The sequence below is a fragment of the Mesoplodon bidens genome, assembly GCF_964165515.1.
Source record: "Mesoplodon bidens genome assembly, chromosome: 18".
Taxonomy (NCBI): Eukaryota; Metazoa; Chordata; class Mammalia; order Artiodactyla; family Ziphiidae; genus Mesoplodon; species Mesoplodon bidens.
The window spans coordinates 59,154,064-59,297,491 of NC_138175.1; the positions used below are offsets into that span (position 1 = coordinate 59,154,064).

General features: G+C 44.8%; 7 protein-coding genes across 21 annotated transcripts in view; 2 read left to right on the forward strand and 5 right to left on the reverse strand.

Annotated features, from left to right (window-relative positions):
- Positions 1 to 4,691: 4,691 nt before the first annotated feature.
- LOC308606452 (zinc finger protein 792-like) lies at positions 4,692 to 21,337 on the reverse strand. 3 transcript variants are annotated; one of them, XM_081217361.1, is made up of 6 exons: positions 21,106 to 21,337; positions 18,699 to 18,870; positions 12,047 to 12,085; positions 10,130 to 10,256; positions 9,471 to 9,590; positions 4,692 to 8,806 (listed from the first exon to the last, which is right to left on the reverse strand). In XM_081217361.1, the coding sequence occupies exons 2-6, from the start codon at positions 18,810 to 18,812 to the stop codon at positions 7,635 to 7,637; spliced, it is 1,572 nt and encodes a 523-aa protein (XP_081073487.1). In that variant the 5' UTR covers positions 18,813 to 18,870; positions 21,106 to 21,337; the 3' UTR covers positions 4,692 to 7,634. The 3 variants fall into 3 exon arrangements, with proteins under 3 accessions (XP_081073487.1, XP_081073488.1, XP_081073489.1); XM_081217362.1 differs by lacking the exon at positions 4,692 to 8,806 and having other exon boundaries at positions 8,831 to 9,590; XM_081217363.1 differs by lacking the exon at positions 4,692 to 8,806 and having other exon boundaries at positions 9,466 to 9,574.
- Positions 21,338 to 33,797: 12,460 nt separating this feature from the next.
- On the reverse strand, positions 33,798 to 52,779 carry LOC308605575 (zinc finger protein 416-like). Of its 6 annotated transcripts, none has more exons than XM_081215761.1 (4): positions 52,545 to 52,779; positions 49,385 to 49,423; positions 47,454 to 47,580; positions 33,798 to 36,547 (listed from the first exon to the last, which is right to left on the reverse strand). In XM_081215761.1, the coding sequence occupies exons 1-4, from the start codon at positions 52,557 to 52,559 to the stop codon at positions 35,382 to 35,384; spliced, it is 1,347 nt and encodes a 448-aa protein (XP_081071887.1). In that variant the 5' UTR covers positions 52,560 to 52,779; the 3' UTR covers positions 33,798 to 35,381. The 6 variants fall into 6 exon arrangements, 4 of the variants coding, with proteins under 4 accessions (XP_081071887.1, XP_081071886.1, XP_081071884.1 ...); XM_081215758.1 differs by lacking the exon at positions 33,798 to 36,547 and adding an exon at positions 42,032 to 46,125; XM_081215759.1 differs by lacking the exons at positions 33,798 to 36,547; positions 49,385 to 49,423 and adding an exon at positions 42,032 to 46,125.
- A 4,025-nt stretch (positions 52,780 to 56,804) lies between these two features.
- LOC308605836 (zinc finger and SCAN domain-containing protein 5C-like) lies at positions 56,805 to 58,793 on the forward strand (the record flags this gene model as incomplete). Its single annotated transcript, XM_081216101.1, has 2 exons — positions 56,805 to 57,092; positions 58,491 to 58,793. 2 exons carry the CDS (start codon positions 56,805 to 56,807, stop codon positions 58,791 to 58,793), a joined length of 591 nt encoding a protein of 196 aa, XP_081072227.1.
- Positions 58,794 to 68,720: 9,927 nt separating this feature from the next.
- On the reverse strand, positions 68,721 to 77,757 carry LOC308605485 (uncharacterized protein). 5 transcript variants are annotated; one of them, XM_081215549.1, is made up of 5 exons: positions 77,538 to 77,757; positions 75,053 to 75,094; positions 74,021 to 74,102; positions 72,311 to 72,437; positions 68,721 to 70,802 (listed from the first exon to the last, which is right to left on the reverse strand). In XM_081215549.1, the coding sequence occupies exons 3-5, from the start codon at positions 74,030 to 74,032 to the stop codon at positions 69,217 to 69,219; spliced, it is 1,725 nt and encodes a 574-aa protein (XP_081071675.1). In that variant the 5' UTR covers positions 74,033 to 74,102; positions 75,053 to 75,094; positions 77,538 to 77,757; the 3' UTR covers positions 68,721 to 69,216. The 5 variants fall into 5 exon arrangements, with proteins under 5 accessions (XP_081071675.1, XP_081071674.1, XP_081071672.1 ...); XM_081215548.1 differs by lacking the exon at positions 77,538 to 77,757 and adding an exon at positions 76,817 to 77,223; XM_081215546.1 differs by lacking the exon at positions 74,021 to 74,102.
- A 13,411-nt stretch (positions 77,758 to 91,168) lies between these two features.
- On the forward strand, positions 91,169 to 100,803 carry LOC308605487 (zinc finger protein 772-like). Of its 3 annotated transcripts, XM_081215553.1 has the most exons (5): positions 91,169 to 91,519; positions 93,793 to 93,831; positions 95,885 to 96,011; positions 96,546 to 97,128; positions 97,331 to 97,469. In XM_081215553.1, exons 1-4 carry the CDS (start codon positions 91,505 to 91,507, stop codon positions 96,638 to 96,640), a joined length of 276 nt encoding a protein of 91 aa, XP_081071679.1. In that variant the 5' UTR covers positions 91,169 to 91,504; the 3' UTR covers positions 96,641 to 97,128; positions 97,331 to 97,469. The 3 variants fall into 3 exon arrangements, with proteins under 3 accessions (XP_081071679.1, XP_081071677.1, XP_081071678.1); XM_081215551.1 differs by lacking the exon at positions 96,546 to 97,128 and having other exon boundaries at positions 91,177 to 91,519; positions 97,331 to 100,803; XM_081215552.1 differs by lacking the exons at positions 93,793 to 93,831; positions 96,546 to 97,128 and having other exon boundaries at positions 91,178 to 91,519; positions 97,331 to 100,803.
- Positions 100,804 to 111,372: 10,569 nt separating this feature from the next.
- On the reverse strand, positions 111,373 to 117,594 carry LOC308605484 (uncharacterized protein). The gene is made up of 3 exons (XM_081215544.1): positions 117,178 to 117,594; positions 115,707 to 115,833; positions 111,373 to 113,744 (listed from the first exon to the last, which is right to left on the reverse strand). Exons 1-3 carry the CDS (start codon positions 117,208 to 117,210, stop codon positions 111,922 to 111,924), a joined length of 1,983 nt encoding a protein of 660 aa, XP_081071670.1. The 5' UTR covers positions 117,211 to 117,594; the 3' UTR covers positions 111,373 to 111,921.
- A 19,110-nt stretch (positions 117,595 to 136,704) lies between these two features.
- Positions 136,705 to 143,428, reverse strand: part of ZNF772 (zinc finger protein 772) — a 7,837-nt gene continuing 1,113 nt past the window's right edge. Inside the window, exons 2-4 of one of the 2 annotated variants that reach the window (XM_081215762.1) lie at positions 141,829 to 141,955; positions 141,195 to 141,317; positions 136,705 to 140,572 (exon numbers count right to left, since the gene is read on the reverse strand). In XM_081215762.1, the coding sequence (XP_081071888.1) occupies positions 139,425 to 140,572; positions 141,195 to 141,317; positions 141,829 to 141,955 (1,398 nt within the window). In that variant the 3' untranslated portion in view covers positions 136,705 to 139,424. The remainder of the gene's footprint in view (positions 140,573 to 141,194; positions 141,318 to 141,828; positions 141,956 to 143,428) is intronic. The other variant, XM_081215763.1, reaches the window with a different exon arrangement.

Consider the following 143,428-nt stretch of genomic DNA (forward strand, 5'->3'; position numbering starts at 1 on the left):
GCAGGATACAAAATTAATGCACAGAAATCTCTGGCATTCCTGTACACTAATGATGAAAAATGATGAAAAATCTGAAAGTGAAATCAAGAAAACACTCCCATTTACCATTGCAACAAGAAGAATAAAATATCTAGGAATAAACCTACCTAAGGAGACAAAAGACCTGTATGCAGAAAATTATAAGACACTGATGAAAGAACTTAAAGATGATACAGATGGAGAGATATACCATGTTCTTGGATTGGAAGAATCAACATTGTGAAAATGACTCTACTACCCAAAGTAATCTACAGATTCAATGCAATCCCTATCAAACTAGCACTGGCATTTTTCACAGAACTAGAACAAAAAATTTCACAATCAGTATGGAAACACAAAAGACCCCGAATAGCCAAAGCAATCTTGAGAACGAAAAACGGAGCTGGAGGAATCAGGCTCCCTGACTTCAGACTATACTACAAAGCTACAGTAATCAAGACACTATGGTACTGGCACAAAAACAGAAAGATAGATCAATGGAACAGGACAGAAAGCCCAGAGATAAACCCATGCACATATGGTCACCTTATCTTTGATAAAGTGGCAGGAATGTACAGTGGAGAAAGGACAACCTCTTCAATAAGTGGTGCTGGGAAAACTGGACAGGTACATGTAAAAGTATGAGATTAGATCACTCCCTAACACCATAGACAAAAATAAGCTCAAAATGGATTAAAGACCTAAATGTAAGGCCAGAAACTATCAAACTCTTAGAGGAAAACATAGGCAGAACATTCTATGACATAAATCACAGCAAGATCCTTTTTGACCCACCGCCTAGAGAAATGGAAATAAAAACAAAAATAAACAAATGGGACCTCATGAAACTTAAAAGCTTTTGCACAGCAAAGGAAACCATAAACAAGACAAAAAGACAACCCACAGAATAGGAGAAAATACTTGCAAATGAAGCAACTGACAAAGGATTAATCTCCAAAATGTACAAGCAGCTCATGCAGCTCTATATCAAAAAAAACAAACAACCCAATCCAAAAATGGGCAGAAGACCTAAATAGACACTTCTCCAAAGATATACAGACTGCCAACAAACACATGAAAGAATGCTCAACATCATTAATCATTAGAGAAATGCAAATCAAAACTACAATGAGATATCATCTCACACCAGTCAGAATGGCCATCATCAAAAAATCTACGAACAATAAATGCTGGAGAGGGTGTGGAGAAAAGGGAACACTCTTGCACTACTGGTGGAATGGGAATTGGTACAGCCACTATGGAGAACAGTATGGAGGTTCCTTAAAAAACTACAAATAGAACTACCATATGACCCAGCAATCCCACTACTGGGCATATACCCTGAGAAAACCATAATTCAAAAAGAGTCATGTACCAAAATGTTCATTGCAGCTCTATTTACAATAGCCCGGAGATGGAAACAACCTAAGTGTCCATCATCGGATGAATGGATAAAGAAGATGTGGCACATATATACAATGGAATATTACTCAGCCATAAAAAGAAACGAAACTGAGCTATTTGTAATGAGGTGGATAGACCTAGAGTCTGTCATACTGAGTGAAGTCAGAAAGAGAAAGACAAATACCGTACGCTAACACATATATATGGAATTTAAGAAAAAAAGATGTCATGAAGAACCTAGGGGTAAAACAGGAATAAAGACAGACCTACTTGAGAATGGACTTGAGGATATGGGGAGGGGGAAGGGTAAGCTATGACAAAGCGAGAGGCATGGACATATATACACTACCAAACATAAGGTAGATAGCTAGTGGAAAGCAGCCACATAGCACAGGGAGATCAGCTCGGTGCTTTGTGACCGCCTGGAGGGGTGGGATAGGGAGGGTGGGAGGGAGGGAGACGCAAGAGGGAAGGGATATGGGAACAGATGTATATGTGTAACTGATTCACTTTGTTATAAAGCAGAAACTAATACACCATTTTGAAGCAATTATACTCCAATAAAGTTGTAAAAAAAAAAAAAAACCCTCTAAGTGTGTGTACGCTGTAAAACTGAGTTTATGTAATGTATAATAAGTCTGTATCAAAATCTAACAATGGGATAGTTGAAAAATATGTATAATTTCATTCAAAGAACTAAGTTAAAATTAGTAAGAACAAAACAAAATTAAAAAGTGGACATGTTCATTTAAATAGGATAATTTTAACATATATGCTAGACAAATGCATGCTGTATATACACAAGAACAGATGGCAGGTATGGCTATAAATACAGAAAGTAGACCAAAAAAAGAAAAAAAGAAGAAAAAAAGAAACACATAAACAAAGAAGAGCCTTCAACAGGAGACCTTATAAAGACATTTTACTCATATACTCATATCTACAGAATACAGCACAAGAAAGGAAAATGCATGTGTTAGGGAACTGAAACCACCCACCTTGGCCAGGCACAACGATAACCACTTGCCTGAGTTGTCTCACAACAGGAAGTTCCCATAAAGAAAGAGGCGCTGCCTCTGAAAGCTAACTGGGAGAACCTGGGAGGGTCCGAAAGGAGGGAGGAAGGAAATACGTCCTGCCTACCTCCCAGAACCCCCCTCACGCTGGAATCCGTCTTGGCTGAGAGGTGAGTGCACCACCAGGAAGGACCCTGAGTCAGAACAACTGGCCAGAGCCAACCCGGAAACTAACCCCATTACCATAAAAGCTGAGGTTGCGAGCATCACGGCAGAGCCGTTCTCCTGGGTTCCCTACTGGGTTGCTCTTCGCCTAGGCACCCCTTTCCAATTGTCTCTTGCTTTGTCAGCATGTGTGTCTCCTTGGACAATTAATTTATGAGTGTTACACAAGTGCCCACTCTCAGGCCCTGCAAGGGGTCCCCCTGAAACCATGCAACTCAGATTGGGACTTGATATCACACACCTGGTCTCAGGACTTAATGAACCTCAGGTTCTTGCAGTCTCCTCACAGAAAGAGTTCAATGAGACAACGTGATAGGTAAGAAGTGGACTTATTTAGCGAGGAACACACTCCACAGACAGAGTGTGGGCCATCTCAGAAGGCGAGGAGCCTCAGAATATGACGTGGTTACTTTTTATGTCCTACGTAATTTCACAGGCTGAGTGGGAGGATTATTCCAACTACTTCCCGGGAAAGGGCAGGTATTTCCAGGAATTGGAAATTCCACCACCCACTTTTTGGCCTTTTAGAGTTAGCCTTAGATCTGGCAGGGCGCTAGTGGGTGTGTTATTTACATGCTCATGTATTACAATGGGAGTATAATGAGCCTCAAGATCCACTGGAAATCAAATCTTCCCCCATCTTGGACCTAATTGGTTCAAACCTGTTTGTTTTAGTCAAGTCCTATGGATACGTCATTCCGTTAAAGGCTGTGCCCTGGCCCCTTCCCTCCTGTTTCACCTCTTTCTCCCACAAAGGGATAGGCATGAAAAACATGGGTAAAGTCACACCACGTTGCGCAAAAGAAAAACACATCATAAAACATATTACATTCATAAAAAAACTTTTAAAACAAGCGAAACTAAACAAGACACGTCAAATAGTTTCCACATAGTTGGCAAAACTATCAAGAAAAGAAAGGAAATGCTTATTTCAAACAGCAGCCAATACATTAACTTGGTGGGGATGGGGATAATTGTTTTGGAAGAACCCCACAGGCTGCTTCTGAGGTCCTATTTATATAGCAATTTTGGCCTGAGCGGTAAACGGATATTAATCTCAGAGCTTCTTCAACCGCACATTGAAGTTCTCTGCAATTTTTTTTTCCCACGCAGGTCATATTTCAAACTTCGGAAAGCCAAGTTTTGGGGGTACAAATAATAACTATAGGACACTAGTAAAAGAACACAGATAAGACACTGCTGAATAAGACTTGGGGGAGGGCCCGAATGACGCAGCATTTACCTGAATCCGACACATCTGCGACGGCGCTAGCGGAGTTTGTGGGCGAAGCTGCGGCACCAACCGCCCAAGACGGAGTCAGGCCGGATGGCGCCCACGCCGAGCCTCAGACGAAGCTCAGAGAAGCGGGCACGGCGCCCTCCTGGCTCCCTGACCTCTGGCCTTCACAGCGTTGCGAAGTTCCCCGCCTGTGAACACAGCCGACTTTACAACACAACGACCTAGGCCGACGCCGGAAAAGCCGCCCAGATCCGTCCTCTAGAACGGAAGTGACTCCTTCCTGAGCCTTCATTGGCCCAGGGGCGCCCACGAACTGGCGGGTTTTTTCCGGGTAATGCAGTTCACAGGCCTCTCGAACCTAGCAAGGGGCGGTGCTCCCCGCCTCCAGGAAAAGCCCCGCCTCACTGGGGGCTCCTGGGAAAGGCCGCCCTGGAGGCTCTGAGGACGGGGGCGGGGTTTCACGCTTCTTAAAGGAGACGAACCCAGATTTCCATGGAATGTAGTCTTCGCTGATCACAGAGACAGTCATATTTCAGATGTTTCCGAAACCTGCAAAACCAAACGGGCACATGATACCACGTTGTCACTATGACACAAAGTTCATGCATCCATAGCTGGGGTCTATTAAACATTGTCTTATTGCTCTTCCAAAGGATGCAGGCTAAAGGTTTAGACCTCACTGTGTTAGGTCAGAGTCAAGAGAAGACTCCAGACAGGGGGCCATAGTGAACAAGACAGAGGAGGAATGTGGGGTGGCCATAAGCAGGTGGACCATGTGTTGCTTCTCTGGTTCCCTCATTAAAAGAGCCAGTGATGTCCCATTCAGGGACACCATTTTTGAACATGCATCTGTGAAGAAGCATGTAATGAAATACACCTGCACACACCGATTACCTCGCCTTTTCTCTAACTGATGGCCTTTCCCCACACCTAAGACCACACTGCGTCTTTATACCTTAAATATCTCAAGCACATCGCCTCCGAGAAGGTGGATCTGAGACTTCTTCTAGCTCCTGGCTTGGCTGCCTTCTCCCCTGCAAACCTTGGCATCTCAGCGTTTGGCTTCTTGCGCCTCTGGTGCAGTAAAAACTTCATATTCACTGTTTGGAACTGCCCACAGTTGGGAGTATTCATACCAGGGAAATTGGCAAACACAACAATCAAGGTTCGGTTAGTTGTTTTATACGTGTCTAGACTTAAAGTAACAGAGACTATGTTAATAATGAGGACCATATGTGGTGAATAACGATGTGAGCACATTTATTCCACCCAGTGAAGTCACTGAAGAAAAGTCAAGTTCCAACAAATTTTTGCCTTCTCAGTTACTAATAAAAGACAGACATTTTATCAAAGAAGACAAACACCTGGCAAATGAACACAAAAATGTTCATCATGAATCATTAGGGAAATGCAATCAGACCACAGTGAGACACCTCTACACATTTAAACAGGTAATATTGAAACACTAGCCATATCAACCAAGTACTGGAGAGGAATACAGGAAAACTGGAATGCTCCCATACTGTGAATGGCACACAAAAGGGTACAGTCATTGAATTTTGAATATGAAACCATATGTACATATAAAGAATTTATTAAGCTTATCTGTCATAGCCGAAATGGATACAAACCACAAAACCCCATCCTTTAACAGATGTATGGATAGAAAGTCAGTGGGTGGTATATCCAAACAGTATATTTTTCAGGAAAAAAAATGAATCATAATTATCAGCAACTTAAATGATTCTCAAAATAATTATGCATCATGAAAAAGAGACAAATATAAAAGTAAACATTAAGAGCCCAATGATATTAAGTGTAGAAAACACTAATTGAATGGGAAAAAAGCAAATCAATACTAGTTGCCTGGGAGTCCTGGGAGAGATGTCAGAAGGTGGATATGAGAGTGATGGATGTTTGTAATTATGATGGTTCTGTGGGTTAACACATATTAAAACTTAACCAAGCTGTACATTTTAGGTATGTTCAGTTCAATGCGTACCAACTATACAGCTCAATTAAATTTAATAGAAATTGGCTTCACATAAAAAAATCTGAATTTCTTTTCTGAATCTCCTCTTCAGTAGAACTCTGGCAACCACATGTTAAGCCCATCACATCTCCTTGTCTCATGGAAGGGATTCTGTTGTGGTAGCAATGAAGACTGGTGAGCAATGAAAGGTGTTTCCACTTGAGTTATCCAGGAACTGCTTGCGTCCTAAAAACCACATGCCAGGACTACACGATTTCCACTTTTATTACCCATTATCTTTGCTATACAACAATGACCTTGAGATAAACAATGCTACGGGATCCCAAAACCTTTACATTATTCAGCCTGACACTGACTGGGACCTCAGGAGAGAAACTGCTCTGCAGCTCCTGAGAATTTTTTCAAAAACATTATCCTCAACAGCCCCAGTCACGGGAACATTCATGGATGCAATTTTAGAATAGGTTCATCTCTTTTTGTTTGCTAGTCACTCACTCCCTATTAATTCCGTTTCTATACCAAATATGGTTCCCACCTAATGTCTGTAATCTAACGCTCAGCAACACCAGCCTACCATGTTATGGACATTATGGCACATGGCTCTTTTCCAGCTGGACCTAGAGAACTTCTTCTCTTGAACAGTACTGGGGTCATCATGTGACATCCCATGTGAAAAAAGAGAACTTATGCAGCTCCAAAAAACACTGGTGGTTCATACAACTGTCCTCATCTCAGGGTGACCTCGGGACCCACCAAAAATTCTAACATCCAGGTCACATTAGTCCCACAAAGCCCTGTAGTCTACCCCAGGAGGCTTTGGACAACAACTCAAATTAGACCAAAACTGGAGTGAAAACCATTCTCCGCCATGGTACTATCCTTACTGAAGAATACAAAGATTGGAACACCCACAAAAGACGTGGCTTAAACTATAGTCTTTATTTTTTCATAGAGCAGAGCAAAGGGTGGCAGATAGTTCCCCAACAGGGTGACCTGGAGCTAGAAACATCCATCGTGAGCATGACATGAGACTATTAATACCACCAAGGAAAGCAAACTTCTGTCAGCTGCCAAGGGAACCCACATTGGGTCACCGTGGTCAAAGCTGCTTAGGTCCTGTCCTTGACAGAAGAGAAGGACAACACCCAAGTGCTCAGGCTATCCATGCTTCCCTCCAGGGGACAGGACAGCACAGAGGTCTACCTACCCTGATGTGCGATGACTGATGGCCAGTACTGGGATCTGCTACTTGGGAGAGGTAAAAAACCTACAGTGATGTTGAGTCCAGCAAGGGGCTTGCATAGGTTAGAAGGTAGAGCGTAGCTCCTGAAATCAAGCTTCCTACGAACCTGGTACTCATAGGCAATCTGCACACCAGGGCTGTTCAGATGTATGGCATTCAACTTCCAGTTGATGACTTCCTCAGAGTCTATTCAGTATGATGTATTAACTAAGGAGACAGCTCATTCGCTGCTCTCCTCATCTCACTTGAAGGCCCTTCTCCAGATGAACTTTCTGATATCGAATAAGGTAAGACCTTTGGCTGAAAGCTTTCCTACATTTGCTGTACTCATAAGGTCTATCTGAGCTGTGAAGTTTCTAGTGCTCAGTCAGAGCAGACCTTTGACAGAAAACTTTTCCACATTTGCTGTGCTGATGAGGCCTTTCTGGGGTGTGAGCTTTTCGGTGTTGAGTAAGCTGGATGCTTTGGCTAAAGAATTCTCCTCATTCAGAGTTCTCATATGGTTTTTCTCCAATGTGAACTCTGGTGCTTAATAAGAGTAGAGCTTTGGCTAAAACACTTTCCACATTCACTGCACTTATAAGGCCTTTCGCCAGTGTGAACTCTCTGGTGCGTAGTGAGAATAGAGTTTTGGCTAAAACATTTCCCACATTCACTGCACTTGTAAGTCTTTGCTCCAGTGTGAATTCTCTGGTGGACCTGAAGGTGGGCCCTTTGCCTAAAGGACTTCCCACATTCACTACACTCATAAGGCCTTTCCCCAGTGTGAATTCTTCTATGTTTAATGAGGCTGGCAATGTACCTAAAGACTTTCCCACATTCACTGCACTCATAAGGCCTCTCTCCAGTGTGGACTCTCTGATGCTGAACAAGCATGCGTTTATAGGTGAAGGCTTTTCTGCATTCTCCACATTCATAAGGTCTCTCCCCAGTGTGGACTCTCTGGTGCTGAACAAGTTTGCTTTTAGTAATGAAGGTTTTCCCACATTCACTGCATTCGTAAGGCTTGGCTCCAGTGTGAATTCTCTGGTGCACAATAAGTTGGGCGTTTTGCCTAAAGAACTTCCCACATTCTCTACACTCATAAGGCCTTTCCCCAGTGTGAATTCTTCTATGTATAACAAGGTTGGAGTTGCATCTAAAGACTTTCCCACATTCACTGCATTCATAAGGCCTTTCTCCAGTGTGGACTCTCTGGTGCTGAGCAAGCCTGTATTTACGGCAGAAGGCTTTCCCACATTCACTGCACTTGTAACGCTTTTCTCCATTGGGAAAGGCCTCTACAAACTCGGTGTCCTTTTGTGGAGTGACTTGCTGCTGGAAAAGGCCAGAGCTACAAGGGAAATCCTTCCCAGGCTCCTGGAATGTGAAAGACTTCTTGGATGCATGGACAGTGTGGCTCTTCATAAAGGTCTTACCCATGTCTCTTCTAAAGAGTTCCTCTCCACTGTTCTGGTGAAATGGCACACCTGCCCCACAGAGTCTCTGGCCAGGGTTTGTGCCAAGGTCTTCAGCTAGATGCAAACCACCTTCTAAGTACAGGCAGCACCTCTCCCAGGGACAGGACTTCAGGATGGACAGGTCTGCCTCTGAAGTATTTATTTGTGGCACTTCTACAGAAACATTCTGCTCAGAAGGTAGCTTGTTCTCTGCTATATACCAACACCCTGAAAGCAGAGAAATACGGGTAAACTTGACATAGGATTTTGGTAGGAGGCGGCCCAATCACAAATGTGTGTCTGACATAGAAAAGAATAAATCTATGGGACTGTTTTCAAGACAAGAAGTTGCAGGGAGGTTAGGAAAGCCCTGTTGTACAGTACTGACCCTCTACACATCACAGAACAGGGAACACTCACCAGGCAAATGACAGAAGGATGGGGTGGAATGCATAAAGGAGCTAGGGGTCCACAACTCATTCCTCCAGGAACAGTTTTCACTAGGACCTTGGCTGCTGGTGACATGTGTGTGCTATGTGGAAAGCTGTGTCCAGGTCCAGGAAAATCTGATTTTCACTGAGTAGCTGGCGTTCAATGACTATTTTGAGGAAAGGTGTAGGCCTCATCAAACATTAAGTGTAGGTGAATAGTGGAAAGCACAGCAGAGGGAGGATGGAGAGGAACAATGAGTGGAAGACAGAGAGGTGAGGGATAATTCTGGGTTGGAAGCCAGAGTAAAAATCACAGGAGGCAAGGGTCAAGGATGGAGGAGAAACAGAAACGAGGTACACAGTCACTGGCCTTGACACCAAAACAGTGTTGGGTACGGGACATGTTCCTGAAATAACGTGAACCGAACCATGATGTCACTTCCTCCCTCAATGCCAATTACCAGGGCCAGGCCATATTTGAGCCCCTCTTGCTCTGTCTGGAGCCATGTCCACTCTGTCATGTACCCAGGGTTCTCCTCTCAGCTCCAGCTGGACAACATGGGACCTAGAAGATGAAAGACCTAAGAGAAACACACGACAGGTGAACAGTCAGTACTGGCCCAAGGGACAACCAATCCCAAAACAACCTCAGGAAAAAAAATATGTAACAAAAAGAATCTTTGAGATGAGGGTCTCACAGAAACAGCCAAGAAGACTCCACAAATACTGACCACATTAAGTCCCAACAATTCCTGGAATGGTGAGGCCCCAAGAAATGTCAGCTGGAAGATGGCAGAGCCTGAAGCACAGAGGTGCATGGGTCTACGGAGTCAACTTAGCAGGGAGTGGCTGAGACTAATGGAACCCACTGAACTAATTCCAAGTCATTTGACACAGAAAACCTTCACTGAAAAAACTTCAGAGCCGCTGGTACTGGGGATACTTCTGAAAGGAGGTCATATATGCAGTCACTCAGCCTTGGCACCAACAACACAGATGAGAGGGAAGCAGTAACAGAGATGTGCCCACTGTCTAGCTGTGAGAAAACAGACTTGTCTTTGGAAAAAAGGGGAAAGGCAGAGACCTGTCCAGGATGCTGGGATAGGTGTGAGGGCCTTACCCAATGATGCAACAAGTGCAAAGGTCTCCAGCATGACATCGTGGTACAGGAATCTCTGGGCCTCATCAAGAAGCCTCCATTCCTCCTGGGAAAAGTACACAGCCACGTCCTCAAAGGTCACAGAGCCCTGTGATGACAGGGACAGATGTCTCCATAAGCAGCCTCTCTCCCCAGGACCCCATAAGTACCCCTAACCCATACTCACTCTGGGTTCATCATCCTCCCCAGCTCCCTAACTCAGAGGGCACTGGTACCGAATAACTCTTCATATTTCCTTGAGCACGAGGTACAACTCTCAGCAGCAGCAGGCAAGTGGACAGATAGATGCCATCTAAGCTGTGGACCTGGTATGCAGGGCCCCCTCCCTCTCCTGCGAGACAACACAGCCTGAGTCCCCAGGATCACGTTACCTAGACACAAACAAACTTGGGCTCATCGTCCTCTCTTAAACTCCTGGTATGAGGGCCCTGGGGCGATTTGGTCGCACACCTTCCCCACATGCATATTACTCACTGGCTAACTAACTCCTCATACAGCTGATCCCCATCACCACCACCCGGCCCACAAAATTGGCATGTCTCCTACCTCCTCACATACGCTCTGCACACGGCATCAGAAAGTTCCTGCCAATGCAACAGGATCCCACCGTACCCCAACTCTCCACTGGCGGTTCCCCAGCCCTGTTCTGAAGGCTCCCCCACCAGGCCTTGTTCCTGACTTTAACCTCAGTCAAAACATGCAGATCTAAATACCCCTGGTCTGGTTCCACTTCTGTATTCCTCACTATGTCTCCTCACCAATTAGAACCTTGTCCATATAACACCCATTCAAAATCCACACCCACTTGACACACCTTAGGTAAACTCATCTGACACTGTGAGAGAAACTCCCCAAGTTCCACCACAGAAGCCTGGTGAGTGCACAGGAGGAGAAATAACAGCAGCCTGACTTCTCTATCACTTCACCTCCATTCTGCTTTCCCTCTGCATCAATTTCACGGCCACTCCCCCATAAAAACCTGGGCCACCTGCTGGACTTTCCCTCCACCCCCCACCTTCCCACTGATGACCACTCTTCTTATCTGTCTTTGTGACAGCCCCCCTCTCTTCCCTTGTCCCCTAATGGCATCCTGAAGCCTCCCCCAGCACTCTAGATCTGCACGTTCAGCCGTCCCCTTGTCTCCTATACTTGGAGTCACTGGAACATCTGACAATCAAAACAGCCAAAACCCAAACCCTAATGTCCTCACAGAAAAGGATTGCTATCACTAACTTCCCCGTCTCAGTTGATGGCACTGCCACCCTCTCATGTGCAAAGGGAAAAAAAACTTGGGAGTCATCCGTGAGCCCTCCACATTAGAAAATCTGGTCAGCCCCTACTTTAAAAGCAAATCCAGAAGCCAAGTGTTTCTCCTACCTCCTCATGCACCACTTTGGTCCAGCAAGAACTAATGGGCATCCGGATGACTGCAAGAGCCTCCTTCATTATCTCCTTGTCTTCCTCTCCCTGAGTCTGCTGTGCACTCCGCAGGCAGGAGTAGCCTCTTAAAACCTAAGTCACATCACTTTTCCCCTCTGTTCCAAAAATTCTATGTCTGCCATCATTCTCAGAACAGAAACCTCTTCTCAGGCTACCATTCTAGGTCTAACTCTGGCCCCCTTGCTCTCTGTTCTTACCAGCTGTTAACAAAGACCTACAAGTCCTAAAACACTCCCATCTCAATCTCATCCTCAAACATTTGTACATATTACCCGCTATACCTAAGACAACCTTTCACATCTCAGTCCACTGGCTGCCAAAAATGGGAATCTGTCCATATAACCTCTGGCCTGGACTTGGAAATCTGGGCTTAGGGTCCCCAGACACCAAGTCCAGGAAGAGTGGCAGCAAAAGACTTCTAGGACACCTGACACTCACCAGTGCAGGGTCCATAAGTGGTTCTGCTGAATGTGGAACCTGTGGGAAGAGCAGGGCCATGTAATATTAATTCCCATCAGCAACACAGACAAAAAAGGTTAATAAATGACCAATTTAATATTTCAGGCGAAGACAAACGCTCAAGGAAACTAAAGCATAAAAGAGGGCAGAAAATGTTACAGTTGTACCATAAGGTCATGTGGATATCTTGAGAAAAGGCTGTCCAAAAGTGGGACAAACAAGTACAAAGCCTCTCTATCAGAGTCATGCCTGGTGTGTTTGAGCAGCATCTACAAAGCTGGTATGACTGGAGCCCAGTGAGCCCAGAAGAATAAGGGATTGTGTTAGCAAGGAAATGATGTTGGCAGGTCATAAAGCACTATTATAGTCCTAAGTCACAAATATCAAAATTAAGTCTCATTTTACGTACAGCTCTGTTTCTGACACTTCCATTTGATTCCCTTCGTCTATTTCTCCCTTGCCAATAATACATTTTTCTCTTCTTGTAGCTTGTAGTTGGCCCTAACATCTGATCAGAAGTTCGTATATTATACTTCCTTTCCAATTTTACTTGGTTATCTTATAAATTATTGCTTTATATAAAATTTCAGCTTACATAATCCATATACTAAGTTCTGATTAGAAATTATTATAACATTATGGAGACTGGTTCAAGATGGCAGAGTAGAAGGATGTGTGTTCACTGCCTTTTGTGAGCGCACTGGAATTACAACTTACTACTGAACAATCATTGACAGGAAGACGCTGGAACTCAGGAAAAAAGATACCCCACCTCCAAAGACAAAGCAGAAGCCGCAATGAGACAGTGGGAGGGGTGCAATCACAATAAAATCAAATCCCGTAACTGCTGGGTGGGTGACTCACAGACTGGAGAACACTTATAGCACAGAAGTCCACCCACTGGAGTGAAGGTTCTGAGCCCCACGTCAGGGTTCCAACCTTGTGGTCTGGCAACAGGAGGAGGAATTCCCAGAGAAACACTTTGAAGGCTAGCAGGATTTCACTACAGGACTTCGACAGGACTGGGGGAAACATATACTCCAAGCTTGGAGGGCATACACAAACTAGTGTGTGCATCAGGACCCAAGGGGAAGGAGTAGTGACTCCATAGGAGACTGAACCAGACCTACCAGCTAGTGTTGGAAGGTAACCTGCAGATGCAGAGTATGGCTGTGGCTCACCACAGGGACAAGAACAGCAGCAGCAGAATCTCTGGGAAGTACTCCTTGGCATGAGCCCTCCCAGAGTGCACCATTAGCCCCATCAAAGAGCCTGTAGCCTCCAGTGCTGCATCGCCTCAGGTGAAACAACCAACAGGGAGGGAACTCAGCCCCACCCATGAGCAGACAAACCAATTAAAGTTTTACTGAGCTCTGCCCACCAGAGCAAAACCCAGCTCTACCCACCACCAGTCCCTCCCATCAGGAAGCTTGCACAAACCTCTTAGATAGCCTCATCCACCAGAGGGCAGACAGCAGAAGCAAGAAAAACTACAATGTTGCAGCCTGTGGAATGAAAACCACATTCACAGAAAAACAAACAAAATGAAAAGGCAGAGGGCTATGTACCAGATGAAGAAACAAGATAAAATCCCAGAAAAACAACTAAATGAAGTGGAGATAGGCAAACCTCAGAAAAAGAATGGAGGCAAAGATCAAGAAGAGGCAAGAAATGTTTTAAAAGACCTAGAAGAATTAAAGAACAAACAAACAGAGATGAACAATACAATAACCAAAATGAAAAATACACTAGAAGGAATCAATAGCAGAATAACTGAGGCAGAAGAACACATAAGTGACCTGGAAGACAGGATGGTGGAATTCACTGCCACGGAATAAAGAAAAAAGAATGAAAAGAAAACAAGACAGCCTAAGAGACCTCTGGGACAACATTAAATGCAACAGCATTCATATTATACAGGTCCCAGAAGCAGAAGAGAGAGACAACAGACCCAAGGAACTATTTGAAGAGATTTTAGTCGAAAACTTCCCTAACATGGGAAAGGAAATAGCCACCCAAGTCTGGGAATCACAGAGTCCCAGGCAGGACAAACCCAAGGAGTAACATGCTGAGACCCATAGTAATCAAACTGACAAAAATGAAAGACAAAGAAAAATTATTGAAAGCAACAAGGGAAAAACGACAAATAACATACAAGGGAACCCCCATAAGGTTAACAGCTGATTTCTCAGCAGAAACTCTACAAGCCAGAAGGGAGCGGCATGATATATTTAAAGTGATGAAAAGAACCTACAACCAAGATTACTCTACCCGGCAAGGATTTCATTCAGATTGGATGGAGAAATCAAAACCTTTACAGACAAGCAAAAGCTAAGAGAATTCAGCACCACCAAACCAGCTCTATAACAAATGCTAAAGGAACTTCTCTAAGTGGGAAACACAACAGAAGAAAAGAACCTACAAAAACAAACCCAAAACAATTAAGAAAATGGTAGCAGGAACATCCATATCGGTAATTACCTTAAACATGAATGGATTAAATGCTCCAACCAAAAGACACAGGCTTGCTGAATGGATACAAAAACAAGACCCATATACATGTTGTCTACAAGAGACTCACTTAAGACCTAGGGACACATAAGACTGAAAGTGAGGGGATGGAGAAAGATATTCCATGCAGATGGAAATCAAAAGACAGCTGGAGTAGCAACACTCGTATCAGATAAAATAGACTTTAAAGAATGTTAAGAGACAAGGAAGGACACTACATAATGACAAAGAGATCAATCCAAGAAGAAGCGATAACAATTATAAATACATGTGCACCCAACACAGGAGCACCTCAATACGTAAGGCAAGTGCTAACAGCTATAAAAGAGGAAATCGACAGTAACACCATAATGATGGGGGACTTTAACACCTCACGTACATCAATGGACAGATCATTCAGACAGAAAATTAATAAAGAAACACAAGCTTTAAATGACACAGTACGGCTTCCCTGATTGAGAGTCCGCCTGCCGATGCAGGGGACACGGGTTCGTGCCCCGGTCTGGGAAGATCCCACATGCCGCGAAGCGGCTGGGCCCGTGAGCCATGGCCACTGAGCCTGCACGTCTGGAGCCTGTGCCCCGCAACGGGAGAGCCCACAAGAGTGAGAGGCCCGCATACTGCAAAAAAAAAAAAAAAGACACAGTAGACCAGATAGATTTAATTGATATTTATAGAACATTCCATCCAAAAACAGCAGATTACACTTTCTTCTCAAGTGCACACGGAACATTCTCCAGGATAGATCACATCTTGGGTCACAAATCAAGCCTCAGTAAATTTAAGAAAATTGAAATCATATCAAGGATCTTTTCCGACCACAATGCTATGAGATTAGAAATCAAATGCAGGGGAAAAAACGTAAGAAACACACACAGAGGCTAAACAGTACATTACTAAATAACCAAGAGATCACTGAAGAAATCAAAAAATATCTAGAGACAAATGACAATGAAAACATGACGATCCAAAACCTATGGGATACAGCAAAAGCAGTTCTAAGAGGGAAGTTTATAGCAATACAAGCCTACCTCAAGAAACAAGAAAAATCTCAAATAAACAATCTAAACTTAGACCTAAAGGAACTAGAGAAAGAAGAACAAACAAAACCCAAAGTTGGTAGAAGGAAAGAAATCATAAAGATCAGAGCAGAAATAAATGAAATAGAAACAAAGAAAACAATATCAAAGATCAATAAAACTAAAAGCTGGTTCTTTGAGAAGATAAACCACGGAGCAACTAAGCCCATGCACCACAACTACTGAGCCCATGTGCCACAACTACTGAAGCCTGCGTGCCTAGAGCCCGTGCTCCACAACAAGAGAAGCCGCCACAATGAGAAGCCCGCACACCACAACGAAGACCCAATGCAGCCAAAAATAAATAAATAAATTTATTTTTTTTAAATTGAAGAAAAGCCATATGAGCATCTCAATAGATGCAGAAAAAGCTTTTGATAAAATTCAACACCCATTTACATGATAAAAACTCTCCAGAAAGTGGGCATCAAGGGAACCTACCTCAACATAATAAAGGCCATATACAACAAACCCACAGCAAACATCATTCTCAACGGTGGAAAACTGAAAGCATTTCCGCTAAGATCAAGAACAAGACAAGGATGTCTACTCTTACCACTATTATTCAACATAGTTCTCGAAGTCGTAGCCACAGCAGTCAGAGAAGAAAAATAAAAGGAATACAAATTGGAAAAGAAGAAGTAAAAGTGCCACTGTGTGCAGATGACATGATACCATACACAGAGAATCCTAAAGATGCCACCAGAAAACTACTAGAGCTAATCAATGAATTTGGCAAAGTTGCAGGATATAAAATTAATACATAGAAGTCTCTTGCATTCCTATACACTAACAACGAAAGATCAGAAAGAGAAATTAAGGAAACAATCCCATTCACCATTGCAACAAAAAAGAATAAAGTACCTAGGAATAAACGTACCAAGGAGGTAAAAGACCTGTACTCAGAGAACTGTAAGACACTGATGAAAGAAATCTAAGATGGAGAGATATACCATGTTCCTGGATTGCAAGAATCAATATTGTGAAAATGACTATACTACCCAAAGCAATCTACAGATTCAATGCAATTCCTATCAAATTACCAGTGGCATTTTTTACAGAACTAGAACAAAAAAATCTTAAAATCTGTATGGAGACACAAAAGACCCCGAATAGCCAAAGCAGTCTTGAGGGAATAAAATGGAGCTGGAGGAATCAGACTCCCTGACTTTAGACTATACTATATAGCTACAGTAATCTAAACAATATGGTACTGATGAACAAAAATATAGATCAGTGGAACAGGACAGAAAGCCCAGAGAAAAACTCACGCACCTATGGTCAACTAATCTATGACAAAAGAGGCAAGGATATACAATGGAGAAAAGACAGTCTCTTCAATAAGTGGTGCTGGGAAAACTGGACAGCTACACGTAAAGAATGAAATTAGAACACTCCCTAACACCATACACAAAAATAAACTCAAAATGGATTAGAGACCTAAATGTAAGACCAGACACTATAAAACTCTTAGAGGAAAATATAGGAATAACACTCTTTGACATAAATCACAGCAAGATAGTTTTTGATCCACCTCCTAGAGTAATGGAAATAAAAACAAAAATAAACAAATGGGACCTAATGAAAGTTAAAAGCTTTTGCACAGCAAAGGAAACCACAAACAAGACGAAAAGACAACCCTCAGAATGGGAGAAAATACTTGCAAATGAATCAACAGACAAAGGATTAATCTCCAAAATATATAAACAGCTCATGCAGCTCCATATTAAAAAAACATACAACCCAATCCAAAAATGGGCAGAAGACCTAAATAGACATTTCTCCAAAGACGACATACAGATGGCCAAGAAGCACATGAAAAGCCACTCAACATCACTAATTATTAGAGAAATGCAAATCAAAACTACAATGAGGTATCACCTCACACCAGTTAGAATGGGCATCATCAGAAAATCTACAAACAACGAATGCTAGAGAGGGTGTTGAGAAAAGGGAACTGTTCTTCACTGTTGGTGGGAATGTAAATTGATACAGCCATATGACAAACAGTATGGAGGTTCCTTAAAAAGCTAAAAATAGAATTACCATATAACCCAGTAATCCACTACTGGGCGTATACCCAGAGAAAATTGTAATTCAAAAATACACATGCAGGGACTTCCCTGGTGGCACAGTGGTTAAGAATCTGCCAGCCAATGCAGGGGACAAGGGTTCGAGCCCGGGTCCGGGAAGATTCCACATGCTGTGGAGCAACTAAGCCCATGCACCACAACTACTAAGCCTGCACTGTAGAGCCCACAAGCCACAACTACTGAGCCCAAGAGCCACAACTACTGAAGCCCACACGCCTAAAGCCCATGCTCCGCAGCAAGCAACTGCAATGAGAAGCCCATGCACTGCAATGAAGAGTAGCCCCTGCTTGCCGCAACCAGAGAAAGCCGCGCACAGCAATGAAGACCCAACATAGCCATACATACATACATACATACATACATACATACATAAATGACGCATGCACCCCAATGTTCACTGCAGCACTATTTACAAGAGCCAGGTCATGGAAACAACCTAAATGCCCATCGACAGACAACTGGATAAAGAAGATGTGGTACATATATACAATGGAATATTACTCAGCCATAAAAAGGAACGAAACTGGGTCATTTGTAGAGATGTGGATGGATCTAGAGACTGTCATACAGAGTGAAGTAAGTCAGAAAGAGAAAAACAAATATTGTATGTTAACACATATATGTGGAACCTAGAAAAATAGTATAGATAAACCGGTCTGCAGGGCAGAAATAGACACACAGATGTAGAGAACAAATGTACGGACACCAAGGGGGGATGTTGGCGGGGGAATGAATTGGGAGATTGGGATTGACATATACACACTAGTATGTATAAAACAGATAACTAATAAGAACCGGCTGTATATAAAAAAAATAATAAAACTCAAGAAAATTATTATAACATTCTATAACAGAATTCAAGAATACATATTTTTAATTTTTATCCATGTTATTTATATATCCTTTTTCTTTCATAAATACTCAGACAGGTTTTCTGTAATTTCCTACCTGCTGTTCTCTCCTGCAGTAGAGCAGGGACGACCATTTGTCGACTTCACACTGACAGTGAATCTCAGAATTCCCTGGCAGTTCCGTGGTTAAATTCAGCGCTGTCACTGCCATGGGCTCGATTTCAATCCCTGGTCTGGGAACTAAGATCCTGGTAGCTGCACAGTGTGGCCTAAAAAAAAAAAGAGAGAGAGAGAGTTACAAGAAGAAAATGGCACCAGAAAATTAATCTGTGACAAAGGGGTTGCTGCTGGCATCAGAGTAAAAGTGCTTGGCCTCCAGCAGTGTGAGGTAAGTGGCTGTCAAAGATGACGCCTTAAACTTAAGACAAAGAAAACAACCTATGAGACCTGACCTCTATTCCACCCTCATTATAAAAACATGGAAATTTCTTTGGTTCTAAACATCTTGATAAGGATTCCCAGCATTATAACTTTTTATCCTTACAAGGATTCATTCTGTCCCCCTTAAAACAAGTATTTTAACAAGATGTCTTAATCATTTTCTCTTCCAATACCACCAGAGGATGATGACATAACAGTAAAATAAATACTACAAGCAGAGTACAATCACTGCAAAAGCAGAAACCCTCTAAGTGGCTGTATACTGTAAAACTGTAAGTTTACCTAATGCATGATGAGTGTGTATAAAAATACAACTACGGCATCACTAATCATTAAAGAAATGCAAATCAAAACTAAAATGAGGTGTCACCTCACACCAGTCAGAATGGCCATCATCAAAAAATCTACGAACAATAAATGGTAGAGAGAGTGTGAAGAAAAGGGAACCCTCTTGCACTGTTGGTGGGAACGTAAATTGATACAGCCACTATAGAGAACAGTATGGAGGTTTTTTAAAAAACTAAAAATAGAACTACCATACGACCCAGCAATCCCACTACTGGGCATATACCCTGAGAAAACCATAATTCAAAAAGAGTCAAATACCACAATGTTCACTGCAGCGCTATTGAGAATAGCCAGGACATGGAAGCAACGTAAGCGTCCATCGACAGATGACTGGATAAAGAAGATGTGGCACATATATACAATGGAATATTACTCAGCCATAAAAAGAAACAAAATTGAGTTACCTGTAGTGAGGTGGATGGACCTAGAGTCTGTTATACAGAGTGAAGTAAGTCAGAAAGAGAAAAATAAATACCGTATGCTAACACATATATATAGAATCTAAAAAAAAAAAAGGTTATGAAGAACCTAGGGGCAGGACAGGAATAAAGACGCAGACGTAGAAATGTACTTGAGGACACGGCGAGGGGGAAGGGTAAGCTGGGACGAAGTGAGAGAGCGGCACTGACATATATACACTACCAAATGTAAAATAGATGGCTAGTGGGAAGCAGCCTCATAGCACAGGGAGATCAGCTCGGTGCTTTGTGACCGCCTGGAGGGGTGGGATAGGGAGGGTGGGAGACGCAAGAGGGAAGGGATATGGGGACATATGTATACATATAGCTGATTCACTCTGCTATACAGCAGAAACTAACACACCATTGTAAAGCAATTATACTCCAATAAAGATGTTAAAAAAAATACAACTACGGGATAGATTACGACTAAGTATAACAATCTCATTCAAAGCACTAAATTAAAATTAGTAACATGGAGCAAAACAAGATCAAAAAGTGGAAATGTCCATTTAAATACAATAATAATTTTAACATATACGTTAAACAAATGTGTGCTTTATATACCCCAGAAAGCAAGGAAGGTATGGCTAGCGTAACAATGTTTATAATTACAGAAAGGAGACCAAAAAACAAACAAGCAAAAAACAAAACAAAAAAAACAAAAACAAAGAAAGCCTTCAACAGCAGAAAGACATTTTACTCATATACTGTATTCACACTATTAGAACACTGCAGAAGAAGGAAAATTAACGGACAGCCATGAAAAAATGGGTAAAGTCACACCATATTGGGCAAATGAATAAAAACACATCATAATACTTATATGAGTCAAGTCATAAAAGAGTTTTAAGATAACTGAGCGAAGGTAAACTACAGTCGTCGAATATTTTCCAAACAGCTGAAACTATCAAGAAAAGCAAGGAAATGCTTACTCGAAACATCAGACAATACCTTAACTTTTGGGGTATGGGGATAACTGTTATGGAAGGAACCCACAGGCGGCTTCTGGGGTCCTACTTGTATCTAATTTCTTGACTTGAGCAAAGAATGGGTATTAGTAAGAGCTGCTTATTCAACTGAACATGGAAATTCCCTTCAATTTTTTTTCCCCACGCACGTCTTATTTCAATATTCGGAAAACCAAGATTTTGGGAAACAAATAAACATAGGACGCTCGTAAGAGAACACTGATAAGAACGAAAATACTGCAGAATCAGAAGAGCTGTCTGAGGGCCCGGAGGGAGCAGCATTTACCTGAATCGCACCCATCGGCGTGGCCGTACCAGCGGAGTCTGTGGGCAATGGTGGGGCCCGGGCACGGAGGCCCCTCCCGGCCCCGAGACAGAGTCAGGCCGGATGGCGCCCACGCGGAGCCTCAGCCTTTCCTCAGAGCAGCGGACACAGCACCCTCCTGGCTCCTTTACCCGGTGCCGACCCAAAGTACCGGAGGGCACACCAACAAACAAGTCCGAGTTTAAATATGTCGCCCGCGGTCAACCCCGGAAGGCCCGCCCAGACACCGCCCCCTAGAACGGAAGTGGCTCTCTCCTGAGCCGTCATTGGTTCAGGGACCCTTACGCACCGCGCTTTGCCTTCCGGGTAATGTGGTTCACAGCGCTCTACGACCTGTCAGGCGGCGGTGCTGTACGCCCTGTCAAGCGGCGGTGCTCCCCACCTCTGGGAAAGTTCGTCCTCACCCTGAGGGTAGCTGGGAAGGAGTGTCCCAAGGCTCTGAGTACTGGCGGGGTTCACGCTTCTTAAAGGGGACGCACACAGATATCCGCAGAACCACGCTTCTTAAAGGGGACGCACCCAGATTTCCGTGGAATGTAGTCTGTGCTGTTCAGAGAGGTACTCAGATATAATAAGAGTTATATTCATATATATATACGTATATATATATATATATACGTATATAAACTATAATATAGTTCAGATGTTCCCCAAACGTAAAAAAACACAAATGCGCACGATACCAGATTGTCACTCAGCCACAAAGTGCATCCATCCGTAGTTGGGGTCTAATAAACACTGTTCTTACTGCTCTTCCAAAGTATGTAGGCTGATGCTTTAGAGTCAATTTATGCGTCTCAGTGTGTTAGGTCAGGGTCAAGAGAGCAAAGACTCCAGACAGGGCCATGGTGGGGAAGACAGAGGGATGTGGGGTGGCCAGAAGCAGGTGGACCATGTGCTGTGTCTCTGGTTCCCTCAGTAAAGCCAGTGACAGTGTCCCATTCAGGGGTGGACACATATTTCTTACTCCACATTTAGATATGTATTCAGTTCTTTTCTAGAATCTAAGATCTACCCATCTCAAAAGAAGAGTGACTTACCGCATGCCATTTTCTCCCTGGACAGTGACTCTACGGTCCCAGTCATAGTTTATTTACAAAGGGGGCATTTGAACCCTGAGATAAAGGATTGGTTTACATGATCCTCTTTCCTTGCTGGGTACAATATAATTTTTTCACCAACAACTGCAGTAACAATGCATGCAGAGTCGATATCATCTCAGAAAAATATTTGTGAAATATGGAAATTGCTGAAATCCATCATTTAATTATTCAAAGTTAGTGGCCAAAATAGCCCTTGGCCATGTGAACAAGGTTAGGCTCTCAGTGCAGTTTCTAGAGACACTGAAGTCTGAGAAGTGAGGGGATTAAACAGAGCACGTAAACAGGACACTTGGCTAATCTGTGGTTATAGCTTTGTAACATGTGATCTACTATTTATTTATTTAAAACGTTTTTTATTCAAGTACAGCTGGAAGGGCTATGTAAAGAGAGCAGACAGCTTTGCCAAAATGCTGAAAACAAACAGGGCATCTGTAGCATCATATTTACTCCCTCCTTAAGAAACACTCATTAAGTGCTTACCCCATTCCAGGCACTACTTTGGCTGCATCAAGATCAAAAGAGACAAAGATGCCTGCCCTCATGAGTCTGACCTTCCGGTCAAAGGAGATGGACAGTAAGAATTAATGACAGGGCCTCCCTGGTGGTGCAGTGGTTGAGAGTCCGCCTGCCGATGCAGGGGATACGGGTTCGTGCCCCGGTCTGGGAGGATCCCATATGCCGCGGAGCGGCTGGGCCCGTGAGCCATGGCCGCTGGGCCTGTGCATCCGGAGCCTGTGCTCCGCAACGGGAGAGGCCACAAGAGTGAGAGGCCCGCATACCGCAAAAAGAAAAAAAAAAAAAAAAGAATTAATGACAACACAACAATTACAGAATACATTTATGTGTTTTGAGTGTTAGCCAAAATTTCAGAAATGAAGGCCTGATTGAACTAAACTAAATATTTAGGGCTTGTTAGGACGCCCAGGAGACGTAGGTACGAGAAGCACTTGAATTGTTACCTGAACTACAAAATGGAGGAAGCCTATAAAGGCAAAAAATGGAAGGCCACAGTTAATTCCATAAGTTGTTTGTCAAGAATTATAATTGGAGCTGTCAAGAAGTAAGGGTGCTTATAAAGCAAGGATTGGTTAGGGTCAGAAATGGCTATATAGTTACAAGGGGGGGAATGTTGAAACTGCAAGGTTGTAGTTAGCAGAAGTTTTAAAAATGCCTAGTGTCTATTGTCAAACTGAACCTGGGTCTGCTCACCTACTTTCTTCTGATTGGTTGCTGGTAAGGTCACAGGGTGATTTTCAGGAATCTTCATCATCAACTTTCTGGTTCCAACCAGTCTCAGGCCTATGTGCTTGTTGTCATCATGTAGTCACCATCCTCCACCTGGCTGGAGGTCTTGTTTCTGCAAAACAACTCAAGGATATACATCAGATTGTTATCTATAACCTTTCAGAAGGAACTAGAATTCCTGTGAGTGTTTTATCACTGAACTATTGTTCCAACTGTCATTACTGTTTTCGACTGCTTTTCCTTTCTTTCTGCACTCTCACCTCTCTAATTAGTAACTACTTGAATCTGCTCTTTGGAACTCAGGGAAGGCCTAGGAAACTAAAGTCTTTCTCTATGTACAGGAAACAAGGGGGACTTCCCTGGTGGCACAGTGGTTAAGACTCTGTGCTCCCAACGCAGGTGGGCCTGGGTTCGATCCCTGGCCAGGGAACTAGATTCCACATGCTGGCCTCAATTAAGAGTTCACATGCCACAACTAAGGAGTTCACCCACCACAACTAAGACCTGACACAACCAAATAAATAAATAAATATTTTTTAAAAAAAAAGGTGGGGACAGACTTTTGTACCCAGGAGGGCCCTGCAGGGTCCTGTTCAGTTTCAGAAACAAGGGTACCATGGCTTGCAGGGCCTGGTTCAGCTGGGCCTCAGAGGCGCCTCTGTAACGTCTCTTCTTGTGCTTTTCCTCTTGGTCACCTCTGCGTGGACCCAGAGCTCTAGAAGCCCATACAGGTGGGAAAAAGCCAGAGCCCGTAACAATGCCACCCCTAAAGGATGCAGGAAGTTCCACTCACCTGGTGTGCACTGCATCTTAAGAGCACTTTGCTAAGCCTTCACTGGCTCAGTCACTGCACCTGCAGACTGAAGTGACTTCTGGGTAATACAGTTCCCAAATGAAGCATGTAGATCTCCAAAATGTGATTCTTTTTCATACTTGAAAACACGGGTACTTAACTGCTTAGCAGGAGAGGTGAAGACAATGTTTAGACTTGCCAGAAAGGTAAAAATGAATAAAGAAGCTGTGCTGTGGTGTTTATTCACTGGCCTAACAAATGTACCACAAGCACCTAAGGAGTTTCAACCACAATAGTAGGTGCATGGGACATATTGGGAATAGGGTTGTCAGCTGTTTCATGTATACAGCACAAGTCCTGTATTTCACAATTTTGTCCAGAGTCCTTTGACTTCGTCAGCACGACATAAACATCCTACATCCCACTTTTTGCAATGATTTCCAAAACGCCGGCAGTTAATTTGGACAATGCTTTATGGTTTGGCTGAGGGAAGACTAAAAACAGATACTAATAAATAAAGGGCTTACTTTACATAGTCAGGAAAGGGAAAAGGGTGTTCCTTGGCCACAGTCCGAAGTCATGAACAAATAATCATCGTTTCTAAGAGATAACTTTCGATGAATACATGTGTCCTCAAAATCAGCGGGGTCAACGAAAGCCTCAACAGAGAAACTAAGCTTCTGGAAGTTAGCAAATCATTGATAGGGACAAGCTTTTGAAATTTAACCAATCGGTGATAGACTACCGCTCCCCAACCCGAGTCCTGAAACACAGCCAGTCAGTGACCGCTCCAGCCTCCTAAGCAACAGTCAAACAGCAACTACCTCAGTTCCATGCCCCAGCTCCAAAAAGTCAGCTGGTCAACAGGAGTGACCACACTAACACTGCTGAAAGTCCAGAAATCCTTCAACACACACTTCTGAAATTCCTCCATTCCTGGCTCCATAAAAGATAAATGCAGCTCAAGCTTTGTTCTAGGACACTGCCTGACAACTACAGCTCTCCCTCATATGCATGCATAAGGTCCACATTTCTTGTATAAATATTAAGTTCAATTGATTGTTAGCTCAGAAGTTTGCAACCTTTTCAATGGTTCAACATTTGTTTATGGCTTCTTATGAGTTTAGAGTTAATGGCTATATATAGATGGCAAGTTGGGTGGGGATGCAAGGAAAAGAAAAGAGAAGGGCACTGAAACCTTACTGAGGCAACGGGCATATTCATTATGACAATTCTGATGATGGGTTCAATGTCTATACATATGTGAAAATATGTCATGTTGGACACTTTATATAAATGCAGTTAATCTACATCAATAATCCCTTAATGAAGCTGTTTGGGGAAAACTTTTTCCCATAAAGTGTTACAATGCTATTCCTTCTAGAATATCAAACAACTGACAAAGCTGTACTGATCATCAGGACCCTCACCCCACATCTTACATGAGTCAACTGTGATTCCTTGTCTACAAAACGGGAGAATAGTGGAAATATGCCCACTCGTGTCACCGAGAATGGTGGCTAGGACACGACAGACCCGTCCCTGAAGGAGAGAATCTCCCTTTACTCCCTCATGACGTTCCTGCCTTGCCATTATGGTTTGAGGAAAACAGCCCAGAGAGGCTACAGGGATCCATAAAACCTCTGGCTCTGCTGCTCTGCCAATAAACTGGCTACAGGGACTGGGCTGTAGGTCATGAGTTCTGTACACTCTCTTTCCACCTGGCCAGTTACTCAGGTATTCACAGATGCCCCTTTGGAAGTGGCTTATCCACTCTACTTTGGGGCAGTCTCCACCAGTCCAGTCCCTATTAATCCAGTCACCATTTCTGTACACAATATGGTTCCCAGCCTGGGCCTTGTTAAGTTTTATGTCCATGGACATAAACCTACATGATTTTTCTTCCTCAGGACACACAGCTCCTAGGTGGGTATCAGGAGAAAGCTATCTCTCAATAATGCCATGGAACATCCACGAAGTTCATGGTACTGTCAAATACACTATTGTTTGCAAACCAACTGCCCCAAGTGACTGAGGAACCACAAATAATCTTCACATCCAGGGCAGGAGACCTTGGTGCAGGGGTCCTTCAGACTTTCCTAGGAGGCCTCAAGCAGCAATGCAATGAGGCCAAATCTACACTTAGAGTTGTGCTTTGTCCTCCTGCTATTTCCTTTGAAGCACACAAAGTCGAGAGCCCCAGAACTCCGTACTTTGTATTCTGGCAGAGCCCAATTCTGTTCTCAAACCATACAGTATACAGTGAACAGAAACCCAAGAGTAAAGGTGGCTTAAACAATAAGACCTAGGGGAGGGATGGAGTGGGAGGCTGGGGTTAGCAGATGTAAGCTTTTATATACAGAATGGATAAACAACAAGATCCTACTGTATAGCACAGGGAACTATATTCAATATCCTATGATAGGGCTTCCCTGGTAGTACAGTGGTTAAGAATCCGCCTACCAATGCAGGGGACACGGGTTCGAGCCCTGGTCCAGGAAGATCCCACAGGCCACGGAGCAACTAAGCCTGTGTGCCGCAACTACTGAGCCCATGTGCCACAACTACTGAAGCCCGCACGCCTAGAGCCTGTGCTCCGCAACAAGAGAAGCCACGGCAGTGAGAAGCCCGTGCACCGCAATGAAGAGTAGTCCCCACTTGCCGCAACTAGAGAAAGTCCGCACGCAGCAATGAAGACCCAACACAGACATAAATAAATAAATTTATTTTTTTTTAAAAAAATCCTATGATAAACCATATGGAAAAAAATATTTGAAAAAAATATACATATATCTGAATCACTTTGCTGTATACCAGTAATAAACACAACACTGCAAATCAACTGTACTTCAATAAAGAAAAAAACAAAGAAAAACACCCAATAATAACTTTATCACAAAAGCCAGCAAGATGAGCCAGCATTTCCTAGGGTGGGTAAAATGGAGGCTCGAAAAAATCTGTCAAGAATGTCGTAAGACAATCAATGATGACCCTGAAGCACGGGAAACCTCTGTAAGCTGCCAGCCAGCAGACGCAGTCCTCTGTCCAAAGTGGGTGATGTCCACACCTGAACAAATCAAAGGGGTGGGCCTGAGGTTTCACCAAAGGGCTCAAATGGCTGGCAAATACTCCAGAAAAAGCAACAGACTACAGCAATCTGTTCTCCCTGCTTTCTAAAAACAATTGAGATATAATTAACATATAACATTCATTAGTTTCAGATGTATAACATAATGATTCAGTATTGGTTTATATTGCAAAATGATCACAATAGGTCTACTTCACGTTTTCCTCATAGTAAGTTTTGTGTGTTGAGAACTTTGATGATTTACTCTTAGCAAGTTTTAAACACGCAATACAGTATTACTAACTATAGTGACCATACTCCCTGCCAGCTAATACCAGGAGAGTGGCTTCTATAATATACATGGGCAGTGACGGAACTCCAGTGACGGCCCCAGGCAGGTCTGAAACTGCAAGAGTTCTCCAGTTTCCCACAAACCTGGCCCTTACCGTGAACCTCCCTAGTGAGGATGTCTGGATGTACGAGATGCAGTTGCTGGGGGAATATCTCCCTCACAGGGGCTTATCTCCAGAGCTTTCATCTGTTATTATGTTGAAAAGCCAAGAGCACAGTGGCTGCACGTGTAAGGTCTTTCTCCAGTGTGAGCTTCCTGGTGCTGAATGGAGACAGACTAGTGGCTGAAGACTGTCCAACATCCGTCGTACTCCTAATACTCTGCTGGGTGTGGAGTTGTTCTGTAAGATCAAAAGGTTCTTGATGGTGGAACACACAGCACAATGACACTGGGATACATGAAAGACAGAACTGTTTGTTATTTACAGCTCAGAATGAGAGAAAGACGTTAGACAGGGCAACAAAGAGGGCTGAGCCCAGGGACAGGATTAACAGAAAGCTGGAGCTGTGGTGGGCAGTTTGTATGTGGCAAGAGTGGTGGGATCAGCTAGGTTTCATGAGCTTTCTGTGGATTGGCTATTTTGAATAATTGTATGGGTTCCAGAACATAGGGGCTATCACTAAATGTCTGACACCTTGGTGTCTGGTAGTCCAGAGAATGAGAGCCTGATAAGGAAAGTGGTTGGGGTTGTGGGCTTCTAGAAGGGGAACGGACAGTCCTTCTCCTGCCAGGGCTTCAAAACTGAGTCAAACCACTTTCAAAAACTTAAGTATATATCAAAATGCTGTGTTACTGACATACACACACATATAGGAGAATGGACTAAAAGAGCACAGAAACAAACCCTCACATACATGCTCAGGTGTTTTAAAAGGGTGCAGAGACCATTCAAAGAGAAATGAGTTTTTTCAGCAGGTGGTGTTGAAAAAACTAGATAACCATACATAAAAGAATGAAGTTGCACCTGCACCTTACATGATATAAGCTTCAAGCTGTACCGCTGTAAAATGGTACGGCTACTATGGAAAACAGCCCCTCAGTTCCTCAAGAAATTTACATATTGAAATAATGATCCAACAATTCTCGATCTGGACACATACCTAAAAAGGACAGAAACCAGGGCCTCAAAGAAATATTTGTGCGATCGTGCTTACAACAGCATTATACGCAATAGCCAAATAGTGAAAGCAACCCAAGAGCCCACTGATGAAGGGATACAGAAAAAGTAGCATATACATAAAATGGAGTACTACTCACTCAAAAAGGACGGAAATTCTGACACATGCTAGGACACAGATGAAACTTGAGGACACTGTCTTCAGTGAAATAAGCCAGCCACAAGAGGAGAAAAACTTTATGACTCTTATATAAGGTACCCAGAGTGGACAAATTCATAGAAAGTAGAATAGTTGTTGTCAGGGGATAAGAGAGGGGGGATGAGGAGTTGTTGTCTAATGGGTTTAGTTTCAGTTTTATAAGATGAAAAGACTTCTGAATATTTGTCTGCACAAAAGGTGAATGTATTATTACCGATGAACTTACAGTTAAACATGGTTAAGACTGTAAATGCTATGTTACAAGCATTTTATCACAATTTAAAAAAATTTTGAACACCTGCATAGCAGTACTTTCCAGTGCTAAATCAGACCAGACTTTTCCCACATCCACTGCATTTATATGGCTTTTCTCCCATGCGAACTCTCTGATGAACAACGAGCGTGAAGTGGTCTTTTAACGCACTTCCCACACTGGCTGCACTCATAAGGCATTGGACTAGTGTGAGCGCTCTGATGTTCAATGAGGCCAGATCTTTGTGTAAAGAACCCTCCACATCCAAGGTGCTCATATAGCCTCGTTTCAGTGTGGACTTTCTGGTACTGAACCACATGGAATGGTCTGATGAAAGTCTTCCCACTTTCGCTGCAATGGTTTTTCTGGTGCTCAACAAGTATGTGTTCACGGCTAAAGGTTTTCCCACATTCACTGCACTTGTCATCATTCTATCCACTTTCAAAGGTCTCCCTGCCCTCCATGTTGCTGTGTGGCTTCCCTCGTGTGAGGGGCCTGGCTCTGGAGAAGGCCTGAACTGGCCGGAAAGCCCTTCCCTCCCATGCAGCATGTCAAGGTCCTTTCTGCCACGGGAAAGCTGCAGTTCTTCACCAGTGAAGTCCTCCCTTCATCCCATCTGGGGAGTTTCCTCCTACTCGGTTCCTTTTGGTGCTGGGAAAGGCTCACCACACACATGTACACTTCTTGTTCAGGGTGTGTCCCATCATACTCAGCCAGGAGCAAAATGTCTTTCAAGAGTGGGCCACACATCACATTAAGAATGAGACTTCTGGGACTTCCCTGGAGGCGCAGTGGTTCAGAATCTGCCTACCAATGCAGGGGACACGGGTTCGAGCCCTGGTCCGGGAAGATCCCACATGCCGCAGAGCCACTAAGCCCATGCCACGACTGCTGAGCAGGTGCTCTAGAGCCCGAGAGCCACAGCTACTGAGCCCTGATGCCACAACTAATGAAGCCCATGTGCCTAGAGCCAGTGCTCCACAACAAGAGAAGCCACCACAATGAAGAGCAGCCCCTGAGTGCTGCAACTAGAGACAGCCGGTGCGCAGCAACTAATACCCAATGCAGCCAAAAATAAAAAGATAAATAAATAAATTAAAAAAAAAAAAGAATGAGACTTCTGGATGGATGGACCTGGCTTTGGAGTCTTGACCTGTGACTCTATAACTGCATCACCTTGCTCTGAAAGCGCCTCCTCATCCTGGGCTCCGTGTTGACAACCTGGAAGGAGAGACATGCCAATAAACGTGGCCCCAGCAGAAATGTGTCTCAGACACACCCAGCAGTAAGTCCTTAAGATTGCTGAGATGCGTGGGGCCACAGCCTGTGTGAGGAAGGCCTGCTGTGCAGAGCTGAGCCTGGGAAGCTCATGTGACGGCAGAGCACAGACGATGGGTAAGAACACGAGGAAGGGTCTTCAACTTACCTTTCAACAAAACCTGGCTACTGGTGACTGGTGAGCAATGAGTAGAAGGCTGTGTCCAGACCCAGAATGTCTCAATGCATCACAGCAGCTGGGCTACAAGGAGTATTTAAGGACACGTGCGCATATCCCAACACTTTAAGTGCAGGTCAACGTTGACAGCACTGCAAAGGGAGCAGTGGAAGGGAATGGGTGAGAACCAGGGCCAGAAGTGAAGAGTCAAAGCATCAACAGCCGGCTTCCCTGGTGGCGCAGTGGTTGAGAACCCGCCTGTCAATGCAGGGGACCTGGGTTCGATCCCTGGTCCAGAAAGATCCCACATGCCATGGAGCAACTAAGCCCGTGTGCCATAACTACTGAGCCTGTGCTCTAGAGCCCACATGCCACAACTACTGAAGCCCGCACGCCTAGAGCCCGTGCTCTGCAATGAGAAGCCACCACAATGAGAAGCCCGCGCACTGCAACGAAGAGTAGCCCCCACTCGCCGCAACTAGAGAAAGCCCGCACGCAGCGGCGAAGACCCAACACAGCCAAAAATAAATAAAATAAAATAAACTTATAAAACAAAACAAAAAACATCAACAGGAAAGTAAAGGTAGAAACTCTTGGACTCTGTCGCTGGTACCACACACGGGTGGATATAGGACACAGGCCTGGTGTGATGGGAACCCAGCTCTGATACCTCACCATTTCCTCACTCCCATGCACGAGGGCCACGTTCCTTTCAGCCTCCCTTGATGCTGCAGGAAAAACATCCACCCTGTCAGGCACCCAGGGCCCTCCTATTGCTCAAGGTGAGCAACCACCTGGGCCTGAGGAGGCCAGTCAAAGAGGAAAGACAGGGAAAGGGAGAGGGCCCCATCCCATGAGATCACACATTCTAAAATTATAAGGACATCAAAGCAAGGTCTTAAAAGAAACAAGCCAGTGGTCCCCTCAAGTAGTGACCAGGTCAGTATGTGAACAGCCTGGCATAAGCAGGCCTCAAAGTCTGTCAGCAAAAGACAGTGGAAGGCCTGGGACACCGAGGTTCCATGCCTCTGGACAGTCACCCAACCACGGACAGGGAAGGCTGGTGGGATCTTTCACACAAACATCAAGGTTTCTAACTCCTGAGCCCTGTCTTACAAGACCTCAGAGCAGCAGGGATGGGACTGCTGGGAGAGGACTACAGTGCACAGAGCCCAGCACTGGCACCAACGACACACATGCCAGGAAACCAGGAAAGGAAGTAGTGCCCATGGTCTCACTGTGGGAAGCTCAGAGGTTTCACTTGGCTTGCTCTGACTCTGGTTTGGTAACAACCTCATATTAACAGCTTGAAACTGCCCAGAGTTGGAGCATTTATACCAGGGAAATTGGCAAATGCAACAATCAAGGGTTGGCTGGGGTTTTTTTCTTTTTACTAACTGTCTAGACTTAAAGTAATGGAGACTATGCTAATAATGAGGACTATACATGGTAAGTAATGTTGTGAATAGCAGAAACATTTATTCCACCCAGCAAACTCACTGAAGAAAAGTCAAGTTCCAACACATTTACTGTCTTCTTACTTACTAAAAAGAATACACCTGGCAAATGAACACAAAAATGTTCAACATCATGAATCACTAGGGAAATGCAATTAGACCGCAGTGAGATACATCTCCACACTTTTAAAACAGATAATATTAAAAATACTGACCATACCAACCTAGTTCTGGTGAGGAATATAGGGGAACTGGAATGCTCCCATACTGCCAATGGGAAAGCAAATGGGTACAGTCATTCACTTTAGAATAAGAATCCCTATGTTCATATAAAGAATTTTATGTACACGTTCATAGTAAGCTTATTTGTGATAGCCAAACTGGAAACAAACCACAAACTCTCATCCTTTGAACAGAGAGATGGATAAACAGTCAAATGGTGGTATATCTAAACGGTACATTTTTCAGATATTAAAAAAATGGTCTCTTCATGTAGACAAATTAGATGATTCTCAATATAATTATGCATCGTGAAAGAAGAAAACAAAGACAAAAATAAACATTAAGATCACAGTGATATTAAAAGTCTAGAAAACACTACCTAATTGAATGGGAAAAAAGTAAATCAAAGGACTTCCCTGGCAGTCCAGGGATTGGAAATCTGTGCTTTCACTGCCAAGGTATAATCCCTGGTTGGGGAATTAAGATCACGCAAGCTGTGCAGCATAGCTGGGGGGAAAAAGAAAAAAAAAAGTAAATCGATACTAGCTACCTGAGAGTCCTGGGAGAGATGTCAGAAGTCGAGATGGGAATGATGGATGTTTGTTATGATGATGATGATTCCATGGCTTTAGAAGTATTAAACTTTACCCAGCTGTCCATTTTAGGTATGTTCATTTCAATGCATACAAATGACACAGCTCAATTAAACTGTAATAGGTATTGGTTCCACGTAAACCTCCGAACCTCTTTTCTGCGTCTCTTTTCAGTGAAACGGTGGCAACCGCAGCTCCATTCCATCACCTCTCCTGCTCCCACGAGGGGATGCTGACATGGCAGCAACGCAGGCTGGCGAGCAGCACAACGTGTTCCCACTTAAGGTATCCAGGAACTCTGCCTGGGTCCCACAATTCACGTGCCTGAACTACATGATTTCCACTCTCATTCCCCATTGTCTTCGCCGTGCAGCAGTGGGCTTCAGATAAACAATTTGCAGATGCTATGAGAATCCTAAAACCTTTACATTATTCAGCCTGACACAGACTGGGGGCTCAGGGGGAGAGAAATAGCTCTGTAGCTCCTGAGAATTTCTGCAAAAACCTTATCCTGAACAGCCATAGTCATGGGAACATTCGTGGATGCAGCTTTAGAAAAGGTTCATCCCTTCTTGTTGCTAGTCTCTCACATCCTATTAATTCCCAGAGTGTTTCTGTACCAAATATGGTTCCCTCCTGGTATCTGTGACCTAACACTCATGAACACCAGCCTACCACATTGCAGACATTATAGCACACGTGGACATTATGGCACATGGCTCTTTTCCAGCTGGACCTAGAGAATTTCTTCTCTTGCACAGTACTGGAGGCACGATGTGACATCCCATGTGAAAAAGAGAACCATTCATACTGCTCCAAAAATCACTGGTGGTTCTCACATCTGTCCTCATCACAGGGTGATCTTGGGACCCACCAAAAATTCTGACATCCAGGTCACAACATTAGTCCCACAGAGCCCTGCAGTCTACCCCAGGAAGCCTTCAACAACAATTCAAATTAGTGAAAACTATTCTCCAACATGATACTATCCCCAGTGAGGTATACAAACTTTGGAACACCCACAAAACCTGTTCCTCTTCATCCTGACAGTCGAATTTGGTTCTCAACATCAGTCTAACAGTGAACAAACCCCCAAATGAAAGGTGGCTTAAATAATAGACTTTATTATGGCATAGAGCAGAAAAAATGAGGCAGATAATTCCCAAACAGGGTAACTTGGACCTAAATAAAATCCACCATTAGCATGGTATTAGAGAATGCCATCAAAGGAGGCAAACCACTGTGAGCCACCAGGAGAAACTGGACTGAATCCCCATGATCAAAGCTGCTTTGGTCCTGTCATACACAGTTGACAGGAACTAAGAGAATGACAAAACCCAAGTGCTCAGGGTATCCATGCTTTTCTACAAGGGATAGGAGAGCACAAAAGCTGACCTACCCTGATCACACTGAGGTGACTGATTCCCAGTACTGGGATCTGCCACTTAGTAGAGATAAGAAACTCACAGTGACATTAAGTATGGCAAGGGCCCTGCACAGGTCAGAAGTACAGCACAGCTCCTTAAAAACTTCCTACGAACCTGGTACTCATAGGCAATCTGCACACTAGGGCTGTTCAGATGTATGGCATTCAACTTCCAGTTGATGACTCCCTCACAGAGCCTATTCAGTATGATGTATTAACTAAGGAGCTCTCCTCATCTCATTTGAAGGCCTTTCTGCATTAGGAACTTTCTGGTGACAAATGAGGTTGGACCTTCAGCTGAAAGCTTTCTTACGTTCACTGTGCTCACAGGATCCATCTGGGCTGTTAAGTTTCTGGTGCTCAGTCAGAGCAGACTCGATGACAGAAAAATTTTCCACATTTGCTGTACTGGTGATGCCTTTCTGTAGCATGAGTTTTTCGGTGTTGAGTAAGCTGGGAGTTTTGGCTGAAGAATCCTCCACATACAGTGCACTCATATGGGTTTTCTGCAGTGTGAACTCTGGTGCTTAATGACAGTGGAGTATTGACTAAAATGTTTCCCATATTCAATGCACTTACAAGGCCTTTCCCCAGTGTAAACTCTCTTGTGTAAAACGAGAGCAGTTTGACTAAATCGCTTCCCACACTCACTGCCCTCATAAGTCTTTGCTCCAGTGTGAATTCTCTACTGTACAATAAGGTTGGAGATTTGGCTAAAGAACTTCCCCTTTCACCGCGTTCATAAGGCCTTTCTCCAATATAAATTCACTGGTGCCAAACAAGTGTGAGTGGGTCGCTATTTAAAAGTTTTCCCAGGGGCTTCAACTAAAGATGCCGCAACTAAAGACCCTGCATGCCACAACAAAGATCAAAGATCCTGGGTGCTGCAACTAAGACCCAGCACAGCTAAATCAATCAACCAATCAATTAATATTTAAAAACAAAAGTTTTCCGACATTCACTACACTTATAAGGCTATTTTCCATTGTGGACTCTCCGGTGCTTAACAAGCGAGTCTTTGCGGCTAAAGGCTTTTCCACATTCACTGCACTCATAAGGCCTTTCTCCAGTGTGAACTCTCCAGTGCCGAACAAGACCATCTTTATAAATGAAGGTTTTTCCACATTCACTGCATTCATAAGGCCTTTCTCCAGTGTGGACTCTCTGGTGACGAAAAAGGTTTACTTTAGAAATAAAGGTTTTCCCACATTCACAGCACTTATAAAGCAGTTCTCCAACATGGATTCTCTGGTGCTGAACAAATGACTTTTTGTGTCTGAAGCCTTTCCCACATTCACTGCACTTATAAGGCCATTCTCCAGTGTTGACTCTCTGGTGAACAAGTGACTTCTTGTGTCTGAAGGCTTTCCCACATTCACTGCACTTATAAGGCCGTTCTCCAGTGTGGACTCTCTGGTGCTTAACAAGTGAATTTTTGTGTTTGTAGGCTTTCCCACATTCGCTGCACTTATAAGGCCATTCTCTGGTGTGGACTCTCTGGTGCTCAACGAGTGAGCTTTTCCAGCTGAAGCCTTTCCCACACACACAGCACTCATAAGGCCTCTCTCCAGTGTGGATTCTCTGGTGCTTAACAAGTACCCCTTTAAAGCTGAAGGTTTTCCCACATTCACTGCATTCATAAGGCCTCCTTCCAGTGTGGACACTCAGATGATGAGCCAGGTTGTGTTTGCAGCTGAAGGCTTTCTCACATACATAGTATTTATAGAGGCTATGTCTGTTGTGAAAGGCCTCTGCACACTTGGCGTCCTTTTGTGGAGTGACCTGGTGCTGGAGAAGGCTAGAGCTACCAGGCAAATCCTTCCCAGTCTCCTGGCATGTGAAAGAGTTCTTGGATGCATGGACTATGTGGCTCCTCATAAAGGCCTTACCCATGTCTCTTCTAAAGAGTTTCCCTCCACTGTGCTGGTGAAATGTCACACCTGACACACACAGTTTCTGGCCAGGAATTGTTCCCAGGTCTTCAGCTACACACAAACTACCATCTACGGCCAGGCAGCACCTCTCCGAGGGATAGGCCTCCTGGGTGGACAGGTCTGTCTTTGAAGTATTTATTCGTGGCACTTCTACAAAAACATTCTGCTCAGAAGTTATCTCCTTGACCTCTGCTCCATGCCAACAACCTGAAAGCACAGACATATGGATGAACTTCACGTAGATTCTGGAAGAAGGAGGCGGCCCCATCACAAACATGTGTGTGACGTACCAAGAAATAAATCCGTGGGACTATTGTCTGGACAAGGGAGCTGGCAGCATGTTAAGGACAGGGCCTCTGTGCAGCACGGGGCCTCTCCACGTCACAGAACAGGGAGGACTAACCGGGCAACAGACACAAGGGTGGCGGGAGCTCACAGAGGGGCCAGGGGTCCACAACTCACTCTCCTGGAAACAGCCTTGACAGGCCTTGGTTGCTGGTGACACTTGTGTGCTGTGTGGAAAGCTGTATCCTGGACCAGGAAAATCTGACTGTCACTGAGTAGCTGGTGTAAAAGGAGTATTTTAAAAATAGGTGCAGACCTCATGACACATTAAGTGTAGGCCAAGAGTGGAGAGCACAGCAGAGTGAGGATGGAGAGGTCCAATAGGGAGTGGAAGACAGAGAGGTGAGGGGTAATCCTGGGTTGAGAGTCAGAGTAGAAATGAAAGAATGAGCAAAGTACCATGAATGGGTAGATAGAAATGAGAAAAACAGTCACTGTCCTTGGCACCAAAACAGTGTTCAGCACAGGACATGTGCCTGACATGATCTGAACCCAGCCATGGTTATCACTTCCTCCCCCTGATGCCAATCACCAGGGCCAGGCCCACTTTGAGCCCCCCTAGCTGTGGTTGGAGTCATGTCCACTCTGTCACGTACCCAGGGTTCTCCTCCCAGCTACAGTTGGAGAACAACATGGAACCTATTAGATGCAACTTCTAAGGGAAAGATAGCACAGGTGAGTGGTCAGTACTGGCCAGGGGAACAACCAATCCTCCCAAAAAAAACCTCAGGAAAGAAAAATAATTTCACAAAAATACTCGTTGAGGAGGGTATCATAGAAACAGCCTAGTGGACCCCACAAATAGTGACCATGTTGGTTCACAACAATGCCCGGTACACTCAGGGCCCAGAAATGTCACCTAAAAGAGGACAGAAGCTGGAGCCCAGAAGTGGTAGGGCCTATAGAGTCAACTTAGCTGAGAGTGGCTAAGAATTATGGAACTCACTGAACTAATTCCAAGTTTTTGAAGCAGAAAATCTTCACTGAACAAACCTCAGAGCAGGTGGTATTGGGGCTCCTTGTGAAAGGAGGCGGTCTACACACTCACCCAGCCTTGGCACTTACAGCACAGATGACAAGGAAGCATTAATAGAGATGTGCCCACTGTCTCGCTGTGAAAAGAGCAGACTTCCCCTTGGAAAAAGAAGGAAAGGCAGGGAGCAGCCCAGGATGCTGGGATAGGTGTGAGGGTCTTACCCAATGATGCAACAAGTGCAAAGGTCTCCAGCAATACATCACGGTACATGAGTCTCTGGGCCTCATCAAGAAGCTTCCATTCCTCCTGGGAAAAGTACACAGCCACGTCCTCAAAGGTCACAGGGCCCTGTGATGATGGGACAGATTTGTACATAAGCAGCCTCTCTCCCCAGGACCCCATAAGTACTTCTAACCCTAGCCTGTACTCACTCTGGGTTCATCATCCACCCCAGCTCCGTGACATAGAGGGCAGTGGGGTCCAATAATTCTTCATGCTTCCTTGATCAGTATGTACAACCCTGAGCAACAACAGGCAGGTGGACAGATAGATACCATCTAATCTGTGAGCCTGGTATGCAGGGCCCTTTCCCTTTCCTCCAAGACAACAGCCTGAGTGTGTCCACTATCATGTCTCCCAGACACAAGCAAACTTAGCCCCATCCTTCTCTCTTATACTCCTAGTATTAGGGTCTGGGGCAATTACTTCATACATCTTCCCCACATGCATATTATTCAGTGGACCTCCTCATACATCTGATCCCCATCACCACCACCCAGCCCACAAAATTGGCATGTCTCCTGCCTCCTCACATACCCTTCTGCACATGGCATCAGAAAGTGCCTGCCAATGCAACAGGATCCCACCATACCCCAACTCTCCAATGGTCTGTTCTGAAGGCTTCCCCACCAGGCCTTGTTCCTGACTTTAACCTCAGTCAAAACATGCAGATCTAAATACGCCTGTTCATGTTCCACCTCTGTATTACACATTATGTCTCTTCACCAGTTACAATCTTTGCCTATATAACACCCATTCAAAATCCACACCCACTTGACACACCTTAGGTAAACTCATCTGACGTTGTGACAAACTCCCCAAGTTCCAACACAAAAGCCTGGTGAGTGCATAGGAAAAGAAATAAGCACCAGCCTGACTTTGCTATTACTTCACCTCCATTTCTGCCTTACCTCTGCATCAATTTCATGGCCAATCTCCCATAAAAACCTGGGCCACCTGCTGGACTTTCCCTACCCCGTACCTTCCCGCTGATGACCACTCCTCTTGTCTGTCTTTGTGACAGCCCCCCTCTCTTCCCTTGTTGCCTAATGGCATCCTGAAGCCTTCCCCAGCACTCTAGCACTGCATGTTCAGCTGTCCACTTTTCTCCTATATTGGGGAGTCACTGGAACATCTGAGACTCAACATGGCTGACCCAGTTCACCTGGTGCTTTCACTGCCACGGGCAAGGGTATGATTACTGGTCAGGGAACTAAGATCCCTGCAAGCTGCATGGTACAGCCAAAAAAAGAGGGAGAGAGAAGGAGCAACAAGAAGGAAATAGCACCAGAAAATTAATTTGTGATAAAGAGGTTGTGATAGAATCAGAGTAGTTTGAGGTAACTGGACATCACTGATGACTCTTTAAACTTCAGACAAAGGAAACAATCTATAGGACCTGACCTGTACTGCACCCTCATCATATACACATGGAGACACCTTCTTGGGTTCTAAACATCTTGATAGGGATTCCCAGCATTATACCTTTTTAACCTTACAAGGATTCATTTTATCCCCCTTAAAAAGAGGATTTTAACAAGATGTCTTCATCATTTTCTCTTCCAATACCACCAGAGAATGATGATGTAACAGTAAAATAAATACTATTAGAAGAGTAAAATCACTGAAAAAGCAAAAACCCTCTAAGTGCCTGTATACTGTAAAACTGTTAAGTTTACCTAATGCACAATGAGTGTGTATGAAAATACAACTATGGGATAGATGAAGACTAAGTATAATCATCTCATTCAAAGAACTAAGTTAAAATTAGTAACTTGGAGCTCAACAAGAGCAAAAAGTGGGAATGTTCATTTACATATAATAGTAACTTTAATATACACGCTAGACAAGTGCATGCTTTATATACCCCAGAACACACAGCAGATGACTGCAGTATGAAGTTTATAAACACGAAAGTAGACCAAACAAAAAAGCAAACAAAAAAATATATAGAAAAGCCTTTAAGAGGTCTATAAAAACATTTTAATCATGTCTATAAAATACTTCACAGAAAGAAAAATGGATACTCACGAAAAACATGGGTAAAATAACACCATATTGTGCAAATGAAGAAAAACACAGAATTCTTACATGATTCAATTCATAAAAAATTTTAAAACAAGCGAGCAAAAGTAGAATCATCGGGCTTCCCTGGTGGCGCAGTAGTTGAGAGTCCCGCCTGACGATGCAGGGGACACGGGTTCGTGCCCCGGTCCGGGAAGATCCCACATGCCGCGGAGCGGCTGGGCCCATGGGTCCGTGAGCCATGGTCGCTGAGCCTGCGCGTCCGGAGCCTGTGCTCCGCAACGGGAGAGGCCACAGCAGTGAGAGGCCCGCGTACCGAAAAAAAATAATAAAAAGTATGTGCATTAAAAACAAACAAACAAAAACTAGAATCAGCAAATATTTACCACATGGTTGGCAAAACTATCAAGAAAAGAAAGAAAATGCTTACTTGAAACATCAGCCAGTACACTCATTTTGGGGGGACGCGGATAATTGTTTTGGAAGAACCCCACAGGCGGCTGGCTTCTGGGGGGGGTTCCTATTTATATCGCATTTTTCGACCTGAGCGGTGAACGGATATTAGTTTTAGAGCTTACTGAACTGCACATTGAAGTTCTCTGCCATTTTCTTTTTCCACGCAGGTCATATTTGAAAATCCGAAAAACCAAGGTTTGGGGGAATAAAAATAACTATAGAACACTGGTAAGAGAACACAGATAAAATAAAACACCGCTGAATGAGAAGAGTTGGGTGAGGGCCCGGATGACGCAGCATTTACCTGAATCCGACACATCTGGGCTGTCGCCGTCGCTCGAGTTTGTGGGCGAAGGTGGGGCTCGAGCACGGGCGCCCCTCCCGGCCCCGAGAGAGAGTCAGGCCAGAGAGCAACCACGCCGAGCTTCAGACCAAGCTCAGAGCAGCGGGCACGGCTCCTTCCTGACCCTCTGACCTCGGGCCGGCCATGCGTTGCGAAGTTCCCCACCTTTGAACACATCCGAGTTTACAAAATGACGATCACGGCAGACGCCGGAAAAGCCGCCCAGACGCAGTCCTCTAGCTCGGAAGTGCCTCTTTACTGAGTCTTTATTGGTCCAGGGGCGCCAAGGAACGGGCGCAGTGTCTTCAGGGTAATGTAGTTCACAGGCCTCCGGGACCCGGCAAGGGGCGGCGCTCCCCTCCTCCAGGAAAGGTGCCGCCTCTCCGCCAGGGTTGCTGGGAGTGAGGCTCTGAGGAAGGGGGCGAGGTTTCACGCTTCTTAAAAGGGACGCACCAGATTTTCATGTAGTCTTTGCTGATCACAGAGAGGTACACGGACATAATATATGAGACGTTCCCCAAACCTACAAAACCAAATGGGCAGATGATACCAGGTTGTCACTCAGACACAAAGTGCATCCATCCAGAGCTGGGGTCTAAATAACACTGTATTATTGCTCTTCCAATGGATGTAGGCTAAAGCTTTAGACTCAATTTATGAGTTTCACTGCGTTAGGTCAAGGTCCAGACAGGGCCATGGTGGCCAACACAAAGGAGGAACGTGCGGCGGCCAGAAGCAGGGGGACAATTTGTTGTTTCTCTGGTTCCCTCAGAAAAGACTAGAGCCAGTGACGTTGTCCACTTATGGACACCACTTTTGAACACACATCCGTGAGGAAGCATGTAATGAAACACACCTGTACACACCAATTACCTCGCCTTTTCTCTAACTGATTGGCCTTTCCCCACACTTAAGACCACCCTGCCTCTTTATCCCCTAAATATCACAGGCACCTTGCCACCGAGAGGGTGGATCTAAGAATTGTTCTTCTGTGTCCTCACTTGGCTGCCTTGTGAATGAAAATACTCCCCAGCAAACCTTGGCATCTCAGCATTTGGCTTGCTGTGCCTCCGGGTCAGTAATAACCTCATACACACAGCTTGAAATTGCCCACAGTTGGAGTATTCATACCAGGGAAATTGGCAAACACAACAATGAAGGGTCGGTTGGCTTTTTTATTAAGTGTCTAGGCTTAGAGTAATAGAAGTATCTTAATAATGTGTATGTACTAATAATGTTGAATACAAATACCTATTCCACCCAGCAAAGTCACCGAAGAAAAGTCAAATTCCAACACATTTATTAACGTCTCAGTTACTAATAAGAAAACAGACATTTTGTCAAAGAAGACATACACTTGGCAAATGAACACAATAATGTTCAACATCATGAATCATTAGGGAAATGCAATCACACCACAGTGAGATACGTCTCCACGCTTTTAAAACGGGAAATATTCAAACAACTGACCATACCAACAAAGTAGTGGTGAGGAACACAGGGGAACTGGAATGTTCCCATACTGTCGATGGGAATGCATTTGGGTACAGTCATTCATTTTAGAATGAAACCATGTGTTCATATAAAGGATTTTATGTACATTAATAGTAAGCTTATCTGTGAGAGACAAACTGGAAACCACAAAACGTCATCCTTTAACAGATGAATACCAGTGAAATAATGGTATATCCAAACAGTATATTATCACGAGAAAAATGAATTATTCACATTGGCAACTTAGATGATTCTCAAAGTAACTATGCATGGAGATTAAAAAAGACAAACACAAAAGTAAACATTAAGGCTCCAACGATATTAGAAGTCTAGAAAACACTAACTAATTGAATGGGAGAAAAGTCAGTCAATAGTAGTTGCCTGAAAGTTCTGGGAGAGATGTCAGAAAGTAGACATGGCAGTGACAGATGTTTGTTATGATGATGGTTCCGTGGCTTTACAAGTACTAAAACTTATCAAGTTGTGCATTTTAGGTATGTTCTGTTCCGTGCATACCAACTATACAGCTAATTAAATTTCAAAAGAAATTGGCTTCCCATAAAAATCTTAATCTCTTTGCTGAATCTCCTTTTCAGCAGAACTCTGGCACCCTCACATTAACCCCATCACTTCCCCTTGCCCATGGGAGGGAATCTGTAGCAGTAGCAAAGAAGACTGGTGAGCAATGAAAGTTGTTTCCACTTAAGTTATCCAGGAACTCTGCCTGGGTACTAAACTTCACATGCCTGGACTACACAATTTCCACTCTCATTCCTCACTGTTTTCACTGTGCAGCAATGGCCTTGAGATAAATTATTTGCAGATGCTGATTCCTAAAACCTTTACATTATTCAGTCTGACACTGACTGGGGGCTCAGGAGGAGAGGAACAGCTCTGGAACTCCTGAGAATTTCTTCAAACACTTTATCCTGAACAGACACAGTCACTGGAACATTTGTGGATGAAACTTTAGAAAAGGCTCATCCCTTCTTGTTTGCTTGTCTCTCACTCCCTATTAATTCCATGAGTGTTTGTGTACGAAATATGGTTCCCACCTGATGCCTGTAATCTAACACTCAGGAACACCAGCCTAACACTTTGGGCACATTATGGCACATGGCTCTTTTCCAGCTGGACCTAGAGAATTTCTTCTCTTGCACAGTACTGGGGGCACGATGTGACATCCCATGTGAAAAAGAGAACCATTCATGCTGCTCCAGAAATCACTGGTGGTTCTCACAACTGTCCTCATCTCAGGTGACGTAGGGACCCACCAAAAATTCTGACATCCAGAATTCAACATCAGTCCCACAGAGCCCTGCAGTCTATCCTAGGAGGCCTTGGACAACAGATTGGACCGAAACTGGAGTGAAAACTACTCTCTGCCATGATACTATCTTCATTGAGGTATACGAAGTTTGGAACACTCACAGAACCAGTTCCTCATCATCCTGACAGTCCAATTTGGTTCTCAACACCAGTCTGACAGTGAACAAACCCCAAGATGAAAGGTGGCTTAAATAATAGTCTTCATTATGGTATAGAGCAAAGCAAACTGAGGCAAATAGTTCCCAGAGTGAGATAAACCTTGAAAAACCTATCCTGAGCATGATATGAGACAATGCCACCAAAGAAGTTGTGAGCCACCAGCAGAACCGAGACGGATTCCATCGGTCAAAGCTGCTTTGGTCCTGACAGGACCAAAGAGAATGACAACACCCAAGTGCTCAGGCTACTCATGCATCTCTAAGGGGATGAGCGAGCACACAGATCTACCTACCCTGACCACACTGAGGTGACTGGTGCCAAGAATGGGGATCTACCACTTGGGTGAGTAAGAAACTCACAGAGACATTAAGTCAGAAAGTACAGCACAGCTCCTTAAAAGCGCCCTACGAACCTGGTACTCAGGCAATCTGCACACTAGGGCTGTTCAGATGTACGGCATTCAACTTCCACTTGATGACTCCCTCACAGAGCCTATTCGGTATGATGTATTAACTAAGGAGCTCTCCTCATCTCATTTGAAGGCCTTTCTCCAGTAGGAACTTTCTGGTGATGAATGAGGTTAGACCTTCAGCTGAAAGCTTTCTTACATTCACTACGTTCATAGGGTCCATCTGGGCTGTTAAGTTTCTGGTGCTCAGTCAGAGCAGACTTTGACAGAAAAATTTTCCACATTTCCTGTACTGGCGATGCCTTTCTATAGCATGAACGTTTCGGTGTTGAGTAAGCTGGGAGTTTTGGCTGAAGAAATCGCCACATTTAGTGCACTCGTGGTTTTTCTCCAATGTGAACGCTGGTGCTTAATAAGAGTAGAGCTTTGGCTAAAACGTTTCCCACATTCACTGCACTCATAAGTGTTTGCTAGAGTGTGAATTCTCTGGTGGGCTTTAAGGTGGGAGCTTTGCCTAAAGAACTTTCCACATTCACTACACTCATAAGGCCTTTCCCCAGTGTGAATTCTTCTATGAGTAATGAGGCTGGAGTTGCATCTAAAGACTTTCCCACATTCACTGCACTCATAAGGCTTGGCTCCAGTGTGAATTCTCTGGTGCACAGTAAGTTGAGAGCTTCGGCTAAAGAACTTCCCACATTCCCTACACTCATAAGGCCTTTCCCCAGTGTGAATTCTTCTATGAGTAATGAGGCTGGAGTTGCATCTAAAGACTTTCCCACATTCACTGCACTCATAAGGCCTCTCTCCAGTGTGGATTCTCTGGTGCTGAACAAGCATGCGTTTACAGCTGAAGGCTCTCCTGCATTCTCCACATTCATAAGGCCTTTCTCCTGTGTGGACTCTCTGGTGCTGAACAAGTTTGCTTTTAGTGGTGAAGGTTTTCCCACATTCACTGCACTCATAAGGCTTGGCTCCAGTGTGAATTCTCTGGTGCACAGTAAGTTGAGAGCTTCGGCTAAAGAACTTCCCACATTCCCTACACTCATAAGGCCTTTCCCCCGTGTGAATTCTTCTATGAGTAATGAGGGTGGAGTTGCATCTAAAGACTTTACCACATTCACTGCACTTATAAGGCCTTTCTCCAGTGTGGATTCTCTGGTGCTTAAATAGTATGGGTTTACGGGTGAAAGTTTTCCCACATTCGCAGCACTCATAAGGCCTCTCTCCAGTGTGGACTCTCTGGTGCTGAGCAAGTCTGTATTTGCGGCAGAAGGCTTTCCCACATTCACTGCATTTGTAAGGCCTTTCTCCAGTGTGAATTCGCTGGTGCCGAACAAGTGTGTGTTTCTCACCAAAAGCTTTCCCACATTCGCTGCACCCATAAGGCTTTTCTCTAGTGTGGACACTCTGGTGCTGAACAAGTATGTATTTACAGCCAAAGGCTTTCCCACATTCATCACGCTCATAAGGTCTCTCTCCAGTGTGGACTCTCTGGTGCTGAGCAAGCCTGGACTTCCGGCAGAAGGCTTTTCCACATTCGTGGCATTTATACTGCCTTTGTCCATTGTGAGAGGCCTCTACACACTTGGTGTCCTTTTGTGGAGTGACCTGGTGCTGGAGAAGGCCAGAGGTACAAGGGAAATCCTTCGCAGGCTCCTGGCATGTGAAAGACTTCTTGTATGCACAGACTGTGTGGCTCTTCATAAAGGTCTTACCCACATCTCTTCTAAAGAGTTCCTCTCCACTGTGCTGGTGAAAGTTCACACCTGCCCCACACAGTTTCTGACCAGGGTTTGTGCCACGGTCCTCAGCTAGATGCAAACCACCTTCTAAGTACAGGCAGAACCTCTGCCAGGGATAGGACTTCAGGGTGGACAGGTCTGTCTTTGAAGTATTTATTTGTGGCACTTCTACAGAAACTTTCTGCTCAGAAGGTGTCTCCTCATCCTCTGCTCTATGCCAACACCCTGAAAGCAGAGAAATGTGGGTGAACTTCATGTAGATTTTGGTAGAAGGATGCAGCCCCATTACACATATGCGTCTGACATAGAAACGAATAAATCCATGGGACTATTTTCAGGACGAGAGAGCTGGGGCAGGTTACAAAAGGACTGCTGTGCAGTATTGGGTCTCTACATGTCACAGAACATGGACGACTCACCAGGTGAAAGACACAGGATGGGGTGGAACACACAGAGGAGCTGGGGTCCACAACTCACTCCTCTGGGAACGGTTTTCACCAGGACCTTGGCTGCTGGTGCCACATGTGCTGTGTGGAAAGGTGTGTCCAGGCTCAGGAAAATCTGACTGTCACTGAGTAGGTAGTGTTCATGGACTATTTTAAGGATATGTGGGGAACTCATGACACGTTAATGTAGGCCAATATTGGAGAGCACATCAGAGTGAGGATGGAGAAGACCAATAAAGAGTGGAAGACAGAGAGGTGAGGGATAATCCTGGGTTCGAATTCAGAGTTGAAATGACAGAAGGAGCAAAGTATCAAGAATGGGTAGGAAAGATAGAAATGAGGTACATAGTCACTGGTCTTGGCCCTAAAACATTGTGGGGCACAGGACGTGTTCCTGATATGATCTGAACCCAGCCATGATATCCCTTCCTCCTCCTGATGCCAATCACCAAGGTGGTTCCCACTTTGGGTCTCTCTAGCTATGCCTAGAGTCATGTCCACTGTGTCATGTACCCATGGTTCACCTCCCAGCTCCAACTGGAAAACAACATGGGACCTAGAAAATGCAAGTCCTAAGGGAAAGACACGATAGGTGAGCAGTCAGTACTGGCCCAGGGGGACAACCAATCCCAAAACAACCTCAGGAAAGAAAAATATTGCAAAAAAAATCTTTGAGAAGGGTCTCACAGCAACAGCCAAGTGGACCCCAAAAACAGTGAACACATTGAGTCCCAACAATTCCTGAAATAGCGAGGCCCCAGGAAACGTTAGCTAGAGGGCAGAGCCTGGAGCACAGTGGTGTATGGGTCAACAGAGTCAACTTAGCAGGGAGTGGCTGAGACTAATGGAACCCACTGAACTAATTCCAAGTCATTTGACCCAGAAAACCTTCACTGAAAAAACTTCAGAGCATCTGATATTGGGGATACTTCTGAAAGGAGATTGTACACACACTCACTCAGCCTTGGCACCTACAGCACAGCCGACAAGGAAGCAGTAATAGAGATGAGGTCACTGTCTAGCCGTGAAAAGAACAGAGTTGTCCTTGGAAAAAAGGGGAAAGGCAGAGACCTGCCCAGGATGCTGGGATAGGTGTGAGGGCCTTACCCAATGATGCAACAAGTGCAAAGGTCTCCAGGATCACATCACGGTACAGGAGTCTCTGGGCCTCATCAAGAAGCCTCCATTCCTCCTGGGAAAAGTACACAGCCACGTCCTCAAAGGTCACAGAACCCTGTGATGACGGGGACAGGTGTGTACATAAGCAGCCTCTCTCCCCAGGACCCCATAAGTACCCCTAACCCATACTCACTCTGGGTTCATCCTCCACAGGTCCCTAACTTAAAGGGCAGTGGTACCCAAAAACTCTTCGTACTTCCCTGAGCACTAGATACAACTCTCAGCAACAACAGGCAGGTGGACAGATAGATGCCATCTAAGCTGTGCGCCTGGTATGCATGGCCCCCTCCCTCTCCTGCGAGACAACACAGCCTGAGTCCCCAGGATCACGTTACCTAGACACAAACAAACTTGGGCTCATCGTCCTCTCTTAAACTCCTGGTATGAGGGCCCTGGGGCAATTTGGTCGTACACCTTCCCCACATGCATATTACTCACTGGCTAACTAACTCCTCATACAGCTGATCCCCATCACCACCACCCGGCCCACAAAATTGGCATGTCTCCTGCCTCCTCACATACGCTCTGCACACGGCATCAGAAAGTTCCTGCCAATGCAACAGGATCCCACCGTACCCCAACTCTCCACTGGCGGTTCCCCAGCCCTGTTCTGAAGGCTCCCCCACCAGGCCTTGTTCCTGACTTTAACCTCAGTCAAAACATGCAGATCTAAATACCCCTGGTCTGGTTCCACTTCTGTATTCCTCACTATGTCTCTTCACCAATTAGAACCTTGTCCATATAACACCCGTTCAAAATCCACACCCACTTGACACACCTTAGGTAAACTCATCTGACACTGTGACAGAAACTCCCCGAGTTCCACCACAGAAGCCTGGTGAGTGCACAGGAGGAGAAATAACAGCAGCCTGACTTCTCTATCACTTCACCTCCATTTCTGCTTTCCCTCTGCATCAATTTCACAGCCACTCTCCCATGAAAACCTGGGCCACCTGCTGGACTTTCACCACCCCCTTCTGTGTCACTGATGATCAGTCCTGTTCCGTGAATGTCTTTGTGACACCCACAGCCCACCTCTCCTCCCTTGTCCCCTAATGCATCCTGAAGCCTCCCCAGCACTCTAGATCTGCACGTTCAGCCGTCCCCTTGTCTCCTATACTTGGAGTCACTGGAACATCTGACAATCAAAACAGCCAAAACCCAAACCCTAATGTCCTCACAGAAAAGGATTGCTATCACTAACTTCCCCGTCTCAGTTGATGGCACTGCCACCCTCTCATGTGCAAAGGGAAAAAAAACTTGGAGTCCTCCGTGAGCCCTCCACATTAGAAAATCTGGTCAGCCCCTACTTTAAAAGCAAATCCAGAAGCCAAGTGTTTCTCCTACCTCCTCATGCACCACTTTGGTCCAGCAAGAACTAATGGGCATCCGGATGACTGCAAGAGCCTCCTTCATTATCTCCTTGTCTTCCTCTCCCTGAGTCTGCTGTGCACTCCGCAGCCAGGAGTAGCCTCTTAAAACCTAAGTCACATCACTTTCCCTCTCTGTTCCAAAAATTCCATATCTGCCATCATTCTCAGAACAAAAACCCAACTTCTCAGGCTACCATTCTAGGCCTGACTCTGGCCCCCTTGTTCTCTGTTCTCACCAGACATTAACAGAGACCTACAAGTCCTAAAACACTCCCATCTCAATCTCATCCTCAAACATGTGTACATACTACCCCCATACCTAAGACAACCTTTCACATCTCAGTCCACTGGCTGCCAAAAATGGGAATCTGTCCATATAACCTCTGGCCTGGACATGGAAACCTGGGCTGAGGGTTTCTCTAGGGTCTACAGCCACCAAGTCCAGGAAGAGTGACAGCAAAATACTTCCAGGACACCTACACTCACCGGTGCAGGGTTCATAAGTGGTTCTGTTGAACGTGGAACCTGTAGGAAGACCAGGGCCATGTAATATTAATTCCCATCAGCAACATAGACAAAAAAGAAGATTAATGAGTGAACATTTAATATTTCAGGCAAAGGCAAATACTTAAGGGAAAAACAAAGCATGTAAAAGAGGGCAGAAAGTATTCTGGAGTTGTGCCATAAAGTCATGAGGATATCTTGAGAAAAGGCTTTCCAGAAGTGGAAAACACAAGTGCAAAGACTCTTTGTCAGAGTCACGTCTGGCGTGTTTGACTACTATCTATGAGGACAGTGTGACTAGAGCCCAATGAGAAAAAAGAATACAGGATCATGTTGGCAAAAAAATGGTTGTGTCAGGATATATAACACTATTATAGCCCTAAGCCACAAATATCAAAATTAAGTCTCATTTCATGTACAGCTCTGTTTCTGACACTTGCATTTGATACCCTTATTCTGTCTCTCCCTTGCCAATAACACATTTTTCTCTTCTTGTGGCTTGTAGTTGGCCATAAAAGCCGACCAGGAGTTTTTATACTTCCTTTTCAAATTTACTTTGGTTATGTTAAAAATTGTTTTATATAAAATTCCAACTTACATAATCCATAGATTAAGTTCTGATTTGAAATTATTATAACATTATATAATAGGATTCAAGAACATATACTTTTTTCATTTATTCCTATTCTTTGATATATCCATGTTTTTTTTCCCCACAAATGTTCAGAGATTATTTGTAATTTCCTAAACGCTTTTTTCGCATGTGATAGAGAATGGAACTACCGCTTACTGGCTTCACATCCAAAGTGAATCTGTGATAAAGGGGTTATTGCTAGAATCAGAGTAAAAGTGCTTGCCCTTCAGCAGTTTGGGATAACTGGTTGTCATTTCTGATACTTTAAACTTAAGAGAGGGGAATTCCCTGGCAAACCAGTGATTAGGCCTCCATGCTTTCACTGCCAAGGACGCGGGTTTGATCCCTGGTCTGGGAAGTAAGATCCCGCAAGCACCATGGTGGGGAAAAGAGTAAAGTAAAAGTAAAGTAAAATAAAATAATCTTAAGAGAAAGGAAACAAGCTATAGGACCTGACCTCTATTCCATCCTCTATGGAAATATCTTCTTACTTTCTAAACGTCTTGAAAGGGATTTGAAGCCTTATGACTTATTACCCTTACAATGATTCACTTCGTCCCCCTTCAAACAAATATTTTAACAAGATATTTCTTAATCATTTTCTCTTCCAATACCACCAGAGTAAGAAAACTTAACAGTAAAATAAATATTATTATAAGAGTACAATCACTGAAAAAGCACAAACTCTCTAAGTGGACGTACACTGTAAAACTGTAAGTTTACCTAATACCTAATAAATGTTTATCAAAATGTAACTATGGGGGACTTCCCTGGTGGTCCAGTGGGTAAAGCACTCCCAATGCAGGGGGCCCAGGTTTGATCCCTGGTCGAGGAACTAGATCCCACATGCATGCCACAACTAACAGTTCACATGCCACAACTCAGAATTCTGCATGTCGCAACTAAGGAGTCCACATGCCACAACAGTCCACGTGCCACAAGGAAGAGTCCACATGCCGCAATGAAGATCCCACGTGCTGCAACTAAGACCCAGTGCAGCCAAAATAAATAAACTATTCCTTTTTTAAATGTAACTATGGAATAGATTAAGTAGAATCATCTCATTCAAAGACCTAAGTTAAAATTAGTAACATGGAGCAAAACAAGATCAAAAAGTGGAAATGTTCATTTAAATACAATAATTTTAACATATACCCTAGACAAATGTATGCTTGATATACCCCAGAAGACATGGCAGGTATGACTATAGTAGCAATGTTTATCAATACAGAAAGCACACACTATTGTAAAGCAATTATACTCTAATAAAGATGTTAAAAAAAAATACAGAAAGCAGACCAAAATACAAAACAAAACAAAAAACAAAAAAGCCTTCAACAGCAGAATTTAAAATGACATTTTACTCATATATTCATACTAAAGAATACTGCACACACACACACACACAAATTAACGGACAGCTATGAAAAACATGAGTAAAGTCACGCCATGTTTTGCAAATGAAGGAAAATACATCATAATATTTACTTGATTCCATTCATAAAAAGTTTTAAAACAACTGAGCGAAGGTAAATTACAGTCGTGGAATAATTTCCACGTAGTTGGCGAAAGTATCAAGAATAGCAAGGGTTTCCCTGGTGGCGGAGTGGTTAAGAATCCGCCTGCCAATGCAGGGGACACGGATTCGAGCCCTGGTCCAGAAAGATCCGACATGCTGCGGAGCAACTAGGCCCGTACGCCACAACTACTGAAGCCCGCGCACCGAGAGCCCGTGCTCCGCAACAAGAGAAGCCACCCAATGAGAAGTCCGCGCACCGCAACAAAAAGTAGGCCCCGCTCGCCGCAACTAGAGAAAGTCCGCGTGTAACAACGAAGACCCAATATAGCCAAAAATAAATAAATAAATTTATTTTTTAAAAAAAAGCAAGAAGGCGGCTTCCCTGGCATTGCAGTGGTTAAGAATCCACCTGCCAGCGCAGGGGACACGGGTTCAAGCCTTGGTCCGAGATCCCACGTGCCACGGAGCAACTAAGCCTGTGCGCCGCAACTACTGAAGCCCACGTGCCTAGAGCCCGTGCTCCACAAAAGAAGCCACCGCAATGAGAAGCCCGCGCACCGCAACGAAGAGCAGCCCCCATCTCTGCAACTAGAGAAAGCCCGCGCGCAGCAACAAAGACCCAATGCAGCCAAAAACTAATAAATAAATTTTTAAAAAAGAAATGCTTACTTAAAACATCAGACAATACCTTAACTTTGGGGGGATGGGGATAATCGTTTTGAAGGACCCCACTGGCGGCTTCTGAGGTCCTATTTATATCGCATTTCTTGACTTGAGCCGTGGCCGAATATCAATTCTAGAGCTGCTTATTCAACTGGAAGTTCTCTGCAATTTTTTTCTACACGGGTAATATTTCAATATTCAGAAAGCCAAGGTTTGGCGGGACAAATAAATATAAATACAGGACACATGTAAGAGAATATTGCTAAGAACAAAAATACTGCAGAATAAGAAGAGTTGGCTGAGGGCCCGGGGGGCGCAGCATTTACCTGAATCGGATCCATCAGCGCGGCCCCTCCAGCACAGTTTGTGGGCGAAGCAGGGGCCCAGGCCCGGCGGCCCCTATCCCGCCCCCGAGACAGAGTCAAGGCGGATGGCGCCCACACCGAGCCTCAGACCCGCCTCAGAGAAGCCAGCACAGCGCCCTCCAGGCTCCCTGACCTCGCTCCGGCCCAGTGCTGCGAAGCTCACCACCGGGGAACTGACCCGAGTTTACAAAATGTCGCCCGCCGTCCACGCCGGAAAACCCGCCCAGACGCGGTCCTCTAAGTCGACGCTCAGGAGCAGTGCCTTTCGGGTAATATAGTTCACAGCGCTCCAGGCCCGAGCAAGGGGCGGTGCTCCCCGCCTCCGGAAAAGTCCCGCCTCACCCAGAGGGTTGCTGGGAAGGAGTGTCCAGAATCTCTGAGAACCAGGGCGGGGTTTCACGCTTCTTAAAGGGGACGCACCCATATTTGCGTGGAATGTGGTCTGTGCTCATCACAGAGAGGTACAGAGACAATATTTCAGATGTTCCCCGAACCTACAAAACAAAGTGGTCACATGATACCAAGGTGTTGATCAGACACAAAGTGCATCCAGCCATAGTTGAGGTCTAATAAACAGTGTCTTATTGCTCTTCCAACACATACAGGCTGAAGCTTTAGACTCAACTTAAGAGTTTCACTGTGTTCGGTCAGGGTCAAGCGAGCAAAGACTCCAGACACGGCCATGACGAGCAAGACAGAGAAGGGATGTGGGGCGGCCAAAAGCAGGTGGACCATGTGCTGTGTCTCTGGTTCCCTCACAAAAAACGTAGAGCCAGTGACGGTGTCCCATCCAGTGACCGACACATATTACTTACTCCACATTTTGATATGTATTCAGTTCTTATTTATTTATTTATTATTTATTTATTTATTTATTTATTTATTTATTTATTTATGGGTGTGTTTGTTCTTCGTTGCGGTGTGCGGGCTTCTCATTGTCGTGGCTTCTGTTGTTGCGGAGCACAGGCTGTAGATGCGCAGGCTTCAGTAGCTGTGGCACGTGGGCTCAGGAGTTGTGGCTCATGGGCTCTAGAGCGCAGGCTCACTAGTTGTGGCACACAGGCTTGGTTGCTCTGCAGCATGTGGGATCTTCCCGGACCAGGGCTTGAACGCGTGTCCCTTGCATTGGCAGGCGGATTCTTAACCACTGCACCACCAGGGAAGCCCCAGTTCTTTTTTAGAAGCCAAGCTCTACCTGACTGAAAAGAAGAGTGACTTACCACTTGCTGCTTTCTGCCTGGAGTGTGACTCTATGGTCACAGTCATACTTTATTTGGAAAGGGGGCCTCTGAAACCAGAGATAAAGGACTGGATTACATGATCTACTTTCCTTGCTGGGGAGTCAATATAATTTAATCACCAGCAATTGCAGTGACAATGCATGGAGACTTGAGATTATCTCAGAAAAATATTTGTGAAATGTTGAAAGTGCTGATATCCACCATCATTTTAGTTATTCAAAAGTGGTTGCTGAGTACTTCCCTGGTGGCGCAGTGGTTGGGAGTCCGCCTGCCGATGCAGGGGTCGCGGGTTCGTGCCCCGGTCCGGGAGGATCCCACGTGCCGCAGAACGGCTGGGCCCGTGAGCCATGGCCGCTGAGCCTGCGCATCCGGAGCCTGTGCTCAGCGACGGGAGAGGCCACGACAGTGAGAGGCCCGCATACCGCAAAAAAATTAATTAATTAATTAAAAATTTTAAAAAGTGGTTGCTGAAATAGCTCTTGGCCATGTGAACAAGGTTAGGGTCTCAGTGAAGACTGAAGGAACACTGAAGTCTGAGAAGTGAGGGAATGAAGCAGGGCGTGTAATGACACAGGACACTTGGCTAATCTGTGGAAATGGCTTTCTAAATTGCGATTCATTATATATTTAAATCTTTTTTTTTTTTTAGTACAGCCTGAGGGGACATGCAAAGACAGCAGTTAGCTTTGCCTAAAAACAAACAGGTATCTGTCCCATCATATTTATTCCCTCCTTAACCAACACTCATTAAGTGCCTATCTCATTCCAGGTACTATTTTGGCTACATGGGACACATCAATATCCAAAATGTCAAAGATGCCTGCCCTCGTGACTCTGACCTTCCAGTCAAAGGAGACGGACAGTAAAAACTAATGACAACGTAGTCAATTACATACTTTTATGTGTTATGAGTGTTAACCAAAATTTCAGAAACAAAGACCTGAATGAAAGAAAGAAGCATGTATTTGTGGCTTGTTATGACTGCAGCCGGGAGACACAGATTCGAGAAGCACTTGAATTGAGTTCCCCTGGACTATAAAATGGAGGAAGGTTATAAAGGCAAAAAACGGAAGGCCACAGTTAGTTCCATAAGTTGTTTGTCAAGAATTACAATTGGAGCAGTCAAGATGTAAGGGTGTTTGTAAAGCAAGCATTGGTTGGAATTGGAAATGGCTTTAGAATTGCAAGGGGGAATATTGAAACCACAAGGTTGTAGCTAGAAGATGTTTAAAAAATGTCTAGTATCTGTTATCAAACTGAACTTGGGTCTAATCACCTACTTTCTTCTTCTTTTTAATTTTTATTTTATATTGAAGTATAGTTATTTACAAAGTTATATTAGTTTCGGGTGTACAGCAAAGTGATTCAGTTATACATATACATATATCAATTCTTTTTCAGACTTTTTTCAAATACGGGTTATTGCAAAATATTGAGTACAGTTCCCTGTTATATACAGTAGACCCTTGTTGGTTGTCTGTTTTATATATAGTAGTGTGTATGTGTTAATCCCAAACTCCTAATTTATCCCTCCCCACCGTATTTCTCCTTTGGTAACCATAAATTTGTTTTCTATGTCTGTGAGTCTGTTTCTGTTTTATAAATAAGTTGATTTGAATCATTTTTTAGATTCCACAAATATCATATTTGTCTTTCTCTGACTTACTTCATTTAGGATGATAATCTCTAGGTCCATCCATGTTGCTGCAAATAGCATTACTTCATTCTTTTTTTTCTATCTGAATAATATTTCATTGTGTATATATACCACATCTCCTTTACCCATTAATCTGTTGATAGACATTTAGGTTGCTTCCATGCCTTGACTATTGTAAATAGTGCTGCAATGAACATTGTGGTGCATGTATCATTTCCAATGATTATTTTCTCTGGATTTATGCCCAGGAATGGGATTGCTGGATCATATGGTAGCTCTAGTTTTAGTTTTTTGTGGAACCTCCACACTCTTCTCCACAGTGGCTGTGAGCCATGTTATATTCCTACCAACAGTGTAGGAGGGTTCCTTTTCCTCCAGCACCCTCCAAACCATATGGAGGCCTCTTGAATAAATCAAGGTTTCTCCTGTTGGAGTTTTTATGGGAAATTGAATCTACTCGGATTATCTAAAATGGTTCCTTCCATGACCTTTATCAAGTCACTGGGATGATGACGTTATGGGAATGCACCCCTGGAATTTCCCCCAGCTCTATATAGAGACATTTCAGCTCCAGACACACTTTGAGAGCCAGTCCCTGACTTGAGGAGACTGAAAGCAAGAGGGCTCGAAGGGGTAAGTGACAAGAGGGAATGTCTAAAGAAAGTGCTTAGAAATCAGGACAGATGGAGGTGGGCTTCAGAAAGCTTTGGCTTCCTATTCACCTTGCATTAGCTCAGAGACCTTGTGAAAGCAATGGATCTCCCTCAAACCCCACATTAACTATGGTTGATTGTTGAACTCTGCTGTGAGATGAGAAGAATGTTTCCACACACGTTGGTGTGGTGTGCTGTGGTTCATTTTTTCATCAAGGGTTCTGAACCGCGGCCCTACAGACATTTTTGACCAGATAGTTTTTTGTTTTACTACAAAGGTGGATGTCAGAAGAATAACAGAATGGATTACAGTTTCCGGTATCAAATATTGAAACAGTGGGGGAATGGTGTCCAGTACTGGGATGAGGGACGTAGGAGAGATGGAAGGGTGGAATAAAGTGAAAGACATCAGGTTCATTCTTTTTGTTTGTTTGTTTGTTTTTGTCCCCAGCCTTCTGAACAGTGACTCTATTGCAGAGGAAAAGCAGAGGAAATCCCTTCCCATAGGGGTCAACTGGCCATCAGCTTCTAGAAGCGTTTGCTCAGAGTCCTATTGGAAAATTCCTCCATCAATATGGCTGAGGACCAGACATTTTTCCAGGGTCGTGGAAAACTCCCCAAAGGCCCTAGTTCAGAGTCACCAGTGTCTGTGCCATGCCAACACACAGCTATGGAAAAGCCAGACTGTGACTGGGAAATGTGGCACGTTTGCTTCAGAACATTTAGCAGCTCAGAGGAATTCGACCCCGTCCAGGATCTGAGGAGACTCTGTGAGCTCTGCCATCAGTGGTTGAGGCCAGATCTTCACACCAAGGAGCAGATGATGGACAAGCTAGTGCTGGAGCAGTTTATGATCTGCATGCCGCTGGAGTGCCAGGTCTTAGTCAAGGAAAGTGGAGTGAAGAGTTGCAAAGACATGGAGGACATGCTAAGAAATAACCAGAAACCCAAGAAATGGGTGAGTGGGACCCTTATGATTGGTATGGGAAAGGGAGAGGTGGGATGGGATCTGCACGCTGGGGACTGAACAAGCTAGGACCTGAGTGATTGACTCTAAATCAGTGATTCCCAAATGGGTGAGACTTTGCATTGGGCATCGTTGAGAGATATTGATCTTTTAAACAAAAAAAAAGTACACTTGTGTGGTATGATGTCATCGAATGCCTTGAGAGCTACTTTCCAGGTCTTATAGGAGACCTATTTCAATTTAGTTTTTCCCTCACAGACTACAGTTTGCATACAAGATGAATATCTTGTGCAAAACTTGGATATTGAGACGTTTGAAGTTGAGCTCAGTGACACCAACGATGAGAAAGACCTACCCAGGGATCCCCAATCCCTTGTTAGCGAGATACCTCCAAAGAATGGCCTGCAGGTAAGCCAAGAGCTGCAGGATCCAGCAAGAGCCAAGGAACTGTCAAGAGGGCGGGTGAGTGTGTGATGCGCTGATCCCTAGAGAGAGTCTGGGAGAAGGTAAAAGAGGTTCAGATGGGCGTGGCTGCTAGAGTAACTGGTAGATTTGGCAAAGGACACAAATGGACCCATTGACTCCATGAATTCCCATGGAAGCATTCGGTTCCTAGACATTTTCAAGACAGTCTGAGAATGAAGACTCATCCATCTTTGTCCCTCTGCCATGAAAGCTTGTGGCCATAAGCATGAGGAGAAAGAAATCCTGTCTCAATGGGATGGTGCTGGGTCAATTTGCCACGGGTGAATGCTTTGACAGCTGTTTCCCCATGGTCGTTTTCCTCAGAGGCACTTCATATTTTAGAATATTGTCAATCCCTTGAGTTGAATGAGGAGTTCCCAATTGGAGTGGTTTTGCCTCTCAGAAGATATTGGAGAATGTCGGGAGACAGTTGATTTGTCCAAATGGGGATGGGGGTGGGGGATGCTATTGTTTTCTAGTGAGTAGAGACCAGGGATTTGCTGCTCATCATCACACCATTCACAGGACAACTGTCATCATAAAGACAAATCTAGGCAATGTATCAAAATGTGCTGAAGTCGGGAGACCTGGACCTAGAGTCCTTTGCTCCAGAGTCAGGGGCAGAGAGAATTTGTGATGACTTGGAGAGACATATGCGTAGCGAATTCACAGTGCCAACTGTGATGTCCGGACTGGATTGCGAGATGTGGTAAGTATAGATTAAGGACAGACTTGGGAATTAGGAGACAGTTATCAATCGGAGTGTTAGGGCGGCCCAGAAGAAGTCAGGGTATATCCGCCAAACTGATATTTAGAAAGTTGGAGTCTTAGACTAGGATATGAGGGGGATGAGGGAAGAGGAGACAGAGCTTTCTCTGGGTTAAGATGGATGGTTACTGACTCTGCTTGGTTGCCCATTGACAGGACCAGAAAAGTCTCCTGCCAGAGATCATTCCTGAAACAGGTGAACTAGAGGGTCTGAGACCCAAGGAAAACTTGGAGAAGGACCTGATGGAAGACACGGAAGAGACAAGAACCCGTCAGTCTCAAGAGCTTGAACTTCCAAAGCGTCGTGGTGAGTATAGAAACTTGGAATCCAGAGGAGTTAGTGACTTGCTTCCAGTGGTGGCACGGAGCATTAACATTCCTTGTGGGGGGCAGGGGGGAGCTGGTTCTCTAATGCCAAACTTCTCCATCATCACCTTTCCAGAGTGTTTAATAATCTAGACTCTTAGGTATTTTGGTTGATGGGAAGTCCTCAGCCAACATCAGTGCTGGGTTCCAGTGAGGTTGGCACCACGGAAAATGCTCCTTTTTAAATGTTGTGTGCTGAATCTCTTCTTTCAGCACATTCTGGGAGGGTAGAGGGCGGCAAGAATCCCCAAGAAGGAACTGATATTTCAAATGTGGATGCTGAATGTTTTCCTCTTGTGTTCCAGAAGGAGAAGTTTCGACTAAGAGAGGATACAGAAGAGGCTCTCCAAGGGGTCTCAGACGTTTCAAAAGGAAACTGGCCAACATTCCCAGGTCCCAAGAAGTGCATCAAAAAGGAGCCACAGGGACTTCCCTGGTGGCGCAGTGGTTAAGAATCTGCCTGCCTGTGCAGCGGACACGGGTTCGAGCCCTGGTCCAGGAAGATCCCACATGCTGTGGAGCGACTAAGCCTGTGCACCACAACTACTGAGCCTGCGCTCTAGAGCCTGTGAGCCACAACTACAGAGCCCGTGTGCCGCAACTACTGAAGCCCGTGTGCCCAGAGCCCGTGCTCCTCAACAAGAGAAGCCACTGCAATGAGAAGCCCACACACCGCAATGAAGAGCAGCCCCCACTCGCCACAACTAGAGAGTACAACTAGAGAAAGCCCGCGCACAGCAACGAAGACCCAACGCAGCGAAAAATAAATAAATAAATAAATATATTAAAAAAAAAAAAAAGGAGCCACATCTTTGTACAAAGGACAGTTCTCAGGACAATTTGAGTCCCATTCTGTTGTTTCACCTAGCACAGTGGGACCAACCAGTCTTCCTGAGGGAAAAGAAGCCCAGGGACAGGCACCCTATTAATGTAGGGTATGCAAGAAGAGATTTCCTTATCAATCTCAGGTTACCCTTCACCAGAGGACACACACCTAGAGTGTGTGTGTGCGCCTAGAGCCTGTGCTCCACAACAAGAGAAGCCACTGCAATGAGAAGCCCACACACTGCAAGGAAGAGTAGCCCCCGCTCGCCACAACTAGAGAAAGCCCAAGCGCAGCAACGAAGACCCAACACAGCCAAAAATAAATAAATGAAATACATTAAAAAAAAAAAAGACTCATCCAGGACTCTGCCCTCAGGTCCAAGTCCCTTCTGCTCCAAGAAGGAAATTCAGGATGATTTGTAACCTGTGAGATACAAAGGATGGATGACATGTGAAGAACTTAGGAGGATACTGGAACCCAATTGGGTTCCATCCACATGAATTAGGAGGACCTTTGAGTGATGACTTATTTTCCCTTTGGCTTTTGTTTTCTTCTTTATATAGCCTATTTTCTTATAAGTTTTTGCTTTGTGTTGTTCTTTTTCTTCCAATGAATGCATGTCTCATTGGCTTTTAGTACTTCAGCATGAAACTGAGGCTACTGCTGATTGTCTTCATGTTAGGCATGATTTGTAAAATAGGATGTTCCAGGTAGGGCGGCCAGATTAAACATAGGATAACCAGTGAAATTTAAATTTCAAATAAACAAATACATTTCGGTCAAAGTGTTCTGCGTATTTCCTTCTCCAAGATTTTCTACATGGAGTAGATAATAGCTGTGTTTTTGTCTATGTGGCCTTTATTTCGTTGAGATTTGTACCCTCTATACTTGTTCGCGTATTGCTTCCTTAGGTATTTAGAAAAAGGAAGGTTTCCTAAATTGATAGGTGTCATTCTTTTTCCCTACTGGTGTACAACCTCTGGTTTTCTAAATGCCCACTCTGAAATAGGTTCTTCTCACACTTTAGCTCATCAGCTGATTTTAGACAAAAAGTCTTTTAAGACTTATTTCATGAAAAAAAGAAAAAAAGATTAGGTAACCCAGTTCGGTTACAACTATCAGATCTCAATACTCTGACTCCCTCAAACTCTCCAGGCAATGAGAAAAAATTCCCTAGATCAGGAAGACCAATGTTTCCCCCCAAAATGCAACCCATAAAGTCTAAAATAGATAAAATACAATCAAGAAAATCTACCACCAAACCAACGTGGAGGCCTCTTTAATAAATTATGCTTTCTCCTACTGGAGTTTCCATGGGAAACTGAATCTATTTGGATTCTCTAAAATAGTTCCTTCCATGACATTTATCCAATCACTGTGCTGATTGGGTAACAGGCAGTGACCCCTGGAATTTTCCCTAGCTCTGTGTAAGTAGAGACATTTCAGCTCCAGACACACTTTGAGAGCCAATCCCCAACGTTTTTTTTTTTAACTTATTTTATATTGGGGTACAGTTCATTAACAATATTGTGTTAGTTCCAGGTGTACAGCAAAGTGATTCATTATACATATACGTGTATCTACTCTTTTTCAAATTCGTTTCCCAATTAGGCTGTTACAGAATTTTGAGCAGAGTTCCCTGTGCTATACAGTAAGTCCTTGTTGGTTATCCATTTTAAATATACCAACGTGTACATGTCAGTCCCAAACTCCCTATCTGTCCCCCCTGCCTTCCCTTTCCTCTGGTAATCATAAGTTCATTCTCTAAGTCTGTGAGTCTGTTTCTGTTTGTGAATAAGTTCATTTTTATCATTTCTTATATTTCACATATAAGTAATATCATATGATATTTGTCTTTGTCTGACTTACTTCACTCAGTATGACAATTTCTAGATCCATCCATGTTGCTGCAAATGGCATTATTTCATTCTTTTTAATGGCTGAGTAATACTCCATTGTATATATGTACCACATCCACTTCTTCTTTATCCATTCTTCTGTCAATGGACATTTAGGTTGCTTCCATGTCTTGGCTATTGTAAAGAGCACTGCAAAGAACATTTGGGTGCATGTAACCTTTTGGACCATGTTTTTCTCCGGGTATATACCCAGGAGTGGGATTGAAGGATCATACGGTAGCTCTACTTTTAGTTTCTTAAGGAACCTCCATACTGTTCTTCATAGTGGCTGCACCAATTTACATTCCCACCAACAGTGTAGGAGGGTTTCCTCTCTCCACATCCTCTCCTGCATTTATTGTTTGTCGATTTTTTGATGATAGCCATTCTAACTGGTGTGAGGTGATATCTCATTGTAGTTTTGATTTGCACTTCTCTAAGAATTAGTGATGTTGAACATCTTTTCATGTGCCTCTTGGCCATCTGTATGTCTTCTTTGGAGAAATGTCTATTTAGGTCTTCTGCCCATTTTTTAATTGGGTTGTCTATTTTGATGATATTAAGCTGCATGAGCTGTTTGTAAATTTTGGAGACTAATCCCTTGTTGGTCACATCATTTGAAAATATTTTCTCCCATCTGTGGGTTGTCTTTTCGTTTTGTTTATGGTTTCCTTTGCTGTGCAAAAGTTTTTGAGTTTAATTAGGTCCTATTTGTTTATTTTTGGTTTTATTTCCATTACTCTGGGAGATGGATCAAAAAAGCTATTGCTGCGATTTATATCAGAGAATGTTCTGCCTATGTTTTCCTCTAAGAGTTTTATAGTGTCTGGCCTCACAATTAGGTCTTTAATCCATTTTGAGTTTATTTTTGTGTATGGTCTTAAAGAATGTTCTACTTTAATTTTTTTACATGTAGCTGTCCAGTTTTCCCTGCACTATTTTTTTTAATTTTATTTATTTTTGGCTGCATTGGGTCTTCATTGCTGTGTGGGCTTTCTCTATTTGCGGCGAGGGGGGGCTACTCTTCGTTGTGGTGCATGGGCTTCTCATTGCAGTGGCTTCTCTTGTTGTGAAGCATGGGTCCTAGAACAAGTGGGCTTTAGTAGTTGTGGCACACGGGCTCAGTAGTTGTAGCTCATGGTCTCTAGAGCACAGGCTCAGTAGTTGTGGTGCATGGGCTTAGCTGCTCCACAGCATGTGGGATCTTCCCGGACCAGGGATTGAACCTGTGTCCCCTGCATTGGTAAGCGGATTCTTAACCACTGCACCACCAGGGAAGTTCCCTAACACTATTTATTGAAGAGACTGTCTTTCCTCCATTGTATAGTCTTGCCTCGTTTGCCACAGATTAATTGACCATAGGTGCGTGGGTTTGTTTCTGGGCTTTCTGTCCTGTTCTATTGATCTATATTACTGTTTTTGGTGCCAGTACCATACTGTTTTGTTTTTTTTTTCTTTTTGCCGTACACAGGCCTCTCACTGTTGTGGCCTCTCCCGTTGCAGAGCACAGGCTCCGGACACGCAGGCTCAGTGGCCATGGCTCACAGGCCCAGCCGCTCCATGGCATGTGGGATCCTCCCGGACTGGGGTATGAACCCACGTCCCCTGCATCAGCAGGCGGACTCTCAACCACTACGCCACCAGGGAAGCCCTACCATACTGTTTTGATGACTATAGCTTTGTAGTATAGTCTGAAGTCAGGGAGCATGATTCCTCCAACTCTGTTTTTCTTTCTCAATGTTGTTTTGGCTATTCAGGGTCTTTGGTGTCTCCACAGAAATTTTAACATTTTTTTGTTCTAGTTCTGTAAAAAAATACCATTTTAAAATTTGATAGGTATTGCATGGAATCTGTAGATTGCCTTGGGTAGTATAGTCATTTTGACAATGTTGACTCTTCCAATCCAAGAACATGGTATATCTTTCCATCTGTTTGTGTCACCATCGATTTCTTTCATCAGCATCTTATAGTTTTCAGAGTACAGGTCTTTTATCTCCTTAGGTAGGTTTATTCCTAGTTATTTTATTCTTTTTGACGCAATGGTAAATGGAATTATTTCTTGAATTTCTCTTTCTGATCTTTCATTATTAGTGTATAAAAATGCAACAGATATCTGTGTATTAATTTTGTAACCTTCAACTTTACCAAATTCATTGATGAGCTCGAGTAGTTTTCTGGTAGTGTTTTTAGGATTTTCTGTGTATAGTATCATGTCATCTGGAAACATTGAGAATTTAACTTCTTTTCCCATTTGGATTCCTTTTATTTCTTTTTCTTCTCTTATTGCCATAGCTAGGACTTCCAAAACTATGTTGAATAAAAGTGGCAAGTCACTTGTCTTATTTTGTTCCCAATCTTAGAGGAAATGCTTTTAGCTTTTTACTATTGAGTAGGATGTTAGCTGTAGGTTTTTATGGCCTTTATTAAGTTGAGGTATGTTTCCTCTATGCTATCAGCTATCTTGTTGCTTGTCAAAGACATGTTGACTGAAGTTTTGGAAGATGTTTCATGACCTTCAATATGCAAGAAAAGACAGGGCATAAGGGAGAGTTGGAGAGGGATATCTTTCTGGCCTTGATAATCATTGATTGCTTTCCAACCTAGCAAGTAAAATTTATTGAGATATTTATTATTCTCTGAGATATTTTCCATTTCTTTTAAAATCTGAAACTTGTCTGTAAAGGAGAGCAAGTAACCACATGCCATTTTCTGCCAAGATAGCGGGTGACCTAACCGTCGAAGCCTGTGTGCAAAGGGGGCATCTTACCTGGGAAACAAAGGTTTGGCATTCCATGGTCTCATCTCCTTTATGGAAACTGATTTAGCAGTTCACCTGAAATTGCACCATCAGTGAATGCACAGGGAGTTGAAAGTATCTCTGAAAATTACTTACGAAATGAATATTACAAAAAGTTAATAATGATTATGTAGTTATGCAACGAAATTGACAAAAATTGTAGAGAAACCTATGTTACAGGCGGAAGAAAGTTAAGATCTCAGTGAAGTTGGAGTGAGAGACAGAGACGTGTGAAAAAGTCATAGAATGAAATTGAACCCTGTGGCTGTGCTAGAACCTTGACCACACTCAGGGTTTTATCTCCAAACAGTGCTTCCTTTTCACATTTGAAAACGTTCGACTCTAACAACTTGGAGAGATAGGGTTGAGATGACATTTTGAAGAACATACTGGAAATGTCAAAAATAAATAGGAGAACCATAATGTCATGTGTATTTACTGCTCTAACACGTGCTCAATAAACCCCTACTCAGTTTCAGGAACAGTGGTAGGTTCATGAGACACATCTGCAATAGGGTGGCCAGTTCTGTCTGTACAGGGTATTTCCTGTATTTAATGATTTTCGTCCCAGTTCCTATACTGATTTGTCGGGACGCCTTAAGTCTCTTGTAGTCCACTTTTTGAAATGCTTTGCAAAACGTTGACACAGTGCAATTGTTCAATCAATATTGGAAATGATGGGCAGTCAACTATAAAACAGCATGTAATAACAGTTAAGCATGAGAGATATAAATTTTCCACGACTAGCAAAGAAGATGATAAAATAAGATTGTTATTAAGAAGAATGTGGGTGAAAAAGGTTTTTAAAAATTAAAGGAGAAGTTGTAGTGGTCTTCCACACTGTACAGCATCATCTGTCCTCCAGCTCACAGTGCTACTTATAGCCTGTGTCTCCATGAGGAATGTTCAGTGGACAAAGGAATCAAATAAATTGGATGAGACTACCTTGGAAACTATGAAACAAACTAAATGGAATATAGAGGGTAATTACAAGGAATTTTATAAACAAATACTACAAAACAAGGAAAAGTTAAGGAGAAGCAAATTACCAGGTAAGTGTACTTAAAGAGGTATGAAACTTAGTTATAATTTCCTTCAGAAACACAACAAATGATTTTTATATAAGTATGTCCCATGCAACATTTTCCTCTTATTTCAGTGTATATGTGCATAGGGAGTTAGAAAAATTCAAAATTTACTGGGCCAGATATTGTTTACTAAATCTAGCAAGCCTACTTTTCCACATTATATTACCTAATAACCCTCTCAAGTAATTTCTGCTAGTCATCCCCTCAATGGTAAATTCTGCATGTTGGGAGGACTTTTTCTTTAAGGGAGAAAAATTTCACCAGAATAATAATATTATAAACCTGAATTGGGATATGAGACAGCCAATTGGTCATTTTGGGCTCCTCATGCCACTTAGGAAAAAAGGGAAATGCTCTACTGCCCAGGTGATGATGATTACTCTTTTTTACCAAGAGGAAACTGAGTTGCTGCTCTCAATGGAATCCTGGAGCACTATGTCCGGAATCTGGGGGATTATCCAGGGAATGTGACGGTAAATCCATGTCCAAAAATAAACCTGCGGGCTTCCCTGGTGGCACAGTGGTTGAGAGTCCGCCTGCCAATGCAGGGGACGCGGGTTTGTGCCCCAGACCGGGAAGATCCCACATGCCGCGGGGCGGCTAGGCCCGTGAGCCATGGCCTCTGAGCCTGCGCGTCCGGAGCCTGTGCTCCGCAACGGGAGAGGCCACGACAGTGAGAGGCCCGCGTACCACACACACAAAAAATAATAATAATAATAATAAGCCTGCAACAACACGATGAAGGCAGGATCCCTTGGAGAGTTAGACCATTCTGGTTTTGAATTTTTGGTTCATCCACCAAATTAAAAAGCAAACCAAAACAAAGAAACCTCTGCCTAGCTGAAGGTCTGGCAAAGACAAAGGTGTAGGATGGGTGATGGACAATGAATGAATATTAAAATAAAGTTCAACATGTGACCAGTTAAGAAAACAAGAAATCTCACTATGTTGGATATCTTCTTTTTTTAGGTAGGAGAGATTGACTATACAAATTGGCAACAGGCACAGCAAATATAAAATAGTACTGAAGACTGCTCTCAGGAACCTAGTAAGAGTTGTTGATTTTCAGTATTTTCAGCTTTTTACTTGCTGTTAGGATGGAGTGGTAACTTCCAGCTTCTTACACGCCAGGAGAGAAAAAGGAAGTCCCTCTATCTGCTCTTATTTTCTTCATTTCTAGGGTCTTTGACTTATTTCTTAATAAGAATGTAAAACTCGTATATCTAAAATTACACAAAAATAGGCACATTTAGATATTTTAAGTATTTCTCTTAATGCCTCAAATCTCTAAATTTTGACTGTCATGAACTTCATGAAACAGAAAGACTTAAATTCAGATACAATTATCTTAAATTTTTCATTAAGTACATTGTACACATTGGAACTTTAAAAATACAATCAGACAGTGGCCTCTCTGATTGTTTCCTAGCTCTCACTCCAAAACTATTCTCTTTTGATTTCCTGGTCTGTAATGCCTGCTGACCTTTGTAAATTTTCATTTTCTCAAGAGCCACCTGGTTTGAGGATTACATGATAAAAAGATGACAAGGAATTTTACCAACAGACTGCTTTTGGTCTTGACGGCGGCTCTTCACTGCGTCTCCAGCCTGCTGGCCTACCCTGCAGATTTTAGACTTGGCTGGCCATCACAATCACATCAGCTAATTCCTTTAAAAATCTCTCTCTCCTTTCTCTGTCTCTACACAAAATGCACACGCTCACACACATACAAAGATGGTTCTATTTCACTGGAGATCCCAATATATCACAGAACTGAACACTTAAAATAATGAGATGATAAAGTTTATGTTAAGTGAATTTTACCACAAAAAAATGATTTTAAAAATTCCTTAGGGCTTCCCCGGTGGCGCAGTGGTTGAGAGTCCATCTGCCGATGCAGGGGATATGGGTTCGTGCCCCGGTCCGGGAAGATCCCACATGCCGCGGAGCGGCTGGGCCCGTGAGCCATAGCCATTGAGCCTGTGCTCCGCAACGGGAGAGGCCACAACAGTGAGAGGCCCACGTACCACACACACACAAAAAATCCCTAAGAACCTTTATGACACAAAGTTATAGCTTAAAGACACTAGAAAAAAGAAGCCAAATAAGAGAAAAATCTAGAACGATGTGTCAGTGGAAGCTTGTGTATGATGCAGATGGTTCAAAATTCTTTCATTTATAATGAATTCATATCAAACTGAATTTCAGTTTAAATTACTTAGTTTCAACTTCACTTTCCACTTTAAACAACTTTTTCTCATTGTGAGAGAAAAAAAAAGTTTCTTGCAGACAATGCAGCTCTAATACATAACAAAGCCTTCCTTATTTTTATTTAGTGTCATTCCTTTGCACACATGAATAATCCTAAAAATATATTCATGTACTCAGTGAAAACAGTCGTAACAAGGAAACCTGTAGGATTCCCTTTACATGAAATTCTAGAAAATGGAAACTACAATGTCTACCTGGAGATGGCAACTTGGGTAGGCTTGGGAGAGAGAAAACAAAGTGGCTAATGGAAACTCCGTTAAGTAATGGACATGTTCATTATCATGACTTTTCTTTTTTTTTTTTTTTTTGTGGTACGCAGGCCTCTCACTGTTGTGGCCTCTCCCGTTGCAGAGCACAGGCTCCGGACTCGCAGGCTCAGAGGCCATGGCTCACGGGCCTAGCCGCTCCGTAGCATGTGGGATCTTCCCAAGCCGGGGCATGAACCCGTGTCCCCTGCATCGGCAGGCGGACTCTCAACCACTGTGCCACCAGGGAAGCCCTCGTGACTTTGGTGATAGTCCCATTGTGCACACAGATGTGAAAATACATTTTACAATTTCAATATGAAATTGAGTCAGTACCTCAATAAAGCTGTTAATAAATATTCCATATAATATCTGGATCTCCCCTTTCTCTAAATAGTACCTTATCAGGCAAACTTGTATTGACCATCAGAACCCTTCCCCATGTCTTAGGTCAATTCTGATTCCTTCTCAAAACAGAAGAAAATGCTGACAAATGCTTCAACATGGGGAAATTATACTAAGCTAAATAAGCCAGTTGCAAAGAGGTGAAAAATGTATGATTATACTTGTATAAAGCATCCAGAGTAATCAAATTCATCGACTGAGTGTAAAAAAGAGGTTGCCAGGTGAGGTAGGGGAGGAGTAGAAAGAGATGTTGTTTAAGGGGTATAGAGTTTCATTTCTGCAAGATGAAAAAAATTCTGGAGATTAGATGTGAATTTTTAAACACACTACACCCAACAATTTAAAAGGTAGACGGTAAACTTTGTTACATATATTTTACCACAATCAAAGAAAAAAAATAGTTCTCAGGGACAGATTAGAGCAGACATTTTGCTGAAGTCTTTCCACATTTGCAATACTCTCTCTGGTGCGAGCTTTTTGGTGCTGAATGAGGTGGGAGTTTTGGCTGAACATATGCCCATATTTGCTGCACTTAGACCTTTCTCCATTGTGAAATAGATGTTTAATGGGGTTGGAGTTTCACCTGAAGACTTCCATTCACTGTACTTAGAAGGCCTTCGTCTGGTGTGAACTCGATGTCTAACGAGTGGGGAGCTGTACCAAAACAACTTTCCATGCTCGCTGTACTCAGAAGGCCCACTCCAACATAACTCATGAGGTACTTCTCCAGTGGTAGGAGTTTGTAGTAGTACCCAATTTACCATAACCTCTGCACTCGTAAGGTCTTTAGTTTTTTAACTGAAGTATAGTTGATTTACAATGTTTCAGGTGTACAGCAAAATGATTTAGTTTACATATATATTATATATATATAATTCTTTTCCAGATTCTTTTCCATTATAAGTTATTACAAGATATTGAATATAGTTCCCTGTGCTATACAGTAGGCCCTTTCATAAGGCCTTTAACACTGTGAATTCTCTGCTTCATGAGGTTGGAGTTGTATCTAAAGAATTCCCCACATTCACAGCACTCATATTGTCTTCAGTGTGGATTTTCTGGTGATGAACAAGGTGGGACTTCCTAATGAAGGCTTTCTGACATCTACTGCACTCATAAGGCCTTTCTCCAGTATGGATTTTCTGATGCTCAACAAGTATATGCTTGTGGCTAAAGGCTTTCCCACACTCTCTGCACTCATAAGGCCTCTCTCCTGTGTGATTTCTCCAATGTTTAATGAGGTTGGAGTTGTACCGAAAGAATTTCCCACATTCGCTGCACTCGAAAGGCCTCTCTCCACTGTGAACTCTCTTATGTCTAATGAGCCTGCAGTGGTACCTAAACGCCTTCCCACATTCACTGCACTCATAAGGCCTTTCCCCAGTGTGATTTTGCCAATGTTTAATGAGTTTGGACTTGGACTTAAAGTATTCCCCACACAAGCTGCACTCATAAGGCCTTTCTACAGTATGAACTCTTTGATGTCTAATGAGGGTGGATGTGTACCTAAAGAATTTCCCACATTCAGTGCACTCGTAAGGCCTTTCTCCAGTGTGAACTCTCTGGTGTTTAATGAGTGTGGAATTATACCTAAAAAATTTCCCACATTCATTACATTTATAAGGCCTTTCTGAAGTATGAACTCTCTGATGTCTAATGAATGTGGAGCTGTACCTGAAAAATTTCCCACATTCGCTGCACTTATAAGGTCGTTCTCCACTGTGAACTCTCCCATGTCTTACCAGTCTATAGTTGTACCTAAAGAATTTTCCACATTCTCTGCACTCATAAGGCCTTTCTCCATTGTGTTTTCTCTGATGTTTCATGAAGTTGGCATTGTACTTGAAGAATTCCCCACATTTGCTGCACTCATAAGGGCTCAATCCAGTGTGAACTCTCTGATGACTAATGAGTGTGGAGTTGTACCTAAAGCATTTCCCACATTCACTGCACTGAAAAGGTCTTTCTCCAGTATGGATTCTCTGGTGCTGAACAAGGTGAAACTTTCTAATGAAGGCCATCCCACATTTGCTGCACTCATAAGGCCTTACACCAGTGTGGATTTTCTGGTGCTCAACAAGGATCTGTTTTTGACGGAAGGCTTTCCCACACAGAGTGCACCTGTAATCACTCAGCCCACGATCAAAAGCTTCCCCACACTCAGTGTCCCTGTGTGGCTTGCCTGCATTGTGAGGGGTCGGCTGCTGCAGAAGGCCTGTGCTGCCTGGGAACTCCTTTCCATCTCTGCTGCATGTCAAGGTCCTCTCTGCCGAGTGAACGCTGCTGTTGGTCAGAAATGAAGGCTGCCCCTCATCCCTTCTGGAAAGGTTGTCTCTAATCTGCTCCTTCTGGTGCTGGAAAAGGTTTGCCCCACAAATATACAGCCCTTCATCAGGGTACATTCCGTCATGCTCAGGTAGGTGCAAAAGGTCTTTGGACAGTGGGTCACACATATCATAGGGCTGGGCCTTCTTGGTGGATGGATCTGGCTTTGGAGTCCCAACCTCTGACATCCCTACAGAAACACTTTGCTCAGAAGGTGCCTCCTCGTCCTGGGCTCCATGCCAACAACCTGTAAGCAGAGAAATGCTGGTAAAATGCATGATGATTTTGGTAGGAGGGGCAACACCGAAGACCAGAGCCAGAGAGAGGAAGGTCTGCTGTGCAGAGACGGTCCTGCGTAGCTCCCATGATGAGAGAGCCCTGACAATAGGCAAGGACTGAAGGAAGAGTCACTGTCTCAGTCCATTTGGGATGCTATGACAAAATACCACAGACTGGCTGGCTTATAAAACCAGAAAGTTATTTCTCACACTTCTGGAGACTGGAACCCATAGATCAGCCTGCACTCTCCTGGGCTGCAGACTTCTCATAGTGTCTTCACATGGTGGAAGGAGCTAGGAAGCTCTGTGGGGTCCCTTTTATAAAGGCACAAATCTCATTCATGAGGGCTCTGCCCTCATGACCTAACCACCCCAAAAGCCCCATCGCCTAATACTGTCACCTTAGGCATGGGGTTTTCAACATATGGAACATGAGGGAACACAAACATTCACACCAGAGCAGGGAGCAGAGGCAGGCCTCCAAGTCAGCACGGCCATGGCTACTGGTGACAGGTGAGCACTGTGTCGAAGGCTGTGCCCAGACCTAGAAATACTTGATACAAAAGAAATGCTAAAGTTCAAGGACTATTTAAGGATACATGCAGACCTCACGACATCTTACATATAGGTCAAATGTTGAACACTGCAAAGGGAGCAATGAAACAGAACATGTGACAAGTGAGAGTCACAGAAGTGTGGTTGGAGTGTGACAGAAGAAATAAGAATGGGGAAGAAATGAGGTGTGGCACTGGTCCGAGCATCAATCAATGGTGAACACAGGACAGGTTCCCAGCTCTGACATCACACCCTTTCCCAGGACCTCACACCGAGCCCGGGTACTTCTGAGTGTCTCCTGCCATTGATGTAGTAATGGCCACACTAGACTAGCAGGTACCCAGAGCCCTCCCCATTGCTGCAGGTGAGCATTGATGTGGCACCTGAAAGAGGTTAGTCTTACGTGAAAGACAGAAAAAGAAGGGGCCAGCACATGTAGACAGAGATCCAACACAGGGCTTTTGGCATTCTAAAATTATAAGAACTTCACAGGGGAGACTGTAGTAACAATCAGCGGTTCCCCAAATTAGTAACTAGGTTGGTGCTAAAATTCCTGGCACAGGAGGCCCTAAGAAATGTCAGCAAGAGGAAGGGGTAAGGCCTGGCACAACAAGAGTCCAAGCATCTAGACTGAGGACCCAACCAAGAACAGGCCAGGTCTGAAGGGGTCTCAGACAAAATCTAGATTTCTGACTCCTGAGCCCTATCTTGGAAGGACTCGGAGTAGAAGGGATGGGGATCCCTAGGGAGAAAAATGACACTGTACACACAGTCCAGCCCCAGCACCAACAACACATATGCCAGGAAACCAGGAAAGGAAGCAGTACCCGTGGTCTCAGTGTGGGGAGTACAGAGCTGCCCCATGGGAAAAGGGAAAGAACAGACCACAGCTCAGGGCACTGGGTGAGCGTGTAGACCTTACCTAGGGAGGTCACAAGTGCAAAGTTCTCCGTCATCACAGCATGGTACAAGTGTCTCTGAACTTCATCAAGGAGGCCCCACTCCTCCTGGGAGAAATACACAGCCACATCCTCAAAGACCACACGGTCCTGCCAAAATTGGAAGAGTTTGGTTCATGGACAGCTTCTTGTTTTAACTACATTTTTGTGGATCCTGTATTTATCTATTTGCCATCCATTAATTACAGAGCTAAACTAATGGCCAAATTTGTTTATATCTCCCTTGCAATCCAGAGCCCATACTCTCAACCAACTCCTTAACTGACTCTCACACACCAGGTCAGTATTTCCCCTGCCCTAAAGCAGCCCAGGGCCAGGTAACAGACAGCTAGGGACAGTTCCCATACCCCAGGTACACAGAATTATACAAACTAGTCACCCATAAACTTTTCATCCAGTCCTCCCTGCATTTCCCTCAAAAGTCTAATAAAGGTTCTGACGTTTGGTGTCCCTTAGCTTGTGCTCACGCCTCCTGACTGAATCTGGTGCTTCTCCAGGTGGCCCTGTGACATAGTGTACCTCCTCCTCTTGGGAAATATAAGTAATAAAACTGTCTTTCAATGTCGTTGGCCTCTCTGTATCACGACTCACTCGCCTCCACAAGTTAAAATCCTGTGGGTGCAATCACTGACGCACTTCCCTTTCCAGGACCTTCAGCCCTCCCCCTACACATCCGTCCCTGCTCATCCTCCTCCCACACGTCCCACCATGGAAGATATACCGGGTCCCGGTGGCACCAGTGCCTGCTCTCTCCTCATTACCATTGATCACTGTGCCCGGCACACAGCATAAAACACATGGGGGAGGGAGCAGAAAACCACCGTCTAAGGTGTGGGCCTGCATGCAGGGCCCTACCCCTCTCCTGCCACACAGTTTCCCTGGGGTCCCCTGGGTGTTAACCCGCAGACACATTCAGACTAGTCCCTGTCCTCAAGCGCTCAGGGCCAGGGCCCAGGGCCAACCATTCACACTCCTCCTCACCTGCATCTCACTCATTGGACTGCACCGTCCTCACGACTCTGACCCTTCCACAGTGACAGTTCCACAGACAGCCCCAGCCCACACCATAGGCACTTCCTTCACCTCCTTACAGGGCACTCTGCACATGGAATCCAGGCAGGGAATGGAAATGCGTCCAGCATTCATCTCAGCCCAGTCCCACCCCTGCACACCAAAGTCCCCCGGGGCCAGGGCCTGCCCCAAGCCCTGCTGAGAAGGTCTCACCACCTGGCCCTGTTCTTTCCTTCCTCCCCAGCCACCCTTCCTAGGTGAGACCTCAGGTCCCCTTAGCCCTCTCCCTCTTCCGTGTTGCACAAACTGTCCCATAAGCAGTCAGCACCTTCTCTCCTCACGTGAAGCCGAGGTACACCGACCTCCCCACCCACACTGTCACTGCACCCTAGACAAAGAAGTCTAGCGACTCTCCTAGCTGATCCCAGTTCCTCCCTCAACATCCATCTCGCGTCCACTCTGGCCTCAGAAGACTCTCATGCCTACATCCCGCGGCCATGCACAGACAACGACACTCCGCTCCCTCATCTGTCTTCGTGATGCGCACTGCCACCGGCCAGGTACCCAACCCAGAGACCTAGTCCTGAGGCCCTTCATTCTCATGCCTTGTCCTCTAATGGCATCACCACCATAAACTAGAAACGATGCCGCCTAAATCTTACCTTCGGCTTCATCGCAGTCCACACGCTGGCCACTCTGTTGTGGCCGTCTGCATCCTGAATCCGTCCCCTGGACTCCAGCCCTCTGTGTAAAAGTGCCCACTCAACACCTCCCCTTGGGAGTCTCTGGGACATTTGTGACATGGACAAAAAAGGACTCTCCTTATTCCACCGGCAAATTCCTCCTAAAGCTGACTTCGCCCACTTTAGTGGATGAGGCACCCGTCCTTCCTAACGAGTCCACAAACCTGAACTCATCCCCGATTCTTCCTATCAGCCCACTTCCTTAGCCCTTCACTCTCCGTTACATAAAATATGGACAGTACAACACTGTAAACCATCTATACTTCAATTAAAAATATACTGATACATTTAAAAAAATATATAAAACACGGGCAGCTCTAGTTCAAAACACATCCAGAAAACAACCACTCCCTACTTCCATAGCCACCACTGGGGTGTAGCCACCACCAACATTCACCTAGATGACTGCAGAAATTCCCCTCCGGTCTCCCTGCCTTCACTCACACCCTTGTGTGTCTTTTATTCTGCAGCCAGAGGGAATCTGTTAAAACATGAGTCACAGCACCTTCCCCCTCTGCTTCAAACCTTCCCTACCTCCCATCAACCTGAGATGAGAGAACCAGGACCTCAGGCTATCATTCAAGGCCTGATACCTGTGAACCCCTATCCCAGCTCCCCATTCCCACCAGATATAACAGAGACCTGCAGTTCCCTGAACGTCCCACCTCAGTATCATCTGCAACTGTCTGAACATTCAGAATCCTGAATGTAGTCAGGACTCTCTGCCACATCTTACCCCATCAGTTGTCAGAAATGGAACTGTTCTATATAACCTGGGACTAAATATAGGATCCTGGGCCTGGTGAAAGCACACAGGGTGTTCAGAGGCAAGAGACAAAAGAGGGATAGAAGTCCTGGGACACTACCATTCCCTGAGAGCATACAGATCAGGATGATACAACTATCAGGGTGATAACGGGGATGGGTGAGAGGTGGGACCCCTCCACTCACCTGTACAGGGTCCATAAGCACTTCTGCCACTGCCATGGGACCCTGAGGGAAGGAGGAAGCCATGTGAAGTGGGTAACAGTGGCAGGATCCTACAGCAGAGCTGGACCACCACTTCTGCCCTACCCTGGTGTAATGCGATCTCAGCCTGAGAGTCTAAGCTCAGTTCCTCACAAAACAGTGTTCTCTCTTACTAGCTGAGTGACACTGGAGAAGGGTTAAACCTCCCTGAGTCTCAGGGAAAAGAAAAAGTTTATGAAGATTAAGAATGCTTCCAACCTCACAGGGGTCATATTGTTATCTAAGGTAAGGAGTACATACCATGTGTCAGCTATGACTGACCATAGGAACAACAGTTTTGTATATATTTTCAGTGCAACTGAAGTGATACAGTTTTGAAATCTGGGATCTTTATTGTTCCTGCTTGTTTAAGATCTCAGAGGATGTCAGATATAAAACTTCGCATTGTAAGCAAATACCTAGAGGTAACTCAATGCCAAGCCAATTACAAAGTGTTTGCATAAATTTAACAGAGTGAACAGGCTCATTTCTAATTGCCTGTGTGTATGTATTTAGAGGAATATTGATTAATTAGTGTTTAAATTAATTTTCATACATTCTTTTTGCGGTACGCGGGCCTCTCACTGTTGTGGCCTCTCCCGTTGAGAAGCACAGGCTCCGGACGTGCAGGCTCAGCGGCCATGGCTCACGGGCCCAGCCGCTCCGCGGCATGTGGGATCTTCCCAAACCGGGGAATGAGCCCGTGTCCCCTGCAACGGCAGGCAGCTTCTCAACCACTGCGCCACCAGGGAAGCCCTCATATATTCTTAAGTTAATGAGTTGTAGCGAGGGGCTGAGCAGGCAGGTCAGCTATTAGCTCATTCAGCAACCAGGCCTACCCACTAAATAATCCTCAAAAGGGAGCAGTGGATCATCCCTCTTGCCCTGAGGGGTGGAGGTGAGGTGGCAGTGCCCTCGTCTAGGACCACCCACTGGCTGCACCGCTCTGGCTCACCTTCCCCTTGCTCCATCAGGAGTGGCCCTGAGGGTCAGTAGAGCCTGCAGGTGGAGAATCCACACCAGCACACACTGCAGGCTCCACAGAAGGGACCCTCCTTACCCCATCCAGGCCTCCCTTCCTACAGACACAGGCCAGAAGCCCTCCTATGTCAGGTCTTCTCTTTTCTGAAGGGAGCATCAGGGATGCCAGCACCCAGCCCTCATGTCCTCCCCTCCAACTCTCAGCCCTGCTTCACCACAGGGCCCATCTCATGTAACAATCTTAAGCCTCCCTGGTGGCGCAGTGGTTGAGAATCCGCCTGCCAATGCAGGAGACACGGCTTTGAGCCCTGGTCCGGGAAGATCCCACATGCCGCAGAGCAACTAAGCCCGTACGCCACAACTACTGAGCCCGCACTCTAGAGCCCGCGAGCCACAACTACTGAGCCCGTGTGCTGCAACTACTGAAGCCCACGCACTTAGAGCCCATGCTCCGCAAGAAGAGAAGCCACTGCAATTAGAAGCCCACACACCGCAATGAAGAGTAGGCCCTGCTCGCCGCAACTAGAGAAAGCCCGCGTGAAGCAACAAAGACTCAATGCAAAATAAAATAAAAACAAAAACAAAAAAAACAATCTTAAGCCTTCCTCCTCAATCTGATCCCCAGGCCATGCCCTGGTCCAGTCCACGCCCTCCATGCCTTTGATATTTCCAACCCCGTCCCCTTCCTCTACTTCCAGACTTTATGTTCACCTCCACATACGGTACCTCTATTTGGTGACATCTCCATCTTGATACATGTCAGAATCAGCATGTCCAAATACAACTCGTGATCTTCCCCCACAACCTGCTCCTCGAGCTGACTTCCCCATCTCCCCACTTTCAGATGTTCAGGCAAAACCACTTGGACGGTACTTCATTCCCTACTTTTGCTTACAACCGTATTTTATGCAGCAGGAAATCCCATTTACTCCAAGTTTGAGATTTCTCCAGAATCTCATCCCATCTCCCAATGTCGCGCTACCTTCCTGGCCCGGCCCCTGACATAATTCTCCTGGGGTCTATCGCGGTGGTCTCCTCAGCAGTCTCCCTGCCTCCATTCGCATCCCATTCTCCCAATTTTTAATTTCTAACTCTGAACACGGTTCTCCCATCCCCAATCCCTTCACAACCTTCCAAGGATTCCACCTGCTCAGGTTGCCGTTTCAGGTGAGACACCTCGTCCCCCTCTGTCCCCGACAAAAGCGACCCCAGGTTTCCCCAATGCTGCCGACTCCGTAGCACCTGCAATCCGTGCACCGGCGGCCCTCAAGGGTACTCTCTCCCTCACCCCAGTCCACTGGTTGAAAAGGGACCCCTCCCAAGGCCGCCCTCTGTTCTGGACTCTGGGGCTGACCGGCAGGGAATTGAGCGGACCCACCTCCTTCCGGATTTGGGACTCGGAGGCGGGGGTCGGGCCGGGTGGGGGCCCGGGAGACGCAGCACCCACCTGAGTCGGCCTCATCAGGGCCGCCTCGGTCACCGGCCGGTGGGAAGAACCGAGCCGGGAGAGGCGGCGAGCGGGGCGGGAACTAGGGCACCGTCGTCAACTACGGGCGCAGGGAGCCTCACAGCCGCCTCTGGGCAGCGGGGCCAACTTCTCTCCTCCCGCTTTTCGCTCCGTCACCTCGCTGCCCACCAAGCGACGCCTACACCCTGAACCGGTGAACAGCCCGACAACCACCCAAACACTACCAGAGACAACACCGGAAGTCCCGCCCCCACGTGATGAGCACGCACGTATCCGTCCCTCCCCTAAGCTTTCATTGGGTCAATCACCGCCGCTTCGCACCGTAGCAACTTCTGGGTAATGTAGTTTCCACTGCCACCACTTCCGTCTATGATCCGAGCAGAACTCACTCCCTAAGTGGCTGGTAGTGGCTTCAGGGGCACTAAGAAGCGGAGTTCTCTGGCTCCAACGACGGGCGGGGCGTCCCCTGCTCTTAAAGGGGACGCACCCAGATTTCTGGAGAGCAGTCCAGGAAACCTTACAGAAAGTTTAGTGACCTGTTATTTCAGACTGTGAAACACAGCAAGTTCCCAAATCTACACATCCTAAGGGACACACCATATTATAATGACCCTCTATGTGCACTCATAGCTGACTGTACAGCCAGAAAAGCTGTTTTTCTGGGAACCAGAGTCACAGTTTCACCCTTTCAAGCAATTCAACAACTTGAAACCTAACAGGACCCTATGGGACTTTCCTGGAACAGATTCCTCCCCCCCCATCCCATGTCCTCTGACTGCCTGTTGTCTGTAGAAAAAGTGTAGCCTCCTAGGCCTCCCGGAGGCAGGAAAGACAGGGACAGGTCCAAGGATAGCCTCTTCATGCATAAAGATTAGGCAGAAGCAAAGCCACCTACTTGTTTTGCACTTAATGCGGCCACGGTGCATGGAGGAATGGCTGGTTTTTTTTTTGTTTTTTTTTTTGGCGGTGCTGCACTCTTTTGGGATCTTAGTTCCCCGACCAGAGACTGAACCCCAGCCCACGGCAGTGGAAGCGCCGTATCCTGACCACTGGACCGCCAGGGAATTCCCTGGAATGGCATCTAAAACAGAAACTTCGTAACATCTCAGCAAGAAACTCTTGACGGTGAAAACCATGGAGCAAGCGTGTGCTTTGAGGTAGGAGATAGCTAGGCTTCGGGGTAACCTGCTGCAACTGGTTTCATGCTGACCCTTTTGATAAACTACTATTGGGACTAGGAGCCCTAATTGGATGAAAGATGAGAGGGTCCACCCCAGCCTCCACATTCTTGTGGTCACGGAGATTTCCCAGCCCCACACATGCGCACAGGGGGTTCTCAAGTCGTCCTCTAGTAACTTTGGCTACATTGTAATATCATTATAATATCATTAGCGTTGCAATTTTGACACCCACCCCCAACAGGTTTTGCTTAGGTGTTCTTGGGAAAGATTCAAAACGGAGCCTGGTGGAAGCCCAAATAAGGAGTTGCAGATGACACTATCGTAGGGGAGGGAAAAGGGGAGTCACCCTGGCCCAAACCCTGGAAGATTAACCCCATACTAACAACCGAAGCTGCCCCTATTGCACGCAGCTCACTCCGTGAGCTAGCCATGTGCTTTCCCACATGTACTGTGCTTCTAATGAACTGTGTGCCTGCCTTGCAATCTTAGTCTCTTTGTTGAATTCTTTCTCCAAAGAAAACAAAGACCGAGATCCTCTCGTTAGCTAAAATCATTCCCTGAGTTCCAAAGAGTAAATTTAATCAGAGAAGTGAGAAAATCCAGAAGGAAAGTAAAACAGTCAAACAAGACAAAATAATAATTGTTTACTTGTTAAACAAAGTCAAGGACTTTTAGTTCCTCTTCAAGGGTTATAGATAATATTCTGAGCCATGACCTTTGACCTCTTTTACAGATACTGAAACCTGCACCAGGTGGGAGAAATTAACTACATGCTGCCTGCAAGCACATAAACCCCAGAATGGTTGGAACCAGGTTGATGAAGTTGACTCCAGATTACCTCACCACCAACCAATCAGAAGAATGTCCACGAGCTGATCACACACCCTACAACGCCCCTCCCTCATCCCATCTTTGAAAACCTTTCCCTGGAAGCCTTTGCGGAGTTCGGGTCTTTTAAGCACTAGCTGCCCTGACTTCCTTGCTTGGCACCCTGCAATGAACGCTGCACTTTCCTTTACCACAACCCGATGTCAGTAGATTGGCTTTACTGCCTGTGGGCAAGCGGACCCAATTTTGCTTCGTAACAGACTGAAGCTCTGTATTCGGTTTAATGACCTTCAGCATATTTGGTCCAGGATAAGAAAGAAAAGACTTCAGATAGAGCCATGGTAGAGATAATGGAGGAAGAATGACAGGAAATGCAGAATTGCTTGAAAGGGTGAAACTGTGACTCTGGTTCCCAGAAAAACAGCTTTTCTGGCTGTACAGTCAGTGATTCTGTTTGAACCTAGTGAACAACACGTTTCTTCAAACAATATTTATTACTCCATATCTGAGATATTTTCCAATTCTTTTAAGAATCTGAAACCTACCTGAAAAAGAATAGTGATTTATCACATTCCATCTTCTGCTGGGACACTGTGTGATCTTTTAATAGTCAGAGCACGTGTACAAGGGGAGCATCTTGCCCCCAAGACAGATGTGTAGGATTCTAGTCTCTCCTCTGCTTGCTAGGAAGTTATTTATCACTTCACCTCAAATTGCAGCAGCAGTGTCTTCAAAGGGAGTTTAAATTATCTGAGAAAAACACTTGTGAAATGGCAATTACTGAAAGGTATTATTGATTATGTAGTTATTAAAATAAAGCAGCAGAAATAGTTCTAGAAAAGCATATGTGTGACATGTAAAAAAAAAAAAAGTTAAGATCTTAGCCAAGTTTAAGCAAGAGATAGTGAAGTCTGAAAAGCCAGAAAATGAAGCTGAGCCTGTGGCTTTTCTCTCCAAAATGTGCTTCTTTTTCATACTTGAAAACATGGCTCATTAACTGCTTGGAGGGATAGATTGAGACAATCTTTTGAAAGTCTTGCTAGAAACGTAAGAATGAATATGGAAGTTATGTTGTAGTATGTATTTACTGTTGTAAGAAATGTTCAGTGAGCACCTACTGGGTTTTAGGCACAATTGTAGGTGAATGTGACACATGTGGAATAGGTTTGCCAGCTGCTCTGTGTACGCAGGAATGTTGCATGTTTCCTAAAATTCTGTATTTGTCTATTTAGCATTCATTTATGGCAAGGCCAAACTAATCATTTCTCTCTCTCGCAATTCAGCTTTCACAGGCTCTCAAACATATTGTATATTTAATATCAATATTACATATTATAAACACCCCTAGAACAAACCCTAACATGTGTTTTTTCTTCTTGCTAAATAAGGGATGTGTCCACCTAGGTATTCTATGCTGCTTTAGCCATAAAAGTATTGTAGAAATTAAGTAACCTCCACTAAGGAAAAGTAAAAATAAGATAAATTCCCTAAGAAAAGGACATAGAAAATGGACCCAGTGTGTCTAACAGGGACCCCAAATAAAATGGAGGCGGGAGGGAGGGGCCTTCCTCCCCACCCCCGCTGGGCAGCTCCATTGTCCGCTTCTTGATTCTAAAATATTTCAAGCTCAATGATGACCCCCTTCTCTCCTTGGCCTAGGGCAGCCCACCCGCTCCATAGCAGGGCTGTTGAGCCAAGCAGACAGGGCCAAGAGGCCAATCTGGAAAGGTCAGCAGGGGCCTTTCCCAATACTCATGGGGACAAAATATATTTAATGGTAAAGGGACTCGTCCCAAGTCTGACAGCTAGAGCAGTAGAAAGGGCCAGAGGCCCTCCCACACAATCTTGAACCTACTCCAGGACTGGGACCCGAGGGTAGTTGATCTGCACCATTGGCTCAGTATAGTTCAGAACTCTGCCATCGCATAGATATTTTTTTTATTTATTTATTGGCCGCACCATGCAGCACTCGGGATCTTAATTCCCCGACCAGGGATCGAACCCGTGACCCCTGCAGTGGAAGCATGGAGTCCTAACCACTGGACTGCCAAGGAATTCCCCGGAAATTTTTTGTTTTAATAAATTTATTTTATTTATTTATTTTTGGCTGCATTGGGTCTTCACTGCTGCACACAGGCTTTCTCTAGTTGTGGCGAGCAGGGGCGACTCTTTGTTGCAGTGCGCGGGCTTCTCATTGCAGTGGCTTCTCTTGTTTGGAGCACGGGCTCTAGGCACGTGGGCTTCAGTAGTTGTAGTACATGGGCTCAGTAGTTGTGGCTCACGGGCTCTAGAGTGCAGACTCAGCAGTTGTGGTGCATGGGCTTAGTTGCTCCGCAGCATGTGGGATCTTCCTGGACCAGGGCTCGAATCCGTGTCCCCTGAATTGGCAGGTGTATTCTTAACCACTGTGCCACCAGGGAAGCCCTCCCTGGATATTTTTAAAAGAAAAAAAAGTTTTCTTTTCTCCCTCTTCCTGAATATATGGTAAAATTCCAAGTCTTCATCATTGCCTTTCCTTTGGAACCACATCTAAAATAGAGTAGCTTGTCCTACACTGGTCTACACTTATGGCTAAATTTCCCTGTATTCCTAACTGTTCTGTATATGCTGCATTTAGACTTGCTTATGGCAAAGAAGGCATTCTTTTAAATGAAAAAATCTCTCAAGAAATCATGAAGATACATAAAAGCTACATATGCCTAAAAATCTCTGAATTCAGGTCCCATTTGCTGTTACATAGGAGTGAACAGAACTCCCACACCTACCCTTTTTTAATATAATAAAAGGGCCTTAGCATGGTTGCAGCTGTCACCACTACAGTAAGCTGGTTTACAGATGTTTTCCATTGCATATCACAATAAAGTGTACCTTGTGCTATGAAAAAATAAAATAAAATGGAGTCAGGCAGTCATGACAGACCTGGTGTTCAGTCATGTACTCTGTGTTCTTAGAAAAACCATAACCCAAAACTGTAAGGACTTAAGATTCTGCTAAGGGTCCTACCTAGAAAAGTCCCTGAGGAGAAGCTCTGATGACAGCCAGTCATCGAAAACTTGAAGTCAAGCTGCACATGTTACTGAACCAAACTTGGGTCCACTTGCCCCATGCACAGTAATGCCAATCTACTGACACTGGGTTGTGGTGAAGGAAAGTACCGGGTTTATTGCAGGGCGCCAAGCAAGGAGAATGGGCACCTTATGCTCAAAAGATCTGAACTCCCTGATGGGCTTTCAGGGAAGGGTTTTTAATGACAGAAGAGGGTCACAGGGTGTGTGATCAGCTCATGAACAATTGCTGATTGGTTGATGGTTAGGTACCAGGGTGGTATTTCAGAAATCTCAATTATCAATTACCTGGCTCCAACCTGTCTGGTGGTAGCATGCAGTGAACTTCCTCCACCTGGTGGGGGTTTTAGTATCTGCAAAACAACTCAAGGATATGGCTCAAGATATTATCTACAGCCTTTGAGAAGGAACTAAAGGTCCTTGACTTTGTTTCATGGCTAAACTATCATTATTTTGTCTCGCTTGAATGCTCTCCTTTGTTTCTGCATTTTCTTACTTCTCTGATTAAATTTGTTCTTTGGAACTGAAAGAAGGCCTAAAAGGATAAAGCTTTCCGACAAGTAAGAGGCAGGGGACACAGGGGTGGGGAGTTCTCTTCATGGGAAGGCCATGCAGGGTCCTGCTCCATTTCACAAGGGCTTGTGGTCAAGCTGCAAGGACCATCCATTCCCTTTACAAGTCTCCCAACTGTGGCTTTTGTAGGTTTTGCTTTTAAAAATTCCTCACCCTCTTCACCACCCCTCCCAAACGTAGTTTCATTTACAGCTGAAGGCTGTGCATCGCTGGTTTGCAAACCTTGTGAACGATAAGCTGTTCTTTTGCTTTAAGATAACCCTTGGGGCTTCCCTGGTGGTGCAGTGGTTGAGAATCCTCCTGCCAATGCAGAGGACATGGGTTCAAGCCCTGGTCTAGGAAGATCCCACATGCCGTGGAGCAACTAAGCCCATGCACCACAGCTGCTGAGCCTGTGCTCTAGAACCCATGAGCTACAACTACTGAGCCTGTGTGCCACAACTACTGAGCTCACGTGCCATAACTACTGAAGCCAGTGTGCCTAGAGCCCATGCTCCGCAACAGGAGAAGCCACCACAATGAGAAGCCCGCACACCGCAACGAAGAGTAGCCCCCACTCGCCGCAACTGGAGAAAGCCCACATTCAGCAATGAAGACGCAACGCAGCCATAAATAAACAAACAAATAAGTAAAAGAATGATCTCTGAGAGCTGAGAGAGCCTGTGTACCCCCAAGAGTTACAGTGTTACAAAAAAAAAAAAGATAAACCTTGATTCTTTTCTGGGATTTTTTCTAATTTAGGAGGGTAGTATGATCCCCACCCTTTACCTCCTGCATGTGACTAGGTTTCATGTGGACATCCGTGGATTGCTGAGACTCTCATTTTTAGGGTGTTGAGAGTTTAGCTAAGCTACTCCATCGTGTTGCTACCTCGGCATCCATTTTGTTTGGCCAAGCAGCCTGCAGGGGCCTTAACCTGACACTTCCCCCTCATGGAATCACATGCCCTGTTAGCTATCCCCCAACAATGCTGAGGAATATGGGACATCTTCTTTGGACAAGGGACCCAACTCAGGCTACTGCCAAATGCCCCTCCTGAAGCTGATTCTGGGAGACAAATAATCTTCATATCCAGGGCAAAGAAATTGGTGAGGTCCTTCAGACTGTCCCAGGAGGCCTCCTGCAGCAATGCAAACTGAACCAAATCTGGACTGACAGCTCTTCTTTATTCTCTTGCTATTCCATCCTGAATAGCAAATACAAACTAAACGTCCCCACAAAATCCGTTCACTGTTCCATTCTGACAGAGCAGGAATTATCTGCTGTCAATCCACAGCATACAGTAAATAGAACCCCACGGGTAAACGTCCCTTAATCAATAAGAACGTTACCATCACAAACACCAGCAGTGTGAGCTGGAGAGTCCTGGGTCGGGTGACTTTGAGGGTGGAAAAATCAACCCAACCATTACAAGTCTATCAAATATACTCCCTAAGAAGGGAAATCTCCACAGGCTGCCTGCAGAAGCCAGCTGGAGTCCTCTTTTTCAGAACTGGGTAATATCCCACCCAAAACCATCAGTGGGAAGGGTATGAGATACCCCAAAATTCAAGAGACGGGTGAGTCCTCCAGATGAAGGGAGAAAGTGTAGCTTCCTGCCTCCCGAGCACTGTAAGGATGATTCATACACACTGCAGCACCCTGCCGTGTGGCAGAGGAGGGAAGGCTAATGTAACAGATACTGGCAACAACTTATTTCTGGCAAGGACTCCAGGAAGGTCTGGAAGTGCAAGGTGTATCATGAAAGCTTCCAATATAAGTGGTACTTAAGAGAATCCCCCTAGGGGACTTAGGGGACTTCCCTGGTGGTGCATTGCTTAAGAGTCTGCCTGCCAATTCAGGGGACGCAGGTTCGAGCCCTGGTCCAGGAAGATCCCACATGCTGCGGAGCAACTGGGCCCGTGCTCCACAGCTGCTGAGCCCGCGTGCCACAGCTGCTGAGCCCCACGTGCCTAGAGCCTGGGCTCCACAACGAGAGGCCACCACAACTAGAAGCCTGCGAACCGCAGCGAGGAGTGGCCCCTGCTTGCCACAACTAGAGAAAGCCTGTGTACAGCCACGAAGACCCAACGCAGCCAAAAAAAAAAGGTGCTGGGCTTCTTAACCTTGAAAAAAAAATGTTCTTGGTGACACTTGGGTAGATAAAAGGCAGAGTTCTGTGTTACCTAGGGCTTAGAATGAGACAAGGGCATCAGGCAGGGCACACAACAGGCTGTACAGAGACACAGTAAGCAACCTGGAGCTGTACGGAGCACCCTATGTATAGCAAGAGGTCTGGGGCTAGCTAGGTTTCTGAGGCTCCCCATGGATGACGTGGCTGGAATAATTTCATGGTGTCAGGGGCATAGAGGCTGTCTCCAGTTGCCTGGTATCCTGGCTCTAGGACATAAGGGATGGTGTATAGCAGTCCAGAGTGTGAGTGCCTGATATAGACAGTGATTGGGTGTGGACTTAATCAGCTGCTCCAAAAGGGGAAATGACTAGCATCAAGCCAGGGACTCAAAACTGGACCAAGACAGTATTTTCATAAAACTATATATCAAAACACTGTGGTACTGTCATAAAGACAAACATTTAGACCAATGAAACAACAGAGTGCCCAGAACTGGAAGCCAATATATTTGATCAAATAATCGACAAGTGTGCTAAGACAATTCAATGGGAGGAGAAAAGTCTTTTTTTAATATTTATTATTTATATATTTATTTGGCTGCGCCAGGTCTCAGTTGCAGCACGTGGGATCTTCGTTGAGGCATGTGGGATCTTTTAGTAGTGGCATTTGAACTCTTGATTGCAGCATGTGGGATCTATTTCCCTGACAAGGGATTGAACCTGGGCCCCCTGCGTTGGGAGCATGGAACCTTAGCCACTGGACCACCAGGGAAGTCCTGGGAGGAGAAAAGTCTTATCAACAAATTGTAGGAAAGTGGATATCTGCATTCAAATGAATGAAATTGGACCCTTACCTTACACCACACCCAAAAATGAGCTCAAAATGGATCAAAGACCTAACAGTAAGATATAAACCCATAAACTCTTAGATGAAGACAAAGGGGAAAATCCTGGATTTGGAAATAACTTCTTGGCATTGACACGAAAAACATAGGAGACAAAAGCAAAACTCGATAAAATTACAAACTTCTGTGCAAAGGACACAATCGACAGAGTGAAACAACAACCTACTGAATGGAAGAAAAACATTTGCAAATCATATATTTGATAAGTATCGAGATATACATAAAGAACTGCTACAACTCAACAATCAGAAAATAATCTGATTTTAAAAGGGGCAAATACAGACATTTTTAAAAAGAATATACAGGACTTCCCTGGTGGCTCAGTGGTTAAGAACACACCTGCCAATGCAGGGATACGGGTTTGAGCCCTGGTCCGGGCAGATCCCACATGCTGTGGAGCAACTAAGTCCGTGTGCCACAACTACTGAGGCTGCGCTCTAGAGCCTGTGAGCCACAACTACTGAGCTTGTGTGCCACAACTACTGAAGCACGTGCCTACAGCCTGTGCTCCACAACAAGAGAAGCCACCGCAATAAGAAGCTCACGCACCACAACGAAGAGTAGCCCCCACTTGCTGCAACCAGAGAAAGCCCACGCAACAGTGAAGACCCAACACAGCCAAAATTAATTAATTAATTAATTAATTAATTAATTAATTAAAACAAAAAAAAGAATATACACAAATGGCCAAGAAGTATGTGATCATTAATCATTAGGGAAATGCGAAATAAAATCACAATGAGATACTACACATTCATTAGGATAGCTACTAGTAAACATGAAATGGAAAATAAAATTATGTTGCAGAGGATGTGGAGATACTGGAACTCTGTGGACCTTTGATGGGAACATAAAATGGTACAGACAATAAAGGAAAGAGTTCAAAATACTAAAAATAGAATGAACAGGACTTCCCTGGTGGCGCAGTGGTTAAAAATCTGCCTGCCACTGCAGGGGACATGGGTTCGAGCCCTGGTCCGGGAAGATCCCACATGCCACAGAGCAACTAAGCCCGTGTGCCACAACTACTGAGCCTGAGCTCTAGAGCCCGCGAGCCACAACTACTGAGCCCACGTGCTGCAACTACTGAAGCCCACGCGCCTAGAGCCCATGCTGTGAAACAAGAGAAGCCACCGCAATGAGAAATCCGCGCACCACAACAAAGAGTAGCCCCGCTCGCCACAACTAGAGAAAGCCCGTGCGCAGCAACGAAGACCCAATGCAACCAAAAATAAATAAAATTAATTAATTAATTAAAAAGAAATAGAATGACCATATGACCCAGCAATTCCACTTCTGGCTATACACCCAAAAGAACTGAAAGCAGAATCTCAAGGAGATATTTGTGCAGCCGTTCTCACAGCTGCACTCTTTACAACAGCTAAAATACGGAAACTAGGGAAGTATCCATCAATGGGTGTATGCATAAGGATGTGGTATATGCATACAATGGAGCATTATTCAGCCTTAAAAAGGAAGGGAATTCTGAAACACGACACATGATAGATGAATCTTGAGATTATTATAACTGAACTAAGGTATTCACAAAAAGACACAAACCGGGGACTTCCCTGGTGGCGCAGTGGTTAAGAATCCGCCTGCCAATGCAGGGGACACAGGTTCGAGCCCTGGTCCGGGAAGATCCCACATGCCGCGGAGCAACTAAGCCCGTGTGCCACAACTACTAAAGCCCGTGCGCCTAGAGCCCATGCTCTGCAACAGGAGAAGTCACCACAGTGAGAAGCCTATGCAGTGCAACGAAGAGTAGCCCCTGCTCACAGCAACTAGAGAAAGCCCACATGCAGCAACGAAGACCCAATGCAGCCAAAAATAAATAAATAAATAAATAATAAAATTTTAAAAATCACTTTAAAAATATAAATAAAATAAAATACATAAGATAGCAAGTTTTATGTATGTGTGTTTTAACAAAGAAGGAAAAAAAACCCCAAAAGTACATAATATGTACTTCACGGTGCCAATCAGAGCAGACTTTTGGCTGAAGTTCTTTCCCCATTTGCTTCCTTCATAAGTTCTCTCTCTGGTGTGAATTTTCTGGAGCCAAATGAATGAGAGTTTTGGCTATAGATTTTCCAACATTCACTGCACTCAGAAGGCATTTCTCCAGTGTAAATTCAACAATGTTTCATGAGGCCAGAATCATATGTAAAGAAGTTCCCATATTTGCTGTTCTTTTTTTTTTTTTTTTTGGCTGTGTTCAGTCTTTGTTGCTGTACGCGGGCTTTCTCTAGTTGCTTCGAGCAGGGGCTACTGTTCTTCGTAGTGCGCAGGCTTCTCACTGAGGTGGCTTCTCTTGTTGCGGAGCACCGGCTCGAGGGGCACAGGCTTCAGTACTTGTGGCACGCGGGCTCAGTTGCTCCGATGCATGTGGGATATTCCTGGACCAGGGATCGGACCCATGTCCCCTGCATTGGCAGGCGAATTCTTAACCACTGCACCACCAGGGAAGTCCCCCATATTCGCTGTTCTTATAAGGCCTTGTATCAACATGAACTTGCTGGTGTGTAACAAATCTGGCGTTTTACTACAAAAATTTCTCACATTAGCTGCACTAATAAGGCCTTTCTCTAGTGGGATTTGTCCAATGTCTAATGAGTGTGGAGCTGCAACAAAAGAATTTCCTACATCAAAACACTCATAAGGCCTTTCTCCAGTATGAATTCTCTGATGTCTAATGAGTGACATGGTACCTTCACACACACATAACCTGACACATATACTTGAGCTGTTTTGCAGAAACTCTGACCCCCACCCAGGTGGAGGATGCTGACCACAACCATTATATTCCAGACACATCACCCTCTTACCTCAACACCAACCAATCAGAAGGAAGTCCACGAGCTGCACCCCTCAACCCTCTAAATGCCCGTCCCTAAAATCTATCAGGGAGTTTGGGTCTTTTGAGCTAGAGCTGCTTGTTCTCCTTGCTTGATACCCTGCAATTAACACTGTACTTTCCTTCACCACAACCCAGTGTTAGTAGATTAGCTTTGCTGCACAGCGGGCGAGTAGACCCAAGTTCAGTTTGATAGCAGACATTAGACATTTTAAAAATATCTTCTAGGGCTTCCCTGGTGGCGCAGTGGTTGGGGGTCCGCCTGCCGATGCGGGGGACACGGGTTCGTGCCCCGGTCTGGGAGGATCCCACATGCCGCGGAGCAGCTGAGCCCGTGAGCCATGGCCGCTAAGCCTGCGCGTCCGGAGCCTGTGCTCCGCAACGGGAGAGGCCACGGCAGTGAGAGGCCCGTGTACTGCAAAAAAAAAAAAAAAAAAAAAAAAAATCTGCTACCTACAGTCTTGCGGTCTCAAGAGTCCCCCCTTGTAACTACGCAGACATTTCCAACTCCAATCAATCCTTGCTTTACAAGCACCCTTACTTCATGACAGCTCCAATTATAATTCTTCACAAACAATTTATGGAACTAACTGTAGCCTTCCGTTTTTTGTCTTTATAACCTTCCTCCATTTTGTAGTCCAGGGGACCACGATTTTAGTGCTTCTCAAAACTGTCTCCCAGGCTGCAGTCCTAACAAGCCCCAAATAAATCCGTCTTAACTTCAATCAGATATTCGTTTCCGAAATTTTGGTTAACACTCATAATGCATAAAAGTATTATGTAATAGACTATGTTGTCATTAATTTTTACTGTCCATCTTCTTTGACAAGAAAGTCAGACTCATGAGGGCAGGGGTCTTTGTCTCTTTGGATCTTCATGGGTCCCATGCAGCCAAAATAGTGCTTGGAATGGAGTAGGCACTTAACGCGTGCTTGTTAAGGAGGGTATAAATAGGATGGCACAGATGCCCTGTTTGTTTTTAGCATTCTGGCAAAGATATCTGCTCTCTCTATGTCACCCTTCAAGCTGGCATTGTTTGGTATACTAAAAAATGATTTAAATAAATAAATAATAAATCACAACTTGGAGAGCTATATCCACAGATTAGCCAAGTTCCCTGTGTAACTACGCGCTCAGCTTCATTCCCTCATTCTCAGACTTCAGTGTTCCTTCAGTCTTCACTGAGATCCTAACCTCGTTCACATGGCCAAGAGCTATTTTGGCCACCACTTTTGAATAACTAAATAATGATTGATTTCAGCAATTTCAACATCTCACAAATATTTTCCTGAGATAAGCTCAACTCTCCATGCATTTTCACTGCACTTGCAGGTGAAATTATATTGACTCCCCAGCAAGGAAAGAAGATCATGTAATCCAATCCTTTATCTCTGGGTTCAGATGCCCCCTTTCCAAATAAACTATGAGTCACTCTCCAGACAGAAGCTGCATATGGTAAGTCCCTCTTCTTTTCAGATAGGTAGATCTTAGCTTCTAGAGAAGAACTGAATACATATTAAAATGTGGAGTAAGAAATATGTGTCGGTCCCTGAATGGGACAGTGTCACAGGCTTTATGGTTTTTTTGTGAGGGAATCAGAGACACAGCGCCTGGTCCACCTACTTCTGGCTGCCCCACATCCCTCCTCTGTCTTGCCAGGCATGGCCCTGTCTTAAGTCTTTACCTTCTTGACCCTGACCTAACACAGTGAGGCTCATAAATTGAGTCTAAAGCTTCAGCGTCCATGTACTGGAAGATCAACAAGACAATGCTTATTGGACTCCAGCTCAGCATGGATGCACTATGTGTCTGAGCGACAACCCGGTATCATGTGCCCATTTGGTTTTGCCGGTTTGGGGAACATCTGAAATATTAATGTCACTGTACCTCTCTGTGATCAGCACAGACTACATACATTTCAAGGAAATCTGGGTGCGTCCTCTTTAAGAAACGTGAAACCCCGGCCTGTGCTCACAGCCTCTGTACTTCCCAGCAACCCTCCGGGTGAGGCGGACCATTTCTCTGAAAGTTGGGGGTCACCGCCTCTTGCCGGGGACGGGAGCGTTGTGAACTACATTACCCTGAAGGCACTGCGCCGCGCGTCAGGGGCACTGGACCAATGAAGACTCGGGCAGAGGTACTTCCGTTCTGGAGGACGGCGTTTGGGCGGGCCTTCCGGCGTGGATCGCCGGCGACATTTTGTAAACTCGGATCTGTTCACTGGTGGTGAGGTTGAGGACGCTGGTCCAGTCCGAGATCAGGGAACCAGGAAGCTGCTGTGCCCGCTGCTCTGAGGCAGCTCTGAGGCGGGTCTGAGGCTCGGCGTGGGCGCCATCCAGGCTGACTCTGTTGCGGGTCCGGGACGGGGGCCGCCGTGCCCGGGCCCCACCTTCGCACACAGACTCCCTTGGCGGCGGCCGCGCTGATGGGTCCGATTCAGGTAAATGCTGCACCCTCAGGGCCCTCCCCCAACTCTTCTCATTCTGCACTGTTTCTGATCTTACCAATTTTTTCTTACGCGTGTCCTATATTTATATTTATTCGTGCCCCCAAACCTTGGTTTTCCGAACTTTAAAATAATGACCTGCGTGGAGAAAAATTGCACAGAACTTACACATGCAGTTGAATAAGCAGCTCTAAAATTAGTATCTGTTAAGCGCTGAGGTCAAAAAATGCTACCCCAGAAACCGCCAGTGGGGTCCTTCAAAACAATTATACCCATCCCTCAGAAGTTAAGGTATTGTCTGTTGTTTAAAGTAAGCGTTTCCTTGCTTTTCTTGATAGTTTTGCCAACTATGTGGAAAATATTCGACGGCTGTAGTTTAGTTCCAGTCGCTTGTTTTAAAACTTAACTAATGGAATCATATAAGTATTATGATGTGTTTTTCTTCATTTGCACAATATGGTGTGACCTTACCCATGTTTTTCATGCAGGGTATCTTCCTTTTTGTGTAGTATTCTGTAGATATGAATACATGAGTAAAATGTACGTTTTCCTGTTGAAGGCCTTTTTTTGCCTATGGTTTTTTGTTTGGGTTTTGTTTGGTTTTTTTATTTTCCGGTTTGCTTTCTGTATCTATAAGCACTAGTACTGTAGTCATACTTGCAGTGTGTTCTGGAGTATATAAAGCACACATCTGTCTAGTTTATATGTTAAATTTTTTATTGTATTTAAATTAACGTTTCCACTTACTCATCTTGTTTTGCTCCGTGTTACTAATTTTAACTTAGTTCTTTGAATGAAAATTATACTTAAACTATTTCATAGTTATATTTTGACACACACTTATGCCTTACATAAACTTACTTTTTTTTTTTTTTTTTTTTTTTGCGGTATGTGGGCCTCTCACTGTTGTGGCCTCTCCCGTTGCGGAGCACAGGCTCCGGACGCGCAGGCTCAGCGGCCATGGCTCACGGGCCCAGCTGCTCCGCGGCATGTGGGATCTTCCCGGACCGGGGCACGAACCCATGTCCCCTGCATCGGCAGGCGGACTCTCAACCACTGCGCCACCAGGGAAGCCCCATAAACTTACTTTTTTACAGTCTGCACACACACAGAGGCTTTTCGTGTTTTAAGAGATTGTGCTCTTCCACTAATATTTATTTTACTGTTAAATCATCTTCCTCTGGTGATCTTGTAAGAGAAAATGATTAAAATATTTTGTTAAAATACTTGTTTTAAGGGGGCTGAAAAGAATCATTGTAAGGATAAAAAGTCATAATGCTTCGAAACCCTAGCAGGATAGTAAGAGCTCAAGAAGATATTTCCATGTCTCTATAATGAGGATGGAATAGAGGTCAGGTCCTATATCTTGTTTCCTTTCTCTTAAGTTTAAAGACTCCAAAATGAGGTCCAGTTATCCCCAACGGCTGGAGGCCAGGCACCTTTACTGATTCTAGGAACAACCCCTTTATCAGAGATTCATTTTGAATGCATAGTCAGAAAATGGTGGTTCTGTTCTCTTCCACAGGAGAGAAAAGCATGTAGGAAATTACAGATAATCTGTCTGAATATTTATGGAAAAGTTAACACCAAAGAATATGGATAAGTATTAAAAGTACATATTCCTAAATTATACTATACAATGTTACAGTAATTTCAAATCAGAATTTAATCTATGGATTATGTAAGCTGGAATTTTATATAAAACAATAATTTTTAATATAACCAGAGTAAAATTTGAAAAGGAAGTATAAGAACTCCTGGCCGCCTGTTAGGGCCAGCTACAAGCTATGGGAAGAGAAAAATCTGTTATTGGCAAGGGACAAACAGATAGAAAAAGGGAAACAAATGGAAGTGTCAGAAACAGACCTGTACATAAAATGAGACTAAGTTTTGATATTTGTGGCTCAGGGCTTTAACAGTGCTTTATGACCTGCCAACACCACTTCCTCACCAACACGATCCCTTCTTCTTCTGGCTCACTGGGCTCCAGTCACACCATCCTTGTAGATGCTGCTCAAACACACCAGGCATGGCTCTGATAGAGAGGCTTTTCACCTTTTTGTCCCACTTCTGGAAAGCCTTTTCTCAAGTTATCCATGTGACTTTATGGCACAACTCTATAACATTTTCTGCCCTCTTTTACATGCTTTAATTTTCCCTTGAACATTTATCTTTGACTTCAGTATTAAACGGTTCACTCATTAATCTTCTTTTTCGTCTATACTGCTGATGGGAATTAAAGTTACATGGCCCTGCTCTTCCCACAGGTTCCACACTCAGCAGAACCACTTATGGACACTGCACTGGTGAGTGTCAGGTGTCCTGGAACTCTTTTGCTGCCACCCTTCCTGGCCTTGGTATCTCAAGACCCTAGAGAAACCCTCAGCCCAGGTTTCTAAGTCCAGGCCAGAGGTTATATGGACAGATACCCATTTTTGGCAGCCAGTGGACTGAGATGTGAAAGGTTGTCTTAGGTACAGGGGTTAGTATGTACAAATGCTTGGGGATGAGAGTGAGATGGGAGTGTTCTAGGACTTCTAGGTCTCTGTTACTGTCTGGTGAGGATGGAGAGCGAGGGGGCCGGAGTCAGGCCTAGAGTGGTACTTTGAGAAGCTGCACCTAGGATGGTACTCTGAGAAGTCTGTTCTGAGAGTGACGGCAGCCATGGTACATTTGAAACAGAGGAGAAAAGTGATTTCACTTAGGATGTAACAGGCTACCCCTGGGTGCAGAGCGCAGAACAGACTGAGGGAGAGGACGACACGGAGATAATCAAGGAGGCTGTGGCAAGGAGGCTGTGGCAGTCGTCCAGATAAGCACTGGTTGTGGCTGGACAGGGTGGGTGGATGTGGAGGTAGGAGAAACACTTGGCATCTGGATTTGCTTTTAAAGTAGGGGCTGACCAGATTTTCTAAGGTGGAGGGATCACAGATGACTCCAGAGTTTTTTCCCTTTGCATCTGGAAGTGTGGAAGTACCATCAGACTGAGGTGCAGAAGTCAGTGGTAGGAGTCCTTTTTTTTTTTCTTTGCGGTACGCGGGCCTCTCACTGCTGTGGCCTCTCCCGTGGCGGAGCACAGGCTCCAGACACGCAGGCTCAGCGGCCATGGCTCACGGGCCCAGCCGCTCTGCCGCATGCGGGATCTTTCCGGACCAGGGCACGAACCCATGTCCCCTGCATCGGCAGGCGGACTCTCAGCCACCAGGGAAGCCCGGTAGGAGTCCTTTTTAGTGAGAGTATTATGATTTGGGTTTTGGCCCTGTTGAGTCTCAGCTGTTTCAGTGACTCCCAAGTATAGGAGACAAGGGGACGGCTGAACATGCAGATCTAGAGTGCTGGGGAGGCTTCAGGATGCCATTAGGGGACAAGGGAAGAGAGGGGGGCTGTCACAAAGACAGATAAGAAGAGTGGTCATCAGTGGGAAGGTGGGGGGTGGAGGGAAAGTCCAGCAGGTGGCTCAGGTTTTTATGGGGGAGCGGCCATGAAATGGATGAATTGATGCAGAGGGAAAGCAGAATGGAGGTGAAGTGATAGAGAAGTCAGGCTGCTGTTATTTCTCCTCCTGTGCACTCACCAGGCTTCTGTGGTGGAACTCGGGGAGTTTCTGTCACAGTGTCAGATGAGTTTACCTAAGGTGTATCAAGTGGGTGTGGATTTTGAATGGGTGTTATATGGACAAGGTTCTAATTGGTGAAGAGACATAGTGAGGAATACAGAAGTGGAACCAGACCAGGGGTATTTAGATCTGCATGTTTTGACTGAGGTTAAAGTCAGGAACAAGGCCTGGTGGGGAGCCTTCAGAACAGGGCTGGGGAACCGCCAGTGGAGAGTTGGGGTACGGTGGGATCCTGTTGCATTGGCAGGAACTTTCTGATGCCGTGTGCAGAGCGTATGTGAGGAGGCAGGAGACATGCCAGTTTTGTGGGCCGGGTGGTGGTGATGGGGATCAGCTGTATGAGGAGTTAGTTAGCCAGTGAGTAATATGCATGTGGGGAAGGTGTGTGACCAAATTGCCCCAGGGCCCTCATACCAGGAGTTTAAGAGAGGACGATGAGCCCAAGTTTGTTTGTGTCTAGGTAACGTGATCCTGGGGACTCAGGCTGTGTTGTCTCGCAGGAGAGGGAGGGGGCCCTGCATACCAGGTCCACAGCTTAGATGGCATCTATCTGTCCACTTGCCTGCTGCTGCTGAGAGTTGTACCTCGTGCTCAAGGAAATATGAAGAGTTATTCGGTACCAGTGCCCTCTGAGTTAGGGAGCTGGGGAGGATGATGAACCCAGAGTGAGTATGGGTTACGGGTACTTATGGGGTCCTGGGGAGAGAGGCTGCTTATGGAGACATCTGTCCCTGTCATCACAGGGTTCTGTGACCTTTGAGGACGTGGCTGTGTACTTTTCCCAGGAGGAATGGAGGCTTCTTGATGAGGCCCAGAGATTCCTGTACCGTGATGTCATGCTGGAGACCTTTGCACTTGTTGCATCATTGGGTAAGGCCCTCACACCTATCCCAGCATCCTGGGCAGGTCTCTGCCTTTCCCCTTTTTTCCAAAGGCAAGTCTGTTTTTTCACAGTTAGACAGTGGGCACATCTCTGTTACTGCTTCCCTCTCATCTGTGTTGTCGGTGCCAAGGCTGAGTGTGTATATGACCTCCTTTCACAAGTAGCCCTAATGCCAAGTGCTCTGAAGTTTTTTCAGGGAAGGTTTTCTGTGTCAAATGACTTGGAATTAGTCCAGCGGGTTCCATTAGTCTCAGCCACTCCCTGCTAAGTGGACTGCAGACCCATACACCACTGTGCTCCAGGCTCTGCCCTTTTCTGGCTGTCATTTCCTGGGGCCTGACTCTACCAGGAATTGTTCCGACCCGACATGGTCACTGTTTGTGGGGTCCACCTGGCTGTTGCTGTGATACTCTCCTCAAAGATTCAATATGTGATACTGTTTTTTTTTCCTGAGATTGTTTTGGAATTGATTGCCCTTGTGGGCCAGTGCTGACCACTCACCTGTCCTGTCTTTCCCTTAGGACTTGCATTTTCTAGGTCGCATGTTGTCCAAGTGGAGCTGGGAGGAGAACCCTGGGTACATGACAGAGTGGACATGACTCCAGGCACAACATGAGGGGCTCAAAGTGAGCCTGGGTCTGGTGATTGGCATCAGGGGAAGGATGTGATATTATGGTTGGAGTCAAGTCACATCAGGAACATGTCCTGTGCCCAGCACTGTTTTGGTGCCAAGGACAGTGACTGTGTACCTCATTTCTATCTTTCCTACCCATTCTTGACACTTTACTCCTTTTGTCACATCTACCCTGACTTCGAACCCAGGATTATCCCTCGCTTCTCTGTCTTCCACTCCGCATTGGTCCTCTCCATCCTCACTCCTCTGTGCTTTTCAGTATTGGCCTACACTTAACATGTCATGAGTTCTGCACCTATCCTCAAGATAGTCCTTGAACAGCAGCTACTCAGTGACAATCGGATTTTCCTGGGCCTGGACACAGCTTTCCATACAGCAACCAAGGCCCTGGTGAAAACCGTTCCTGGAGGAGTGAGTTGTGGACCCCAGCTCCTCCGTGTGCTCCACCCCATCCTTGTGTCTTTTGCCTGGTGAGTCCTCCCTGTTCTGTGACGTGGAGAGGCCCAGTCTTGCACAGCTGCCCTTTCTTTACCTGCCCCTAGCTCCCTTGTCCTGAAAACAGTCCCATGGATTATTTCCTTGGTATGTCAGACACATATTTGATATTTGTGATGGGGCCGCCTCCTTCTACCAAAATCTACATGAAGTTCATCCATATGTCTGTGCTTTCAGGTTGTTGGCATGGAGCAGAGGTCAAGGAGACATCTTCTGAGCAGAAAGTTTCTGTAGAAGTGCCACGAATAAATACTTCAAAGACAGACCTGTCCACCCAGGAGGCCTATCCCTGGGAGAGGTGTAGCCTGGACTTGGAAGGTGGTTTGCATTTAGCTGAGGACCTCAGAACAAACCCTGGCCAGAAACTGTGTGGGTCAGGTGTGAAATTTCACCAGCACAGTGGAAAGAAACTCTTTAGAAGAGATGTGGGTAAGGCCTTTATGAACAGCCACACAGTCCATGCATCCAAGAAGCCTTCCACATGTCAGGAGGCTGGGAAGAATTTCCCTGGTAGCTCTAGCCTTCTCCAGCACCAGGTCACTCCACAAAAGGACGCCAAATGTGTGGAAGCCTTTCACAATGAACAAAGGCACTATAAGTGCAGTGAATGTGGTAAAGCCTTCTGCCGCAAGTACAGGCTTGCTCAGCACCAGAGAGTCCACACTGGAGAGAGGCCTTATGAATGCAGTGAATGTGGGAAAACCTTCAGCTATAAACACATACTTATTCAGCACCAGAGAGTCCACACTGGAGAAAGGCCTTATGAGTGCAGGGAATGCGGGAAAGCTTTTAGCAACAAACCCACACTTGTTCGGCACCAGCGAATTCACACTGGAGAAAGGCCTTATGAGTGTAGTGAATGTGGGAAGTTCTTTAGCCAAAGCTCCAGCCTCAGTGAACATCAGAGAATTCACACTGGATCACGGCCTTATAAATGCAGTGAATGTGGGAAATTCTTTACCTCCAACTCCAACCTAATTAAACACCGGCGAGTTCACACGGGCACAAGGCCTTATGAGTGCAGCGAATGTGGGAAGTTCTTTAACCAAAGTCCCAGCCTCATTAAACATCAGAGAATCCACACTGGTGAACGGCCATATGAATGCAGTGAATGTGGGAAACTTTTTAGCCAAAGCTCTACGCTCATTAAGCACCAGAGAGTTCACACTGGAGCAAGGCCTTATAAATGCATTGAATGTGGGAAACTTTTTAGCCAAAGCTTCGGCCTCACTCAACACCAGAGAATTCACACTGGAGAAAGACCATATGAGGGCACTGAATGTGGAGAATTCTTTAGCCAAAGCACCCAACTTACTCAACACCAAAAAGTTCGCACTACAGAGAGGCCTCTTGAGTGTAGCAAATGTGGAAAAATCTTTAGTCAAAGGTCTGCTCTGACTGAGCACCAGAAACTTCACAGCCCAGAGAGACCCTTTGAGTGCAGCGAATGTAGGAAAGCTTTCAGCCGAAGGTCCAACCTCATTCGTCACCAGAAAGTTCCTAATGCAGAAAGGCCTTCAAATGGTACGAGAGCAGCGAACGCGCTGTCTCCTTAGTTAATACATCATACTGAATAGGCTCTGTGAGGGAGCCATCAAGTGGAAGTTGAATGCCGTACATCTGAACAGCCCTGGTGTGTAGGTTGCCTGTGAGTACCAGGTTCGTAGGAAGCTTTTCAGGAGCTACGCTCTACTTTCTAACCTGTGCAGGGCCCTTGCCAGACTAATGTCAGTGTGAGCTTCTGTGGTAAAACTCATCTTACCTCTACCAAGCGGCAGCCGCCTCCGTGTGATCAGGGTAGGTAGACCTCTGTGCTCGCATCCTGTGGAGGGAAGCGTGAGTGGCCTGAGCACTTGGGTGTTGTCCTTCTCTTGTGTCTAACTGATCAGGCCATGGATTTAACCAGCTTTGACCAAGGTGACCCAGTCTGGGTTCTGCTGGTGGCTTACAGAGGGTTACCTTTTTCAGGGGCATTATTTCATGTCATACTCCGGATGGATTTTTCTAGCTCTATGTCACCTGTCTGGGAAATCTGTATACCTCAGTGTGGATAGTATCATGGCAGAGAATAGTTTTCATTGCAGTTTGTGTCGAATTTGCATTGTTGTCCAAGGCCTCCTGCAGGGCTTTGTGGGAATAATGTTGTGACCTGGATATCAGAATTTTTGGTGGGTCCTGACGTCACCCTGAGATGAGGACAGTTGTGAGAACCACCAGTGTTTTTTGGAGCAGCATGAGTTCTCTTTTTCACAGAGGATGTCACATCATACTCCCAGTACTGTTCAAGAGAAGTTCTCTAGGTCCAACTGGAAAAGAGCCATGGAGTCATAATGTCCACAACGTGGTGGGCTGGTGTTGCTGAGCGTTAGTTTACAGACATTAGGTGGGAACCATATTTGGTACAGAAACGCTCAGGGAATTAATAGGGAGTGAGAGACAAGCGAACAAGTAGGGATGAGCCTTTTCTAAAGCTGCATCCAGTAAAGCAACTGTACTTTGATAAAAAGAAAAACTGCTGTAATTTGGAATCTTTAGGAAAATAAAAAAGTTGCATTCACAAATGTACAGGGATTATGGCCATTTAGGATAAAGTTTTTGCAGAAATCCTTAGGTACAGGGCTGTTTCTCTTCTCCTGAGGTCCAAGTCAGTGTCAGACTGAATACTGTAAAGGTTTCAGGATCCCATAGCATCTCCAAATTGTTTATCTCAAGGCCGTTGCTGCACAGTGAAAAAAAAAAATAAGGAAGGGAGAAATCGTGTAGTCCTGGCATGTTGTTTTTATGACTTAGGAAGAGGTCCTGGATAACTCAAGTAGAAACACCTTTCATTGCTATAAAGATGGGTGTCTTTATTGCTACTGTGACAGTCCCTCCCATGAGACAAGAAGAGGTTATGGAGTTAACGTGTTGGTTTCCAGAGTTCTACTTTTCCAAAAAGGAGATTCAGATTTTTATGTGAAGCCAATTTTTAGTAAAACTTAATCGAGCTATATATATAGTTGGTATGCACTGAACGGAATATACTTAAAATGTATAGCTTGGTAAGTTTTAGTATGTGTAAAATCACAACCATCATTATAATAACAAACATCCATCAGTTCCATATCTACCTTCTGACATCTCTCCATGGGCTCCCAGGCAACTACTGTTGACTTTCTTTCACATTCGATTAGTTAATGTTTTCTAGAGTTTTAATATCATTGGAATCTTAATGTGTTTACTTTTGTATTTGCCTTTTTCTCTCATGGTGCATAATTATCTTGAGAATCATCCAAGTTGCTGATGTGAATAGTTCTGTTTTTTTTCTTTTTGCCATGCCACAAGGCTTGTGGGATCTTAGTTCCCCGACCGGGGACTGAACCCAGGCCCTGAGTGGTGAAAGCACGGAGTCCTAACCACTGGACCACTAGGGAATTCCCTAATAGTTTATTGTTTTAATTCCTGAAAAATACACTGTTTGGATATACCACCCTTTGGTTGTTTATCCATTCATCTGTTAAATGAGGGGGTTTTGTGGTTTGTTTCTGTTTTGGCTATCACAGATAAGCTTATTATGAACGTACATAAAATCCTTTATATGGGGGCTTCCCTGGTGGTGCAGTGGTTGAGAGTCCACCTGCCGATGCAGGGGACACGGGTTCGTGCCCCGATCCGGGAAGATCCCACATGCCATGGAGCAGTTGGGCCCGTGAGCCATGGCCGCTGAGCCTGCGCGTCCGGAGCCTGTGCTCCGCGACGGGAGAGGCCGGAGCAGTGAGAGGCCCGCGTACCGCAAAAAAAAAAAAAAAAAAAAAAAAAAATCCTTTATATGAATATATGGTTTCATATTCTAAAGTGAATGACTGTACCCTTTTGCATTCCCATCAGTGGTATGGGAGCATTCAAGTTCCCCTATATTCTTCACCTGCACTTGGCTGTTATATTATATATGTATTAAATATTAACCTGTTTTAAAAGTGTGTAGAGTTATCTTACTGTGGTCTGTTGGCATTTCCCTAATGGTTCATCATGTTGAACATTTTTAATGTGTTCATTTGCCAGCTGTGTATCTCAGATGTTCACAGTAGTTATTTTCCAACTGGTAGTGAATGTTGGTTGATACTTCCCTTTTTATAATAACTAAGAAGACAATAAACGATATGTGTTAGAACTTGACTTTTCTGAAGTTACTTTGCTGGGTGGGATGTTTGTGCTATTCCCAATGTACAGTCCTCATTAACTTATTCTCCATTACTTTTTTTTTAAATTGATTTTTGGCTGGGTGAGTCTTCGCCGCTGCATGCGGGCTTTCTCTAGTTGCGGCGCATGGGGGCTGCTCTTCATTGCAGTGCGCAGGCTTCTCATTGCGGTGGCTTCTCTCACTGCGTAGCACAGGTTCTAGGCACGCAGGCTTCAGTAGTTGTGGCTCATGGCCTCTAGAGCACAGGCTCAGTAGTTGTGGCACATGGGCTTAGTTGCTCTGTGGCATGTGGCATCTTCCCGGACCAGAGCTTGAACCCGTGTCCCCTGCATTGGCATGCGGATTCTCAACCACTGCACCACCAGGGAAGCCCCGTTACTTTCTTAAGTCTAGACAAGTAATAAAACAAAGAATCGACCCTTGGTTGTAGTGTTTGCCAACTTCCCTGGTACAAATACTCCAACTGTGGCAATTTCAAGCTGTGAACATGAGGTTGTTACCAAACCGGGTAGCATTTCCAGAGGTGCACAAGCCAAACACTGAGACACCAAGGTTTGTGGGAGAGAAAAAATTCATTCACAGGGCAGCCAAGGGAGGAGACAGGAGAGCAAGCCTGAGATCCACCTCCCTGGAGTTGTGGTCCTTGAGTTATTTATGGGATAAAGACACAGGGTGGTCTTAGGTGTGGGGAAATGTGAAAGGGTGTGAGAAAAGGTGAGGTGATCGGTGTGTGCGGATGTATCTGCATTACATGCTTCTTCATGCGATGCATGTTCAGAAATAGTCACTTTGCACGATCTGAGGGTGGAGTTTTTGGCCATCTGATGTCCAAAGGGCATTCATTGAACACTTGTGCAGGCCAAATTTTACGGGTTGGTAATTACAATCAGTCTTAACTAGCTCCAAGTGTGTAAGAGCTGACTCTTAAGTTCCTAAAAAACAACTGGGGGGACTTCCCTGGTGGTGCAGTGGTTAAGAATCTGCCTGCCGGGCTTCCCTGGTGGCGCAGTGGTTGAGAGTCTACCTGCCGATGCAGGGGACACAGGTTCAAGCCCTGGTCCGGGAGGATCCCACATGACCTGGAGCAACTAAGCCCGCGCGCCTAGAGTCCGTGCTGTGCAATGAGAGAAGCCACTGCAATGAGAAGCCGATGCACCACAACGAGTAGCCCCCGCTCACCACAAGTAGAGAAAGCCTGCATGCAGCAACAAAGACCCAACGCAGCCAAAAAATAAAAATAAAAAACAACTGGGGCTCCCTTTACTCTAGTGACCCATACATCAGAGGTGTGATTTACAGGGGTCGTTAGGGAGTCTTGTGATATTACTCAGACCATATGAAGCTTGGAGCATATGCAACTAAAGAGAAAAAAAAACTAAAACAAGCTTAATCGGTGGAGGCAGTTTACAAGCAGAGGGGTTTTGGCAAGCTGTTCCCTTATGTGTAGTTCTATAAGACAAACTCAAGGATTTCTGTTACTCACCAGCTTCTGTCAACCCTATGGGGCATGGTTTCAAGGTCGCCCAGTGTGGACCTGGGAAGATGTGAAGTAGCACACCATTACAGTCTGTTTTATCCATAAAGAACACTGAGAACATAGGTTAGGGTAAAATGTAAAAGAACTCCGAAGGGACAAGTTTTGAGTATTTTCACTTGACCCGCGTAAAGGATGACATCACAGGCCTGAGTTGTCCACTCTATTCATTCCAAAGAAATGTGTGGCACTTACTTGCCCAACTCCTGCGAGACAATCTCCAAGCTCTTGATACATTCACTAATAAAAGTGTCTATTTACCTGGTCCTTCGGTTGTGCTAGGCAGTTTATGCTAGTACTGTGATTTATGGTGGGGGGGGTCCTTAGGTCTCTGTATCAGTTTGACATTTGGAGAAGCTAGAGAGTAAGGTCAGCCACACGGGTGTCCCAAACAAACGTGGACACCACCAAGGCTTGTGTGAGGTTCCCTGGTTAGCAGTCCTGCATGTGTGCTGTCGTACATCAGTGCTGTGAGACCGAAGCGAGGGGGCAACTGGAACCTGGCAATGCGGTGTCCTATAGCACCATCTTCCTTTGCTGCTTTTCATCTGTATCCTTTCGCTGTAATAAACTGTAGCTACTGAGCTTAACTTTCTTTAACTTTCTTTCACCTGTAACAGATATGTTTCTCTAGAACTGTTTTTTTGGGGGGGGCTGCTTGGGTCTTTGTTGCTACTCGCGGGCTTTCTCTAGTTGCAGCGAGCTACTCTTCGTTGCGGTGCGTGGGCTTCTCATTGTGGTGGCTTCTCGTGGAGCACGGGCTGTAGGCGCGGGCTTCAGTCGTAGAGCCAGTGATGGTGTCCCATCCAGTGACCGACACATATTTCTTACTCCACATTTTGATATGTATTCAGTTCTTTTTTATTTACTTATTTATTATAGAAATTTATTTATTTATATAATTTATGGCTGTGTTGGGTCTTGTTGCTGCGCGCGGGCTTTCTCTAGTTGCAGTGAGTGGGAGCTACTCTTCGTTGCAGTGCAGGGGCTTCTCATTGTCGTGGCTTCTCTTGTTGCAGAGCACGGGCTCTAGGCGTGCAGGCTTCAGTAGTTGTGGCACACGGGCTCAGTAGTTGTGGCTCGTGGGCTCTAGAGCGCAGGCTCAGTACTTGTGGCACACGGGCTTAGTTGTTCTGCAGCATGTGGGATCTTCCCGGTCCAGGGCTCGAACCCGTGTCCCCTGCATTGGCAGGCGGATTCTTAACCACTACATCACCAGGGAAGCCCTCTAGAACTATTTTTCCCAATTTCATTGAGTAACTACATAATCACTGTTAGTAACTTTTTGTAATATTCATTTCAAGTATTTTTCAGAGATAATTTCAACTCCCTATGCATTCACTGTTGCTGCAATTTCAGGTGACCTGATAAATCAGTTCCCATCAAGGAGATGGGATCATGGAATCCCAAACCTTTGTCTCCCGAGTAGGATGCCCCCTTTGTACCCAGGCTTCGAAGGTTAGAAGGTCACAAGCTATCTTGGCAGGAAATGACATGTGATAATTCGCTCTCCTTTACGGATAGGTTTCAATCCTTAAATATGCCTGTTTCTGAAAGTATGCTGATTCCTGAACGCCAGATTTACCAAAAGCTCATATGAGACCTGCTCTGGCTTTTTTTGAGGTGACTGCCTGACAATTAGAACTCTCCCCTACAGGCAGGCAAACAGGAAGTTCCCTTCTTTTGTTGTTGAATTAGATACCAAGTTCAATTCACTGTTAGTTCACAAGTTTGCAAACCTTTCAATGGTTCAACCTGTTAAAACTTAGTTATGAGTTTGGACTTGTGACAAACTGATACACATGTGAGATTGAAAAGGCAATATTTTCTATTCTTGCTGAACTTGCTGTTATATTTTGTATATACTGAATACAAAAATGCAAAATGCAAATGTAAATTTTGTGATGAATTTCCTGAAGAGTGGATATTCACTAAATGTGGTAAAAGTCCTCTCTGAGGTCTTTGTATGATACGCAGTTCATTCAAAATTGAAAATGATGGACAGCTTACTAACAGTTAAGCATGAGAGATGTATGATTTCCTCAACTAGTGTCAAAGCAAGTGAAAAAATAATTTTTAAGACAAATTCAGATTAAGAAGGTAAAATAGGGCTTCCCTGGTGGCGCAGTGCTTGAGAGTCCGCCTGCCGATGCAGGGGACACGGGTTCGTGCCCCGGACAGGGAAGATCCCACATGCCACGGAGCGGCTGGGCCCATAAGCCATGGCCGCTGAGCCTGCGCATCTGGAGCCTGTGCTCTGCAATGGGAGAGGCCACAACAGTGAGGGGCCCGCATACTGCAAAAAAAAAAAAAAAAAAAAAGAAGGTAAAATAGTAATAGAAGTTGTAAGGAGCTTCCACACTGAGTATCATCAGTCCTCCAGCTCACACTACTGTTGATCCTGTGTCTCACTAATCAACGTTCAGTGGACAAAAGGAACAAGATAAACTGGATGTATCCACTGTAGAAGCTATGTTACAACCTATTAGGTTTATTGTGGAAGTCCCACTGAGATACTGTCTGCACTGCCTGTCACCGCAGATCCCAGCCTTCCACCAGGTGCAGTACCCACAGATGTCCCTTGTGCCTTGCTGCTGAAGGGCAACTTGAGTCCGTGAAGACGTGGTAAGTCAGTAGGTCTAAACTCTGCTCTGTGTTGAGTTTCATGGCTTTTCGTTCTCAGTTTGACACCTGGATTTTGTTGTTAGTTCCCTGTTGTTTGAGATACTTGGTGGATCAGGCCATTCCTTTTCATACCTTTTTTGATGTCCTTTGAGTTATGTTTTTTGGCTTTTTTTTTTCCTGGGCTGTCTGGACCACACAGGGAAGTCCTGTGTGCCTGTGTTTCTGAATAGCATAACTATCCTAAGGATGATTTGGGCCTTCAGTGGCCACTCTGGGGGACACTTGATTTGAACAAAAGGGTTAATTTGAAAGACACCTTTAAAAATAAAGGAAATAAGAGTTCTCAGGCCCAATGGATAGTATTTTTTCTTAGTATGCAGAGGACTCCAAATTAAATTCTGAAATAAAAGTTACAGCACTAGGGCTTCCCTGGTGGCGCAGTGGTTGAGAATCTGCCTGCCAATGCAGGGGACATGGGTTCGAGCCCTGGTCCGGGAAGATCCCACATGCCGCGGAGCAACTGGGCCCGTGAGCCACAACTACTGAGCCTGCACATCTGGAGCCTGTGCTCCGCAACAAGAGAGGCCGCAATAGTGAGAGGCCCACGCACCACAATGAAGAGTGGCCCCCACTCGCCACAACCAGAGAAAGCCCTCACACAGAAATGAAGACCCAACACAGCCAAAAATAGATACACATAAAAAAAAAACTTTAAAAAGTTACATCACTAAAAGATTCTTTGGCCAAAACTAATGAGCAAGTCGACAAACTTCAGCAGGAACAAAGTAGACTCATTCCCCTGTAAATCCACCCTCTCCTTGTCCTGCAGTAGCCTCCCACATCCAGCGCTCCCACCCCCTTATCCTTCTGATCTCTCTCCTTAGCACCTCTCCCCCTACTCTCTCCCTTGCTCAGACCCCCTACTGTAACCGAGCAAAAGCCAAACTGACATGGAGTGTTTGCAGCTAAGTAAGAGTTTGTTGCAGGGCACCAATCAAGGGAGTGGGAGACAAGTCTGACACCCACTGCAATTGGGTCTTTGAGTTGTGGGGTTTTAGAGGGGAGGAACAAAGAAGCTGGAGTCAAATATCTTGTGACCTTTCTTAATCATAGTTTCAGGAATAAGGATGCCTATGGTTTACAAGTCTCTGGTCTGGTGGTCCATGACCAGTAAAGATCGATTGTATAGTAATTTAATCATTAAAACAAAAATATTTTTAAACTATAGGAGATTTTCAGACAGACTAGAAAAAATTCCTAATTTCAACAGTTGGGAGTTAAAGAGGTGCTGATGTTAAGAGCAGCTGTTTCATGTCATTTTACCAATGGTGTTAAACGTGAAGGTGGAGACCTAATTCAAAAATAGAACTTGGAATAATTAGCCCTGGGACATCCCTGGTGGTCCAGTGGTAAAGAATCCGCCTTACAATGCAGGGGATGCGGGTTCGATCCCTGGTCAGGGAACTAAGATCCCACATGCCACGGGGCAACTAAGCCCGCATGCCAAAACTACTAAGCCCACGCGCCTCAACGAAGATCCCGTGTGTGCCACAACTGAAGACCTGACGCAGCCAAAAATAAATAAAATAAAAAAAGAATAATTATCCCCTTTTGAACTATAAAACCTGGCAGCTCATATTTACAAGACAGGATCTGAAGAAAACGTGTCCTTGCAGACCAGCAGGGGTTACGGGGCCCACGTCCCAACCAACCACCTATTGAAAAGGACACTTGTAAATACTGTCAATAGAAGAGAAACGGGAAAAAAGGGTCTCCCATCTTATGAAGAAAAACCAAGTTATTTCAAATAACTCACAGATTTTCCCCATTTCAACAGTAACACTTGGACCATTGACTGAAAAATCACAAGCTTTCCTCCTGCTCTGTGATACCATCCCTGTAAATTTAATAGAAAGAGACTTACTAAACTACACACTGCTAATTATCCTATGGGTAAAAGGAGAAATTACAAGGGAAATTTTAAAAACAAATATTTTGAACTAGATGAAGATAAAAATGCTACATATAAAAATTGATGTGGGAACTTCCCTGGTGGCACAGTGGTTAAGACTCCGCGCCCCCAATGCAGGGAGCCCAGGTTCGATCCCTGGTCAGGGAACTAGATCGCACATGCATGCCACAACTAAGAGTTCACATGCCACAACTAAGGAGCCCGTGAGGTGCAACTAAGGAGCCTACCTGTTGCAACTAAGACCCGGTGCAACCAAATAAATAATTAAATATTTTTTTTAAAAAACCCCAAATCTACAAACCCATTATCATTCATCTATATAGATGTAAAATACATTAACAAAATATCAGAACACTGTCTTGGCAACATACACAAAGGATAATACAACGTGATCTGGGGGATTTGTCCCAGGAAATGCAAGGTTGGCTTAACATCTGAATATCAATTAGTGGAATAAACCATAAAATAAAAGACAATAAGAACCCCCACACAGCCACACGATTAGTATCTCAATAAATGGAAAAAACTGGAACAGAGAGTGTAGAAATAGATCCACACAAATACATTCAAGTGGTCTTTGAAAAGGGAACAAAGGAAAAGGAATGGAGAAAGAAGTCTTTTCAACAAATGGGCTTTAAAAAGTGATCCAGGGACTTCCCTGGTGGTCCAGTGGTTAAGACTCCACGTTCCCAGGGACTTCCCTGGTGGCACAGTGGTTAAGAATCCTCCTGCCAATGCAGGGGACACAGAGTCGAGCCCTGGTCTGAGAAGATCCCACATACCGTGGTGCAACTAAGCCCGTGCACCGTAACTGCTGAGCCTGCGCTCTAGAGCCCATGAGCCATAACTGCTGAGCCCATGTGCCACAGCTACTGAAGCCAGTGCGCCTCGAGCCTGTGCTCCACAACAAGAGAAACCACCACAATGAGAAGCCCCCGCACCGCAATGAAGAGTAGCCCCCACTCGCCAGAACTAGAGAAAGCCTGCACGCAGCAATGAAGACCTAATGCAGACAAAAATATAAATAAATACATTTATTTAAAAAAAAAAAGACTCCATGCTCCCAATGCAGGGGCTCTGGTAGGGGAACTAAGATCTCACATACCCCAACTGAGCCTGTGCATCGCAACTAGAGAAGCCCGCACACCACAGTGAAGACCCAGCGAGCCAAAATAAAAGTAATTAATTTTAAAAAATGCTAAGAGATAGTAAAATAGGTAATAAATTATGTATTCTGTTTATAAAATAAATAAACAATAAAAAAGTGATCCAGGGAATTCCCTGGTGGTCCAGTGGTTAGGGCTCCATTTCCACTGCAGGGGGCATGGGTTTGATACGTGGTAGGGGAACTAAGATCCCGTAAACTGTGCAGCACAGCCAAAAAAAAAAGTGACCCAGACACACATCTTATACCTTTTACAAATATTTTCTCAAAACTATAAAACACCTCGAAGATAACACAGGAGACAATGTAAGTTACCTTGGGTTTAGCAATCACTTTTTAGATACAACACCAAAAACACAATACATGAAAGAAAAACTTAGTAATCTGGACTTGACTAAAATTTAAAATTTCTGCTCTGCAAAAGACACTTAAAAGAATATGAAGAGGGACTTCCCTGGTGGTCCAGTGATAAAGAATCTGCCTTCCAATGCAGGGGACATGGGTTCGATCCCTGGTCGGGGAACTATCCCACATGCCACGGGGCAACTAAGCCCGCATGCCACAACAACTGAGCTCACGCACCTCAACGAGAGAGCCCGCGTGCTGCAAACTACAGAGCCCACGCACCCTGGAGCCCACATGCCACAACTAAACAGAGAAAACCTACATGCCACAACTAGAGAGAAGCCCACGCACCACAATGAAGAACCTGTGCGCCGCCACAAAAGATCCCACATGCCGCAACTAAGACCTGATGTGCTCCCCCCCAAAAAAGCTAGCCATCAAAGGCTTGTTTAAAAAAAAAGAATATGGAGATATTCATCATATATCATTAGGGAACTGCAAATGAAAGCAACAATATACTATTACTACACACCTATGTGAATGGCAAAAATCCAAAACACTGACATCAAATGCTGACGAGGATATGGAGCAACAGGACCACTCACCCACTGCTGGTGGGAGTGCAGAATGATAGCCACTTTGGAAGAGAGTTTCTTACAAAACTAAACATACTCTTACTATATGACCCAGTAAATCATGCTCCTTGGCTTGAACCCAAACGAATTGAAAACTTATACCCACACAAAACCTACACACAATGCATAATGCAGGTTTATTGATAAGTGCCAAAACTTGGAAGCAATCAAGATGTCCCTCAGTCAGTGAATGGATAAACAAACTGTGGTATAGCCATACAATGGAATCTTATTCAGTAATACCTTATACACAAATCTTCATAGGAGTTTTATTTCTAACAGCCAAAAATTGGAAACAACCCCAACATCCACTAACAGGTGAACAGATAAAAAACAAATGTGGTATATCTATACAATGGAATAATTCTCAGCAATACAAATGAACAACTGATACATGCAACAAATGGATTAATCTCAAAATAGTTACAGTTAGTGAAAAATGCCAGAGTCCCACTCCCCAGAAAGTATATACCATATGACTGTGTTTATATGAAATACTAGAAAGTGCTTGCTATTACTTGTGAATTGTGAGAAAGGGGGTTAGAAAGGACTGGAAGGAAAAGATTATAAAGTGACACAGGAATATTTAGGTTGTGTGGGATATCTCCATTATCTTGACGGTGTGGTCTCATCAGTATATACACACATGGTGAAACATAACACGTTTTACACTTTACATATATTCATTTTATTTCATGTCACAATACCTCAATAAAGATGTTAAGAACTAAATATTTCCCATAAAAATCCATATTTACCATTCCTCTTGGAAAGTCACATCTGGCAACGGTTCTGGTTCCAGCATATCCCGTCTCCCCCCAGTTTAGGGGGATGAGTCCTGCCTCAGTATCAGCAATGAGGTCCACGTCCACTTCAGTCACTAGGAATGCTGGCTGGGTCAGAGAAGCCCGATCCCTGGATCTCCCTTTTGTCAGTGCTGGGGTTCCTACCTGTGCCTGTGATGGCCATAACGTCAACAGCCCAGGGAGGTATAGAAATCCGCAAACCTTTAGATTATCTACTGTGACAGTGTGTCGGCCACAGGAGACTCAGACGTCTGAAGGTCCTGAGGATTTCTGTACCGTTCATGCCATACAGCCAAAATCGCATGGACATTTACAGATGCTTCCGTTAGAATAGGCACACATCCTCTCACTAGACACAGTCATCCCCACTCCATTATCTCAGTGTTTCTATGCCAACTATGATTCCCATGTTGCCCTAAAAGGCTAAAGCCTTCCAGTCAATGATACTTGCCTATGGGATTCTGGACATCAGGGACTGGCTCCTGTACAGGCCCAGGAGACAGAAATCCCTCAAAAGTGCTGGGGAATATGGGACATTCCCTAGGAACAAAGGACCCAATTCATGTTGCCTCCACAAGCACTGGAGATTTCCACACCAACTGTGCCCTCCTCAGAATGAACTCTGGGCTCACAGGAAATCCTGACTTCTAGGCCACAGGATTAGGTGCACAAAGCTCTTCAGTCTTTTCTAGCAAGCCTTGGGCAACAATGCAAACTAGGAGAAACTAGACTGAGAGGTGTTCTCTGCCATCCTACTGTTCCTTCTGAGGCACATAAAGTTGGGCCAAAAAAACGTGTTCCTCCCTTCAGGCTGGCGAAACCCAATTTATTCTCAATCCATTAGACACAGTGAACTGACCTCCCAAGAGTAAAAACTGCCACAGAAGGCTTTTATCACTGCACAAACCAGAGTAGCATGGGGCAGGGAGTTCCAAAGTTGGGTGACTCAAAAGCAGGATAAATAAGTCACAGCTATCATGTTACAGTCAACACTGTCAAGGAAGAAGGGAAATCTTGTCTGGTAATCACCAGCAGGTTCCAGTTCAGATCCTTTCGGCCAGAGATAGATCATGGTCACTCAGCACCCCGTCACGTGGAAGGAACTGAGGATCTTCAATACACTCAGAACATTCACAATCCCCTAGAGGGATCAGGAGAGACACCACAGGGGTCCACCTTTCCTGAGCATGTTGGAGTAACTGACAGACACTGTGGGAACGTAACAGCAATGAGATGGCTTCCACCACAGGCACTGGCAGTGACACAACTGTCAAGAGCCCTGGACAGTTGAGGAAGTGCAATGCACCTCATGAGAGCTTCTCACCTACGTGGTACTTATCGGGAATCTCCCCGGGGTGGATGTACAATTGTACAAGGCAGACCTGCTGGCTGCCTCACAAAGGGCACTCACAGAGATCTTCTCTGGTGTGAGTCCTAATACCTTGAGCAAGGATACAGCACATTTTCTGCATTCATAAGGGCTTCTCTAGTGTGAACTTTCTGCTGCTAAACAAGTGTAACAGATGCAGCTAAAGGGCCACCAAAGATGTTGCATTCATGAGGCCCTTCGCCAGTGTGAACTTTCTGGTGCCGAACAAGATGGGAGCTTCTGCTATAGGCTTTCCCACATTCACTGCACACATAAGGCTTCTCTCCAGTGTGAACCCTCTGGTGAAGGATGAGGCTAGAGTTGAGGCTAAAGAATTTTCCACATTCACTGCACTCATAAGGCCTTGCTCCAGTGTGGACTTTCTTGTGCTGAACAAGGTGGGAGCTACTAATGTAGGCTTTCCCACATTCACTACACACATAAGGCCTTGCTCCACTGTGAACCCTCTGGTGTAGAATGAGGCTGGAGTTGTGGCTAAAGCATTTCCCACATTCACTGCATTCATAAGGCTTCACTCCAGTGTGAATTCTCTGATGCACAATGAGGTTGTAGCTATGGCTAAAGAATTTTCCACATTCGCCACACTCATAAGGCCTTTCTCCGGTGTGGATTTTCTGGTGTTGTACAAGCGTGTCTTTACGGCTGAAGGCCTTTCCACACTCGCTGCACTCATAAGGCCTTGCTCCAGTGTGAATTATCTGGTGCTGAACAAGTGTGTCTTTGCAGCCAAAAGCCTTCCCACATTTGCCACACACATAAGACCTTGCTCCTGTGTGAACTCTCCTATGTTTAATGAGGCTGGAGTTATGGCTAAAGAATTTTCCACATTCCATGCACTCGTAAGGCCTTGCCCCAGTGTGAATTCTCCAGTGCTCAATAAGGTGAGAGCTTTGGCTAAAGAATTTCCCACATTCACTGCACTCATAAGGCCTTTCTCCAGTGTGAATTCTCTGGTGCTGCACAAGGTGGGAGCTTCTGCTGTAGGCTTTTCCACATTCACTGCAGTCATAAGACCTTTCTCCAGTGTGAACTCTCTGGTGCTGAACAAGCGTGTTTTTGCGGCTAAAAGCTTTTCCACATTCGCTGCACTCATAAGGCCTTTCTCCGGTGTGAATTCTCTGGTGCTGAACAAGGTGGGAGCTTCTGCTGTAAGCTTTTCCACATTCACTGCATGTATACTGTCGTTTTCCAGTGTGAAATTTCTGGTGGGTTTTTAGGTGAGACAGGTGAATGAAGGCCTTTCCACACTCCTTACACACATGTGAAATTTCTCCACTATGAATTTTATTGTGATGAATAAGAGCCGATTTCTCCTTGGACAGATTTCCACATGGTAGGCACCTAAAAGCTCGCACTTCAGCCTGAATTATCTGGTTGTCAAGGAGAGTGAAGGTGTTCAGGAAGGCTTTCCCATTGTCACTGCAATTGAGAAGCATCAGTTCATCATGGTCTCCCTGGTGTCGCCCGAGTCTGGAGCTTTGTGGAAAGGGCTCCATGAACTCAGCCCTTCTGCACGGACTTATTCCATTGTGAGTACTCTGGTGCTGGAAGAGGCCAGAGCTATCCGGCAAGTCCATCCGTTCCTCCCTGCAAGTAAAAGGTCTCCCTAACATGTGGACAGCACAGTTCTTCACAAGTAAGGCCCCATCATCATCACTTCTGACTGGATTCTTCCCATTATATTGCTTCTGATGCTGATAAAAGTTTTCACTGAACAGGAATCCTCGCCCACAGGGGTCACATGTGTACCGTTTCTGTGCAGGGCATGATCCCTGGTGTTCAGCCAGGTGCAAAATGTCTTTCAAGAGTGGGTCACATATCTCACGCGGGTGGGCTTTCTGGATAAATGGACATGACTCAGGAGTCCTGACCTCTGATACTCCTACAAAAACGCTCTGCTCAGAAGGAGCCTCCTCACTGTTTGATTCACACCAACAACCTGAAAGCAAAGAAATGCTAGTGAAGGACGTTGACTTTGGTGGGAAGCAGCAACTCCATCACATATGTATGTGTGACACACCAATGAATGAGTCCACTGGCTTTTGGCAGGATGAGGGAGCCAGGATCAGGGTGAGGAAGGGCCCATTGTCAGTCCAGGGCCTCTAAACGTCACAGTACGGAGGAACTCTAACGCTGGGTTAAGACACAATGATCGTGGACAGTACCGGAAGTAGAGGCGAGGTCTCCAACTCACTCCTCTACAAAAGGGTTTCAGCAGGGCCTCAGCTGCTGGTGTCAGGTGAGCTCTGTGCAGAAGGCTGTATTCAAGCCCAGGAAAATCTGATTGCAAGTAAGTAGCTGGTTCTTAAGGACTACGTACGGATATGTGCACAACTCATGACACATTACAGTAGCCAATGTTGCAGAGCAATGCGGACGGGGAAGAGGAGAATGAGTGAGAGACATGGAGGCCAGAGAGGTGGGGAAACAGCCAAAGGATGGAAAACAGAAGAGAAACGTCAAGTGCCAAGTATGGAGAAGGAAAGGGAGAAGTGAGGTACTGCTATGTGCCTTGGCAAGAAAACACTGGTGAACACAAAGCAGGTTGACAGTACGAATATGAACTCAGCCCTAAGATGGCTCTCTTTCAGCTCCCATGCGGCAGGGCCAGGCCGTCTCTGGCCTCTCTCACTGTGGCTGGAGTCAGGGCTCCCTGTCAGGCACCTGGGGCTTCCCGCCCCTCTCCACCTGGGCAACTACATAGGATCCGGAAGATGGAAGTTGTATAAAAAAAAAAAAAAAAAAAAAAAAAAAAAAACACACACATAGGGGAAACTAACACAACATTATGAATCAACTATACTCCAAGAGAAAACAAACAAAACATAGAGCAGATGAATGGCCTAGACAGACCCATCCCACACAAAAAAGAAAATGTTAAAAAAAAAAAACCTGAAGGAGGATTTGGCGGAACATCCCTGTGCCTTCCACAAGCAGTGACCATGTCAGTACCTACAATTCCTGGCATAGTCATGCCCCAGGAAATCTCAGCCAGAAGATGGGGGCAGAACATGGGCAAAGAGGCATCACGGATCTGGAAGTGCCCAAGCCAGGCAGAATCTGTGAAGCAGACTAAAAGGGCCCTGAACTCCTAACCCGATCCTGAAAGGCTTTGGGCAGAGGTGTCGGGACTGCTCAGCGAGGGAGGGGACACCACACACGGCCCAGCCTCGGCACCCACAGCGCCTACTCTGGGAACCAAAGAAGGGAAGGAGAAGAGTCAGTGATCTGGCTGGACTGAAAGAACTGCCCCAAGGGAAGTGGGGGAAAAGCAAACCCCAAGGACACTGGAGCGGGCATGAGGGCCTGTGGAAGGCAGCCTCTCCGATGGCCCCCAAGAATGCCTACCTCCCAGTATTCCTGCCTCTGTGTAGGCCGCTTCCCTTGACCGCAGGCGGGACTGATTGACCCATTTCTAAGGAACAGAACAGGGCAAAAATGATGGGATCATTTTCTCCAGGTCAGGTTAGAAAAAGAACAGCTATCATCGTGGACATTCTCTCTTGCTCCGTTGCTCAGAGAAGGCACCTTCCACGTTACGAGGTGCACTACAGAAAGGCCACCATGACAAGGAACCGAGGGAGGCCTCTGACCAACAGCCAGTGAGGAACTAATGCTCACGGGTCAACAAGCCGCAAGAAACTACATCTTGGAAACACAAAACATGAGTGAGTTTGTAAGTGGATTCTTCCCAAGAATGGCCTTCGGATGAGAACACAGGTTTGGCTGACAGCTTGACTGAAACCTCATGAGAGACCCTGAGCCAAAAGCACCCAGGTAAGCTGTGACGAGCGAGGTTCCTGATACACTGAAAGTTACATAACGCATTTTAATTGTTTTAAGTCGCTAACTTTTGGAGTAATTTGCCATGTACCAACAGATAACTGAAACAGGGACTTACCCAGCGAGGCCACAAGTGCAAAGTTCTCCAGCATCACGTCACGGTACAGAAGTCTCTGAGCTTCCTCAAGGAGCTCCCACTCCTCCCAGCAGAAGTACACAAATACATCCTCGAAGGTCACACAGCCCTGCCACGAAGGGGACATTGAGCTCACAGACAACAGGACTCCCCAATCTACCCATTAACCTACCCACCCGCTGGTCCCTATCCTCCCCAGCTGCCCAATTCAGAGGCGATACTAGGCCTTAACACCACTATTGCCTGCTCTGTCCTGTCCCTCTGATCGCTGTGTGCAGCCCAGAACAGAACCAGACACCTGAGCAGATATATTAATATATTATGTAAGCTATGGGTCTTGCATGAGGGGCACCAAACACTCTCCTGCTGGCATCCTCCAGAACATGCCTCCCAGACACAACTTTGTGTTGTGTCAGTCCACATCAGTCCACACTCCTCCCAACATGTACATCACTCTGAAACACACCTTCGTCATATCGGGACCACACCCCATTAACACTGACAACCTTCTGATCCACACCATATGCACCTCCAAGGCAACCCCCACTCCTGAAGCCACTCTGCATACAGTATCCAGGAAGTACTCATATGTCTTTATGCCAGGCACCACTGCCACCCAGGTGCCTAAGGATTCCCAACTCAACCTTACCTCCAAGCATTTGCACATGCTGTTCCTGTGTCTAATACACCCTTCCAGTCCTCATCCTATTGGCTGCCAGAAGCAGGAGGCTCTTCACATAACTCTCGATCTAGATTTAGGATGCTGGGCTTGGAAGGACCCCTCCTTTAAAGCCCCCAGACTCAAGTGCAGGGGGCGGGACAGGTGAAGAGTCCCAGAATCTCACTATGTCTCATCAGAAAATCTCCAACGACCCTAGCTTAAAAACTATACAAAATCCATACACCTCTCTAACCTCCACTGCCACCACTCTGGTCCACCCACCATCAACACCACCGGGACTATTGCCGTAGACTCCATCCTGGTCTCCCTGCCCACCCTCAGGCTTCCCCAATCTTTCTACTCCGCTACAAGAGGAAGCCTGTTAACACCTATGTCAGATCACCTCCCTTCTCTGTTACAAACCTTCCATGGCTCCCGCCACCATCAGAAAAGAGGCCCAGCTCCTCAGGCTGCCATTCCAGGCCTGATTCCTGACTGCCGGCTCTCTATTCTCACCAAACATAACAGAGACCTGCGGTTTCCTGAACACTCCTAATTCATTCTCACCTCCAAGTGTTTGTACCAGTTGGCTCCTGGGCCTTGGAAACCATTTCACGCCTCACCCCGTCAACACTGGGAATGGGAACCTCGCCACATATCCACCGTCAAGGACCGCCCTTCACCGCCTTGATACTCAAGAGAAGGGAGCGATGAAGGCGAAGTGCTGAAAGCCCTAGAACACACCATCCCCTACACCTGAGGCGGTGACGGCTTGAGGGACCCTCCACTCACCTGAGCTCGGTCCCTAAGCGCCGCGGCCGCCATGGGATCCTCTGAGCAGAACCGGGTCGAGAAGCTGGTGACTGGAGCAGGCTCTGCGGGAGCAGCCGAACCCCCACCCCACACTGGGCGGAGTGGCCTCGGGACGACTGTCGCACTCAGAGCCCCAGGCTCCCCCTTGTAAAAAGGCGCTCAGGCTCAGGGTGCCGCCTCCGGAAGCGGACGAGGACGGAGGGCGGGTGCGAAGGCCTCGGAACGAGCGCAGCCCCGGCCGACACCTCCGCGCAAGGCGGCCCGTCCCACGACGGGGACCATGGATCCTAACAACGGCGCGGAGGGAGGTCCTATCCTTTCTACTGTCCTTCCCTGTTCGCTTCCGAAGAGCCGCACGGAAGGCGGACCCCAGCAAGACCTCCCAGACAACCTCCACAGCCACTCCGGACAGCCCTGGCGCAAGCAGAAGACGTCACGGCCGCGACGCCGGAAGTCCCGCCTCTCCCGGCAAGGGCGGCAGGAAACGCCCATCTTCAGGGCTGTCATTGGCGCAGCGCGGATGCGCCGGGCACAGACTTCTGGGTAAAGGAGTTTGTGTCCTCCTACCAACTAGGTAAGGGGCCCCTTTCCGGCTCTCCTCGACAGCGGTGCGGAGGCAGGTGGAGCGAGAAAGGTCGGGGAGGAATTGGGTTGCGGAGGGCCAGAGCTCCTCTTACAGGCGACGCGTCCAGATCTCCGTGGTCACCTGTGACAACGCCGCGTCCTCCGCCGTCTCCAGCAGGTGGAGCATTCTTTCATCGTGGGAGAACTGCTTCACCTCTCTTGAGTTCTGGGGACTGAGATTTAAATTGAACAATGAATATCCCTCTCTCGTGCAGTCTTCGTTTAAACACATGAAATGTTCCTCTAATTCGTTCATACCCAAATTGGGTCAGCATCACTGTGAACTTACTAAAAATGCAAGTTCTCGGATCCAACCTACACTTTCTGACACACAAACCCCCGCGGGTGGGATCTCTCATTAAAAGTCATGAGCACCTCCCTCCCCCGAAGTTAAACTAAAATGGGAATATAGTACAGACTACCTCATGGGAAGTGAAATGAAAAGAGCTTACCACAAGGCCTGGTGCTAAATACACACAAGCTATTATTGTTATTCATCATCTCCACAAGGTTCTCACACATACAGCTATAGGAGTATATCAGAGGCTCCTCTTTGCAGAATCACTGATAATGTTTTTTACATTTTTATTTATTTATTTATTTTTGCGGTACGCGGGCCTCTCACTGTTGTGGCCTCTCCCGTTGCGGATCACAGGCTCCGGACGCGCAGGCTCAGCGGCCATGGCTCACGGGCCCAGCCGCTCCGCGGCATGTGGGATCCTCCCAGACCGGGGCACGAACCCGCGTCCTCTGCATCGGCAGGCGGACTCTCAACCACTGCGCCACCAGGGAAGCCCTGATTATGTTTTTTAAAATATAAAATACAATCACTCCCTGAGTCAGCAAGTAGCATTATAGGCAATGGTTAAAATTTTTGCATAAAGCACACCTGTATACCTTTAGTTTTTTTTTTTTTTTTAACTTTAGCTGCAGGAAGTTTTCATAAACTATAGGTAACTCTATTGTCAAAGTGATTTTTACAGGACATATTATTCAAAAGTTAGAACTATCAAGACTAATTGTCCTTAGGCTTAAGTGGACAGTGGAATTAATATAGTTTCATATCATGGTTTATTTCATAAGATGACATCATAATTCATGTCTAATTCACAAGAACAAAGACTCAAACTCCTCCTGCCTTCCCGTTGAACTCTGAGAGCAGGGAAATCCAGGTATAAATGCATGATCATGAGGTGGCCCAACCTGATATCTAGTGCCTCAGGGTCACCAGGTATGGTCCTCCTCCTCATGAAGACATTATCTTCCCATCACCTGGACCTGCAGCTCCCAAAGGAGCAATCAGTAACTCCTGGGGAGGTGTGAAAACTGGAACCAGTGAGGCCCAAAGAGGCAACCCCAAGAAGGAGCATAAATGAGAAGATAAATCAAAGAAACATTTTACACGATCACTCCTGCCCATTTCAATTGGCCAAAATTCATTTTCATGGTCCCAAATTAAGTAAGGGAAGCTGGGACATGCCTCTCCTCTTCGGTGTCCAGAAGGAGAAAACAGTATTGGTGAACACCTAGTGACTTTCTAGCACAATCCATTGATTTGATCACCAGATGCCCACTTTATTATTCATTCTCTACATTCTACACTCTTTTATTTATTTTTATTTTGTGTGTGTGTGTGTGTGTGTTGTTTTTACATTCTACACTTTTATACCCTCACTGACGTGATATCCAAAACTCTATCCATTCACTGACTGCATTGCAAAGTTAGTATCTCTACGTGATGTCTTCTGCAACATACATATACCTCCACTCACACTCAATATAAAGTTATGTGTCAGGGACACAGTGGAAGGACATAATGAAACCGTTGGAAGAAATAACCGCCACCAGGTTTCTATATGCAACAAATGCATCTTTGAAGAAAGCAAGTAAAATATGACTATTTGAGACCAAAGGTGAGAAATTTAATGAAAAAATAACCAACACGAATACTTTAAAAACGATGTTTAAGGTTGGAAGAAAGTGATCCCAGGTGAGTGGTCTGCGATGATAAAAGGAATGAGAATCTGGGAGAGGGGTGCATTTGTGTATGAATACAACCACTCATTATCTGTATAAAACATTAATATTTCATTTTTGGAGACAGAATGATGAAATTACCTTGCATATCCTTAATGGCACATAAGCTGAGATGAGCAAATTAATGTTTAAATCTCTTATATTTTCCAGAAAAAGATCAAAGATGTTAATAATGCTACACCTCGTGTTAAATAAGTACATTGTCATTTTTCAGTTTAAACACTAATAAACAGAATCAGAATATACACCCTGCAAATCTGAAGAAGGAAAAATTGAAATGTAAAGAAATATTCAATAGAAACTTTAAAAAAAGAAGTGTATAGATCAACTGAGGCAAAGAAAAGCACACCCACAGAAGATGTATTTAAACACAACTATATCAGCTATCACATGAAATGAGTATGAAGTAAATGCTTACATTAGCAGTCAGTAATTTTTGATATTAAAAATATCCAATAGGGCTTCCCTGGTGGCGCAGTGGTTGAGAGTCCGCCTGCCGATGCGGCGGACGCAGGTTCATGCCCCGGTCCGGGAGGATCCCACATGCCGCGGAGCGGCTGGGCCCATGGGCCATGGCCGCTGAGCCTGTGCTCCACAGCGGGAGAGGCCACAACAGTGAGAGGCCCGCGTACCGCAAAAAAAAAAAAAAAAAAGAATCTAACAATAAAATGGATACAAGAGACTCTCTAAAGTATAACATTACAGAATATATATAAATCATGTTTTGGAAAATATACTTGTTATAATTATTTAAAAATTAACATATGAAAACACGTGAAACGTGTGTTTATATCAGAAAAAAAATAATTTTAAGGGAAAAAGCATTACCAAGAAGATAAGATACTTTAAGCTGTATATTTAATTTAAAAGACTGACTCGAATTACATGAAGCAACAATTTCAGAATAATAAGGATAAAGATATAAATCCATGAATATATGAGGCATTTTTATAGCAGCCATTCAGTAATTAGTAGAAACAGCCAATATAAAATTGTTAAATCTGGCCTGACAGAGACATCTGCATACAGATACAGCATGTTTATATTTAGTACAAGCTGAACATTTACAGAATTGTCAACAAACTGACCATAAAAAAGAACTTCACTTTGTATAGAATAAGACAAGAATGTAATCAAGATGTCCACCAACAACAGAGGTACATGGGAAATGCAAAAATGTGTTTGGAAATTAAGTTATAAAATACTGAAAAAAAATACTGAATAACCCATGCATCACAAATGTGAAGAAATCAAAAATGTAAACTTTTTTTGAATAGTGACATCCCCATATATTCTTTAGAGATGTGTTTAATAAAATTCTATAGGGACATTAATAGCTTTAAAGATATATACCACAAATAAATAAAGGATGATAATTAACAAGAGAGAGGGAATTCCCTGGCGGTCCAGTGGTTAGGACTCCCCGCTTCCACTGCAGGGGACACTGGTTCAAGCCCTGGTCAGGGAACTAAGATCCCCACAAGCTGCATGGTGCGGCCAAAAAAACAGAAAAATGAAAAACAAAACAAAAAAAACTGCAGTAGAGAAAACCACAGTAATGGCTCCATTCATATAAATTTCAAAATCAGGTCAAAAAAAACTATTATTAGCGATACACAAATACATACATAAGGTGTCAAACTTTGAATTAAAAAAGAGAGTGAGTAATCCAAAATTTTAGATAAAGGATTCTTCTGAAGTAGAAGTGATTTGCAATCTGTGAGGTTCATAAAGGAATTCTAATCTTGCTATGCTCTTTTTATCCTGCAGGTGTGCATTGGTATTTATTTATTTTATTTATCTGTATTATTCCTATATGTGTAATTTCAATAAGATAAAGAGGACAAATCTTAAGTTCAGGGCTTAAATATTTGCATGTCAACACCCATAAAAACCCCACCCATACAAAGACACAGAACATTCCAAGAGCCCTGCACAAAGTGACGATTATTCTGTCCTTTGTTACCATGTATTAGGTTCACCTGTTTTTTAACTTTCTACAGAACACTACAGTATGCGTACTGCTTTGTCTCTGACTTACATCATTGTCACTCTATGCCTTTTTTCTGAGATTCACATGCATTGTTGCATGAAGCAGTTTTAATTACTGTTTCCTTCCATTTTGTGACCATATCACAGTTTATTTAAGCATGTTCACGTTGGTGGTGGAGCCGGTTGCTTCAAGCTCTTAGGTGTTATCAATAAAGTTGTTATAAACCTCCACGTATATATATTTTGGAGGAAAAAAATGCCCTCATTTCTAATGAATATATGCTTGGAATTGGATTTGCATGGTTCTAATATATACATATGTTGAAATTTAATACAAATCTTGACACAAAAGAGTTAAAGCTGAAATTAATGAAAGCACTGTATGAGAATCAATTGGCTGTGTAGAATTTACAGTCGAGCCCATTGGATATATTATTATCATTTGTAAAGTGTGCGCTACACATCCATTATATCAGTAAAATTTGTAATCAACTTACATAATCTACATGCAACTTTTTTCTCAAGACCAGATGTTAAACATTTATCATCACATTCCTATGTGTACAGATCTGATTATCTGCATTTAGGAACGCTCGTGTAAATGTGTGTGTGTGTGACAGAGTGAACTCTTGTGTGTCTCTCTCTGGATGGCTACACCTATAAGTGTATGATCATTTGTACATCTGCATCTGTCAAAGTGGCTGTACAAAGCTGTCTACCTTTGCATCTGTACATGTGCCCCTCTCTCCAAGTACCCATCTCTACTGTCCTTGTGTTCTCCTATGTAGCCTCTTTGACGCAGGAGTTTAATTGTGTGGATGTCTCCATACTCTTTCTGCATCTGTGCCCCTGTGTCTGCATGTACATGTTTGTGCCAATGCATGCATCTGTCTGTTGCCCATGCATGTCCCTGTGAGCACTGTTCTTGGAATGTGCAGGACTTCTGTGAATATGTGTCTGGGTGTCTTTCTGTGTCTGTGTCTATTTGTTGTCCTAGGTGTAAGTGTGTCTCTTTAGTCAATATAAATATATCCTCTCTATTCTGTCTGTGTCCTGGTGAGTATCTGTGTGTGCATCTGCATAGGATTTTGTGTACCACGGATGTGTCCGAGTTGCACATTGCTGATTCATTTTTGTGGAGTCCTATGTGTGATAGTGTTGTAGAGTCTACTGCTAGTCTACATATGCCCCGTGGCATGTCTGGGTGTGCCCTGCGTGTACCTGCCTTTGGGTGCCCATGACAAATGTGTCCATGCTGCACCCACATCCCTTGCTCTGCACTAGCCCAGTCACCCTAAGGGAATCTCTGAGTGCCACTCAGGCTCCACAAGCAGTTGGGCACTCCTGGAACAGGGACCCTGCTGGGATATCTGTGCCCACAGCTTGTCCCAACTCAGAACTTACCTCCTCTGGGAGGCCTCTGTGACCAGCCCCTCAGGTGGGCCACAGTCTCCAGACCCTGGCCTCAGAGGTCCCTACACTGAACTTTCAATTACTCAAGTGCTCCAGGATAGATAACTAATAAGAACCTGCTGTACAGCACAGGGAACTCTACTCAGTACTCTGCAATAGCCTATATGGGAAAAGAATATAGAAAAGAGTGGATATATGTATATGTATAACTGATTCACTTTGCTGTACACCTGAAACTAACAACATTGTCCATCAGCTATACTCCAATAAAAAAAAATGTAGCTCAAGTACCCCAGGATCACTCCCACACCCCCATCTTTGCACAGGATGTTCCCTTTGCCTAGAGGGAGCTATCTGTATTATAGGTTTAAATTGTATACAGTTTTAAATTATGTGGGAGGGGTTGTGATTGGAAGGGGGAAAGCAGAGCTCTGAGGGATCCCGGGGGCCAGGCAGCTGGTCTGGCACTCACCTCTGAACTCCGGGATTATCCTGCTGAATACAGTTGAACTAAAACAAATAGACTGCCAGCTATTTCTCCAGGGCTTTTCATTGGCTGAGTCCTTACCAGGAAAAAAGAGGAATCTTTCTTCCTCCTTTTGGGCTCTCCTGTCAGTTGCAGGCATGAGAGCTCCCTCTGCTGGTCTCCCGACTCTATTTAACGGAGGTTTCTGTGTATTCATTTTTCACAGAACACCATCCTCACTCAAGGCCACTCAGTGACCATGATGAAATGAGACAATGACAAAACCACCCTATCATCATATCTGAGCACAGACAACCAGAGTCCTGGGCAAACAAGCAGATAGCCCCCTCTCCTGGGTAACATGAGTGACAGCTCCATCTTCCATTAGCTGCTGCTTTAGTGCCGCTGCCTTCCCCTGCCTTGTAAATAACAAATTTCAGGATATCTGATCATAAAACCAACCCCGTTTCCTGACAGCATCCAGTTCAGACCAGAGCTCCATTTCCTTAAACTCTTCTCCAAATCACTGAACACAAGCCCAGAGCCTAGAAAAGGTCCTAACATCTTCGTACTGAGGGCCCCACATTTCCCACGGTGTGGTAACCCACGCTGCAGCACACCAATAAACCTCACTGCTCCACCACAGGTGTCAGACACGTTCCTGGTGCTGGACGCACTAGCACCGCATATCTGCAGACCCGACTGACCCCCGAACTCCAGACTGCACATCCAACTAGATCAACCTTTCCTCTTAGGTGTCTGATACACATCTCAAACTGCACGAGTACAAAACCCAACTCCTCATCTCACCATGACCTGCTCTCCCTGCCCACCCCTCTCCCCTCTACAGCCGCAGTGACTGTCAACTGGTTCCTGCACCAGACAATGCTCTTGTCGGTCTGTCTTGACACCTGCTATTACCTTTATTGGAGATGTTCTTCTCCAATTCCGACCCTGCCTGGGGGTCCTGCATCATTCAGGGGTCTCCGCATCAACCTCTTGCTTCTTTCTAATTTGCTTCCTAAGCTTTAGTTCAATGTCCATCTTCCCATTTTACACACAAGAACACTGAACCCCAAGGATAAGTGACATGACCAAGGACATGTGGTTGGGGGTAGGCATGGTGGAGACAGGCTGCAACCCCAATCAACCCCAACTCCAAACTCTTAGAACCTGGGTCTCTCTGCTGCCCCCACATCTACCCTAACACCTCCACATTTCGATTCTTCTTTATCTTGTATTTCTGGGGTTCCCAGGCACATTTCTGTCAAAGCAACAGTTCCTTTATTGCACCTACTTCAGCTAATGTGTTCTCCATGTGAGAAGAGCTCCCAGGGAAGGGCTCACATCTCAGTCACCTGTATGTCTCAGCTCTTCACAATGTGCCATGTGAATGAAGGACAGGGTCTCATCACTCTTGCCCAAACAGCAGCAAGGCCGTAGCTAGCCCTTCTAGTGAACACGGAAGACCAGATGGTGAGAAATGGGAGATGAGAACTGACCTCAGAATCCTTCATCCTCTGGATAGTATGTGTTGGCTTAAAAAAATATATCCGCCACCTGAGAGTTGCGAGTTAAGATTTATTGGGGGTAACAAAGAGGACTGTAGCCCAGGAGACAGTATTTCAGGTAACTCTGAGAAACTGCTGCAAGGAGGCGAGGGGGCAACCAGGATATATAGGAGTTTTGCAACTAAGGACAGGTAGTCGGGAACATCAAAAGATTATTGTTAATTAAAGAAAACCAGATATCTCAAGTTAAGGAATTTAGCGCTTTTCTATGTATGGGAAGATGCAAGAGTCTGGGCTCACTGAAATCATTCCTTTGATATGCACCTCAGCTATCTGGGGCCAGTATCCTGACACATCCTGAGTTTCCTCAGGTCTTATACAGGGAGTGGCTGCAGTCTGATGCCTGCTAGATGGCAGGCATTCTTTTCAGCCCTGAGTTTCTTCAGCTGACCAGCTCACGTTGGAGGGCTGCAATCGTTGATGACTGTGACATTCTTTGTTTATTGATATGGCAGGAAATATTCCATTTCTCATATGTCACAACTGCTTTGGGAGAGATACAGGCCTGGGTCTCTGGATGTGCTGCGTCATACTGAAAAGCTCCCAGGTGTGGAAAGAAACAGCCTCTAGTAGAGGGTTTCTTTGACACTCAAGGACCTGGAAGTTCATCTTCAGGTATACCTGTAGCCAATGCCCAGACAACTAATTCCTCCTAAGATAGGACAGAGGAGGGAGGAGCCCTTGAGAGGCAACTCTCTTTCCCAAATAATAGAAAACTCAACATGCTGTCAATAAAAATTGTATCAACTACTGACTCATGAAGAAGTGCCTGCACGATAATGAAATGTGGTCAGCACTACAGAATGGCTTCAGCTCACAGTGGTGATGCAAAACTATCAAAACTATACCTGTGCTTTTTTTTTTTGGTCACACCACGTGGCTTGCAGGACGTTAGTTCCCCGATCAAGGATCGAATCCGGGCCTTCGGCAGCGAAAGTGCCAAATCCTAACCACTGGACCGCCAGGGAATTCCCAAAAGCAATAGTTTTAATCCCTAGTTTTCTTCCATTTAATATATATTTCACAAATTACCTAAGCATCTTATAGATGATTGTCATTTGAATTAATTTCAGTTCTTGGTTATTATTAAATTGTTATAAACTTTGTGTATATGTATATTGGTGTAAGAAAACACTCATTTCTAATTAATATGTGATTTGCTTAGTTATAAAATATAAATGTTTTAAAATAATAAGAAATCCTTACATCAGACCATATCGAAACATTAACTCAAAATAAGTCTTAGACCACAATGTAAGAATGAAAATCACAGAATGCTTTATAAGTCAAAAGATTTTCAACTCTGGGTTGGACAAACTCTAAGTATATAGATAGTACACAAGAAGAACACATAAAAGAAAAAATAGATTTTGGATTACATAAAGATTTAAAATATCTACTCTTCAAAAGACACTGCTAAGAAAATAGAAAGACAAGCCAATGACAGAGATTCTATTTGCAAAACACATATTTGATAAAGGGCTAGCATCCAGAATACTGTAAAGGAGAAAAACCCCCAAATTCTTACAATTCAATGTTAAGAAGAAAAAAAAATGAACTAAGGATTTGGACAAATAACCATTGATATATGAATGAACAATGAACATAAGAAAAGATGCTCAATAGCCTCAGTTATTCCAGTAATGCCATTTAAAAACTGTAATAAGATTACTACACACGGGCTAGAATTGCTACAATTAAAAAGATAGACAATTCCAAGTGCTAATGAGGATGGAGAACAACTGGAACTCCCATATGCTGTTGGTGAGACTGCAAATTGGTACGGCCACCTTGGAAAACAATTCGGTAGCTTCCTTTATAGGCAAATATACATATACCAGAGCACACAGCTATTCTCTTCCTAGATATTTACACAAGTTAAAATGTTTCCAATCAAATATCTGTTGCAAATATTCAGGACAGTTTTATTCACAATAGCCAAAAACTTGGAAAAGTTGTCCATGAACTGGATAATGAATGAATGAATTGTAGCATATCCAGAAAACAAAATACTACTCAGCTATAGAGGAAGAAACAAGGAACAGCATGAATGAATATCAAAATCATTATGCCAGGTGGAGAAAAAAAGACCATATATAAGATGATTCCATTCATCTGATATTGTAAAAAAAAAAAAAGGCAACAATGTAGGGAAAGAAAACAAATAGGTGGTTGCTAAAGCTGGGGTTGGGGAAAGGAGTAAGACTGCATAATGGAACATTTTGGGGTGATGGAAATATTTCACACTTCACGGTGGTTGTGGTCACAAAATTGCATATATATTTGTCAAAACATCAAAATATGTACCCTTAAAAGGGAGATTATTATTGAATGCAAATTGTACTTCAGTGCATAAGGAATATTTAATTAAAGTTTAAGATAACTCAATGATGGACCTCAGATCCTCTCCTACACTTGTGCAAAAAACAAGAAAAAAAAAAAGCCAGAAAGCCATAAAAAATTTGAATTGGGACTTCCCTGGTGGTCCAGTCACTAAGACTCAAAGCTCCCAATGCAGGGGGCCCGGATTTGATACCTGGTCAGGGAACTAGATCTCCCATGCCGCAAAAAAAAAAAAAAAAAGAGAGAGAGACCCGGTGCAGCCAAATAAATAAATAAATATATTTTTTTAAAATTTGAATTTATCTTACACTAGGTGGAAATGTTTCAGTGGCAGATTTAGCAAAGATAGCTACAGACATCTGGCATATCATTTTATAGATTGAAAATATTAACAGCACAAGGGGAAAGTTGTAGAGAGCCACAGCAAGGGGCCAGCACACAGTCCATGAGGAAATGCACACTGGGGGTGCCAGGATTTAGGAAGACTAACACAGAAAACTTCATCTGATGTTCCTTCAGTGAGGAGCAGTGGAGTTCCAGAAATGGAGCTGATGTGTCCCAAAAATACTGGGCTTCTGAGTAGCTGGATCCTCCAGTGATTTTATTTTATTATTTATTTAAAAAAATTTTTTGGCTGCACCACGTGTCTTGCTGGATCTTAGTTCCCTGGTGAGGAGGGAACTCACCTTGGTTCCCTCCAGGAACCAGGAGGCTGGTGAGGAGGACATGGCCACAGAATTCAGGAGAATTGTGAGAAGAGTTTGGATAGATAATAAAAAAAGGATTGACAAAATTTCTTGCTGCATCAAATATGGCTGTAAGCAAAAGTAGAGAATAAAAGACCATCCCAATTTTTTTCCCCCCTGAACATTTAAGGAATGGAGATGAGGAAGTCAGTGCAGTGAACGGGATTCAGGGAAAAGATCATGAGCTGTATTTGGACATGGGTTTTTCTGAGATGTCTCAAGATTGAGATGTCAGAAGATGGAGACATCTCCTGGGTAGGTGGATATGAAGGTCTGGAGGCCCGGGACGGTTGCTGGTCCAGAGCTTTCTAAGGGGTGGAGGGTGTGGGCTGGACCAGGTTGTAGCCTGGTGGTCAGATTGAAGAAAGAGAGTCTAAAGTTTGTTATTTCAGATGGTCTCCGTGGTGAGGTGTGGGGAGACTGAGACTGGAGGGCAGGGCACAGATGGGTGTGCATCCATGATGGTTCTTCAGAGAGGAGCAATCTGGCTGTAGGATGAATTCTGGCCTGTGTTTGTAGAAAGGTAGATCCAGATGGGGTAAGGAGCTGACCTGGGATGGAGGTTGAGTTGTGAGTTGGTGTAGATTCTCCCCACTGCAAGCTTAGCAGGCCCTCAAGACCACTCCCTGCAGAACAAGGCAAAGGTTACTTGGGCTAGTGGAGCAGCTGTTCCCAGACCAGGGCACTGTCTCACCTCCTCCAGCCCTCAGAGTAAGAGGAATGATCTACTGTCCAGCTGAGGGCTCCCTGCACCTCCCTTCAGAGGACCATGTTACAGGCAGGCTCAGAAGGACTAATAGCTGACCTGCCTGCTCAGTGCCTCCCTGCAACTCATTAACTTAAGAATACATGAAACAGGGCTTCCCTGTGGCGCAGTGGTTGGGAGTCTGCCTGCCGATGCCGGGGACGCGGGTTCGTGCCCCGGACCGGGAGGATCCCACATGCCGCGGGGCGGCTAGGCCCGTGAGCCATGGCCGCTGAGCCTGCGCGTCCGGAGCCTGTGCTCTGCAACGGGAGGGGCCACAACAGTGAGAGGTCCCTGTACCACCAAAAAAAAAAAAAAAAAAATGAAACAGTTACTGATTTAAACACTAAATGAACTGACATCCCTCAAAATATGTGTGTAGGTAGGCAGTTAGAAATGAACATGTTGAATTAGTTAAATTTATCCAAACACTTAATAATTGGTCTGCATGTTAATATACCTTTAAATATTTCCTTATGATGAAAAATTTTATGTGTCACATTCAGACTAGTCAGTCCTAAACTATTCCCCTTATTCTCCATATTTTTACTGGGAAAACCCCAATAAAGGCTCTGGTCTAGGTCTCCCCTTGCGCCTGCTTCTGCCTCCTGCTCAAATCTGGTGCTTCCTCACATGGCCCTGTGTGGCATAGTGTTCACTGTACACTTGGGAAATAGAAATCATAGAAATCTTTTTCAACAATACTGACCTCTCCGTGTGCTCACTTACTCATTTACGTCCATAAATTCAAATCTGGTGGGTACAATGGTTCATACACTTACCTCTTCAGGATCTTCAGTTCATCCATGTTAGGATGTGGAGAATAAGGGGAATAGCTTATGATCGACTAGTCTGAATAATTCAGGTGGGGTTTCCAGCTTCAGAGCTGTCCCTAGCCGTCTGGTATCTGGCCCTGGGTTGATTTAGGGCAGGGGATATATTGACTTGGTGTATGAGAATTAGATAAGGAGGTGGTTCAGACCATGCGCTCTGAATGATAGGGGAGATATAAACACATTTGGCTTTTAGTTTGGCCCTAGAATTGATGGATGGAGACTAGACAAATACAGAATGGAAGGAAATACAGCACACAAAGCTGCTCATGGAGTGAGCTAACCCAATTTTTACAGGGCCTTGTGGTCTTTGAGGACATGGCCATATATTTCTCCCAGAAGGAGTGGGGACTCCTTGATTTGGCTCAGAGGCTCCTGTCCCGTCATGTGATGCTACAGAACATTGCATTTTTGTCCTCCATAGGTAAGGCCCTCCCACTCACCCCAGCATCCTGGGCTGGGCTCTGTTCTTCCTCGTTTTCCCAGGGGCACCTATGACCTTCCCACAGTGAGACCATGGGTACTGCTTCCTTTCCTGGTTTCCTGGCATGTGTGTTGGTGCCGGGGCTGGGTTCTGTGCACTGTAGTCCTTCTCTCCCAGCAGTCCCATCCCTGCTGCTCTGGGGTCTTGTAGGACAGGGCTCAGGAGTCAGAAATCTTGAAGTTTGTCTGAAAGATCCCACCAGCCTTGCATGTCCCTGGTTGGGTGACTCTGTCTAGAGGCATGGAACCTCGGTGTCCCAGGCCTTCTCTTGCCTTTTGCTGACAGACTTTGGAGCCTGCCTATGCCAGGAAGTTCAGGCATTGACCTGGTCACTACTTGTGGGACCACTGGGTTATTCTTTAAAGACCCTCCTTCGATATCCTTGTAATTTTGTTATTTTTCTACAAAGTTTCGCTCTTGTTGAAGTACAGTTGATTTACAATGTTGTGTTAATTACTGCTGTACAGCAAAGTGGTTCAGCTATACATATATGTACATCTTTTTCTTTACATTCTTTTCCATTATAGTTTATCATAGGATATTGAATATAGTTCTCTGTGCTATGTAGTAGGACACCTTGTTGTTTATACCTTTTTTTTTTTTTTTTTTTGCGGTACGCGGGCCTCTCACTGTTGTGGCCTCTCCCGTTGCGGATCACAGGCTCCGGACGTGCAGGCTCAGCGGCCATGGCTCACGGGCCCAGCCGCTCTGCGGCATGTGGGATCTTCCCGGACCGGGGCACGAACCCGTGTCCCCTGCATCGGCAGGCTGACTCCCAACCACTGCGCCACCAGGTAAGCCCACCTCACCCCTTTTCGATACACCAAGCAGACAGAGCCCATTCCATGCAAGCGCTCAAGATGAACGCTCACTTGCCTTCAAGTGAGAGGACTTGACAGCCCCATTTGTTACTGTTTATCCCAATGTGCCTGGGAATTCGGGTGATGCTCTGCAGGAGCCATTCGTCTTTATCCAAAGAAATCCTAGAACTTCTCATCCATGTCTGTATGACTGGAAAGGTGGGGAGCCCGACGCCTCCGTTGCACGCGCGGAGACTGAGACGGAGGCACCATATTCCACGATGTTTTCTTTCCAAAGAGGTGGCGCCAGACATTAAAAGAAACACTCCTTGGTTGTGGTGGAAAAAATGTCCACCTATTGAGAAGTGGGAAGCCCTGAAGGGCTGGAGGCGGGGGCTGAACCAATAAAACGACGGCGCCTGCGTTGGGGCCGACCCGCGGCTCACGGGGTCCTCCTGCCCCCGCAGCCCCGAACTCCTCAGCCGTCCTTCTCCCCGACCCCGGGGCCGTGGGGGAAGAGGCGGCCGGACTCTCCCTCCTGGTTCGCTCGCGGGCAGAGCCGGTCCATCTGGTCTCCGGATCGGAACCCCGCAAAATCCCACGGAGACGCCTCCGCAGACTCGGCCCCGGACCTCTCGCGCCCTCCTCGGGCCTCCCCACCCAGCCCGGTTCCCACCTCCGGACGCGAAGACCCCTTCCAGCTGCCCTCGGCGGCCAGAGGGCCCCCGGCGGAGGCTGGTCCAACTGACCGAGCGGCCCCACACCCGGGCCATGAGCGTGGCTCCAGCCTCTTCCCCATGAGTCTGCAGCTACAATCTCCGGAGAAAGCACGAGGCGCGCCCGCCCGGCACGACCGGGACGATCCCGCCAGTTCCGCGGGCCCCGCGGACCTCTGCCTTGGGCAACGCAGCCGAATCCCTTCCCCCGCAGAGGTCTCCCGAGCTCGGCAATGAAGGAACCATACAAGAGGGCGGCCATCTGCAAACCAAGGCCTCCGAGGAACCAGACCTGCCAGCATCTTGATCTCGGACTTCTGGTCTCCAGAACGGTGGGAGGCTATGTTATCTGCTGTTCAGGCCACCAAGTCCGTGGTATTTTATGATGACAATCCTAGCAAACCAATACAATTACCAATTCACTTACGCACGAGCATTTGCAGAATAATTTTTTCCTTAGCTATTGGCTTTTATCAGTAAAGCTGGTGTTGCTGTGAACATTAGAGTACAAGCATTTCTGTGGACACAATTTTATTCCTCTTGGAGATAAACCTACAAGTTAGATGGCTGTGTCACATGGTAAGTTCACCTGTAGTTTTACAGATGTCACCAGTTTTCTAAAGTGGGTTTTAACATTTTGCATTCCAACAGTAATGTACGGGAGTTCTGTTTCACAACTTAACTGACTTGGCATTGTTGGTTTGACCATTCAAGTGAGTATGTACTTGTGTCTCATTGTAGTCTTGATTTGTATTTCCCTAGTGATTATGTTGACCATATTTTCACATGCTTATTATTCAAGTGTCTTCTCTGGTGAAATAGGTGTTCAAAACTTTTACTTTTTTAAAAAATTTTTCTTATTGTTGTAAAGGTTATTTTAAAATTCTGGACACCAGTTATTAATCAGATGTACCTTGGCTTGTACTTTTTAAAAAAATTAATTTATCTATTTTTGGCTGCGTTGGGTCTTTGTTGCAGCAAGCGGGGGGCTACTCTTTGTTGAGGTGTGCAGGCTCCTCATTGCGGTTGCTTCTCTTGTTGCAGAGCATGGGCTCCTGGCACGCGGAGTTCAGTAGTTGTGGCTCACAGGCTCTAGAGCGCAGGCTCAGTAGTTGTGGTGCACGGGCTTAGTTGCTCCGCAGCATGTGGGATCTTCCCGGACCGGGGTTCGAACCCGTGTCCCCTGTATTGGCAGGCAGATTCTTAACCACTGCGTCACCAGGGAAGTCCCCTATAGTAATTCTTAGAATTACATTAAAATGTTTCGAATGTGTTGTGCTTTCCAAAATTTGTCTTGGGTATTTTAGGTCTTTTGAATTTCCATATGAATTTTAGAATCATTTTGTCAATTTCTACCAAAATCACTGGGAATTTGATAATTGTGTGAACCTACAGAACAATTATGGGAGAATAAATTAAAATATTAAGTCCTTAGATTCAGAAACGTGGTGTGTCTCAGTAATGTTTTGTGAATTTGCTTAATAGTTTTTGAATATATTTTGTTAAATATATTCCTAAATATTTCATATTTTGATGCTAGAGTAAGGGGTATAGCTTTCCAATTTCCAAACACTTATTGTATACTGACCTTGTATCCTGGCACCTTGACTAATCTATTAGATCTCTTAACTTTTTAAATATATAATTAAGGATGTTCTAAATAGATAAGCATGTCATCTGTGAATAATGACCATTTTGGTTCTTCCTTTACAATTTGTACATTGTTTATTTCATTTAATTTTCTTATGTCATGGCACAGACTTTCAGTGCAACATTACATAGAAGTTGTGAGAGTGGACATTCCTGCTTATTCCTAATATTAGGGGCAAAGCATTCAGTCTTTCCCCCATTAAGTGTAATGTTAGCTTTAGGTTTCTAATGCTGCCGTATATCAGTTTAAGGAAATTGATTCTGACACCAGTTCTCTGACACCAACTACCCAGAGTTTGTGTCAGTCTAGACATCTGTAAGGGTTCAGTCCTCCACCAGAAAGCCCTCACTTCAGACATGCGCTTCAAGTCGTTGGGTCCAACTGCACTTCTGAACAGCTGGCTATAATTTCAGGGGTTCCCATGATCCCCTCAGATTCGGTAATTTGCTAGAATGACTCATAGAACTCACTAAAAGTGCTATACCTACGATTCCAGTTTTGTTATAAAGAATACAGCTCAGGAATAGCCAATGGAAAGAATGCAGAGGGCAAGGTATGGGAGGGTCCCAGGTGTGAAGCTTCCATAACCTCTCTCTCTGGGGAGTCAAGGCATTTCACTCTCCTGCACATCAATGTGTTCACCAACCAGGAAGCCCCACCAAGCCTTGGTGTCCAGTGTTTCGACTGGAATCTCATTACATAGACACAACTGATTAGATCATGGCCACATGCCTGAACATCTAGCCCCTCTGATCTCCCCACAGGTCTGTCTGGCTCAGTTTCAAACGTCTAATCATATGATTGGTTTTTCTGGTAACCAGTCCCCATCCAGAAAGGTTCTAGGGGCTTACCAAGAATCACTTCATTAGCACAAGAAAGACTCCTATCACTCCAGGAATTTCAAGATATTTCAAGCTCTGTGCCAGGAACCTGGGACACCTTCTAGTTAATATAGATTAAATTAATATATTTTCAATTGTTAAACCAACCTTATATACATGATAAATCTCACTAGATTATAATTATTATCAGGAATGTAAAGTTGGCTTTAACAATTGAAAATATACTACACACACACACACACACTCTTAATTCCCTAAAATTTTGTGAAGGATTTTTTGTACCTATGCTCACACATTGGTCTATAATTTTAATTTCATTACCTAGTTTTGCTCTTAGGGTTAATATTGGCTTCTAAAAATTAGTTGGGAAGTACCCCATATGTTATTACTTATTTTTTGGAAGAGTCTGATGGAATCTTAATTATTCATTAAATATTTGGTAGGATTTGTTAGTGAAACCATCTTGGCTTTAAATTTTAAGTGAGAGCGCTTCTTACCTTTAAACGTAGATTACCATTACTAGTAATCTGGAAATACTAATTAAATGTCTTTAATGAACAAAGGATTTTTAAGATTATCTATTTCTTCTTGAGGGAACCTGGTCAGTTGGTATCTTTCAATGAATTTTTGTTCTCTACATTTCCATTTATTGGGAAAGAGTCATTTAAAATAATCACACAGGGACTTTCCTGGTGGTCCAGGGAGGGGTTAAGACTCCACACTTACAATGCAGGGGGCACGGGTTTGATCCCTGGTCAGGGAACTAAGATTCTGTATGCTGCGTGGCGCAGCCAAAAAAATAAATAAAATAAAATAATCACACATTACCCATTATGTTTCAAAGATATCTAGTGCTATACCTTCTTTCCTTGCTCATATTTGTAAATGTGTGATTTCTTTTTTTTTCCGATGTGGTTTGGAGGTGTTATCAATTCTACTAATTTATTCAAAGTGTCTGCTTTAGGGGGAATTCATAGATTTTCTTGAAAAAAATTTACAACATATATGAAACTGATTCTTAATACACTGGACATCAAACAAATAACAATGACCTATGAAAGAGGGCAAACGATGTGAGCCACGTGGCCGTCCCAGCTTACTATGAAAAGAAATTCCCAGGCCCTAATACAAAAATGCTGAGTCCAGTCGGACCCCAAAAGTCACCCTGAGTTGACACAAAACTTAGAATCCTGGCCTGCTAAGGTTTCTGGAGTCCAACAGAGCACAGTACAGGAGAGAGAAAACTTCAGAAACATACAGAGGGTCATCCTCAAGTATGACCTCATGTATATTAGTACATCCTCATGTACTAATCTGTACATGCAGGCAGGAAATAACCAGAGCTGTGTAAAGAAACACCCAAAAGGATTCAATGAAACAATTTCCAAGGCTAATGTAGAGAATGGAATAGCACCTGTTCTAACCAGTTTAAATGGGAATCCTTATGAAGCATGAGGTAGAGAATACAGAATGATTGTGTCTCAGTAGGGGGAGAGAAATTAGCCTTAAAATGAACGCTGCAGTAATTCAACCTAAAAATGTTTGGAATCAAGATCCCAGAAGATCATATTGCTTCCAAGGAACTTAAACAATACCAAGAATATCTACTGAAATGCAAGTATTTTCAGTACCCAAAAAGGCAAAATTGAGTGTTCAATCAAAAGTACACAATGTTAACAGTATCTGACAAGATAGATTTTAGAGCAAAGAATTTTCCTATAGATAAAGATCACTCTTTCTTAATGATAAAGGAGGTCTACTCATTAAGTGGACGTAACAGTAGGAAACGTTTATTCACCTAATAAAAAGACTTCGAAATACACAAAGCAAAACCTGATAGAATTAAACCTGAGAGAAAAATAGGCAAATCCATTTTTATATTCAGAGATGTCAACAACCTTATTCAAATAATTGACAGGACACTACCCCCCACCCCCCACCAGTAAGGATACAGAAAACTTAGACATTGTCAACCGTCTTAACCGAGCTGACATGTGTAGAACTCTCCATCAAACAAGAACACAATAGACATTCATTTTAAGCTAACATGAAATACAAGATAACCCATATTCTGGGCCATAAAGAAAATATCAATAAATGAAAATAATTCAAGTCATAAAGTATATACTCTGACTGCAATGAATTAAATTAGAAATCAATTACCAAAAAGATAAGGAAAATCCCAAATAACACACTTCTAAAAAGAACCATGTGTCAAAGAAGAAATTTAAAGGGAAACCAGAAAAGATTTTAAATGTAATTAAAATGAAAATACAACATATCAAGTTTTGTGGGAGGCAACTAAAGCAGTTGTTACAGAGTGACTTTTAGAATTTAGCACCTATGTTAGGAAAAAACCCAAAAGTTTCAAATGAAGGATCTCAGGTTCTATGTTAAAAAGTAGCAGAAGAACAGAAATGAAATACAATAAAAGCAAAAGGCAATGGTAAAAGTCAAAATGGGGGGGAAAAAAAGGAACAGGAAAAAACAGTGAAATCAAGTGCATTCAGAAGATCAATAAAGCTGATAAACTACTGATGAAGAAAAAAAGAGAAATATAGACATTACCAGTATCAGGAATAAGAGAGGTGGCATCACTACAGATTCTACAGGTACTAAAATCATAAAAGGATAAATTTGACTACTTAAATAAACAAACTCTTTGAGAAAGATACAAACCACCAAAGCTCACTGTAGGGGGAAAAAAAAGATAAATTCTATAAACCTATGTTCACTATGGAAATTAAATTTATAGTTAGAAACCTTCCCACAAAATAAACTCCAGGCCCAAATACTTCACCGGTGAATTCCACCAAACAATTAAGAAAGAAATAATGTCAATTCTTCACAAACTCTTCCAGAAAATTGAAAAGCAGGGGACACTTAATTAACCAACTTCTTCTGTAAAGCCAGCATTACATTGATAGCAACCAAACCCATGCATTAAAAAAATTAGAGACTAACATCCCTCATGAGCATAGATGCAAAAGTCTTAAAAAAAAAAAGAAAACCAGCATATAAAATTCAACAATGCATAGAAGAGTAGTACATCATGACCAAATGGGGTTTACCTCAGAAATGCAAGGTTGGTTTAACTTTTGAAATCAGTCAATATTTGATTCCTCATTAAAAGACTAAAAAGGTAAAAGAAAGAAAAACAACTATGATTGTGGTCACCAGTATTCAAGAAATGCTCCCACAAATCCCTACATCTTTGTATTCTCACTGTTGTGAAGTGAGTCCCCTTCCACCCTGAACCAGGATTAGTCTGTGTTACCCACAGAGTAAGTCAGAAAAGATGGCACATCACTTCCAGGTGAAGGTTATGAGCCACAGATACTGTGGCTTTGTTCCCGTGCGTTCTCTCCTGGGTCACTTGCTTTGGAACTGTTTCTCTAAAGTGGAATACTTTAATCAAAAGTATAGATGAAAAAGAATGAATTACTGATACACAGAACACTGATAAATCACAACATAATTATGCAGAGTTTGAAAAGCCATATACATACTAGTACCTTTTAAATTATTCTATACACACACACATTTAAAATTCTAGGAAATCCAAACAGATCTATAATGACAGAAAGCAGGATGAGTGGTTGCCTGGGAATGGGTGAGGGCGAGAGATATTATAAAAGGAATCAGGAAACTTGGTTTCAAAGGTGCAAACATGTATCGAAACTTATCAAATTATACACTATAAATATGTGCAATTAATTGCAGAAAATGTTTAGATTGCTCAGACTGTAACTGTAGCCGTAAGATTATGAGACACAAATATGAGTCCTGAGAATTTCCATAAACCCTCATACCAAAGTCACAGTGATGGAAACATTTGTGGATACGCCTTTAGAAGAGTTATATTCCCTATAGTTGGCTACAGTCTCCCAACTTCCTATTTATCAGATGTCCTTTTAGGGGACAGTGACATCTGCCTACCAAATAATAGATTTCAGGGATGCTGGTAGGTCCCAGGGAATCAAACTCTCCTAAAGAGGGCTGGGGAATATGAAGCATTCCCTGGGAACAAGGGACCCAATTCATGCTGCTCCCAGGCACATCAGAAGTTGTCATGACAAATGCCCATTGCTCAAGAAGACCTTGGTTACACAAATCATCTTGGCATACAGGACACATGATTAGGCCTGCAAAGATTGGTATTCTTTCCTAGGAGGCCTTGAGTAGCAATGCAAATTAGGCTGAAACTAGAATAAGAGCTGTTCTTTCTTCATCATTCTGCAAATACCACTGAGACACAACAGTTGGACCTCTCACACAAGCTGTTCATTCTTTCAGGCTGGCAGAGCCCAATTCTGTTCTCAACTCAACCCACAAAGTGAACAGAATCCCCAGGATTAAAGGTAGTTAAAAACTAAGGTATTTGTTGCAAACCCAGAAGAATATGAGGCAGACAATTCCCAAGTTAGGTGACTTGGGGGCTGGACAAATCCATCACGAGTGCCACAAGACCAATAAAGTCTGAAAAATGGAAATCTCTGCAAGCAGCCAGCAGAACAAAGCTTATGTTCTTCTGGCCAAAATTGGGTCACATCCACGCTTAACCAGTAGGGGGGCAGGAAGGAGTGAGGATCTTCAATGGGCTCAGGCTACTGATGATTCCCTCCAGGGAAGGGAGGAAGAGCAGAGATCTTGCCCATCAAAGCACGCTGGGGTGACTTACGCACAATGTGGCACCCTGCTGTTGCACAGACATATGGATTCTTTTGGAGACACTGGCAGTGATATGCTTCTGGCAAGCGTGCAGAGGCCTCTCACAGTGAACAAAGGCATGTTACGAAGTGCAATATTGCTCCAGAAACCTTCCCATATAGGGGGCACACAGGAGAATCTCCTCAGGGTGGGAGTTCAAATGTATGAGACTCATCTTCCAGCTGATGGCTACTCACATAGGCTACTCTCAGAGCTTCTCTCTGGTGTCACCCACTGTGGCATATTCCCTATCCTAAGGCCTTTCTCCAGCATGAACTTTCCAATGTCTGATGAGGGAAGCCCTTTGCCTGAAGGCCTTCCCACACTCACTGCACTTATACGGTCTTTCTCCAGTGTGGATTCTATGGTGCTGAACAAGCACATGTTTGTGGCTAAAGGCTTTTCCACACTCAGTGCACACATACGGCTTTTCGCCATTGTGAACTCTCTGGTGTGCAATAAGGTCGGAACTTTGGCTGAAGAACTTCCCACATGCAATGCACTCGTAAGGCCTTGCCCCAGTATGAACACTCCAATGCTTAATGAGTCTGTATTTGTGACCAAAGTATTTCCCACATTCGCTGCACTCGTAAGGCCTTTCTCCAGTATGGATACTCTCATGCTGAACAAGTGTGGATTTGTGACTGTAGGCTTTCCCACATTCACTGCATTTGTAAGGCCTTGCTCCAGTATGGACTCTCTGGTGTACAATAAGGTTAGAGCTATGATTAAAAACTTTCCCACATATGCCACACTCATAAGGCATTTCTCCAGTGTGGATCCTCTGGTGCTGCACAAGTATGGGTTTGCGGCTGAAGGTTTTCCCACACTCACTGCACTCATAAGGCCTTTCTCCAGTGTGGACTCTCTGGTGCTGAACAAGTGAGTCTTTGCGGCTGAAAGCTTTTCCACATTCATTGCACTTGTAATGCGTTTGTCCACTGTGACAGGCCTCTGCACACTTGGTGTTACTTTGTGGCTTCCACTTACTAAGAGGGGAATGGTGCTGGAACACGCTTGAGCTAGTTGGGAAGTCCTTACAACCCTCCCCTGTGGTAAAGGGCACGTCCAATGATTGCACAGAGCAGCCGTTCACAAGAAAGGCCCTACCCTCATCCCTTCTGCAGGGTTTCTCTCCACTGTGCTGCTTCTGATGGTGAAGGTTTGCACTGAACCAGAGTTGTTTCCCACATGCCACACACATGTATGGCTTTTGCCCAGGGTATGTTTCCTGGTGCTCAGCCAAGTACAAAACATCTTTCAAGATCAGGCCACATGTCTCACAGGGGTGGGCCTTCTGGGAAGATGGAATCGTCTTAGGAATCGTGACCTGTGACATTCCTTTTACAGAAACGCTCTGCTCAAAATGTATCTCCTCCTCCTCCATTCCATGCGAACAACCTGAAAGCAGACAAATGCTGGTGAAGGACACAGCGACACTGGTGGGAACGGGCAGTCTCATTACAAATGTGTATCTATCAGAACTAGGATGAAGGTCTGCTATCAGACAAGAGGCCAGAGCGCAAGCTGAGTAAAGGGCTACTATGCAGTAGTTGGCATCTAAAGGTCACAGGATGGAAGTGGCCTTGATGGGGAGAGGACACAAATGTGGGGAACAGCCCAGGAAGAACAGGGTGTCTAATGAAGTCATCCACAAATGGATTTTAGCAAGGCCTTGGCTGCTAGGGAGACCTACAGAAGGGTGTGTTCCCTGAATAGCTACAATCAAATAGACTAGGTGGTTTTTAAGAATTATTTGAGGTATATGCACATTTCATGACACATTAAGCATATAAGCCAGTTTTGGAAAGCAGTGGAGAGGAACAGCTCAGATGTGGGCAGAGGTGGGGAACAGTCAGAGGCTAAAAGTCAGAACATAAAAGATAAGTGTGTAAATGGGAAAGTAAAGATAGGAATGAAGTGTGGCCATTGGCCTTGGCACTCAAACAACTGTGGGCACAGAGAGGTTGGGGAATGATTAGAACCCAGCCCGACATCACACCTTCCCCCAGCTCCCACTCACCAGGGCCACCCCCACCCTGAGCCTCTCTGGTCATGGCTGGAGTCATGCTGGCCCACTCAGATAGCCAGGGCTCACTGTCCAGCTCCAGTGGGGCAACTCCATGGAACATGGAAGATGCATATCCTAAGGAAAAGACAGGTAAATGGCCAGCACTTGTCTGGGTGACCCACCCCTCAGAGAAGACGACTAAATACTATAAAAATAACTCTGAAGTAGTGTCTTGCAGGAATAGCCTAGCGGTCCCAACAAGGAGTGACCATACTGGTCCGTGCAATGCCTGACACAGGCAGGCTACTGGAAATGTCAGCCAGAGGAGGGGGGTAGAACCTGGGGCACAGGGATGGCATGGATCTGGACAGAGGCACCCAGTCGGGAGAGAACAAACTGGAGCTGATCCACTGGGTGACGGCGGGACGCTGCACGCCTGCATCCATCCACGTAAGCCTTCAGGGCAGCAGGTACTGGGACTGCTCAGAAGTCAGAGGTGCTAGCTAGTGCACAAAGCTCACACCTGGCATCCACAGCACCTACCCTAGGGAACGGGGGAGGAAGGTGATGCCTACGGCTCTGATAGAAGAAACAGGAAAGGGGGAGAGCCCAGTCCAGGACGCTGCAGGGGATGTGAGGGCCTTACCCAGTGAGGCCATAAGGGCAAAGTTCTCCAGCATCACTTCGCGGTACAGGCGCCTCTGAGCCTCATCAAGGAGCCCCCACTCCTCCTGGGAGAAGTACACGAACACGTCCTCAAAGTTCACTTTCCCCTGCCACAATGGGGAGAGCCGAGTCTGTGAGTAGTCTCTCTCCTAAGGACCCCCATCTTGCCCCACAGAGCTCCCTTCAGCATTCCTTCTGACCTAGGTCCTCGACTCATTGGAAATACCAGGGCCAGGGGGCACATATGTCTGCTCTCTCCTTAAGGTCCCTTTGATCACGGTGTCCACCCACACCAACAACAGGCAGGTGGGCAGAAAGGCGCCATCTAAGCTCTGGGGCTGGCATGTGGGGCCGCACCGCATCCCCATCCATGTCCTTCCAGCCAGTTCTCCTGGAGTTGCTAAGACCATGCTTACCAGACAACCAAAGTTGGGCTCATCTTTCTCCCGTAAGTCCCCAACACCAGGGACCAAGGGCCATCAGTTCATACTTTTTCCACATGCACACCAGTCTTCTGGATCACTTTCAATCTCACAACTCTGGCCTCCACCCAGTTGTTGGCTTCCACCATCACCTTCCTGGCTCATTAACTGCAATGCCGTGGTGATGTGTAGATTCTCCCTTGTAAACCTAGGTACACACCATCTTCTGCTTTTTGGATGTCTCCATCCTGAGCCCCTCCACAGGACTTCAGCCCTGTGTCCAGCAGCTCACTTGACACCTCCACTCAGTGTTCTCTGGAACATCTCAGACTCTTCACATGGCCACAAATAAACTCCTGATACCCCTGCAGAGTTACGTCTACCACTAACTTGCCCATCTCAGCCGCTGGAGCTTCTACCCTTCTGACTGATAAGGCCTAACACCTTGGGGCTGTCTCTTTCACACATCAGAAAATATGACCCAGTCACTTTTCCCATCTACACAGCCAGCCCTCTGGGCCATCCATTACCACGCATCTGGAATACTGAAGCAGCCTCCTCCCCAGGCTCCTTGTCTCTATCCTAATTCCCTCTTCCGTCACCACACACAGTCCGTTCTCCACTTGGCACCCAGAGGGAGGCTGTTAAAAGCTGGATCAGATTACCTCCCTCCCCTGCTCCACACCCGACATGGCTACACCACCCTCAGAACAGAGGCCTCGCTTGTCAGCTGGCCGCTTCAGGCCTGACTCCTGCCCACCTGCTCTTGATTGCTACCAGATGTGGTGGGGACCTGTAGCTTCTTGAAAACTCCCATCTCAATCTCTCCTTCAAGTATTTGCACATGCTGGTTCCTGTTCCTGGAACAAACTTCCACACCTTATTCCAGTGGTCACCAGAAAACGGGAACCCTTGCACGTAACCCCTGGTCTAGACACAGAACCCTGGGCTTGGGGTTTCTCCAGGGTCCTCAGACTCAAGAGCTGGGAGAGTACAAGTAAAGTGTTAGGGACTTCCCTGGTGGCGCAGTGGTTAAGAATCCGCCTGCCAATGCAGGGGACATGGGTCTGAGCCCTGGTCCGGGAAGATCCCACATGCCGCAGAGCAACTAAGCCCACGCGCCACAACTACTGAGCCTGCGCTCTAGAGCCCGTGCGC

Coding starts and splice junctions, on each gene's coding strand:
- LOC308606452 (XM_081217361.1), bottom strand. CDS start 18,812: ATGGCAGTGACAGCGCTGAATTTAACCACGGAACTGCCAGGGAATTCT. Junction 12,086..18,698: donor ACTGCAGGAGAGAACAGCAG/GTAGGAAATTAC, acceptor CTCTTCCCACAG/GTTCCACATTCAGCAGAACC. Junction 9,591..10,129: donor TGCACTTGTTGCATCATTGG/GTAAGGCCCTCA, acceptor TGTTTCTCTTAG/GTCTTTCATCTTCTAGGTCC.
- LOC308605575 (XM_081215758.1), bottom strand. Junction 47,581..49,384: donor CACTTATGAACCCTGCACCG/GTGAGTGTAGGT, acceptor CCGTCATCACAG/GGTTCTGTGACCTTTGAGGA. Junction 46,126..47,453: donor TGCACTTGTTGCATCATTGG/GTAAGGCCCTCA, acceptor CTCTGCTTTCAG/GGTGTTGGCATAGAGCAGAG.
- LOC308605485 (XM_081215545.1), bottom strand. CDS start 77,552: ATGAGGCCGACTCAGGTGGGTGCTGCGTCTCCCGGGCCCCCACCCGGC. Junction 72,438..77,468: donor AGTCCCAAATCCGGAAGGAG/GTGGGTCCGCTC, acceptor CAATTTTGGCAG/GACCGTGTGGTCTTTGAGGA. Junction 70,803..72,310: donor TGCACTTGTGACCTCCCTAG/GTAAGGTCTACA, acceptor CTCTGCTTACAG/GTTGTTGGCATGGAGCCCAG.
- LOC308605487 (XM_081215551.1), top strand. Junction 93,832..95,884: donor CACTTATGGACACTGCACTG/GTGAGTGTCAGG, acceptor CTGTCATCACAG/GGTTCTGTGACCTTTGAGGA. Junction 96,012..97,330: donor TGCACTTGTTGCATCATTGG/GTAAGGCCCTCA, acceptor CTGTGCTTTCAG/GTTGTTGGCATGGAGCAGAG.
- LOC308605484 (XM_081215544.1), bottom strand. CDS start 117,210: ATGGCGGCCGCGGCGCTTAGGGACCGAGCTCAG. Junction 115,834..117,177: donor CGCTTAGGGACCGAGCTCAG/GTGAGTGGAGGG, acceptor CCTTCGTGGCAG/GGCTGTGTGACCTTCGAGGA. Junction 113,745..115,706: donor TGCACTTGTGGCCTCGCTGG/GTAAGTCCCTGT, acceptor CTTTGCTTTCAG/GTTGTTGGTGTGAATCAAAC.